The sequence below is a fragment of the Passer montanus genome, unplaced genomic scaffold, assembly GCF_014805655.1.
Source record: "Passer montanus isolate IOZ18808 unplaced genomic scaffold, ASM1480565v1 scaffold16, whole genome shotgun sequence".
Lineage (NCBI taxonomy): Eukaryota > Metazoa > Chordata > Aves > Passeriformes > Passeridae > Passer > Passer montanus.
Window position 1 is genome coordinate 7,748,557 of NW_024363160.1, and position 144,179 is coordinate 7,892,735.

Genomic DNA, 144,179 nt, shown 5'->3' on the forward strand with positions numbered 1-144,179 from the left:
GTTAGTCCCAGGTTTCCCCACAATATGTCTGATAGCACGTGGATGCTGCAAGAGGCAGTAGTAAAAGTCTCACAAAGGGAATTTCCTTCCTCTTTATACCTGCTGCTGTTCACCACCAACCCTGACCAGCTGAAAAGACATCATTTCATAGGAGATTTCCAGATTTTGCTGATTTTGCAGAAGCAAATTGCCTTATGTAATTTCAATATTTTCTCAAAGCTAAAAATACCAAAATAGGGAGTGGAAGGGAAGTGATGAGGTAATCATGTGGGGAACTTTAAATATATAGAATAGAACTAAGAGAGCAATACTTGTATTTAGTAGCTGGAAGAACCTTTCGGAGCATGAGAAAGAAAGAGACAAAGACTTAAATTCAATTCTTTTCTTTTCCTATTATGCAGGACTGCAGCATCAACAACCAGCAATTGAGAGAAGAGATACATCATTAAACTTATTTATAGCATTAACTACTTTGCATTCAGCCACACAAGTGAAACTGTAAAAAGAAGAAAAAATTATAAAGGCAGTGTGTGGTTCTTTCATTAGCTTGTCTGTAATGTTGGATTGGTCCATAAATTAATGTGTAAAAAAGGATGGGGAAAAAAAAGAATTCAAAGCTTTGCCATTGTAATTATAGCTCTTTAAATATCAAAAGACACAAAGAAAGATTCCTTTTGAAAAGAGTACCGATTCTCTTGGCAAGCCACTATTAAATACTTGCATAAATCTACGGTCTGTATCCTGCAAGTTGAGGTGACATTGCTATCATGGCTTACAGGTCTCTTCACATGACTATTGGTGCACTTCAGTATTATTTATATTTATATATATGTATGTTATCAGGACACTTTGATGAGATAAGATGCCTTCTTTCTGTCATGAGTGAAGGGCTAGTAAGTAGCAACTGAGAAATCTTGCGAGTAAAAGGGCCTTGAAGAAGGGTTACCTATTTGATTTGGGCTGTTCCAGATACAAACTCTGGAAGTCTCTTTGGAACAACTCAGACATTCAGGTGCAGTTTCATCATAGATTTATCTGTAGCTCCTCCATAGTGTGCATCACATGCAAATACCAGATCACAGCAGCAAGAAATCTGTCTGCATCCCTCTGTCTTCAAGTTCACACAATATTTGAGCCCAGAGAGCCACCAAAATTAACAAAATATAGTAGTAAACCATCTTTAATATGCAGAGCAGAGTGGGTTGTTGGGCACTGCAATTTCTAAATTAAATGCCACAAAGCTCAGTTCTCACCTACAATTTATTCACTCACAGACAACCCTTCCTTACAGTCTCACAGCAAGTCTTTTGAAGGGTGCCACAGAGAAAAGATCTCATTCTTGATACCTGCCAGGATAAATCAATGTCCTTTCGTCCTTTACAGATTGCAAGTTTCCTCAGGTCCAGTCCCATAACAGAGCAGTAGCTCCAGATATTTTTTAAAAGGGCCAAATCCCACACTGCATGGGGTCTAATAATGTACTGCTCCTGAAATAAATCAGAAGCAGGCTTTTGATGAAGTTGAACCACTGCTCCCACAAGGTTGAGATCAATACCTTTGTGAGCAGCTGCAGCCCCTGCGGGTTTTTCAGGGGGCTGGTTGTTTCCTCAGGCTGCCCAGAAGTTGCCCTGTTGATGCTCAGCAGTCATAGATAGAGCCCACGTGGAGTGCAGCATCGGTAAGCTTTGGTTATGGCACAGCCTCTCTTCTAAATTGACACTTTCAAACAAAATCCAAGACACAGCTCTTTAAATACACAAAGGAATGAGAGAGTTCTTTGGTGAAACACAGCAACTTTTCCCCAGATACTAGAAACATAAGCCAATGCCCAGAATGAGCACTTGCAGGACATTTTTTTATGAAGCTGGGGAACCTGGGTGCTCTTCTCTTCCTAGTCCTCAAGCACACAGTCAGAGGCACTATCCTTTCTCACTTACAGGTATTAACTTTGTTTTAAAGGACAATTCAGCTGAAAAGAAGCAGGGCAACTTTGTTGGTCCCCTAATAGGAATGAACTGGACTACAGGAGAGGAATATAGGAATGGACCATCTCAGATGTCACAGCTGGGACATGGCAGAAATGTAGAGCCAAGAGGAATGTGGGACACACCACAGAGCTTCTTCCCATAGCTCCTACTGAGAAATTGTGGATGAAACAGCTAATTTCTAAGTGTGATACATTTACAAAGCCAGCTACCTGGTTTGGGCAGTCTCTCTGCTGGTGGTTTCATATTTGAAGGAAACTGGATTTAAGATTCATCAGGAAGAAAAGCAGTTGCTATCACAGATGCCCTAACCATCCAAAATGCACAGTACTTTTTCCACAGACTTGCCTGATTGTGATGAGGAAGAAGTTCAAGAGCAGACCCTTGAGGTACAGTGTACTGCCTTCTAAGAGTGACTTGACATGATTTAGCACAACTTATACGCATTCTTCTTCATGAGCTAACAAGCCAATTAATTATGAAATGCAACAGGTTTTGGCCTAAAGCCAAATTACAGTGGTTCATTAGTCTTTGCTTTGTAGCAAAATCAAGAGTCCTGCCTGGATTACATTCTTTGAACTCTTCAGTTCAAGGATACTGTGCCATAGAACTCTAACTAGGTGCTCACGCTTACACACACATCATAATAATGGGCACTATAACAAACAGCAGTAATCATCCACTTTTGTAAAGGATTTTTCACTTTTAAATGTTCAGAATCCCTTAGTAAAACATGTGACTGCAAACAAACACCTTTCCTGTGCATCTACCCACCTGAAGATGAAGAAATACTACCTACTATTAATACATAAGTTTACCTGGAGGAGCTGATCCACCAGCAACATGCCTGTCCCATCCACAACTTGCCCCTGCTCTCAGTACTGCCCCTATTTCTGACTCCCTATACCTTGGATCTTTTGCAGATTATCCCTATAGATTGATTGCTCACAAATGTAATTTCAAGGAACAGTATTTCTACAAAACAGATGAAGGTTGTTTACCTGAAAAATATTTTGTTTCAATGAAGATATGTTAAATTAGAATAATACAAAAAAGAAAAACTGCTGGGTCTACAATATACATTTTAAAACTATAGATGCACAGGAAAAAAAAATCAATGAGCTCTGAAACAGAGACATAATTTCAAGAAATATGGTGATCCTCCAAAGATTTTCCCCAATTAGGCTGCACCTCTACCACAACATTTTAAGGTCTTCCTCCTGAGATATCTTCACTTTCCACCTCATTTCATCACCCAACACTGCTGTGCCACCCCTGGAGTTGCTCTCTGAATTGCTGAGCAGGCTGGAGAAGCTGCCATGAGCCTCCCAACCCATCAATGCAGCATGCATGGCTCAGTGATGCGAGTGAGAGAGCTGCAGCCAGCCAAGCAAACGCTCGCTTCAGAAATTGGGAAGGCTCGGGCTGAATCCCATTCAGCATTATTTATTATAAAGCATCATATTTAAGCTAGCAGGATCAATGGCTCATCTCATCAGATTTCTGTATAATGTGAAACAACGAGAATTCACCCTGTGACTTCTGTGGTGCTGTTGCTGCTTCTGATAAAATATTATACAAACACATTAAGGAAACCAATAGAAAACACCTGAGATATCTATCTACGTTAAAGTTTTATTACTTCTGGGATCTCAAAAGGCTTAGGAAACATCACTGAACATTGTTTCATACATACTCATGAAAGGGTAACGTAATAAAACCAGGTCAAACAACACTGAATATTAAATTTAATATGAAGTATGCAAAAGAATGAAATACAGGAGGTGTTGGAAGAATTATTAAAAAATAAGGAACTGTTCTTGCGATGGGGGGGGTGGGTTGGTGAGGATTTTCTGAGGTAGTTTGATGGGTTTTTAACTGGCACAAAAAATTATTGTACATCCATAGAAAGACGCAATTAATTTTTTACTTTTTTTTTTCCTAACTAAATTTGGAGCAGCTGAGAGGTTGGTTATTTCTATCTTTAAAAATGGACTTATAATGTTGCCATCTGTTGGCATATGACAGATATAGCATCCCACAATTCCAGACAGAGTCACAAAAATGCAGAAAATTAAAGGGACAGATGTGAGAAATACATGCTCTCATTTGGTTCCAGTGTTCACATCTGTTCTCCTCAAAGATTTTTCAATCATATAAATCTATCCACAGAAGCTAGTACCTTGAAATGTTATGACATTTCTGGTAATCATAAAAATCATATCCTAGTGGAGTTTACTGCATGCCAAAACATCACTGGATTCATAAAAATCTGGTTTCCATCAAGAGGACACAAAGTACATAGCAACATTACTTGTCTGCTTAAGTTTCCTCTCCTTCACAAACCATGAGCATATCTCACACAGCTGTAACGTCATGGCAAGAACACAATTCCAACAGGTGTCTTCAGGTACTTTGCACAACACCTAGAAAGGACAGCTCTTTCTGGTGGTGCCTGTACCTTGCCCTGTCCTTGTGGGATCCCAGAGAGCGTGACCCCTGTGCTGCTGATGTGAGGGCTCTTCTTGTCACTGAAATGGTTGCCTGCAATTGCAAGCACATCTGCCTTTATTTGCAATGTCACCCATTTCTTTTCACCATGCTTTTGACAGACTGCTTTCTAGTTCTTCCAACAATCAAGATTTTTCCCTCTGCCTGCTTCCCTGCCCCAGCTCCTCTAGCCACATAGCACCAGCCCCCTCTGGCTCCCTCGCTGATTTGGGTAGTGTAAGACCTCACTGCTCCTTACAGACAGAGATGAAATAACCCCTGAACCAGTCACACAGGTTATTACTCTTCCCTCTACTACCCCAGTTTTCTACACCTGTCAGCCATTTTCCTTTGGATTTGAACTTTGAGTATCATTTCCATCCAAGAAGACTGAAAAAGTACAATCCCTACACTCCCCCCCCAACCCCTACTCTCTTCATGGGAGTGGGGACTAAGCATGCTTGCATATTTGTGAGACATGCATATTCATGTAGGGGCAAGCTTGTACCTCCTTTTTTATTCATGGATAGGTTTTAATGGAGAACACAGAAATGATGCTCAGATTCTTATTTCATTTTTGGATACGGTGAGCCCATTTTCATCTTAAGTACAACACACCTCCTCTGTTAAACACTGCATAAATCCTTTCTCAAAATGGCAGCATCATCAAAAATTAAAAGGTATAGTACAAAGCAAACAATATTGGAACTACATAAGCATGTTGATTATTCACATGAACAGTTTTTGGTATTTACAGAGGGCATTGACTGATGCAGCTCACTGGCCCCATGAGCACTGTGTTAAATCATTAAAGTGCGAGCAGTCTTTATTTGTATTGCAGTAATATTCTGTATCCCCATTCCAGAACCCCAGAGTGCTCAGCGCTTACAAACAACCACCAAATCATGACTTGTATTTGAGAATTATTTTTTTTCCTTTAAGAACTAATTTAATGTTTGACAACTCCTCATTTTTCTACCTATTTTCAATTATTTTGAAGCACAAAATGACCTGCAGGCTACCAAGTAGAAGACAGAATTCCTACACATGCCTCCTAGATGAAACACCAAAATAAGTATAAAATCCTAATTATTGCATATTCCAGAAAGGTCAGTGACCTATATAAAATTCACAACACATAAGCAATTACCTACTTGGCTTTAGCTGAAAAGTGATAGTTGAAATAGACTTTCTGGTCCCTCTTGCTCCTCAGATAAATGAATAAGATTGCAATGAAAACATCTTTTCCTGAAAAAGATTCTGAATTTAAGACCAAAGCAATTTTGCATCAGCTGGTACTTAGTCTACCAAACTATGATAGAAGTTTAAAAATAACAAAAGCAACCATAGATTCTTAAATTTCAGATGCCATTAAGCAGTAGGACCAGTGATTCAATATCCCCTTTGTGGGTTGCCCTTTGCTTAGATCTTGTAGCCACATAGCAGGGCCATGATTCGTATTGCCATGAGAAGCAAACTCAGGGAATAAAGAAAACACAGCAAACTTAAATAAAATTAGGGCTGTCATTGCTAATATGGAGTCTCTCAGAAGCATTTTGTCTCATATTTAATTATACTAAAAAGCAAATTATATTTATATACTTACTACAATCCAGTCAGAAGACAGGTTCAGGCTAAGATTTCTTTACAGAAAAATGTGTGCTTGCAGTGTTGATCTACAGTTTCTCCTCTTTTTTCATGTTTTCCTCCAGACCAGAAATTCTGTGCAAGACATCCCACTTCATTCAATTACTTATACAACTGTTTGACCCTCAAATTCCTTCTTAAATTAGTTGGGGTTTTTTGTTGTTTGGGGTTTTTTGTTTGTTTTGGTTTGGGGGGGGTTTTTTGTTGTTGTTGGTGGTGGTCTTTTAAATTATTTTTCTAAATTCTAGAACTATGAGAAACAGCTACACAAATTAATTTTCTTCACCCAAAATCCTAGCTGTGGTAGAGATCTGTATCACCTAAATTTAGTCATCTAACCAAAAAGCCTACACCAAAAGTCTAGAGGCCAGTAGTTCTAAATTTCTTTACAAAACAAAACCGCAAGAGCCTCTGGAAGTTGTTTGGATGTTCTTATGACCCTGGTCATGACTGGAGAAACCCTACCTCTTTCCTCCATCCACTGGGAAGCCAGCTCCTGATCAGCTGTAGTGAAGCTGAGCTGCTGACTTCAGGAGCTGTTGAGAAATACTTGGTTCACTTATGAAATAAGATGTTACATAAAAGAGAGTCACCATGATATCAGACTCCAGCTCTTCAGTAAAAAGAAGAGCAGAAGCAGCAGCCAAATTTGTGAGGCACCCTATTCTGTCAGTCTTGCATCTCGCCCACTGTCAGGGACATAAGCAGAGAAACAGTCAATATTCTGCATCCTGAAAAGGCTCGAGCACAAAAAAAGGTAGTGGGATGCCTGGCACTTGCAAAATGAAAATCATGCTGGCCTTGCATTGAATGCATTTTAATCGTTTTTCATTAACATACAAAAATCAGTAAACTTGTAGAGTGCAGATTTAGAGAGCGGGGTGGGGTTCAGTGTGAGACCAAAACACACACTTACCTCTGCATCTGTGCACTGGAGGGCACGACTCACCAGCAGAGCACACTGTGCCAGCAGGCACCCTCCAGCCCCCACCTGAGCGGGAGGAGGCTCTGGAGTCAGGACTGCAGGTGGAAGCAAGACCCACATCCACTCTTGCAAACAAGGGGTTAACAGCTCTTATATCCCCCTCCAATAAAGTCACTGCTGATAAATGCAGAGCGATGCTTCCTTAGAAATTAAAAATTACCAAAACAAAAAATTACCAAACAAGTCGATTTCAAATCCTGCATTGTGATGCAAACAGAGTTTTATAAAGACAAACATACAAATCAGAAAATGTTCACCTGGCCAAGTATAAGAGGAAAAAATGCTTGAAGATGCCCAATGCTTCTGTGTCACTAGGGAAGGGCCATGTAAAAAGTGCTTCTGTTTATTTCATTAGCATCCATTTTCATCAATACCCAAGATGGTATCATTTCACACACTAGAAAGCAATTGCCAAAAGCACGCTTTCAAAAATGTATCAATTGATCAGAAAGTGCTGATGAGATGAATCAACTTATGCAGACCAAGGAGAAATATGCTCATAATCCCCTCGCAGCTGGAAGAGACTGAGTACACAGCAGCCTGGAAACAGCCGTAGCAAAGCCCTTGGGTTTTTTGCTGGTCATGCTGAACACTCCTACACCACTGCCACCTGCCGGCAAACAGCAAGGTACACATTTCATTCTGAAAAACATAAATAAAACATTAGCAGTACTTTTAACCATGAAGTGCTAAGGCTGGAAGCAAGGCGCTTGCAAGATCCAGAGCTGCAGCAAGGCACCTGTGTTCACCTGGAGACACCACGAGCTTGGAAAGCACATCACCTTCCACCAGCAGCATCAGCAGCACTGATGGATGTTACTGCTCCCTTTTAGGAAGGATTCGCCTTTCCACAAGAAAAAACAAGTCTTAAATGTTCCTTCATTAAAGACAATGAAAAAATTTCCATTGACTCTGGTGAGAATCTACAGGTGACATTTTAAAAACTTTTTTTTTTGGCAGTTTACCTATGCAATCAAAAGAAGAAACAAGAAGAAAAGTACAGTACAAAGTCAATACACCACAGCATTTTCTTCTTCTCAGTAGTCAGTTTAGGTTTTCCATGAAATCCAGAGGAGTCTTTGGTGACAGGCACAGCAATATGTGCACAGACCTCAATAAACCTTCCTTGCACCTCTTTGAGTGCCAAAGTTCTACGCTGTTTACACAAAAAAATTTACAGTGTGAGTGCTTTTTCATTTTCCCTGGCCAAAGGGTGTGTCAGCTGATTAATACAGATTGGAACACCAGCAGTGAATTTTCCAGTGCATTTATTTGGGATTAACTGATGAGAAGGAAAAACATTCAGTTCTGAAAACTCGGGCATCAGCCCCAAAAGCAGAGTGTCTTTCACGGGTCTAGAACTGGTTAAAATTTTTCAATTAAAAATTAAACTTTGTAGATGGAACAAAGTAATAAAATAGCAACAATAGCAAACAATTTACTGCCAATGCAGTGATATTCTTTTAGGAAAGAATGTAGATTTTGTGATTTAATGAGTTTTCAGAATTTTTCAATAGAACAAGATTGTGCCTTAGGAAACAAGCAAAAAACCAAATAAATCTTTGTTCTGTAATCATTAATCTGTAAACTATAACTCTGTAAACTTTAATCTATAAATTGACACATCAATATATTATTTATGCTATGACAAGATCTAAGTTGTGGAGTGGGCTCCTTTTAGGAGTATGACAATACAGGAACCCACAAAGTTTCCAAGATAACAGAAGAAGAAATCACAAATGGAGGATCTCATCCATCAGTTGGCCAGGGAATCATCCTGGCAGCAATAGCAAGAAGTTTCTCTGAGCTGCCTGTGTGATTCCCACCACAGAATGCAGCAAGTTGCCCTCATTCCTTGCCACGGGCAGCAGGCACTACTTACGGATGACTCCTTCAAAGCAGGCAGCAGTATCAGAGCCAGCTGAACCTCACCTTGTGATGTGGGTAGGACAGACTTGAGCTGCCTGCCTCTGGTCAGCATCAGCCTTTCTGGTCACATCACCTAACAATACTGTAAAAAGGCAGAGAGAAGATAAAGATTTTGAAGGAGGGTATAGAGATAAGATGGCACTATGAAAAGAGAGTGATGGTATTTTTAAGAAAATTAAATTAAGAAATAGAAAGAGATTGGCACCTTGGATTACTTCAGAGGAAGAAGTTGGTACAGTCACAGTGGAAGAAGTGGTGGGTAGGCTGGCAAGGAGCTGTGAAATGGAGTTTGTATGCAATGTGCTAAAGTGATAAAGCAATGGTCTGGGGGAAAAAAAAAATTTTGACAAAGTTGGAAACTGTCCTGCACATTCGAATACAGTAAAGCAGCAATTCCCATGCCAAAATAGATGTTATAATACACAAAAAAACAAATTAGAAAAAAGTTATCTGTGCAATTGGGTTAGAAATAAGAGAAAAAATAATAAACTGCAACATGCAGGAGAGGCAAAGACAATACCCAAAAATATAGTGCCCTTTATAGGACTGAAGGAGGTAAGAAAGCAGAGTTGCCTTGAAGATAAAAATGGGTTGTGGAACTGTGGATATATAACAGAAAGGATAATTCATCTTCTTTTAATATATTACTCATATCCTTTTATAGTTATGTGAATGAATAAAATATTTTTTTTATTTATAAAAATGCAAATATTAAAAATATAGACCACTTGGGGACTTCAATTAATGGTTGGCCGTTCTTAGTATCCTTTTATAGATATGTGAATGAATAAAATAATTTTTTTTATTTATAAAAATGCAAAGATTAAAAATATAGACCACTTGGGGACTTCAATTAATGGTTGGCCGTTCTTGAAGAGATATCACACAGGTGGGATGGGGTGACTGGGGAGGAGATAGTTTGACAACAGAGAGTAAGTTTACAAGTATAGAAATAACACCAGTCTCTGAAAAAATTAAAAAATATATATATAAAAGAAGGGACAGAGGAATAAAAGCTGAAACTAGTCTGGATTCCCAAAGGACATGTAGTCAAAGTCAGTATTATCACTGCTACGAACTAGAAAGAAATTATCAGGAGATCATGGGAGTTGCTTGCAGGGAGTACAAGGGAAAGAAGCAGGAAGTGGAAACTAGAACAGAACTAGAAAATAAAATGACAGCAGGTATGATTTCCAGTGATTTTAGAGAAGTTAAAGTGAAGAGGGAAGGAGAAAACCCAAGAGCTGAAATCAACACTGATAGATCTACAGTCAGAGAGTGAGCAAGGGAAACAGAGCATATAGCATCTAGTGTGGGTAGTTGATACCAAAATGAAATCTGAGGTATTAATTCACATTCAAGTCAGAGGAAAGCATGGCTTTCTTTTTTTTTGGCCTATGATCTAGGCAATCTCAAGAGATGAAGCCTTCTCTTTACCCAGGAGCCCAACTTCCATTATAAAATATTAAAGCATGTGTGTTATAGAACATAACTAGATAAATGAAACATCATAGAGAAGTAAACAAGCAATATGGCATTGAGCAGAGATCTTGCAAATGAGGGGAGAAAAAGATCAGCACTTTCTTTCAGTTTGGGTCTGGAATCTATCCTGAATTTGAATTAAGTATGAAGATCAAAAGTGAGTCTAGTTAATATTTAAAGATATGCTTTGGGGGAAAGCCTTGTTTTTCTGATTATTTGTGACTAACTTTTAATCTTTAATTTTTTTATTACACTTTCTGTTGAATAATATTTTAAGCAGTGTATCTTCTGAAGTTCCCCTGAGCTCCAATTTGAATGTGATAAATAACATGCCTTGGAACTTATAAATTATCTTCCATATTCAAAATATTATAAACTTGAAAATGTTACATTATATTTTCTTTCCTCCTATTTTGTGCATTTTCTTTTTCTTCTTATGACTTTGAGGGACTTTTTTGGATGTAATGGAGAGTACCTTCTTGCTGCCCACGCAGGCTCCTAAGCTCCACACCTAATAGAAAAACAAGACTCAAAAATGTAACATTAAAAAGTCTTATCTAGGTTAAGTATATTATTCTTTAAACCCTTTATCAGCATCAGAACAAGTGTGGATTATTGGTTGATTATTTATTTCTAACATCTTTCATTCAGAAGGATCAGCTTACTCCCCAAACTGTGAGGTGCTGCCATTCTCATTCAGAAAGGAGCTAATCTAAGGCCTAAAACAGTGAAGTAATAATGTAAAATCTAATGTAAAAACAGCATCTCATGACACTTCAACTCCTACTCTGTCCATTGGACCACATAACCTGATATCTAACGTGATACAATTTACTGGAGGAGATCTTGTATCCCACTTTTTGGAAAGTATTGTTTTACTATACTGGTAAAAGGTCCCTACATCAAGTGTTCAGGAAGCAGCCATCCTAATTGCATATTAACCATATCCTTTTTCAAGCAAATAATTGAGATATCTCTCACAACAAGTATAACAGCAGTAATTAATACGAAATGCATGATAAACCCCTCAGTAGTTACTACTTTAGATCTATTGTTTGTTGTTAATCAGAGAAAGAAAGCAGATCTCTGAAGGTAGATAGTATCATATTGTGCTTGGCCAACTGAAAGCCATTTAACTGAGAACTTCATTCCTACACTTTGTTTTATATCTATAAATGATCATAAAATTATCCAGTTGAAAAAAAAAATCATAATTTTTTGAATTAAAATTAATTTTAATGAATCAAATTAATACAAACTTGGTTACAAGCAAATATTTCTATAATGAACTAACAGCAGACTCTGGGACAGTGAACGGATCCAAACTTCATTCAACTGCCCCTGAAGTAACAATGAGCCTCTCTTAATAGCATTTAAGTTGTAGGATATAAAAAATTACATGGCCTGAGTAATAACCTCTGAGAAATGTAGTTGCAGGCATCAGCAACCTTTGATATCACTGCCACAGGGGAGCTCTCAGCCTTCCTGAGGAGCAACACAGGTCTCCAGTCACCAGAGGAACATTCTATTTCAGCCTTGAAGATCTATTTCAAACACCTAACAGCCAGCCACAGCGTGATATCCACAACAAGTGACCACTGTTCACACACCAGAGAGGGGTGTGCTTCCATGAGGGATCATACTGTGGAGTGGACTGGTACTTCTGCGCGTGACACCAAACCATATTATCCCAAACACAGCCACAAGCTGATCTGCTCAGTTGTTTGTTTGGTTTGTCATTTCTTTTTAAAGCTTTCCCAATAAGCAGTTAAGTTGTCAGAGTTCATAGAGTGACTTCAACCTGATGATCTCATGAGTATACATCTGCCCACAGGAAGAGAAGTGCCAACAAGATGAGTTGTTTCTCTCCGGTCCCCAGTGGCAGAGTACAGCTATGAAGGTCAGGTATTACATTTGCAAGAAGTGACAGAGTTTCTGCATCTACTTCATCATTTCAGCACGGGTAACTGAGAACTCTCCAGACATGTGCTTGGCAATCAGGAAGGACAAGTACATATGGGAAGCTGAAGGTTGCTATAGCATTTAATACCACATTGTCATGTATATTACTGCATGACAGCTGGAACTTCAGAAGGTCAACCCATCACTAAAACAAAAAAATATTAAGAAAGTAATTACAGTGGACACACATGCCAGGGTGCTTCTGCTTTCATTTGATGCTGTGTCTAGGAATTAAGAATGTCATTATTAGATCGCAGAAAAGAAAGAATGATAGAAACAAAACTGAAGTGAAAGAGAGGTTAATATACTGCATACTGGAAACATGTATATTAATCCAAAAGTTTTTAAAAACAGTAATACAAAGCCTTTGGCCTTCTTTTCTCCTCATTTCTAAATTTCTTTTTTAACTTACATGCTTGAATTAATTGTTCATAATATTATTAAAGTTCCTATTAGACCAGGCTAATAGAGATCTGCATTTTAAACTCAGGAGCTTTTTCAAATCAAAGGCAAGAATCCATAAACAAAGAATGATGGTCATAATTTTTCTTGGAAGACACTAACATGGCCCACCTTCCAGAAATAAATGGATAATTTGAATGAGTGAGTGGGAGCAAGAGTGAAACACTAGGATTGTATGAAGGTTGTTTTAGTTTAAAACACTTTCTCATGCCATAAACATACAATATAATATTAAAGGGAAAAAAAAGAGTTTTTTCTTTCCCAAACCTCATTTTATTAACATTAGAAAAATTTCAAAATTAAAACATTAAGGACATTAGGAATATCTACAATGATCCATAAAAGGTCTCAGTGACCTTCTGAAAAAATAAAATACACTAATAATACATCTAAAATAATACTTTAATTCAAACATTATGCATTTAAGTAAAACATTGATAATCTCAATTGAAGACTTAGCTGGTATAAGAGAATTTGAAATGCAATTACTATACCTAATGCAAATTTTAAATTTTGATTCAGTGTCTTAGAGTGCAGTTAAAAATATTATTTTTTAAACCTAAAATCTAATGTCCCCAGACTTTTGCAATCCTTTTGGAGGAACAACAGTAGAAAATTTGCTAAGGCAGATAAATTGTTACTATTAGATTTCAGAAGGATCAGTTTTTAAAAGGACAGGAGCTTACTCATCCTTTTGAAGGAACAACAGTAGAAAATCTGCTAAGGCAGATAAATTGTTGCTATTAGATTTCAGAAGGATCAGTTTTTAAAGGACAGGAGCTTACTGTTCCTTCTTTGCTGTCCAATGCAAAATCCTATCTAGTTACAGCTGTTGCAGTTATTAAATTTAAAAAATGAAGGGAATACTCCTTCTGCTTTATTCTAAATTTTGATAAGCCTAAATCACAAGCTATTGGTTATTAATTAATTTTTTTTAATCCAGAAGTAAGAATGAGTCTATGTTTTGATGTTTGAATTTCAGAGGAAATACCCAAATTCAGGTAAAATGTAAGACTGTGCTTTTATTTTTAAGTCAGTGCCATACTCACAGTAACCTACGATTCTATAAAATTCCAAGAATCTTGCTTTTAATTGTTTGTGTTTTCTTTACAGAGCTCTAACTATGTATAAGATTAGAGCATCATTTTGTTGTTTAGACCAAGGACTTATAGACCCATCAAAATAAGAAGAATTTCTATTATTTCTGTCTAAAGAAAGCAGTCATTTTTTGTGAGTACAGAAACATTGCCAGATCATACCAAACAGCACACATCTCGGGTGATTGAAATCCTGTTGGCAAATATGAATGTCTTCCCTTCGTGTGGATCTTTTAGCTCAATTAGCAGCTATCAAACCTCTTGTGGGAAGAGACAAGAGGTTGAATGCACCTCAGAAACTGGTATAAGCAGGACCCTGGCTGCCCAGATGCAGAAGCATCACATCACAGCAGCACAGAGGCACAGGTTGCTCTAAGAGCAACTGCCCAGGTGTAGGGACTCTCTAAGACCAGAGACCAGAAAGGAGAGAAAGATTAACACTCCAAAACTATCCTCTTTTCACACCACCTCTGTGCAGCAGCTCATACCTCATCTCATCTACTCCTCAAAGGTTTTCCACGGACCTGGAAGTTGCAAATAGCAGATGTGAACACACAATGCACTTCAAAGAGCTCACATTACGTATAAAACCTCTGCAAGCTTAGTTTACCATCTGATTTTCTATGTTTTGGGACTAGTGTCAGCACTGACATGCAGGGAGGTGGCCACTACACAGAAGTGATGGGGTTGGCACATCTGTCCCTGCTTAGTTTAGGTTTAGTTCTACAGGTGGTAGAGAAGAAGCAGAGCTAGCATGAAAAGGAGCAGTGCTAGCATGAAAATATAAAGCTGCCTGGCTGCAGTTAGGGCTTCTAGCATGCCCATGAACTCTCACTTCCATCTGTATTTAGTCTCTGGACTCTCATTTTCGTTTGTGTGTATAAGAGTCTAGGTTTGCTAAATTGAGAACACAGCCTTGCGTTCCAAGTGTGTCAGGACAGAAACATTGCCAGATCATACCAAACAGCACACATCTCGGGTGATTGAAATCCTGTTGGCAAATATGAATGTCTTCCCTTCGTGTGGATCTTTTAGCTCAATTAGCAGCTATCAAACAAGTTAACCTCTTATGGGAAGAGATAAGAGGTTGAATGCACCTCAGAAACTGGTATAAGCAGGACCCTGGCTGCCCAGATGCAGAAGCATCACATCACAGCACCACAGAGGCACAAGTTACTCTGAGAGCAACAGCCCAGGTGTAGGGACTCTCTAAGACCAGAGACCAGAAAGGAGAGAAAGATTAACACTCCAAAACTATCCTCTTTTCACACCACCTCTGTGCAGCAGCTCATACCTCATCTCATCTACTCCTCAAAGGTTTTCCACGGACCTGGAAGTTGCAAATAGCAGATGTGAACACACAATGCACTTCAAAGAGCTCACATTACGTATAAAACCTCTGCAAGCTTAGTTTACCATCTGATTTTCTATGTTTTGGGACTAGTGTCAGCACTGACATGCAGGGAGGTGGCCACTACACAGAAGTGATGGGGCTGGCACATCTGTCCCTGCTTAGTTTAGGTTTAGTTCTACAGGTGGTAGAGAAGAAGCAGAGCTAGCATGAAAAGGAGCAGTGCTAGCATGAAAATATAAAGCTGCCTGGCTGCAGTTAGGGCTTCTAGCATGCCCATGAACTCTCACTTCCATCTGTATTTAGTCTCTGGACTCTCATTTTCGTTTGTGTGCATAAGAGTCTAGGTTTGCTAAATTGAGAACACAGCCTTGCGTTCCAAGTGCATTTTTGTCTTCAGCTAAATCTCTTTCCACAGATGCCTAACAACCTCCAGTTAAATCTATTATTATTGAAGAAGTAAACTGCACTGAACTCTTACAGGTCTATGCAGAATTTTGTGCACCAAAAAAATGGCTATGAACCATCATTTAAAGGACATAGCAGTTTCCACTTTTCATATCCAAAACTGAAAACCTTCAACATCCTTTGATAAGAAGACAAATCTGTTTGCTCCCTGACCGCATAGGCAAATGGTAAAAAAAAAAAGTATGTTGAGGTCCAAGGTCCATTCCAATATCCGTGTTTGTCAGCAAGCACGCAGTGGCTTCAGAAGGTACACCAGAACAATTGTGAAGGTGAGGTACTAAGATAAGAATGAAATTAAAATCTCTCCTCAAGTACATGAGGATGGTTCAAACATTGAATCAGCATTGCATCTTAGATGTTTTCAAAAAAAAAAAAAAAAACAAAAAAAAAAAAAAAAAACCCAAAAACAACTACCAAAAAAAGCCAACAACAAACAAAAAAGACACTTAAGAAAACCCCAAAAGAAGCAAACAGAAACCTCCAAAACACAAAAACCCCATCACATCTGTGAACTGAAGAAGAATAGCTGTTTTTAAAGACTGATGTGCATTAAATACTTAACTATACGGGAATCATCATGAAAGGTAATGGAAACTCCTACTGCTGCTATTCAACATTAGGTAACGGGTATTGCATGACAGCAGAGTCCCGGTGCATATTAATGCAGCAGGCATGGCAAATACAGGTGCTAATGCAAGCATTATCACCCAGCTCTGGTTTAAAGCAGCTATGATGCCTGGAGTAAAACCTAAACTGGCATCAATCTGCTGTAGGCAGCTCACTTCATCTTCCTCCCTCCACTTTCTCCTCCCACACCACAGTTTGTGCTGCGCCCTTTGATTCAGGACCACGTGCTGCAGTGTTTGTGCAGACACCGTGTAGCTCTGTGAGCTATCATCTCTCTGGTGTGGTTTCCAGCAGGTAATAGGGAGAGTCAATAACAAGAATTTAAACTCATTTTTCTTCTTAGTCAATTGCCACAGCCCATCAGTTAACAAGATTTCTGAAAATACAGAAAAACATTTTGAGCACACATAGCTTGCTTTTGGGAGCTTCTGTTAACATTCTTGCAAAGCCCACACAGCTTCAGGCACTGCGCAAACATATGGGAGAATACAGACTGAAGTAAACACAAAACGGTAGAAAGAAATATCAGTAGATGTAAAAAATGAGGCCAGTAATACAGATTAAAAATAACACTGATTTATGGTAGAGATTTTAATAAATAACACTGCACATTCCAGTGGAGGCTTCATGTATTTGACACACTAATGTTATTGCTTGCTGCACAGTTGTGTTCCCGGAATTTCTTTAGGAAGGTGCCCAGAATGCTAATATAATCAAATATCTGGAAGCATCTCAATACCATAAGTGGCACTAGTGTAAAATGTATTGAACAAGCATGGATTTACACCCCCCCCGCCCCTCATCCCCATTCTAATTCAATTAAATGGGAAGAGGAATAATGTTCTATAACTTGAAGTCCCTTTTTTTCCCCTTTAAAACAGAACCAAATAAACCAAATCTCAATGGCTCCCTCTGCTGTCATGTCTTAGAAGTTTCATTATATTTGCAAATCTTTTTTAAAAACAGTTTTTTCCTTCCCCAGTCAGTGAATATCTGGTATTTTCACAACATCACACAGCGTGCCAGCTCTAAAGAGTCAAATAAACCTTTATCCAAAAGCAAATTTCTCAAAGTGCAATTCAATGCTTGGTTATCAAGGCTGGAATAAGTAGCATCCCTTCATGTTTGTATGGCAGCTACATGTAGTATCATAAAAAAATGTTAAAGATGGTTTATCATCTTTGTAATCAGCTTTGGGTTGATCTGGATTTAACTGCATAGGTGTGGATTTTGACTCTAACAAAGCTAGACCACTTTGCATGAAACAACTGTATCTATAACAAAACAACTGTAACAAGTATTTCAGAGCTATGGGAACAGTCCTAGAGAAAGAACATGTTTCTGATGAAACAAAAAGTACTCCACAACACATTAACCAAGCTGGAGAGCTGCACTGCTGCTGGCAAGCATTCTAGATTGCTCTTTGCCAGGCCCCAGGGACAGATAATGGTCATTACCTGGCACAGGTGAGCAGCAAAGCAGCAATATCAGGATGTCTTGTCACACAGCTGACAAAGATTTGTCTGCCTCTCAGCATCTCGGTAAGAAGTTTAGCAAGAAATACTCCATCAGGGACCTAACTTCAAGCCACAGAAGTCAACAAGTCAGTCAAAAGAAGCAAAAGCAGACCCCAGGATCTGCCCTCCCACACATAAAGAATAAAGAACTCTGGAGGACATTACTTATTCTCAGCAATGTACAAAAATGGAGGATAATAAAAATCTGCAGTGCTCAGTCAAAACAGAGGTGCAAACTTAAGAGAAAAGCAAAACACCTCAGTACTTCACTTTCCAGTCAGTGGAGGCACCTCCCAGGCACAGAGTGCGTAGGGGGAGGCAGCTGAGGAGGGACGTCCCCCCCAGCAGTGCTCCCCTCTCCGTGGCTTCCTGGCAGAAGCACACACTGCCAAGTGACAGTCCCTCAGTGTCCCCTGAAGGTAGATTTGATGCCTGCAGTTAATGGAATGACAGCAGAGAGTATTTCCATACTAGCCACAGAATTTGTCTCAATTGCCTCTGTCTTCTTTCCGCTCCGAACCCGATGCCTCTCAGACCGGGAGCTATATTTATCCCTTGCACACAGGGATGTTCTCATGGTTCTAAATTAAGCAGCTTCTGTCACGCCCAGGACCAGCCATAACCCTTCTCTATTGGTTCTCCACATCAGAGTTCTCGGTGCATCTGTGGAGCCCTGTCTAAACCAAGCGCAGATGTACACACCGAAATAGTCACCTCACTCATCTGGTGGTGAAATCTGAGATCACTGGATGCCCCCCACTGTACACATCTTTTCACACATTTAAACTGCTGAGAGACAACTTCTCCTTGAACTGCCAGGGCATCACTGACACCTACAGCCTAATTCTGCCTAAAGATTATACCCACTGCATCTACTTCGATCCTCTTGCCCCAGGTAACATGCAGAAACCCATCACATTTCTAGTCTTCCCATATTCTTGTCAGAGTAAAAACATTCTCTAGACTTCAACTGTTCTTTTCTTTTTCACTTTTTCCCAGCTCATTTTTACTGTGATGGTAGGCTAATTCACCTACAAGAGGGAAGTTTCATTTATTTTTTGTAAAGACATACAAACACTCTAATTTATTACTAACAACTTAGCTTGAAATGGCTTTGCTCTCATTTTGCTAAGCTAGGCTCACACCTTAAATTCCACCTATCCAAATACAGATAATACTTATAACATCCCAGATTTAACTTTAAGATATACCATCCTAATCTGACAAAAGAAAATATGAAAGAGTTTTTGAAATATTCCAAGTGAAATTTGCCCAAATAACATTAAGACAGCTCCACATTTCAAACCTCTCAAATGCCTTCAGCTTACAATGATGGTTCTTTGCTATAAAAGTCCATACCCATTGAATGTCAGGCTGGTCTTATTCATCTAGACTGCAAGTGTAAATTACTTAATCAGCTTCTTAGAGGCAGATACTGCATACCAGTATCAGGGAAAAAAAGCTTACCAGAATGTCCAAAAAACATTAAACTGACTCCTTGTATGGAGTATTGTGTTATCAAAGACATAGTTATGAGTGATCTATGTATTACATTCTCTCCAGATTAAATCTTTTTACTCTCATGTTTGCAAGAAGTTGGATCTTCCTTTCCTTGAGCTGGGCCCAGCTATTACAAGCTTTCTGGTTTACTAGCATTACTTGTAGTACTTGCCTGACTGCAGTCTTGGAAGGAGCAATTTTCATACAAGAATTGCTGATATTACAAAGCAAAAAAAAAACAAAAAAAAAAAAAACTCAACTATTTGGCACATTTAAACCTGTCACTTCAATGTATTTGATGCTGGAAAGCAAGAGGGTAGGAGACAAATACAATTAGTTAATGGGAGCAGTGATCAACCCTATTCTCAGTGCATTTTTAGACAGAGGAGAGAACACAGCCTCCCAAAGCTCCTCTTGCATTTATTCCAGACTCTGCCTACAGAGCTGGCATAATTATCCTGACTTGGGATCAACTAAGTGTCAGAAAGCCTGAAACAAAAGAAGCTTGTTAAACTTAACAGTATTTGCATGCTCCATTAATTTATTTCCTCACTCCAGATAAAGGAGAGTCCACATCACTGACATGAAACCATGGCATGAAGGTTAAAGGATGTTTTGTGTTGTACAGAAGGTCTGGGGCACCAAAATCCCTACCCCTCCTTTTCTGTAACACTGTTAATCCAGGAATTTAAGGCAAATCTTCACATTTCGACCCCATTGCAGACACTTTGACTATGTCAGAGGCATCTTTTTATTTGCTTACCCAGTGGATTTGAACTGATCCTACTTTGAACTTCCCAGATGTGACCCAGCTGTGAGTCAGAAACCTGCAGCAGTCCAGGGGTACTGCTGAGCTGGTTAAGTCTGGTTGAGAACAATTCTAGTAGCAAAGCTCTGGGCCAGAACTGTGCTGCAGAGGTCAGCACACAGGCAGCAGAGGTTCCTGACACAGCTGACAACTAAATGAGCACCTGCACAGGTAACAACCAATGACCACAATGTATAAAAATTACTTTTTCCTTCCTAGCTGTTACTCTTTCATGAATAATAAACTCTCTATAGTGGCAGTAAAATAATCTGAGCTCAGTGTAAATTACAATACACTTGAAACTCAATCTCTTACAAAAGGGCTCTACCCTGATCTGAAAAGAAAAAAGAAACATGAACACTCAGAGTAAAATCTGTAGAATATAAGAGGTAATACCCAGCAGCATCTCACCCCTGCTCTGGGAACAGAAGTTCCTGGCAGGAAAAGCTGGATTCATAAACCCTTTTATTTCAGAAAGTATTTTCTCAAGTAATTACTTGAGAAAGCAAAGGACCCAACTTCCACTTGGGAGTAGGTTTTCCTATGCCAATATGCCTAGGCCCCAGCCTGAGCACGATGTAAGGAATCCAAGGGAAGAAGAAACCCAAACCAGTAACTAACCTTACATCAAGTACATTTTGTCTTTGTACAGGGACAGAAGCACTTGATTCAGTGGGAGTGCAGCACCTGCCCCCGTCTAACTCCTATATTTAGTTCTCCTGTAGGTTGCTTTAGAATGCTTCTTCTGTAATACCAAATGCATATAAAGATGGAAACTTTGACCAAATGCTCCAAAGGTAACATTGCTGGGACTGTGAGGTATTTTTCCAAGGGAAAACAGAGTGTGAAAAGTCTGTGGATAGCCCTTATAGACACACCTAGTAACAAAAATTTTCCTACCACATTTCTAGCAAGTGCAGCCTAGATTTAATTTTGCAATGTAAATGCCATTTTGCCTGTAGAGTAACATGCCATTTATCGTCTTGATATTTTTTCATATTTGGTTAATGTTTCTCTTTAAGAGAAAAAAAAATGCTTAACTTTGTCCTTTTGAGAGTTCTCAGTGGAGTTTTTTGTTTTTGCCTCTCAAGTGAATCATATTGCTACTGCAGATGATGTAACAATTTTTTTTTAAATTACATTTTGCTACAGAATTTTTCTTCATTTAAAGGTTTTCTGAGTCTGTTCAAGTTGTGTTGAGCAACTATTTATGTAATTCACAAACCATAAAGAAACTGAAATAATCCAATGAACTAAAAATCCAGGAAGGATCTTGATTCAGAAAGTCTCAGCAAACACAAGCTGAGGTGAGCATGCTGGAGGCAGCTTCTTTCCTTCCTCTCACACTGCTCTCCTTGTTCTCATGATTGGTTGTTGTCAGAATATCAGATTAGCCAGATTTTTGGTCCAACTCTCATATCCATCCTTATTAATTGTAAAAAAACCTGCAAAAAGGGCTGAGTTAAAGTTTTTAAAATATTTTTGCAACAAACTGCTTGACTTCGTTAAAACTTAGGACTGAAGTGTCTTTTCATACCTTCTGGATCCCAGCTCAGGAAAACAAAAAACCCTCAAAAAAAAAAATCTGTTTTATTTACTTATTTCATGCATCTATTTTTATATCTTTTTTTGAGCACAAAGCTATGAACACTATATAACAAAAAATGTTGAAAGTAATTTGATTTAGAAAGAATCATGAAAAAAATTACACTGTGCAATTTAATAGATCATTTTTTCATCCAGTGTTTTGGTGCATTTCTTTAGCTACTGAAGTAAAAGACTCTGATACAGGCATGCTTTTTTTGTATTAACATTACAGGAAGATTTTAATTTGATCTGTATTGGATATTAGTCTTTGTGACACTACTGGCCAAGGATTTTGGGCTCATCACAAGTCTATGAAGTTTTGTGATTAAAAAGAACATGTCCTCAAAACTCTCTGCAATATCAGAGCATTCCATACAGATGGTAAAGAAACCTACAAAACTGGATCCAAATCAGCCAACAATGGGCCTTTTATTATTTGTGATGTGAGCTAGATGACAGGGGAAGACTAAAACTTAATCTTAAACCTCTCCTGAAAAATTTCATACTCAGAGGTTTAGTCTCCCTTAAGACTCAGCAGTTCTTCTCTTTGAAAAGCTGCATAGAGCTCATCCTTCTTTAAATTTTGCTAGCAGATTAGAGGGCAAATTGCTTACCAGCCTGGATGTTTCTCTCTTGACTTCCTTCCTCAGGCAGAAGTGATTCAAGGTCAAGCTCTTACCTTTGTGAGGAAAGTTGCAACCAGCAGAGAACTGCATCCGTCCTGGGAGCATGCTCTGGTATTTCCAACTCTTCCCTCCTACTAGTGTGATACACTTGTACTACAACTGCTTCTCCCAGACCAAACTCTAGACTGAAAAAATCCTTAATTATTATCAACTATTTTATTTTATTATCAACCTGTACCTCCTCATTAAACCCTTTTCCGTCCCTAGTACTCCTCTATCTTCATGGTCCCTTCCCTAGGATTTCCATGTATCCCACCACTACTGACTTCTATTTAACCCTTTTCCCACTACACACACAAAAAAATATTTGCTGTCAGCACATTCTTCTTTCAACTATGCTCATTTCCTCAGTCTTATTTACAAGTGTTTAAGTTCAGTGACATACATTTGTGAAATCTAAAGCGTCTCACCCTTTGCATGTCCTTCAACTCTCCTGTAGAAAATGTGATTTATTATAATGGGATTATTACATTATCAGTTAAATATAGATGAGTTTACGCCTGCTGGTGGTTGACTAAGTATAAATGTAAGAATTACTGTATTAGATTTGTGCATTCTAGTTGAGGATCTGTTTCTCAAAAAATACAAAGTGGAGAAATGTGTGCACACACAAAAAAAGATTTTAAATACCACATTCAAGATTATCTTTTGACTGCCAAGTGAATATAAAGTCCTCTTTCTCTAGCAGTATTTTGATGCCAGAATTTAAGAAAAATTAGCTCGCTTATTTAAATAAATTTTATCATACAGAACGACTTAAAGGAGCAGCACAGTACACAGCTATTCTGTTCTGGACACGCCATTACACCATTATCCCAGTGCTTCATTAAATCATTAATTGCCAGTCTGTAGTCAGAGGGTGGGGTTTTTTCTCCCATTCTCAGGGAAAGTAAATACTCTGCAGCAGGGATGGTCTCACTTGGGGTCTCCATGTCTGTGCCTCAGTGGTACCTTAATTTTGAGAAAAAAATTGTAAAATACAGCAAGTTATTTGACCAAAGCTCTGACATGGTCTTAACCTGTTTCAAGTCTTCTTTCACAGGCTTATCTTGCAGAGTGAGCTGTGGTATCTTCCAGGGTCATGGAGGCAGCAGCACCTCACTCTCGGCTTCTCTTTGCACATCCCTTTGTGGGCTGGGAGATTGCCCCTGAGCTCATGAACTCACAACTAATTGTTCACTTGTCTGCATTACACAAACTTTTTCCTGCACTGCTGGTAGGTCTCTCTGAGGGATTTGAAGATGGAGAGGTAGGGAACCCTCCAACTTCAAAAAAAACTCTCCAACTTTAAAAAAAGAACCAACAAAAATTAACTTCTCCCCAAAGAAAAAATTCACCCCAGATTTTTATACTTAGCAATCATTAGAACTTAGATTTAAGGTCAGAAACTCCTTCAATTATGAAAAGACCCCAATAAGCACCAAATATACCCAAAGCCCCTAAGAGAAACCTAACTCCATACTGAACCTTTACACAAATTTATAGCAAAACTACACATCTGGACAGCATTTCCTCCATTTCCTTTTACCTTAGGTTTTGTTGGTGTATTTGCTCCCTCTAGTTGAAAATACCACACAATTAATCTGTTTCCAATTTTTTTGAAAGATTTCCCATTATCTCTTGTTTAAACACACCAACAGCTCACTGTTCTTTTACGTAGCATAGTTATGATTATTTGAATTGCAAGAAATGAGAGAAAATTTACATCACAAGAAGGCAGAAAGTCATGGTGTCCTTCCATGTGTAATTTCTGTTGCAAAGCAGGCGGGTTCACTGAATGAGATTTAAGTTCCTCAGCTGCAACCTTACTCTCAGATATAAAGACAGACAGTAAGTGAGAAACTCTTTCATGGTGTAATGGTGCAGAAAAGCTGTGTTTAACAAACTTTCAGTCCACCTAAAAAATCTTGAACACCATTAAGACAGATTTGGCAAAGAGAAAACTAAACAGAAAGTTAAGCTGCAAGGTGTTCAAAACATAGTTTGTGTGGGAAAACGTCAGTATTTTCTTTAATGTAAAGCTCATATTTCATTGTCTTGTCATTTAATCAGTATGAGAATAAAAATGATGCAACTCATCCTATAGCCTCCTCCAACTATTATTCTCAGAAATAAACTAGTAACTGAGTAACTTCTTCAGACAACCAACATTAAGTAGGAATAGAGATGTCACTGACCATGGGATCAGCTGGCTAAGCCTAGTGCAGCAGCAATGACCTGGCACAGGGGAACAGCCAAGGCTCTGAACACAACTAACATTCCAATCCTTGCAAAATGCACTGCTTACTGAAAGAATGAAACAGAACTTTTTACTGGAAAGCAAGTTAAGACTGTAAACTGATGTAAGACAAAGAGCAAAATCACAATGTAAAGTAAAAAGCAGAAGAGAGGTGAGATTAATGGGGGAAAAAACAAACAACCTGCCACATGCAGACCAGTTTAGGAGTTCAACTGGACCATGTGAATATACTTAATTTTAATTCTTTGCTCAAAAGATTGTTCCAGCTACACTGAAAAGAGAATGGAGACCAACCTTCACAACACTCTCTTGGCTGTTTAGTATCCTTCATCTCATACAGCTGTGAGTTCTCTTCTGTATTCCAGCATTTCATCTACTTCCCAAGACATGCATTCCTGTATCCATCGTTGACTTTCAATTTTCAAAAAACCCATAAATACTCATTAGCAACCCACAGAGCAGATAATGATAGTTATTTATTCACATTTAAAATAAGCATAAATTTTAGTAACTTAAAAAATTCTCTGAATTGTTCTGCATGTGGTATTCTTGAAATTAAAGATCAATACAACTGAAAGACCAAGCATTACCATCAAATATGAAGTTGAATGGAATACAGATCAAGTTAATAGCAATTACATTACATTAACTTGAAGAAATTAAACACAGTTTTACACATTTTCTGATGAAGCACCACACTCACAAGACCCAGTGAAGCATCTTATGAGAACTGAGCTGCAAATCAGTTAAGCAGCTGAAAACAAACAGGTAGCCAATTTAATTAAAAATAAATTGAAGAATTTAGTAGCCATGTTTTCCAGATAACCATCAGAAGAGGGGTAGATTTAACATTCAGTGTATTCCAGTCACATGTCACAAACACCTGGATTTTAACCAATTTAACAATTCTTTATTTCTGGAAGAAGAGATCCCAGTCCTCTCACCACCTACTTCACAAAGCTGCTAATCCAAACTGATGAAAATCCCATTAGGATTCTTGGGTAACACTGAACAGCAGCTGCATCTATTAATGCTTGCAAAATAAAATTTCAGGTTTTTTTTTTTTAACAGTAGATATACAATTAGAGTAGGTAATGAATGATCCACTCCCTTTAATCTCATCCCTTTGCTGAAATGTAATAACTTAGCTCAAACTAAAGCTAAATCTCCATTTACTTTGTTCAAATGCTTCATTTGGAAATTTTTATTCCTGGACTAAGCATGAAGGGAGGATTTCTTTTGTTAACATCTGAGGTTCTATCAGATGTTTGCAGAACAGGAAAGAAAGGATGTGTAAATTCAGAGCTCAAGATGAAAGTGTAACGCTTCACATAAAAGCGCACAAATCAAGAGAGCTTGTGCATTTGGAAGTCCATAAGCTCAACTTAAATACAGTCATTGATCTAGAGTATCTTGTTTCATTTTACATGAACATCCACTTCATTGTCAAGATGAATGTAAACTTGTGCAGGCAGTCTATGGTATCCCAGAGTGGATGAAATTCAAAGTAACAACAAACAAAAATTAATTTTCTCAAGAGTTACAAACTAATTTTACAGGCAAAGGATGTTAATTAAGATGACAAGTGCAAATGCACACAGGATATGCAAACAGCTTATAAACTCTCACTGTTAACACTTCGGTTATCACCAGCACTAAAATTCAGAAGAACACTTAAAAGTGGATCCTTGTTTTAATTACTGTGTCCTTAAATCCCAATGAAATACTCTTTCTGTTTCCACCTTCTGAATGAAAAGGCTGCAGTTAACTTTAAAAGGTGGCATACACCACATAGAAGATTGAATGAATCCAGTTATCAAAGCAGTATTTCTCTATCTGCACTGGGGCAAACAAGGCAGACTGAGACAAGCTTAACTCAATCAGAAGACTTCCTCTCTCCAGAGAAAGAAATACGTGAAGTCAGGAATTTTATTGTAGATTGTGAAAACAGCATCCAAAGCCAGGCTGCCCTTATGGGCATCCAAAGGAAACAGCTGGCAGACATACCCAGTGGCGTTTTCACAGAAAGGGTAGGAAATTGGAAAGGAATGCTAGATGGGAACAAGAAATTCACTGTCTCTTGAGCACTGAACTAAGAACAGATTTCTGGAGGAAGATACGTGAAGATCCACCCATGTGCACTCTGCCTGCAGTGTGGCAGAACAAGTTTACTGTGAAATACATAGCTAAATTGATTGGAGAAGACATCCAACTGGTCATTGACTCGTGTTTGTTGCATTTTCACTTGCAGGAAGGACAAGGTCAGAAAAGAACAGATCACACAAACATTAGGCATCTCCTAATATTAAGCAGCAAATTTTATTATTAATATTTTGCTTAGAGAACCCTGGACATTGACAGTACCATTAGTAAGAATGCTTCATGATTATTATCAGAAGAGAAATACTGTTGAAAGCCTGGACTAGATACAAATTTAAATTTGTGAACTGAAAGGTTCATATTCATCATATTAAAATGCACTTTTTAAAAATATGTAAAGTAGAACAGACAGTATAGAGCAGATGCTTTGAGGAAAGCCTGCCAGCTGTACACCAGTATTTGTATATGAGGCCAAACTAATTTACTTAGAATTCCTATGACCCATAGAGAAATTCTTTCCTCTTCCATGCTGAACTACACTAAATGTGTCAGGTGGAAAATAGAGCAACAAAGGATATGAACAGGTTGCTCCTGAAGAAACTTTCAAACATATTTAATAAGATCCAATGGTCAAATCTCATGTTAAAGAACTCTCATCTATGTCACCACACTGTAATGGTACAAACAAAACAAAAAAAACCCACAAAATTGAAACCAAGTTTGCCACACCTAGATGGAAAAGAGCCACTTGCTTAATCTCTTCATTTATTAGTAAATTATATGGATCTTCACTCAACAAAAGGATAAACAAGACATTGAAAATCTTTATGCATTTCCTTAACTAAATGGAAGGAAAAATTAGTAGAAATGGCTTTGGAAAGCCACTCCTAGAGGGTGGTTTGCATTTGGATGCCTAGAATTATTCATTTAAAAAACAATGCTGGAGAAAGTTCAGACTGTCTCCACTGGATTTTCACTGCACTACAATCAGGTGAAGTATGTAAAAATCTTTCTGGTGAAAGTCACTGGTAATTTAGAAAAATTAAGGTAGGTAACTGTGACTTACAGAATTCAAAACATTGTTGCTTCAACTCAGGTTCAGCCAGGAAAAATGCACTGATTTCCTTAGGAATTTTCTAGAACGACCCTGCTTGCACAGGGAGGTTGGACCAGATGACCCCACTGTGGTCCCTTCCAACATGACCCATTCTGTAAATACATTTCAAGTGTGCAAATTCTCCTATGAAATAGAAAGCAACTTCAAAATAGAACTTGCACCAAACAATGAAAAATATTTAAGATGCTTCCTCCTAAATATTACATTATTTGCACTTGACCTCAACATTCTCTTTTGTTTGGTGCCATAGATTTGTCTGGAATAAGAATAATTTTGGCAAAGGGCTTTTGCATCTAAATTTTGCAGACAGTGAACGCTGAAACGGCCCGAGTAGCCAAAAAGAAAAAGAGAATGTAGAGAAGTAAGTACTTCATAAATTAAGCACAAAATGGCAAAACACCTGAAGAAATGAAATTCATTTAGTTGCGAATGTCGATTTTTTCCTCAATCCAAGTCCTTCAAAATAAAGTAGTGCTCAGGCTTTCATTAAGCCAGCAATGCACATGTTCAACTGACAGAATGATTCCTGTCAATTATCAAAAATACTATATGAAAGATGCTGATGTTACAAAGGCAAAGATGCTCAAAGGTGAGCAAAACTCTTACAATCTTGGTTTGTCCCACTTGTGTTGGTAGGACAAGCTTTTCCACAGCAACTTTCTATGACAACCCTTAGGCCTCCTCAAACTGGAAGAAGGAATCAAAATTGAGAATACTCAGCACTTCCTCCCTCCTCCTTGTATCACTAAATGTGTGACAACATCATATCTCACTTGTACACTCAGAATTGGTTTTGTTGGTTTACCTCTGGGGAGCCTTTGCCACTTGTAAATATTCTGCTGCATCTCTGGCTCAGCAACCCCAGGTGTGCAGCAGTAGTGCAGCTAAGCCTATTCATTCACAAGTGGGTACCTGCTTCTGAAAGAACAAATCTCTTGCTTACCCTCCCACCATCTCCCTTCTAAACATCTAGCATCACAGAGAACTGGCCAACTGTTAAAGCAGCAGAAAATAGCTTGAACTGGCTCAGTTTGGATCACAGGAAAACAAAGGCTGGCACAAAGGAGGAGGCATCAGGAACAGGAAAGGGGTTCCACTGATGCCTCCATTAGCAAGTTAGAAAGCAACCATTGTAACACCTTCACCATATTGAAAAATCAGACCAAAAAAAGGCATTTCTACATTTATTTGAGATAATAAGCACCATTCCTTTTCTTTCTGGAGGAAAAGAACTTGTGCATAAGGAAGCTGAAGATTAGAAGCTTCACATGTCCATTAACTAATACAGCACTCCACAGCTGATTTTACAATGTTATATACTATTTTTACAGTACTTTATATGCACATAAAATTCCTTTCAATTTCAGCTGCACATACTAAACTCTCAGCAGTCAGCAAATCGGTCACAACATGACTAACACCATCAGCAATCAAACTCTTCTATTTGTAGATTTGCTCACAATCCTGGAACAGTGTAAGAACTGTTTCAGCTCTCTAAACGTGATCACCTCCTTCTCTCACAATCCTGTCTCATCTTCCCAGCCTTCAAAGCCTGCAACAAAGTGATGAACCCACTTGATGCTGAACCTGATTCAATATAAGAGCAGTGCTCATGCTATTAGAACAAAAAAGGCATGGGGTAAGGCAGGAAATATTAACAAAGCCTGCAAAAATATGAACACTGCAGTGAAAGCAAACTGGGGTTGCACATGCAATCAGTTCCTGAACACTTGACTCCAACATTAGCTTTCTGGTAACTGGGAACTTCTGGGAATTTTCATAAGATACTTCTGTAACAAAGAAGCAGAAACATGTTGATACCTTGAGGGATCACAGACTAACTACATCCTTTGGACTCACTACATTGACCTTTACCACTTCAACTGATCAATGACAGCTGGAATAAATCAGCCCACAGAGGGAAACAAATAGCTATAAAACCTGTTAGCAAGGAACAGATACACATGGAAGCAGTAATTTTTGGGCTGAAGCCAAATTTCATAGGGATTTGCCTTGAAACCTTTGTCTCCTGGTCTCCTCTTACAATATGCACTTTGCTTATCCCTCTTATTCACTTGCTATTTATGACACATCTGTCATTTAAGTGACTTTTCTTCTTTACTCCAAAATACAGGAGTAGCCTCCCTTTCGAGCTTCCAGATAACTGGCAGCAAAAATTAAGATTAGTATCTACTAGCCGGCAGTCTCTAACAATATTTAAAATAATGAGCAAGAAGTGTGCACTGAACTTCTTGTGTTTGCATGATTGTATGAGTGCAAAGGGCTCAAGAAGAGAGAAAACAAAAGTCAGCAAAATCATCTGTATTAAAGACAAACCTTTGCTACTTAAGCTCCAGAAATCTGACTGCCAAAATCTGTAAATGAAGGACTGGAAACACAATATAAACATCTGTGTTGGACATGAAACATGTTTAAATAATATGTGCTACTGCTATTTTAAGCTATAAGATATCTGACTTCTACATCGCTGCTCTAAAAAGGGAAAGCTATCCCTGGAGTTTGGTACAGGTTGTTCAGTAATTTGTACAGTCAATACACCCTCTTAACAGTTTTTCAGTATTCTCTTCCAGCAGACAGAATGTGTTGCTATATTAATTGAAACAGAAGATATACTCTTTAGAGATTAAAAATTAGTACAGAATGGGCCCAATTAATATGTATTGTAAAACTCTTGTTGCATGTTTCTAACAAAAATCTTAACATGGTTATCAATATGTCAACTCCATGGACAAAGTATTCTTCTCAAAATATTTCCAAACAGGGTAAAACACCTCGATATGTTGGCACAATGAAACAAAAAAATTTGAGAAACAGTATATGCTTGCTAAACAAGAATTATGTTTATTTAGCTAGTGAATCACCTAGAGGAGTAAATTTTCACTTTCATGATAGCAATCTGTCAGGCTTGCAAACACCCAGAAATAGGAATTAAAGATTATTTTAAATGTAGTTATAAAGGTCATAAAAAGTCTGATTTAGACTGAGGTACATTTACTCAAAACTGAGATTCATTGAGTGGTAGCAAACAAACAGTTCCTCAGACAAATGCACTTTTTTCAGTATACATGTTACAGAAAAAAAAATAAAGAAATGTGCATTAACTGGTGGTGTCCACCAAGCTGCATATTAATATTCTCTTACACCAAACAGTTCGAAACAAGGGAAATGTCATTCTATTATAATTTCATGTTACAATTCATTTGGCTAAACTGCAGCTTAAAGTTGCTTTGCCATATTAAAAGATTACTACAATAATTTTCACATGAACATTTAGACTTGAGTTTTACTCCAGGACTAAATATGGCATGATTTGCTTTTAATCTGTTGAATAGCTAAAAACTGACAATTAAAAAAACTACAACAAAGAAAAAATTAAGTTGAAGCAATGTGAATCTCACATCATTGAACCACTTCTAATGGTTAAATGTTAGTATTTAACAAATTCAAAGAGTTAATGAATCCTTGCATTCGTTCGGTCTCCTGTGCCTTAGCTAGGATGCATAAATACAAAAGACAGCAGATACTGGTAAAAGCTTCAGGACAGAAAGTGCTTGACGAAGGTACAGTTCTCAAGTGTGTTTGGTGAGAGAGTATAAGGGCAGATGCACTGATGAGAACCATTACAAGAAGAGTCAATTTCGTGTTAAAGTGTTCAAAGATGTCACCTTAAGCAGAAAAAAGCTTTAATAACGTCTTCTTAGACATATTAGGCATTTCCAGAGTCTACATCATTAGTGTTGTATTCTAGCAGGACATCTCCATATAGTTATTGTTTGTTTCTATTTCTCTCCTGAAAAAAACAAAAACAAAAAGGACAATCATGTTAATACACACAGATCAACATTATCTGCTTTTTTTTCATTACAGCATTTTCATTGCTTGCAATTTAGCTAAATCAGGCAACACACTTTCAAGGAAAAAGCTTTAATTTTTTCCAGGAATATGAAATTATACAGTTTCAGTCAACTTCTTAAAGAGAAATACAGAAGTATAAGTGAAACCAAAAGGCAAACATGTTCCAAAATACTGCTATCAAAAAAAGGACTTATAACATCAGTTTTAATTTACTTACATTGAAATATATTGCACCAAGTGAACTGAGCAAGCAGACCAAGGGACCTACACACAAGGCAAGATGTACCCTAAATCTTCTGCTTAGCTTGTCAAAAAATGCTCTACCCTCTATCCATTATATCCCTGAAAAATATGGCATTCCCAGGTATCTCCATCAAAGTCTCATATAATAAAAAGTGCTTAAGATCAAAAGGTAAAGTAACTAGCTGGCCCAACACCTCATCCTTCATACAAATGCTCAAGTGGCAAGAAAAAAATATTTTTTTAAGAAGTCCATGCATACCTTTTTCAGAAATTACTTTCAATAGCAAAATGAAAATTCAGTGAAATAGGAACAAAGAATGTGTTCATCAATGTGAGTTTGAGCCCCAGCGAAGACCACATTAACCAGACAGCCCTCACAGCACTATGAGATGCAACATTTGTCATTTAGGGCTAAAATACTAATGGCACTGTAACTATCAGGGACTAACAAATCCATATTCTGCAGTACAGGTTTAACAGAATAACACTTTGAGTGCTTTATCATCATCCTCCATTTTCTCTACTTAGTTCAAGACAAACATACACTTCAGCATTATAACTAGCTCCAGAAAAAAACAAAAGCTGATCAACAAACTATATATCATTGCCTTCATAATACATCATTTAGCCTGCAAAAAAACACCAGTCAGTGCAAAAAACCAAGACCTTATCTTTCAATAGCATTTTCCATACCTTTCTTTATATGTACAACTGAGCACATTAAGGAAATATACAAATACCTGCACGGAAGAGAGGTAGGTTCCCATCCCCCATAAACGAGAATAGAAAGTATAAAATACCTCTCCATATTTTTATTATTATTGCACACTATAAATGGAACAATAACAGCAGGGGAAACAAAATAACCCAGGAGGCATCTGAACAGCTATTTCAAAACCACATTGAAACTTTATTATGCTAGAAACTATTTAAGAAAATTGCAAATGAGCCTATGACCCCACATAGATTCTTCCAAAAGGACTGTCTATTGAAAGAAGAAGGTATGTAACATTTATACTGGTTATTACTGGTCATCTAGTCCTTTCCAAGAAAGATCTCCCAAGCTGCTTCAAGATAAAAACCAAAACAATAAAGCCCAGTCTTTGTCACAATGAGCAGCTCATGGTCCCAGCAGCTGTGTGTCTAAGACTGGACATTAGCTAGAGCAGAATTTCTGCGTATTTAAAGTGAAAGCAATATGTGCACTATTCTGCTAGAAAATTATTTTTCCTAGTTCAAAAATACGTAACTAATATTTTCATAGTAAGATACTACTTTTTAAATTTGATAGTATCAGTCATTTATACAAGCTGATATCTTAACAATGCACTCCTGGCTGAAAACAGATGATGACTGGCCTCATGCCTCACTATGCATGTAAGGCATGCAAAAATAGCCTGCTCAGGCACATCTCAGATTATTCCTCTAATATTAGCAGACTTCAACTGCAGGAACTACACAAAGTGTTGAAAAACACTCCTGCAGTAGTAAGCAGGAGACTATGAAACTGCAGTGTTAAAATATATAACAATTTTAAATACAGCCTGTATACAACTAAAATCATCAGCTCCTGTTCATCTGCAAGTATTGCATACATAAGCACTGACTCAAGCTGTCTAGAAAGACTCTGCATTTCAAAGTACTGCACTATAAACTGACCAACACAATGCTTTGTGAAGCTCTCAACTCAAAACATATTTAAATTCATAAAAATTCAAAGTAGAAAAGGAATGATACCCTTGACTACCTTCTTCCACTTGACGAAATAATGAAGGTGTTGCAAATTTTAAATCCGCTTTGAATTCTACAGAGAAAAAAAGGCTTCAAAACATCACCACATCTTTCCTGCAGTCTCAAAATTATGTATTACTACATTTATATTTAATTACTTCAAGCAGACATACAAGCATGACATTTTTCAATGCAAGTGAACGGTACATTCTTCAAATACTGGTATCAGTGACATTTGGCACTCTGTACTGCAAAAGAGAAAGACAACCTGATTTACTCGAAACATAGGCAGTTCAATTCCACTCAAAACTAAAACCCTCCCCAACTCCAACAAATCACACTCCTGGACTAAACTCCAATACCTGTCTTTTCCTATCTCAAAAAAGTATTTTTCCTAGGGGTTTTGGGTGGCTTGGTTTCTGAGTTCGTTGTTTTTTCAGGATTTTTTGTGGCCATAGACAAACTAACAGAAGAATTTACCTCCAGAAGGTTTCCTGCATAACCACTTCTCTTTTACTCAATTATTTTCATTTCTTATATCCAGATAAGCAAAACTTTTGTCACATCTCTTGCAGTGCTCTTGGACAAAAACTTACTGCTGTGTATTTAAGTTCCCTGCCAAAGGTCAACTCACCATGGTCAGATTACCCAGCTGCAGGGGGAGTTTATGAACAGGACATGGAAATTAAGTACCATTCAAATCAGGATGATATGGGAATGAACATATTGGTTGGTTAAAGGTACTGTCAGCTGCAGACCATATGCCAAGCACATTTCACACATGTAAATAACTTTCTGCACAAACCAAGTGAAGGTGAATCTAAAAACTGCTTCAACCTTAGAAACGTGCATCAATCTAGTACAAATAAAACTATGAAATTAGCTTGGTCTGAACTGCAAAGCTGACTTACTTCCAAATTTTAGTTGTCTGAATTCAGCACATTAATTGAATGATCCCATGCTGAGAAGTAGCTGCAATGTAATTTATCCTCAGATATAATGAAATCTCTGTGCTAATAAAATTTCAAAATTCAAAGCAACAAAAACATTTCCTGATCTGATTTGAAAGAATCTATGAGACACACACAACCCAGCCTTTGCGATTTCTTTGCCACAAAGAAGGTAAATGAAAAAGCCTCATTTTAAGCAGTCTACGTGTAAATGCAAACGTAGCCTAACAAGAACAAGAAGCTACTACAGTCTTTGGCTGTATTTTTTTCCCAAGGTCCCACAAACTGAAGCTCAAGGTCAGGAAAGGCAGATCTGAAAGAATGACTTTGGCTGATTTTTACAGTAGTTGCAAGTGCAAGCATTTCAAGGTGTCCATTTGGAAGCTATCCAGGGTTGCAAACTTAACACAGGCCTTGCAGAGCTCCCACACACCCTCCATCACTATCAGCTATAATTGCAAAAAAAAACCAAAACAACAAACTAGCATATTGCCAAACCTCTGCCTCTTACTGCAATGTTTAAAGTGTTCATGCCTGAAGCTGTCTACTCTGCCCCTCTAGCAAGAGGGAGCATTCTAACAGCAGCTTCAGAAGCTGCTTTACTGCAAACTGTGATTTAATCTTCAACGTAGAAGCCCTGCTCATCTGCAATGTAAGCTAACATGTCAGACTGCATTCTGTGAAGTGAGGCACAGGAACTCATCTGCTCTGCCAACTGTGCTGCGTGGGCAGAAACACCTGGCAGAGGCAGAGCAGGCAGCTGTAGAGGTGGTGAAAAGAAGCCACAGCAAAGCTCATGAAATCTCATTTACTAATGGCATCAGCCATAATCTGCAATTTATTTCTCCCCAGTGTACCATTAAAGCTAGGACAGCATAAGCATTGACCTTAGAACTTGAGAACCGCAATGAAAAACAGATTACTAGAAAAGTGAAAAAATCCAGAAATTTTTACTCCGTTTATATCACCAGCTGCTAACAAACTAGATTACTCAAACTTTAAAGTTGTGTAAAATATTAGTCCTTTTTAACTTCTCACTCTCAAACTCCCAACTAAGAGGGCACATCTCCTCAACAGAGAAACAACCTCAGAAACAGGTAAATATATTTAAATACATTTCTCTGAGAAGCACTTCCAGGAAGAAGGGAGGGAAGGAATAGATGAGAAGGGTGTCTAGAAGTCATAAATGAACCTACAAATTTTTCCTGTGCAGATGCCATTCCCTCCCTAAATACTAATTTTCTTCTATTCCTTGACCCAACATGAAAACTGCAAGGCACAAATAAAAAATCAAAGTTAACATACAAAGTCAAATAAGGTTTTACAACTTCAGAGTAGCTTCTTCTCCCAGTATGCTCTGCAAATTAATACTCATGTGAGACCCTGTTGCTGCAGATCAGTTGAACTATAGATGGCATATAAAGGTTCTCAAGGACATAAATATTAACAAAATCTGCAAAAGCCAGAAGACCTAGACTTCAAACTTATTTATTCTGCCTATTAGTTTTGATGGCATTTACTTAGTCACTGAAACATAAATATATTCTCCTACAATAGGAAAAAATTACTGTAAAAAATTCTGCCTATTAGTTTTGATGGCATTTACTTAGTCACTGAAACATACTTGTAAATATATTCTCCTACTATAGGAAAAAATTACTGTAAAATGGTAAATAAATTTTAACAAATTCATGCACTGTTAGTAGAACATTAACAGACCATATTATTTTATTATGGTAATGATACAGGCAGTAAGAAGTTAATCCCCATCTGAAATTCCACACAGTACAACCATTCAAAAGGCAGAGGTGGAGAAAGAAACCCATCTACTTAACGACACTATATGATAACACACAACACTAAAGGCATTATATGAAAGGCTCTGCAGAAACCAAGCTTGAACTCCATAAGCCAGAAAAGCCCTTCCAGTCTTCATGAGCCAGAAAAGCCCTTCCAGTCTTGTCTTCCCAGGCAGATACTTTCAGTGATGGATCAGCCCATTCTAACTACAAGTAGCAAGTGCTTTGCTTCAGCGTTGTACATCATTATACACTGAAATATCAGACTTTAATTATCTACAAGACAGCCATTTCAGCAAGATAATTAAAAAAAAAGAACAAGCCTCCAGATCCTCACTATTATTTGTTAACAATGCTCAGACTATAATACTGGCTTTTGAAGACTGACAAGAGATAGCTTCTTATCAAATCTATAGAAATTGCATTTAGTGATGACCTCTGTCCCTGCAAAAGAAGCAGAAAGACGACTCTGACACCTGAGTTAGTTGTTTTCAGATGCCCATGGGCAACAAGAACACATTACTTAATTGCTCTGCTAAGGAATTTATGGTAGCCTTGGAAGGGAAACAACATTCACTGCAGGGCTTACAAAATACACTGAGGAAGAATTTCTCAGGCAGTTTTTCTTTAAGCCTCACCACTCATAATCTTTGAATAGGTGTAACTCAAACTCTAATCTACCATGAGGAAAAAAATGAACTTACTTTATCTTGGTTTCCTATTTATATGAAAAAGTAGTGAACAAGTTTACATTCACTTTTTACAGCCAACTATAACCTGTATGGTATGGAACACTACAGTAATTACTCATCAATATTAACTACACTACCAAACCTCTGAAAAATTCACAAAGAACCAGGCTTGAGAAACCTATCATATGTTAAGTTTTGTCATGTTTCATTTCAGCTAGATATGAAGTTTTAAGCAAATTGGTTCTGATATAAAACAAATAATCCTAGTTCAACCAAATCTACAGGAACAGCTCCAACAGACAAGCAAGATCTGTATGTTTTAAAGTCCCATTTTTTCCAGCACACCACTTCCAGGAGTCTCCACTGAGTTACTGCTAGCTAGCCCATCTGCAGAATGAATCAATGAAGCAAGGTTGTGGAGAGTCAGATGGGTTGGGACTTTCTTGCAACACGCAGGCATATTTCTTCCCTGCAAGCTGCAGGAAAAGCATCACTGTTCTAGACAATTTGCTGTTAATAGAGCACTGAAATCTGAGGAGATGCAGCAGGAAGCAGAAGGCTGCCTCATGAATTTTTACATTATCTGTATATACTTAAGGTTCTGCTTCTGCTCTGGAACAAGAGATTTAGAATTTCTCCTTTGCTTTAAAAATCACAACTTAAAAGAAAAAGCACGTAGAAAAGGTACAACTGTCACAGATCAAGCTCAATTCCAGTCTGAGATCTTGTCTTAGCTAGCTGCCATGATATTTAAGAACACAAAGTATTAGATTCCAAAAAGTGACTGGTCTCTTAGACTTTGAAGTAAACCATTTGGTTGATATTCCTAGCTTTTCCAATAGGGGTCCCTATTTTACAAGGGAAATTGGTCTTTCCATTCCCAGAGTAAGAGAAGTTGAATCCACTCTGTAAAAAGCACTTTGCAGGCTTGATTTTCAGGTAGGGATTTCAAACAAACACATTACAAGATCTGTACAAGTGTTGCTATGAACTAAGACTGCACCAGTGAGTTTAATTACCTCTTTCATTCACAAGTCTAATATTGCACTTTCCCTCTTGCATCATCACTAGAGAAACACAGCCAACATCACTGCTCAAACTCTTACATGGTCACTCTGTAAGAGACCACAATATAACTTCTATCCCCATACTCCAAAGAATTCCAAGTTATACCTTGGAACAGAAACAACTGACTCTACAAAATGCACAGAAAACAGGCACACTTGAAATCCCTGTCTGTAACATAAGAACATGAGGGTCATTTTTAAGTTTTTCTAAAAGACTAAAGATGCAACAGCAAATGAAGACACAGCAAATAAGCACACCATCGTGGAAAGGAAATTCTAGCGCAGTATGCTCAAAATAATTCTAGCTCCAAATAACCATCTCCCATGACCAGGGGTACATATTCATCTCACAACTATCAAGGGAGGGGAAAAAAAGTGTTTCCTGTTTCTACTTTCTCACTTCCAATTATGAAGATGACACTCTTGATAAATATGAAGTTCAAGGAAATTAATAATGTCTCTTGAAACTTCATCAAAAGCATACAGGAAATGAACATATTTCTCAGAAGATATTAATTACATAACCCTCTTTTAGACAGTTTCATGTTTATTACATAAACCTCTTCTAAATATAAATACACAAACTTTTAGAAGTTATTTAGTACAAATATAATTTAACTGCATTAAAAATTTTTGTCAATCACCTGTTTTCCTTAACTGAAAAATGTGTGAATGGATCTATATCTGTTCTTGACATTATAATGTAGTAATTGATGACTGGGGGTTAAGAGGAGGAAGAAGCAGGTACAGTTCACTCTTAATGGAAGATTTCTCCCTTCAAGATATTTTTAAGAAATATCAAATCAATCACAGTATCAGCAATGTCCTAGAAAGGAAAGGCATTACACTGCTTAACACTGCAGCCCGATAATGACCCAATTACCAGAGAAACAAAAGTTACATTGGTATCAGAGTGAAGGGGGGAAAAAAAAAAATCACTGCTTTTGAGAGTCAAGAAGTTCTAGCTATGTCATCATTCCTATTACAAGATAAGTAATACAACACAAGAAAGCTAAAATTTCAAATGCTTATTTATCTGCCATTTAAAGGCTTCCTGAAAAGTAAAAAAATTCCAAATGCAAATCAGATAAGCACAAATATATAACAAGTTCTTCTACCTTACCTCGTGAATAAAATATTTTTCTGGACTATCGCACTAAGAAAACCCTCTAAAGCACTCTACAATTACATGAAACCATGACCTTTTTTCCCCACTGTATGCTACAAAAGCAGAATTCTCCATCAAAAAGCAACAAAAGAAGTCCTAGGACAACACTTAATAAGGCATCATCTAATGGCAAGGAAGTTGTAATCTGTCAACAACTGCATTTTTAATCAGAGCCACATATTATTTTCACCCATATACTAACTGAAGATTAGATGCAAAGCTACTACTACAGATATTTTTCTTTATTTTCATTACCTCTTATTTTCTAAATTGTAATTGTTTCAGATTTTTGTTTCATTCATTTAGATACTACAGCTTTCTGTTGAAAGACAATCAAACATCTTTTTAAATAATATGCATACAACTTGCACATTTACACCACAAAGCAGCAGTTAACTAAAGACAAATGGAATTCCAGACCACTTCAATGTATGTCTGACAGAACTCATGGAAAAAAGCATCACTCATTTCTCTGATCCTTTGGTAAAAGATCACAGCACCTGTATGTTTAAAATAGGAGTCTGGAACCTGAGCTGTAGGAGAAAGGGAATGATTACTGCACAAGCCCTGCTGCAGATACCACACCCACAGCAGGGTTACATCAAGCAGTGCCAGACACTACAGTTCTAATATTTATGCTTGAAGAGACTATTTGTCATTTTCAATTTACCTTTATCAAACAGCAAAGTTACTAAAGTTTCATGTTTATCAGAGACTATTGCTTGTACTTCTAGGAGTATACTGCCATATTTTAATAAAACATACTGCTAGGCCATATTGGAAATGAATTCATGATCCCCCTGAGTTGTTAAGATTAAACTTTTACAACCAATTATTTTACGATAAATTAGCTGTAATGAGGAACAGTTATAAAATAAATTAAATCCCTAATTATTTGCTGTTTATATTTAGATTGCTGGTGACTGTAGGAAAGTTTGTAAACACCTATGCAATAACAAAATATTAGCTGAATTTCAAGGAACATGGAAGGGACTACTGCTGCCTGATGCACTTAATATTCTATTAACAGCTATGCTTATACTTTTCATTACCAAAACACTGGAAGCAAAGCGACTGCCAAAGCTGCCAAAGAAAATGAACAGGAACTTAATTTACACAGTTCTACAGGCAGTAGAAAGTGCACATATTTAAATAGAGCTTCATGAAAGCTTACCTGGCACTAGGTAATAAAGAGCTATTCAATTAACCATAATCCAGAGCTTACAATACTAATTGGTGCATTTACAGACTTGAATCATAAGTTAACAATTGCATGTTTACAATTTAAAGACAGATTACTTGTACACTGTGTGATAAAAGAAAAAACACAGATTTAAAATCAACATTCAATCACAAGAGAATGCTAAAGTCACAGTAGATGCCATTAGTTTAATTTGAACTTCCTATATTTTAAGTCTACATGAATTTGCTGAAGGCACACCTCAAATCCATCTACAAAGAGAAAAATCACATGACTAACCTACACAGTTATAAAGTAATTTTTGATAATTGGTTATAAAACAAATTTGTACAATGCTGTAAAAGAGCCAATGGCCACTATTGCAAGTATCTTGACAAGCATGTTTTCTCTCAAGTGTTGGGAAAGGTAACTATTTACAAAGAAACAAAGAGTCATACAGATACTGTATGTTTCTCTGAAGACACTATTCAAATAGTAGTGTTACTTTATTACTCAAATACCCATCATCACAGTTACCTAGCTCAAGACCAGCTGAATGCTGAACTCAGTACTTTGAATTTTAAGTTTAGCACACATAGAAACACTTCTACTAATCTACAGTTCTCCTCTTCATTACATTTTGTGGCTTTTACCTACTACTGAGGGAACAAAAACACAAATAAAACAATCTTCCTGAGTTGCTAGGGCATGTCTGAATTATCACTTGTTTGTGAAGTTTTTTTCAATAAAGGAGGTATTTTTGAAGCAAACCAGTTATTTGTGAAATATCCCAAAATTCTGAAAATTTAGAAAATACTGAAGCATGAAGGCTACAAAGGTACATTATACATTATAATCTCAGTCCTCCTGAAACATTACAAAATTACAACAAATCACAAAATCAGAACATCTGGAAAGAGCCATGAGATCACCAAAGTCCAATTCCTGGTTCTGTGTCCACGAGTTGCACTATCTACCTGAGAGTATTGACCAAACACCTGAACTCTGTCAGGCTTAGAGCTGTGACCACTTCCCTGGGGAGCCTGTTCCAGTGCCCAGCCACCTGCTTTTCTTCTATCTGATCTACATCTTCCCTAATACAGCTTCAGGCCATTCCCTAGGAACCTGTCACTGGTCACAGAAGTGAAGAAATCAGTGCCTGCCTCTCCACTTCCCCTCATGAGACCACAATAAGGTCCTGCCCTCAGTCTCCCCCAGGCTGAACAAACCTAGTGTCTACAGGTTCTTCCCACATAGCTTCCCCTCCAGACCCTTCACCATCTTAGTGGCACTTCTAGATGCTCTCTAATAGCTTTATGTCTTTCTTATATTGTGGCACTGAAAACTGCACACAGGACTCAAGGTGAAGATTCACTAACACGGGGTATAGTGGGACAATCACATCCCCTGCCTGGCTGGTGGTTCTGCACTTGATGAAGTCATACCAAAGCCAGAAAAAGTCAAAGTCATTCCCTTACATTGAATATTAGTTAAGAAAGCAATCCATCACCCCATCATCGAGATATCATGAAAGTAATGATACTCATCTAGGGCATAATCCATTTTCTTTTTAGGAAAAAAATCCAAATGACATCACATACCCAACTGGGATATTCATCTAGCCTACTAACAGAAAACTTTGAACGTAACAATTTATTGCAGAGTTGTGCAATGGAACTACAAAATTGGTGTGGGGTACGCCTGACACTGTTCTACAGGAGATGCAACACACACACTGAAGGATTAGGAACATACAACAGGGGTGAAACCACACCAGTACCAGAAACCTAAGAAGTAAACATTTCACCTGCTTCACAGCTTCTTTATGAACAGCTTCAAGTGAACGAATTCTCCACTTCACATGTCTCAAGGCCCCTAGCACAAACCCTAAACTTTTGGGGCTTTTTATTCAGTGAGTGGTGTGACATGATGAACAGAGATCATTAGCAACAAACCGTACTGATGGCAACTCCCATTTTTGAATACTTGCATATCATCTAACTGGTAAAAACAGCTCCTGAAATGTTTCTAACCATGAGACAAATTATACATTTACAGTTACTGGCAAGTCTGGAAAGCAAGTAAATACAGGAAAAGTAAATATTGTGGCCAATAGTGAGAACAAGTGTTATGATTAGAGAGGGTACACAAGACAAGTAGTACAAAATTACTTGAATGAAATGCTTTTCCCTTGTCTGATGAGCATTTCAGGAAATGCCCCCAAAACTGAAAGTTCCTATACAGAGTTATCACATTTACTCTTCCTTGCAGAAATGAGCATTTTTTTTAAGGAATGCACTATCAGAAAGGTCAAAAAAATATTTCAACACTATTCAAGTCATCACTGTATCACTTCTGTTTTTCACAGTTCCACAAAAGATAAATTGAATCAAGGGGAAAACCTGCTTTTCACACTAATCATGCTGTTAACATTTCATTAAAGCAGAATTTGAATTGAAATTTTATGTTAAATAAAGTGCGCTTCTTCTCTAATTCCTGGTCCTTTTTCTGACATCCACTAACTGTAAAAATCTAAGCAAGAAGACTTCAGTTATGGATAATGGACTCAATTCAATTTTCATTTGCATTGAAGACGTAGAATGTGTCAGATGTCTGCTTATTCAGGCCTACCTTCATATTGTGATTAAACAGATGACTGAACTAATAAACAAGTTACTTAAAAAAGGAACTTAATTTTTTTTTCATTAAGAGCCAGTTACATCAAGTAGATACTTTGAGTAAGAAGTACCACTTTCTGATTTAACACTTGCAGATAGAAATTCCAGATGCATGAAAAACAAGGTTTCTGAAAACAGAAAAGAAAGAGAGCTACTGTAATGACACTGATTTCTTACCCTACGCATGGCTTCCTCCTCCTCTTGACGCTTCTCATAATGTGCAAAGTCATCAAAGATTGAGGTGGTATGCTTGAAAGTAGCAATTATTTTAAGCACTTGCTTGGCTTTTTCTAGGGGTACCTCTTGAGTGTCCCTCGAATTGGTAACGGGTTTGTTGTCATTGTTTTCCAAGCGAATATGCCGCAGTTGGTTATTGGGAACGTCTTTGACAAAGATCCATTTGACATCAAACTTCCCCTTCCACTTATCCTGAGACCAGACACCAGCATATGCATTGTAGTCCACAACAGACTTCATCTCAGCCACTCCGCAAAAGTGTCCACTGCCATTCACGCTGAAGAGTAAATAGAGTGGGCCTTTTCCATTCAGGGACCGGTAAGCAGCATCCAAGCGCTTATTCCCATGCTCAGTACTACACCAGATAGAGTACTTAATGGAGCGGTGAATATCGTCCTCTGAATAACTTTTGATTATAAACACACGTCCATTCTTCAGATTCCAATCGAAGTCTTTGGGATTGTAGTTGTTTATGGCCTTTAGTTTCTCCAGCACTGGGTGCACTTCCACACCAGAAGGTGAGGAGCTGACGGATACAACACCTAAACCAAAGTTCTCACTACCAGCTCCATTGTTCTGGCTGAAGCCCACACCCCTATTACGAGGAGCTACCCAGCGGTTTTGCAGCTGTTGCTGCTGCAACTGGTGAGGCTGGGCCTGCTGCTGAGGTCCTTGTTGCTGTTGTGGTTGCTGTGGCTGAGGCTGCTGTTGAGGCAGTTGGCTTTGCACCAGTGGTGGTGGTTGAATTAATGGCTGAGGCTGCTGGATTATAGTCTGAGGAGGCAGTACTGGTTGAGCTGGGGGTGCTTTTACCACTGACCCTTTGTCATCCCAAGTTCCAATATTCATGTTGTGTTTTATAGGTGGCGGCGGTACAGCAGGGCCCCCAATGCCCACATTACCTTTAGGCTTGAGTTTCGGCTGAGGTTTAGCAGGTTTCCTTGCAATTGCAGCCCATGAGGTTGGTTTAGGTGCTGAACTGCTAACTGGGGGCACGCTGTTAGCTGCAATGCTTGTCATACCTGTACTGCTCAGAGCTGAACCTACAGTTTTTGTTACAGCAGCCGTCATATCTCCACCAATTTTCAGTCCAGTCATGCCTTGCTCAATGCTGCTAATCCCAGGCACCTTGCTCAGAGTATCACTGCCAAATCCAGCCTGTCCATCTGCTATGGCTCTCCCAAGAGAACTAGGTGGATAGCCATAGCTGCTGCTGTAAGCAGAGCTTTGCGTTGATTGTCCCTGAGATCCACTTGTCCCCCATGTAGAGAAGTCTGCATTCCCAGGAAAAAAATTAAATCCATGCTGCCCAAGAAATGGAGGGGTATTTCCTAATGCCCCAGGTTGACTAAACACACCATCAGGTATGTAATGGTGTTCGCCATTGCTCATCTGTCCATAAGTTGTCAAATATGGCATTGGAGGGTCACCTGCAGTTGACCATGCTGCTTCACCTAAAGAGTATGGAAATCCAATGGATGGAGCATAATAGCTAGGCATGTATGGGTCTGACATTGGTGGATAGCTGTTACTCTGCAAGAAAATAAAATTTTAAAAATCAGCAATATTGACAGTTATGCTCAGGGGAAAAAAACCTGTAATACAATCCAAAACATTTTTAAGGGTTATATGAATGTATTTGTAACTTCCACCATTCCTCACAAAATAAAAGATGAGTGAGGTATCTGTCAGATATGGCCATTTCTTCAAGAGACCTTCTCAAAGCATTAAAGGGCCCCCTTTTGCTCTGGAACATTATCCTCATTTTTAGCTACTAAGCTAGGTTTAAAATGCCTTCATGCCAACAGCACCAAGAAAATAACAAGCTACTCTAAAACAAGTCATAACTGTACCTTTGTAACTAAAGAAAAATAGCTGCAACTTTGATTTAAAGTTGTGGTATTCTTAGATTTTGTCATATTTCTCACTTCTAATTGCAGATTCCAACAGACTAGTACAGTGAAATGGATGCAGGATGACTGTTTGTTTCAGAAGCAGCAACAAAAAGAGGTAACATCCATGCTATGGAGAATGGGCATTAAATCAGTACTACTCCAGATAGACTCCTGGGAAACCACACAATTTATTTCTTGAGACATTTGAAGGACTACCCCCACATGATTTCTGCTGGTTTTTTGTAGAAAAAAATTGCACATATCATCTAGCTGATATGCTTCCTTAATGCTGTATTATAGGAAAAAAAAGTGAAGGCAAGTAAAAATTCTTACTCTTTTAATAACTTGTACTCTCTCACTCAAGATCACTCCAATTTACAAACTTAACATAGCTCATATTAACTTAAAACTACAGAGGCAATTCACAGCTCTAGAAGTCAAGCCATTAGCTTCCCGGCAGAAGAGCTGTACCAAGCTGTAGTGATACTAAGCCTCCATCTATTATGCCATCAGCTGTGAGCTACTTCTACCACTGTTAAAGGAAACCATGTCCAAGCAGTTAATACATCCTCAGAGCTAATAAAACTGTTGTTTTGGACTGCATCCAAAATTAACATTTTGTTTTAAATGTAAGGGTTTGGGGTTTGGTTTTTAGCTCAAGCTTCTTGTAATTGCATCTTTCTGAAGCTAGAGCAGAAGCATAAGAGCAAGGGACACGAAAGCATGCTTTTCAATGCAGAAGCTTTTCCAGAATTCTTAAGAACACTTCATCTGCTTAAGAAGAGACAAAGTATGACATATAATTATATTTCTATGTATATTCAGACAAGTCAGTAATGGTAAGAAATATCTAAAAATTAAGTCTGGAAGTCAACTGAATGTCAGAGTTAACTTCAAGGTACTAACCAATGTTCACTTACCTGATTTGTCTGACTACTTAGATATGGCTCAAAATCATCATCATTTACTGCATCCTTTTGATGAATCGAACCGTTTTGTACTGAAACTAAAAATAAATCTGTATTAGAATAGTCTCTGGAAAATCTATGCTGCACTTTTAATCTAAGTAACATTTCTTAATCACCTATACATTGAAATATATATTATTGTTAAGCACCATTTCAATTTAAACAAAATAGGTCATTCTACTGATCAGGAGGATCAGATCTCAGGAGAGGTCTGCAAAGACAGCGGCTAGAACAGTCTACTCCTCGCTATTCTTTCCTGGGATCCACAGACACGTGGATGAAGAACTGCAGGCACACCTTATTTGCACAGGCAGTAAATCCAGCATTTCCAGAAGTACCAGAGCAAGTGCAAATGTGCAGACCAACCTGATCTATAGACATATTCAATAGGTTCAGGGAAAGTTGCAACATGCAGCTTTCTCCTGCCAGGAGGAAAGGCAGTTACCCATCACAACAACCATGAAGGACACCACTATTCAGCTATTGAACCCTGTATTTCCTGCATAGCTGTACTGCACTAGTGACATCTCTGAAGCTCTGAGGTGACAAAGCAAGACAAAAATAAAAGCTTAAGTCCCAAATGGTTATTACAAGCCTTTCCCAACACATATGCCACTACATGCTGGAATCTCTTCCTACCTGCTCTTCTTGGTCTCCTATTACCTTTCATTTCATCTAAGGCATTACACCTACCTGGGATTCTCCAGCTGCCCAAATTACTTGAAGTGTCTCTCTACCATCCCCCAGGCTACTATTCAAACAAAGCCACACTGCACAAATTTCTGCTAAGTTTCATTGTTTCCCATGGTGCAAAGCAGAACAGGGACTTAAACCAGCACTTTCAATTATGCAACCTGAAGATGAAGATCTGTTCTCAAAAATAAATTTATTGGTTATGCAAATGCAACTTTTTTTTTTTGTCAAATATGTTCAGTGGGGGGAAAAAAGTCTCAGGACAATGAGTAAGGTGCACTGAAAAAACACGACTGGAGAAATTACAACAAAACAGCAGATACAGTTTTAAGTTCTGAAACTTAAAACTGCTTTAGGAGCCAATTTTATGGTTTCCCTCTTTTAGCAAAAGCTTCTGAAAAGCATATATAGCCATGTAATTAAATATTCAACTTTGTTGAAATTAGTGTTTAAGAGTCAGGGGTTTTTTTTTTTTTGCTTCACTGGAGGTAGGGGAGCTGCCACCCAAAATTCATATTGTAAGCCAAGCGGTGCTTGAATTTTTTTTCACATTGACTTCAACAACCCTAAAACAAAACTGCCTTCAGTGAATGAAACTAGCTGAAAGAAATGACAAAGTAATAGATATAATTACAGGGAATAATCAAAATCCTGGAAAATTTTATTAACTTCAGAGAGCAGTAAAAAAATTGTAAAATTGATAATTTAACACAAAGTTTTTTCAAAGCAATTATCTGGGAAGAAAGCAACCTGTGTCTTGAATATCTTCTTGAAGTTTTAAAAGAACACCAGACACTTCAGTTATTACAAACTGGCACACTGCTTTTCTATACTAGCACAGTCAAATATGACCAGCAATACTGAGCACAATGCAGTTTATAACTCGATAGAACAATATTCCTAAATAAACACCACATTTAAACTAAACATTAGGTGTTGGGGGTTCTTTTACCCCATAAATACAGTTTCAGTTCAGGTCACATATCATCCTGAATTTCCACACAATTGTAACATATTAATGAGCTCTTTATATTGGAATTCCTCTTTATATTTGGCCCAGTTACACACAGGATGAAGCCTCAAAGCATTTTGTCTATGTCATGTCCACTGCTTAGACTTAACCAAATGAAACAGACAGCACAACTCTCAAACACAATTCTATCATAATGAAAAACATGGGCAGCAGCATACAAGTTCCTTAAAAGCATGCAACCACAAGTAAAGGAAGAAACAGATGTATATCATGACTAGTATCCCACCAAAATTAATCTCCTCATACTGACAGCTAATCTTCCTAAAACGTGCATCTGCTGTATTTATTGTTCCACAGGTATCTAAAGGTCACTGAAGACAGAACTATTTTTGGTCTGACATTACAACTAACAAAATATTCTTGTCAATGTATTTTCTCTCATTCATTCTGTACTGAGATATTAAGTCAGTGACACAAAATATTTCTACAGAAATTCTTTTTCTGGTGAAATATATACATTTCCCAGTGAAATAGCATCATTGGGAGCATGTTTCTTTAGCTTTTCATTCTAACTTTACATAATGTGTTAATAGTGAACAATGGAGCCCACACAGACATTTAACGAGAGCAAATGAATGCCTCATTCCCAAAATCTCATGTTAAGTGTTCAAACTGAACAGGGCAGTGATGAAGAATACTAATTGAAACTAATCTACAGATACTAAAAATATCTGTATCAATATGATGCTAAAAATACTGTATGCTTCTGCAAACACTGTGAAAACATACAGTGTAATTAGATATTGGGAAGAAGCAAATCATCAAATAGAGAAATTTAAAGCTAATATTCTTTTAACTGCTACTATCCTTGGAATAATCACTCACAAAAAATGATACCCAAAGGAACAAGAATAACTTTTTCATTAGAAGTCATCACACCTTAATGTGAACAATAAACACTGAAAGAAACAAGAAATATTTCATTCTTGTTTTAAACCTAATAATTACATTTAAGCCTCCTACAAAACAAAAAACTTACACATACAAGTGTAAAAATAAGTCAGCACCTTCCTATGACAGATTTGATACACTGGCATAATAAACAAAAGGGGGGAAAAACAAAAAGGAGTTCCAGGAATGCCTTTTTTTCTTCACAGCCCTGTAAGTCATAACTTGATGGATGCCAGTTCTGATGTTTTATGTCAACTGTACAGTAACTGACAACTAGAATAAATGAAGTTTCATGACAGAATGATTTACTCATTCGAGCCTCTGAAATACCAACACAGGTATCTGACACAACAGATAGATAGTACTGCTCTACATACTAGAACTTTAGTCCCACAAATTGTGGTCGAAGGAAACAGCCCAGTACACCAGTTTATGGGCAATTAGAACAAAGCATCCAAGGCATTTCGCTAGACAATAAAAATCAGCTAGCTACCAATATAATTTGCAGCTCTAATATTTTTCATTTCAATATGAAATATGTATACACCCTTTTTACTGCTCTTTCATTCTCTCATATGCTCTACCAGACATGTGGACAGCTTCTGCCATCCTCCTTACCACTACTACTCTTATGCACAGAACCAGCTTCAGATTGGTCTGTTAACTCAGCATCACATCTTCCCTCAAAGCTCCTCTAAGCTGAAACCTGTCACGACAACTGAAACTGCTAACATGTGGTCAGTGAGGACTGCTGACACTGACTAAATTCAACCACTTGAAAAAGCCTCTAGCCCAAAGCCAACAATTTGTGCTACAGTGAAGATGTTAGCACAGTCTCCTAGACCTTTAATCTAATGCTATCAGAATTTAGTTTCACTAAGCAGACATAACACCAAATAATTTAACAGAACAGAGATTAATTGTTCTGTTTCACTATAGTTTTCACTTAGGTCATACTCTCACCAAGAGAATACATCATGAGTATTCGTTATTTAAAAGGATGCACTCCATAAAAAAAAAAATCCAAGGGAAATGCAAAAATCTCTTCCTTACATAGCAAGCAGAGATGTGTTTTGATTCAAACATTCCACAGCAGTGACAAATTATGGAACACAAAAATATGCTAACATAAATAAGCCAAAGTAAAGCTGACTAGTGCATTTTCACACACTGCAACATAGCACCCAAATAGAAATGCTTAATACTTCCAGTCCAACTCACATATATAGAGCACAGCTCAAAAACTACCTGTGTGAGTCTCTAACAGATGCATCTAATTAACCTCACTAAAACTGAGAAATGATAACTCAAAAATTATAAAGCCACAAACTACTTGCTACAACGAGTCTGACTTCTCATTTAAGGGCAACATGGAAGGTTATAACCACAAACTATTTCAAAAACATGAAGCAGTTAATAAGTGCACTTTGGGCAAAAAAAAAAAAGAGATAACAAATATTCAAGAATAACCAAACTAAGAATGTCTGAGGAGGTAAACACATTCATTTTTCTCTGAATGCAGAGAAATTAAAAAGAACAGGCCAAACTCAATGAGATCTGGGAACCACGTGCCACCTCACAAGCAATGCATGCAACAAGAAGCAGATAATCTGCACGTAGACAGAATAATAGAATAAGTATGCTGTGGATAACATTAAATGACAGCTCACAGAGACCAATTAAATTAGTTCAGATAATGAACTAAGAGGGGCAAAGAGTACCCAAGCTCAAAAAACAGTTTCTTAGCTGCATAAGTATAACAAGCATATTAACACACAGAGGTAGCTGTGTGCATGCTACTCTATAGCTCAGCTTGCTGAGCAGCTAAGAATAAAACAGGCACAAAGTGGACTGTTTAAGCGGAAATAAATTCCAAATAGAATATTAGTGAGAAAATGAATTCCAGACAAAATACAGCAAGATATAATCTGAAATGCTGTTTACAACTGACTTGCCAAGAATTTTAGAGAGAAGAATATTAAGTAGTTAGTAGTTTCTTCCTTCTGTGGGAAAGAAATTCCACTGAGTATGGTATTTAAAAACTAAGACCTTGACAGAAATATGAAAAAGCAGAAAAGCAGAAGGCCGACAAACACAGACAAAAAATCAGTTACTGGTGCTAAAATGAAGCAAGACTACAAAAATTCTGAGAATAAGGAAGGTGATGTTTTCTGCTCACAGATATGAGTAACTAGTCACATGGTTGCTGTCTAGCAAACTCAGGAAGCTGTTCAGAAGATTCTTCCTGATGATTCTACTTACTGCACAGAAAGGCCCAAGGTGTACTGTTAAGAAGAGATTATACAAGCATATCACAAAGGCAGCTATCAAGAAATAACTATTTAACTGTCTGACTTCTGACATTAATCTTTTGCAAAATAACACATTGTAAACTGATGTACTGCTGTGCCACAGTAAAAGTGCTGGGAAGTAACATTTTGGCACACAATTTACTGTCATCCTGCTCTGAAATAAAAGACATCCTATAGCTACAAACTCTTGCTATGACTGTCAGACATTATCCTCTATCAAACCAATATTACAGATTTATATAGAAATACAAGGTTAACTTACCTTTATTTCCCTGTCCTTTAGGTCTCTGTATATAGGAAAGTAGGGGGGAGGGGGGGGAAGCAAAACAAGTTCAGTTAGAATCCTCTAATATAAACTTCACTGTAATTCTATTTATTTTCCAATTTTGCCCTTTCCAACTTAAATATCACTGAAAATATTACTAAATCATGCTATTATAAAAATGTTGTGACATCATTTAAAATAACATTATAAAATACTACTAAAACCAAAACCTGATAGAATTTTACAAAAAATACTGAAATCATCTAGGATTTAACAGCATATGAAGATTAAATGGTGCTGAAAAGCTGAACAAATGAATTTTAATTGCCCCAGGGCCTGAAAAAACACTTGCAATAAACAAAAATAACACCGAGTTTAAAAAAAAAAAAAGGTTAGTACCTTAAGATTACTGCCAATACCCAAATTTCATTATGATATGTCATCTTTTAAATTGACTGACAGGTACTTATCAGAGAATAACATACAATGCCTCGCTTTTTAGATATACAAAGGAATATAGAGTTGTATCACCTGCTGAACTTCAAGTTGCACATTCCTCACCTAGGCAATTACACTGAGAAAATTATACAGTCTGTACAAAGCTTTCACACAAGGAAATAATTCCTTAAGGATTTTTTTTTTGGGATTAGTCATTACAAAACACTGTTAATCTGTCATGCACTAAGAATCAATGTAACATTACAAGTTACGGTATACTTAATTCCTCCTCAGCACCATAAACTAACTTGGAAAAACAAATGCTAGTCCATGAAAATCTAATTCACCTTCTCACATTACTTTCAACTAAGCAGGAGTGGGTCTCCAGGCTCCACCATTCTCTTAATTTTTAGTCCTGAAGAACTCAGTATTCAGAGGTCTGAAAGTTTAGGAGGCAACCACCTCCAAGTTACTTTCATGTGCCTTTGTCTCAGAGTTACCATAAAACTGTTCAACGCTGTTTCATCTAGAGGTGCACTGGTTAGACACTGTCCTCTCCCAAAACGGGAAAAATCTCTGTAACCTGAAAAACCCCAACCACCTCATCTTTTGGGATGAATCTAATCCAGACACAAAGGCATGCAAAGGCCCACAAGAGACAGAACTAGAAAAAGTTGGGAAGAAGCAGCCTTCATAAAAGACAGAACAATGAAAAGCTAAGAGATCACTGAGCTAGAAATAAATGCTTAAAGGAAACTGGAGAGCATGCACAGAGACAAAAGAAACAGAACATTAAAGGCACAGAGAGAAAATAAAAGAAGGCAAGGGACTGCAGAGCTAAAACTTTTGGGGAGTGGCAGAAACCCATGGACGAAGCAGAGATCAAGACAGAATAGCTTCCAGCCAGAAAGAAAGACCAGCACAGGCCTAGCAAAGGCAAAAAAACCCAAATTCTAAGCCCCGTGAAGGACCAAGTTTAAAAAAATGCTGCACATCGCAAAGATAAAAACTGAGAACTACGGGAAGAAGCGAAGGCCGAGGGAAAAGAAGAAGTCAGAGGCCCGAAGGCAGAAAGGTGGGCGAGGAGAGCGAAAGGCAGGAAGAGAAAGGATGCGGTAACGGGGAGCCTGGCGGAGTTTGGGCTGCGCAAGGAGAGGAGCGGGAGCTGGGCACGGCGGGGAGCCCCGCTGCATGGCGCTCCCGGAGCGAGGAGCCGGGAGCCCGGCCGGGAAGGGCCGGCTCCCGAGCAGGTCACACACAAAGGGGGCCGCGGGCGGGGGCCGGGCGGGCAGCGCTCGGGGCTGAGCGGCGGCGGGCGGGGAGGCGGAGCGGCCCCGGCGCGGCTCCGCGGTTATAAATAGGGGCGGCCGGGCCGCCAGAGAGGCCCGCCAGCCCGGCTGCGACGGACAGCCGCTCCCCATGGCGGCGGGCAGGGAAGGAGCGAGGCAAGGAAGGAGGGAGGAGGAGGCCGCGCACCGCGCCGCCCCGGCGGCGAGGGAAGGTGCAGGTGGCCGCCCTGCCGCCGCCCTCCCCCGCCGCGGGTAACGCCGGCGCCGGGAAGAGGAGAGAGCGGGCGGCCGCCCCCCCCGCCCCGCGGGCGGTACCTGGTCGACGCTGGTGGCTGACATTCTTCACGGGGAGCCGCGATCCCCTCGCTCCGCTCCGCCTGGGCCTCGAGTGATTCCGCACGCCGGGGCCGCTCGCTCGCCTCCGCCGCCTCCTCCCCGCCGCCGCCGCCGCCTGATTGTCGCCGCCGCCGCCTGGGCTCGCTGCTGCCGCCGCCGATCGGGTTCCCGCTGGAAGGAGCCGGCCGGCCGGACGCAGCGCCGCTTCCCCCCCCTTGCTCTGGGCTCCGCTTCCCCACAATGGCGGACGAGGCTCCGGCTCCCACTTCCGCTCCGCGCCGCCCTGACCTTCCGCTCCCCCCGCCGCCGCCGTCGCCGCTGACCTTTCCCTTCCCGTCCCCGCCTCCTCCATGTCACGTGGGGCTCCAAGCCGCGCCGCGCGCGCGCGCCCTCCCGCCGTCCAGTAGCGCGGGGGGGCGTGGCTTGCGGGGAGCCGCGAGTGCGCATGCGCGCGGCGGGCGGAAGGAGCCGGGGCCGTTCCCGCCCCCCCCGGCCGGGAGTGCGCGTGCGGCTCGGGAATGCCCGGGAAGGGGGCGGTGGAAAATGGAGAGGGTTTTCTGCGCTCCACCGCGGACCTGCTGGGGCAGGGCGGTCTGGCGAGGCCGGCGGGCATCCGGCTGCGGGGCCGTGAGGCGACCCAGCGTGGCTGCCCCGAGCGGCTGTTGCTGCCTGCGGAGGGCTCGGGCGGCCTTCCCGCGGCCGCTCCTGACAGCCGTCCTCTCCTGGGTCACAGAAACACTCAATGGGTCAGGTTGGAAGGGACCGCAGTGGGGTCCAACCTCCCTGCTCAAGCAGGGTCATCCCAGAGCACACGGCACAGGATTCTATCCAGACAGTTCTGGAATGTCTGTAGGTGGGGCAGCCTGTTCCAGGGCATGGTCACCCACACAATAAAGAAGTTCTTCCGCATATTCTTCCTCCTGTGTATCGGTTCCTGTCCGTTGCCTCTTGTCCTGTTGCTTGGCATCGCGGTGAAGAGCCTGGATCCATCTTGTTGACACTTTCCCTTGAGATACCTGCACACATAGATGCGCCCCCCTCAGTCATCAGAGCCGGCCCAGCCCCCTCAGCCTTTCCTCATGAAAGACAAGCTCCAGATCCTTCGAACCAGCTCTGTGGCTCTCCGCTGGGCCGGCTGCAGTGCTGCGTGTGGAGCCCAGACGTGGGCACAGCGCTCCCGGTGCCGCTGGCACCTCCTCAGCAGGGTCGAGGGCATTGCCGGGGTCAGAGCCTGCAGCTCAGAGCCCGGCCTGGCTGCACACCCCAGGCAGGCGAGCTCCCGGGACAATGCCTGCTCATAACCCTTTATCCTGCAAACTCACACCCCTCTGCTCTGCTCCGGCCCAGGCGCCTATGCTGTTGTACAGGTTTGGTGGGAGAACACACGATGCTTCATCAAATGCAGGGGTTTTTACCTATCTGCTTTCAACTCCATCATTAATGAATAACACTGTCATTAAGTGATAGGAGAACTTTAGCAATTGTGTAGGGGCTTCCTCCTGCAGCCATCAGTAAAATCCAAGACCACTTCAACAATGCTCCAGTGAGAATTAAGTATTTATAAACTTCGTTCAGAAAAGTCAGCATTGTAGTTCATATGCTGCTTAGAGTCTGAAGGCAAGAATGCCTTACATCCAATACAATTGTGTAAACATACCTGACAGAGCAATGGGAAGGTGCATCTCTCATGACCCTGTGTCCAAGTCCCATTTAAAATTTGGTTGCATGTGTTTTTTCCTTCTCAAATTAAAGTGTTCTTTCTCTGTTTTGTCTTTTTTTTTTAACAATTGCACAAAGTGATCTTGGGGAAATAACACTTTTGAATGAAGAGCCAGTTTATAGGGGCAAATAATTTCTTAAAATTGTCAAAAAGTGAACATTATACTGGAAGCTTCCCAGAGTTTGTGTATATAAGACTTGCAGAATGCTCATTCACTCTGTTGCAGTGGAGTCTGTAGTTTGCACCACTACCCGTGAAGGAACACCCTGCAGTACAGAGGGAAGCAACAAGGATGATGTAGGTCTGGATGTGGAAAATAGGTTCTAAAAGAAAAGATTAAAAGAAATGGCCTTGATTGGGTTAGAAGGCGAAGAATGAGGCAGGGATATCATAGGAAGAAAGCAATCAAATACTTTTATGCATTTCAAACATCAAGGACAAGGACAAAATGTCATTAATTTAAATTGGAGCTGACAAGATTAAAGTTGATCTTTTATGACACCTGGATGAACTAGTTGACCTTTAGCAGATCTGCACATTTAACTTTGGATAAGACCCTTAAAACACTCTTCACAAGTAAGACTGCACTCCTGCCTCTAGCACAATTGTTAAAAAGCAAGTGGAACCCTTAGATTCAGTCTTTCAAATCATATTTCTTTCTCTTTTTTACAGTTTTTCTAATCCATAGGCAGGTATGGCGTGAGGGGATTTTCACTTCTTAGTGAAGTGTTATAATGTACATACAAAAAGGTTGAATAGGCAGAAGAAAAGTAAACAGTGAGTTTACTGTGAGTCAAGTGAGTCAAACAGAGCACAGGCTCTGGGAGGAGTGCCCACATTAGACAGTCTTCTTACTGATAGACTAGGCATTCATTTCTGCCTCTGGTTTGTTGGGGCTTTTTGTTTTCCTGGCATCTTCTATCCTTATTTCATTTAATGAAATAACTTCAGTCTTGGAACTCATTTTGGTGTGGTGATGATAAATACTGCTGTGAGAAATGTGGCTTCTAAGCTCTTTCCAGTGATGAGAGAATTCAGATCTCAGCATTTCTTAGGTCTTGGGGACTACTGGCCATGGGTACATCCCATCAAGTTACATGGTGAATACGGCACTGAGAATTCCAGTTGCAATCTTAGAGACCTTAAATCTGACATCAGTAACACCCAAAAAGAATCAGCCACAGAAGTCCATTAGGGAATCTGGTCCAGTGTAACAACAGCCTTTGAACCATCTGGTTCATAGCAAATTGCCAGTTCTCAAGATTTTATCCTGTGATCCAGGAAATGTGGGTTAATCCTCTATTTTTGGAATCATAAAATGATATTAAAATGCCAGTGTTTTAAATGGTTTTGGCCCTCCTGATTATACAAAGAAGTCTGGAAAGAAAGCAGCCAAAAACTTAAAAAACGGGCATCAGGAAAGGAAAACTCAAATTTACTACTTAACATCTCATTGGTTTTGACCCAAGGCCATTTATTTTATGAGGCTGACAGTTGGTTTTGAATATTTGGAGTTTTAAATGGTGCTTCTTTTGTAGAAGTGCCTTTGAGATAGTGCTGGCCCCTGGTGACTTAATAACATCTATATTATTTAAATATGCAATGTAATAGGGAAATAAGTAAAAGCACTATGATTTTTTATTCACTTTATCATGGTTGCTGTGATTTGTATGACAAAATCCAATGTGCTGCAAATAGTTCCAGTTTTTGATTATGTTGGTGTCTGTGTTTGCAAGTGGTTCTACATTGTTCCTCCTTATCTATACCATTAGGAATGTGGTAGAGTGAAAATTATCCTTAAAGAAAGTGCAAGTTCAGCAGGATTCCAGTCTGCATTGCAAGCTTAGGCTCAAATGAACCTTTTTGATGGGGAATAATGCAAGCCCCTGAGGACTTACTGGAATGCTCTCTGGCAATTAGTTCTGTAATATTATAGTTCAAGTTCCGGCCTTATGTGGCTCTAGAGACTTTGGAAATATATATGGTTCATTTTTCAAAATGCTTTTAGGCCTCTTTTTGATCCCCTCTAATTTTCCATCGTTCAGTAGTTAGGTTCAGGAATATTGTTTGTGATCTGAGCTATGATGGTTTGATTCCACCACCCTTTGCCATCAGATTATCGTACTGAAGGTCTGCGTCATCTGTGTGCATGACTTGCAGAGTTGGTGCCAGTGGAGCCATTTCTAGGCCACTCTGCTGGCAGTTTTCTGAATTGACTTAATTGGGCAGGGAGTGCCAACCAACAGGAATATTTTCATCAGGACTCCCATTTCCTCGTGGCTCTTTGAAATGCATATCAGACAGACATGTGTTCATGACCCTGGAAAGGACTTGGGGCCCTTCTAGAAATGGAGCTCTAGACTGCAACAATGCTCAGGAGGAGGACAGTTTTAGTTTGTTTAACCTTGAAATCAGTAGGTTCTTATCAAAGTATTCCCTGTTACATTCAGCAAAACCTTTTAGATTTTCTCATTTTAGCATAGTTATCGTGCCAACCTAAAAGCAAACTTAAAGGATGACTGTATTTACCATTTTGAGATACCTTTTTCACTTTAGCTTCACTGGACAAAACCAGAAGAAGAGCATTCATATTTTTTTAAAAGTGAGGAAAACTTTATGGTAACGATTTCTTTGGGAATGATTGAGATTTAATACACAAGTTCTGAAGTGCTCAGAAAATGCAGAGAAGTTTCTCTTCTTAACCATTAAAATGTAAAAAAAAACCACCATGATTTTCTCCTACATCTCCAAGATTGCCACTGGACTGTAAAACGGGTGCTTTGTCAAGTCTTGGCTGCGCACAGAAAATGGCTCCAAGAATCCTAAAAACTAATACTAGGCAACAGACAAATTGTAAATAACCTGCTTCCTCTGTTTCTCAGTGTAGGTGAACTGTAGCTCAGAAGAATTATGAAAATATTTCTTAAATAAGTAGAAAATACTTGCTACTAGTAGTCTTCTGTTTCTCCTGTCTCAAATAACATAAAAAATACATCAGTGCATTATGATCTAGTCTTGGTGATCGACCATCTCCAAACAGCAAGCTGGACTATGTGGCCTTCAGATATCCCCACTAACCAATACTTTTATTATTTTCTGTGAGTGAGAAAATCTGTGAATGACTCATGAGACAAAGTCAAAGCTCAGGTGTTGGTGAGTGCTGATGAACATGCCTTCCAGAATGTCCGAGTTATTGGCACTCCTCCAGCTGCCCCTTGGCTTTAGCTGGGGTCAAGAGGTTGGGATGCCCAACTTCATCTGGCATAAAGTATCATTGCATTAATGAAAGTCCTCAAAACATGGGTTATAAAGGAGTGGCAAACAGAGCTCAGCTGCAGATAAATAATTTCCCTCTGTATGCATGAAACTTAATAGTTCTGAACTATTAAATATAGGACTAAATAAAGACTTTGTCATATATTATTTACTCATTAGTTATTCAATTAAATGTTCTGCCCCCTGTGAGAATTCATTTCTGTGTTGAAGTCCAGAGCAGATCTCAGCTTCCATCAAGCATTTTTTCACAATATTTGAACAGTTCTGAATGTATAGTAGCACCTACATGGCAGGGTATTTCAAAATATGCAACAGGCATTCTGGAAAATACACTGGTCATAAAAGTGATAAAGCTATACAGTATGTTAATGTTGTTGACACAGTTTTTGGGAATGAGGAAATACAAGTTTGCACTAAGGAAAGAATTTCAGCTAAAACATTGTATGAAAGTACTCCAAAATTATATGATAGACTGCAAATAACCATAGTATAAAATTACAATTGATGGACAATCAAATAGAATATAATAGCTCAAAGCTATCACTGTGACAAATTAAAGCAGCTAAATTAGTGTATACTCTCTTTAAAATAGAAATTGCTGCATTTAAGCAACAATGATTTCACCTCCTAGATACTTTGATTTTATTTCCTTTGTTATGCAGTGTGTTATTTTTAGTGGTCTCCATTATCTGGGAGCATGAGGCAAGACAGAAGCTTTTCACACTGGCGAGTTCTCCACAGAGATACTAATGTATACTAAAGTATTGGTATATTGGATACCAGTGTGTGCTAGATGTTTGGCTGAAGGGAACATGTAGCCATGTCACAGCAGGCTGTATCTACAACAATGATTAGTTACTGACAGATCTGCTCTTGTTAGTTCTTATGAAAGACAGTCTTAAAAATTAAATGTATATGCCTTATGTTACTTACATCCTCTCTGTGAAACCCTTCTGTCCATCAGTCTCTTTTTTAGTTTAAATACCACTCATATTTTGTGTGAAATGAATGTCTCTTACTGCCCTTGCTCCTAATCAAATAGAGCAATCTATCTTTTGATGTACAAATTGCTCATCCCTATTGCCTGCTTGAAGCTGGGCTCTGCCATCATCCTGACTACAGCCCGAGGGCTACAGAAGGTTACCAGTAGATGGAGTTTATATAGCTGGGTTACTTCTGCTCTGCTTCATAGCACTATTTGTATTTTCCCTAGTCCATTAGCAAACTGCCTGTTCCTACCTGTCTCAAGATATTCCATATGCCAGATCAGAAAAAGCGTAGAACTATTGTACAGACACTTCTAGATACCCCCCTTGGTGACCTCTAGTAAGAAAAGCTTCTCTAGTTCCATTTAGGCTGTTGCATTTTTACTCCAGCACAGCTGCTTACATGTTTCATCCATGTGTCAAGATTTGGTTTTGATGAGCTGTAGGTAAATATACACAAAGCTAGTCTTTTAGGAGCCTCACATGCTAGCCTGCTTGCCTGAGAATATGCACAGAATGCTATTCTCTAGTTTTAGTTTAACTTCATCATTTCCTTATGCTCAAGAAAATTTGTCAGGAACTATTCCATTATTATTTCAAAGACAATCTGTGATTTCCACCTCAGACATTAGATTCAAGAATAATCTTTGTTGTTAAAATAAAGTAAGACATGGTGTGGATTTGTCACCTGTTCCATAAATTTGCTTTGGTGCTTATTTTGGAAAAGAAGTATTAAATACACTATGGAAAGGGTGCACGATTTTACCACTTTATTTGTAATTTGTAATTTTTGTTTGCCATAGTGAAAAATAAACTTTCCTGAAGTCCTATTCTGCAAGTGACTGCATCATTTTGATGCCTGCAGTCCTGATTGTTTCATTAGATAAATGAAGTATTTTTTACTGCCTGGCTCTTCATGTCACAGCAGGGCCCTATTTATTTTTTCCCCCTAAAACTTTTTTTTTTTTTTTTCAGAAATGGCAGAAAGTTGGCTCTTTTTCACAGGATTCTCTGGTTTTCATTCTTGCTCAAGAAGTCCTGCAACTTTTGTCTTTGCTAAAATGAGTGGTTTGGCTCTGCTCCCAGCATCCATACCACATCCCATTCCACTAATCTGATTTCTAATCTTGGGAAATTTTCACCAATTTTAAAACCTTAAAGAACTTTCTAAAATCCTTCTCTCAGCAGTGCTTGCATTTTTTTTCCTAGATGCTTTTTGCTGTGAGGTTTGCATAGTGGTCAAATTTAAGAGTCATGCAGCACAGTGCTGTAGATGTTGGCTGCTAAGCAGAAGAAGAGGGACTGGAAGGTTATCTCCAGCACTAGCTCCAAGCTCACTTGCTCTGGAAGATCTGGAGAGAATTAAAGCAATCCCTCTCTCCAACCCCTGTGTCTAGAGCCTGCTGTCTATAAATGGATGTCTATGCAAGATGAGTTACCTATTAATGTTGTCAGAATGAGACCTATGAATCAAAACATTTGATATTCTGTGTTTGCACCACTCTAAAATAATACAAATCTGGGAATGGAAGAAGTTTTCTTTTCTCCAAAATATGTAGGACCTCCACCTACTTTGTCAGCACAGCCACTCAGCATCCCCAGGATTAAGGTATTTATAGCACATTATTTGGGCACAAAATAAATACGTTTTATTTATATTTAAATATCCAGATATTTACAAAGAAATACCATGAACAAATAGGCACCAAAGTGGAATTCCCCCATTAGTATATGTAGGAAGAGTGCAAGTTAAATTCTGTTTTAAAGGAGAGATATCTTTAATGTACCACATACAGACCAAACCAACTTAGATAATTCCAAAAGAAAGATAAAATTGTGTTGATTGGTAGATAATACATTCATCATATGCCTTCAGTCAACCATTAGTAACTACATTTCCTCATTAATTACAAATGTCTGTTCTTTATCTCTGCTTGTAGCTCTGTGTTACTTACAAGAAAGGATTTATTTCCTGTCATGCCTTCCTGTAAAATAGCAAGTTAAATCTAGACTCTGAGTTCAGTGTAAAATGCATAAAAATATTTTAAATATACAAAAGTTAGACCCTTTTTTCCCCAAATATAGATTAATTGAATGAATAAATATAAATACAGATGAAATAGCTAATTAGATTATGGAACCCATAAGCTATTGTCTATTGTGAACCATTTTCATTTTAACAGCCTCATCAAAGAGAGATATACAATCCTTGCTATATTTCATTCCAGACATAGAGGCTGTCCATATTTTGAAGCTTTTCATTAACTTATGTAACCAAACATCTGATCAGGTGCTGGATTAACACCATTAATTCTGGTCCATTCAAAAGTGTTTACACGGAAGAGAACTCAGGATTATTTTTTTTCTAAGTGGTTTTTGCTTTCAGTTACTTCACTGATTTCTGTTTTCGGCTGTTTTGATCTTTCAGATCAGTACCTGCATCTTATAAATGTTCATGATGATTCTGGCATGACAGGTTTTCTCTTACTGTGACACTTCACAGTACTCTTTCTATTTTAGTTGCCTAGTCATGGCCATTTCTATTATCTGATCTTACCTGCAAGGTCTGACATTAAGCCCCCTAATTAGACAAGGCACTCAAGGTTTGGTCCCAGTCCTGTGTCAAGGTAAACTTAGTTTACTTTAGACTAATCACCCATCACTTTAAAGATCACAGTATTTATTAATTTTAATCAAATCTCAGTTTCTTGCAACAATAATTCTGAGGTCTTGCCAAAAAATGCTTTTCATGGGTAATATGTAATGCATGAATTATATACATTAAGATGTGCTACTCAGATCAAATACAGAATTTTAAATAAGTAATAATCCCTCTATAATTAAATTAAATCGGCAAGAAGAATAAAAATTTTAACAGTGTATTGATTAATGTTATATTTGTTGTAGGTAATTGCTCAGATAGGACATCTATCAAGTGTCTCTAAGCTTAATATACTACATTTTAAAAATTATATGCTTATGTAATTATATGGCCACATTTGACTGCCTGGTGAACAAGATTAGAAATACTTTCTTTCTTTGGTTAGTTATTTTCCAGTGTTAAAATAATGACTACTCAGTCTTTTGAACTTGTTTCCATTTAGAGGAAGAAGAATTTTATTTTTCTTTACTCAGGAAATTCCGAAAATTAAAGGACATATCCATCTTAATGTCTTGGGTATAATGAATTGGGAAGGGAATGTCCTACACTGAGGCTCAGTAAGAGCCAAATTTTGTGCGTACTAAGCAGTACTTGTTCACCCTTATTAACTTAGTGTTTTTCAAAGCTGTTGTGACTTGCAAGCAATGAACAAGCAGTCAAATAGCAAGTTTTAAAGAGGGGAGGCTGACAGCTGCCATTCATACCTTAAAAAGAAAACATATTTTGCTCCTTGCTTTTGTTTTGGTAGCTTTTTAAATAGATCCACTAGGTGGTGCTTGAAATATAAGGGCAACTGGAAATCATTGTGACTAAGAAATATTATTATAATTCCTTAGTCAACACTCCAACAGGAATATTCTTGGCAACAGGAATAAGATTGCTATCCAAATGCTTGGGCTCCTCCTTTTCCAGAATTGAGTGTTCTGTTTCGGAAGTAAAACTAGATGTTCACCATAATGGAGATGTACTGCTCTCCGTAATAAATTTCAGTGGTTCTTCACCTTTGGTACCCTCAGAATAGATTGTTTTCCATTAGTGTTTTTGGCATTTGAATAAAAAGTTTATGTCCAGACTCAAAGTGATTTGGATAAGTAGTTCTTTAAATACATTAAATAAAGACAAATCTTGGCGTTGCCTGAATGCTTCATCACTCACAGGAGAAGTTTAACTTCCAGCAAGGAACACAGGAAGACTGTTGTGATATTACAGCACATGGCCAGGGGAAGGGGCAGGAAGGCCCCTATGGCCAGTTATGCAGGTATGAATTATGGACACTATTCCAATTTCCCTGTGGAGACCAAGGCTTGTTTTCTTAAGTTATTCTTTAACCATGTGCTGTGCAATCATTCATCCTAATATAAATCAGCTTTTTTGGAGCTGTAAAAAAAGGATAGTTGCCCCAGACTTCTTGGTTAGTTGTGCATCAGTCAGTTGCCCAATAATTCTCCTACTTTGCAATCTGACAATAAAAGCTTCTGACAAAATTATTTGTTCCTAACACTGCCTCCCTTTCCAGTGCCCCAGTGGGAACTTGAAGTCCCTGCAGCTTCCAGGAGAAGCTGTGACACCTGTAGCCTTCAGGCCACTCTAGTTTCCTCTGCTGCCGTGAAGGTGAAATTCTGGTGATGCAGGCCTACCTTGGCATGTGGTTTTGAGGGAAGTGCCTTTCAAAAGGCATTTCTCTGTTTCTTGCAGACTCCGGGACAACAAACTCCTTTAATTCCTATGGTAAGGGGACGGTAGATGGAGGAGAGGGAGGAAACACATTGAACTTGTGCCTGTCCTTTTTCCTTGCTTATGCACCTCAGGCAGGTGGCTGAGGACACTCACACCACCTGTTCAAATCTTGCCCAAGAACCAAGGTGGCAAAGGTGAGACCATGAGAGGGATCTGATTGATGAGGCAGGTCTAGGAGGGCTTCAGGTCTGGGGTGAGGGAACTGAAGAACTGAAGTGGGGGAGCCCAGTGGGAAACTCAGGGTGAGACTGAGGGTGGGGCAGGAATTGGAGGTTCTGCACTAGGAGTTATTGATGATTAGGAAAAGCAAACTAACCATAGCTGGAATAGTTTAAGAGACACAGAACAAATTTAGAGTTAGTCAAGCTTCTGTTATTCATAGAAAAATTGTTTAAAATTACTACATGAAGGAAAAGCATGTGTGAATTGCCAATTTGAAGAGATTCTAGAGAGCTTGTTACTAAGATCTCTAAAGGGTGCACACGTGAACCTGGAGAATTCAGACCTAATTACTGCTAAGTGCACTGCAGTGAGATTTCATCTGTCATTTAGGTGTAGCAGTCTGATTTGCTCATGGCCAAAGCGCAAAGGCCCTTTTAACTACAAGGGTGGGAAGCAGAGTAAGGTGTACAAACTAGGATGATGCACATGGGAAGCTAACTTTTCACCTTTACATGTCCACATCATGTCAAGTATTTTTCAAGTTTAAATTGTAGTCTATGAAGAAACAGCCTAAGGATATTGATCTTAAAGAAAATTAAGGCTTTGGGTCACTGGAAAGCTATAGAGAATAAACTTATCAGAAACTCAGCATTTTGTAGACCGATAATTTACAGGACATGAAAAAATAGGCCTAATTATCTGCATTGCATCTTGGAATAATGATGATATCCATAATCTGAAATATGTAAATTAGAAAATGTTAGTGCAGCTCTTAATTATATATGAAGTTGACTGTTGAAAAGCTTCCTCCTCATTTTCTTTGTTATTGTAGATCTGAAATGGATATACAAGTTTTATAAAGACACTATTTTCTTTCTTCATTTTGTTGTTGCTGCTAAAGTTTAACACCAAGTTTTAGTTTTGCACCTGAGTCCCTCTTTTTCTCATTCGCCAAACTGCCAAAAGTCAAAGTCTTTCTTTTAAACCAGAAGTCACATTTGGGTAGATAAGGTTGTAGATTTTATTCTTTATTTAGCTTATTTATTCACTAAGTTTGTGGTGAGTTTTAACAACTTAGTTCTTATTTTACCGCTTCTGTTTAATTTTCTTCTGAGGGGGCTGATAAAATATTTATTCATGGCAACGTGAGTCTGCTGCATAGTCAGGGCCAGAACAGTAGTTTGTCATCTCAGCAGAGAGCCAAGAAAGAAGCCCTTGGTTCTGTGAGTCCTCAAAGTAGGGAGGGAGCTACTCCCTGTGCCAGTCTCAGGATAGACCATCTTCAAATTAGGATGAAGAAGGAGCATACTCTGAGGATTTACCTTTTCGGTGTAAATCTACATAACTGAGTGGTGTCGGTGTTTTAGAAACATTTCTGGGGTGATCTGTAAGACAGAAAATGGTAAGTTTACAAAGAAGTCAGTCTGAAGACAGGACTGCAGAAATATGCCTTAATTGAAAGCCAGGCCACACATCCTTTGCAAAGGGGAGAAAATAAGTTTCTTAGCTTTTTAAAAGCTAGAGAAATAGTGGGTAAAGATGTCCTAAAAGCATAGTTTCTGTACTTTTTCACCAGGCTCTCTCACAGAATGAAGATGATTAAAGAGGATGAGTAATCAAGGTGTGTGTGATGAATTAAACATTGAATATGTAAGGAAAACAAACAAACAAGCAAACAAAAAGCTGGAATGAATCACTGTTTCTCCAGATAAAAGGAGGTTAGTAACAGACCATACTAGATATATGCATTAAGACCATATTACTTTTGTTTGGAAGCAAAACTTTTTACCCACTCAGTCTAAAAATAGTTTAATGAGATGGAAATAACTATTGGAAACCAAAGATGAGATACCTTACTTCTTTTCTACAGGACAGAGATGACTAATAACAGTTCTGAGATAGATTACACTATGTGATCTGTTTTGTGCTTGTATTTCCATCAGATATATATCAAATGCCATTTATTTCTCTGCAATTGGTCATGCATTTTAGGGTTATCACATCCACTTCTCACTTCCAAAACATTTATCTGGCAACTAACATGTTCGTATGGCTTCCAGGCTTCCTCTGATGGATGATTAGCCAACAGCCTCATCCTCACAGCATAATCCTTGCTGCTGTGCAGATGTCATTTTTCTGCCTGTCATTTTGGCTATACCTGAACATCAAGCTCTTCTGTGTCTTCATTGCTAGATCATACCTTTATTTTTTTTTAGTAATTTCACAGAATGAATTATTAAAAAAAAAAAAAAAAAGGATTGAATTCCCTTTGTCTACTCATAAATTGAATTTCTCATTTTCTCATTCACATTATGGTTGTCTCATTTATTGAGACCTTGTTCTGGTTTTGTCGGATTCAGTCTTGCCCTGCTCACACCCATCCACATGGCTGATACACTGTGCACATCTGAAAGTGTTAGCTCTCTGTGTCTTTCTGTATACTCCAATTTATCTGTGACATCAAACCTAAGATACTTATTCTCAAATCAAAACACTTTTTATTGTGGCCATTTAACCAATGCATCAGCTTTTCTTTAGCAGTGAGTTAGAATTTGGTGCAGGCCAGCTTCTGCCTCACCGTTGGGAAAAGCCTTTCAAAAGGAGTTTGCTGCTTTCAACCCCTCCTTGAAGCTCTCATCTAGGCCATTTCTAGGCTTCTCTAGAACTGGGCTGCAGGCATGCAATAATTTAGGCTTCTTATTTTGACCAGTATGGTTCCACTGTTTTCCTGTCTAATTCTGTCTTTGTGTGTCTTTCTTATATGCAGATATAGGCTGCCCAAGGCCAGAGACAAACACATCTGCACAGAACCTATGAAAATGAGAGCAACATCAACCGTAGTAGTAGTACCATCAATGCATATTATTCACCTTTTGGCATGGGTTTTTTTTTTTTTTTGGCATCACAGGTATCTTTTCAAGTTAGCCACATTATGGAACTACCTTTTAAGTCCTTCCATGCTCATGGCTTTTATTGAATTTCACTGCTACGGTACTGGACTCCTTTTCCTGGACAGCTGAAAGGACATCACAGGAAAGACTTGTTTCATTGCCTAGGAACAGGTCTGTCCTCTGGCTACCTTCATGCACTAAAAGAAAGGAGAACATTGACAGAAGATAGAAATGGCTCACATTGACAGAAGATAGAAATGGCTCATGCATGCTTCCTTCCAATGGTGCTGCATTGAGATTATGAATATGATTATTAGCAGCAATATAGAAAGTGTGGTTGTGTTTGAGGGTCCCAGGATGAGAGAAGGGATGAGATTGTTATGTTATGTTATGTTATGTTATGTTATGTTATGTTATGTTATGTTATGTTATGTTATGTTATGTTATGTTATGTCCAGACCACATTCCACAGCCATCAGATAGTTATTGTTTACATTTCTTTTCTGAGGCTTCTCAGCAGAAATAGGAGAAAAATCCTAGCAAAGGATTTTCATAAAATATCATGGTGACAAGAAAGCATTCTTTTCTATTTAAATTTACTGAAGAAAGTGAAGAAATTCAAGAATAAAAATGCCTAATTCATTTATTAACTCATCTGAGTCAGTTAATACCCAGTGATTGCCCATCTGGATTGAAGTTTATATCTCACTGAAGGACTCAAATATTGTTTTATTTGGCAGGCAGGGGTCTAAGTAAACAGGATTTCCCTGAAGTAGCAAGGAATTATGATGCAATGTGGTTATTTATTAGCTTTGGTTTTACTGTCAGGGAGATGGGCAAATAGTACCCTAATGCTTAGAACTTACATGGGTCAAACTATTTGCACTGCCTAGACTCTGCCCAACTTCTTTGTAAGTTCCTAGAGATAAGCTTCTCAATAGACATAATTTTGAGAAGCCCTATTATCCTCCTTTGATACTTTGTGCAAGTTTAAGCACGTTTGAAAATCAAGCCGTTCATCTGGATTTTGCAATAAAGCTCCTCAGAATAATTTCTTTGAAGGAGATATTCCTCGTTTAAACTCAAAGCTTTCACAGAGGTTAACCAGTCTGCATGTAGAGAGATCTGCCAGTTTGGTTTGATTTTCTGTCCTGAAATGTTCAATGTTGACGATCTAGTCAGTGTAAGTACAGTGTCTAAATATCCATCTGACATTTTAAATTCAAATACAAATGTTTTGATACAGAATGCTCTCATAGGTTTTGGGGTTTACAATACAAAATGAAAGCAAATTTTCTAATCTTGGAATGCAGTAAATGGATGGTTGTCCTCTGGACAGATTTATTTGCATTCATTATAAATAACTTGTTATTTGAAAAACATACAGAGAAGTTCTTGTTCACAGTTTAAAGAAATAGCATTTTAAAGCTAATTAGTCTTTCTCTTTAAAATCAACTTTCCTGTGGGGTAAAAAAAATGTGAGAGTGAAATATTGGTCCTACTGATGAAATCTGCTTTCTATTTGACTAGGAGAAATTAATTTTGATAGTGAGGCATACCAGTCTTAGTTTTACAATACCCAGCAGATGAAGGTATTACATCTCTACTTCTCGTCACTCTGCTTACTTTCATCTGCAATCCTTGCTGCAAATAGTTATCAGCCAGAATTTGCTCATGGGTCCTGACAGTGTCAGTGCACCTTATCTGCCACAACATATGGCTCTTTGCTGCACACCCTGCATGTAAAAGTAATGAAAACTAAATGAAGGCCTACTTTGATTGTGCCTTTGGAACATTTCTCTGGTACACTGTATGTTTTAACTGTCTATAGAAAATGAGGGATCTCTTATCCAATATTTATTTTATTTAATTTTATCGCTGCAAAAGCTTGTACCAACATTGCTTCATCATTACTGACTGTTTGTCAGCAATGTAAACCTTTGTTTCCCCAGTGACATTTTTTACCATGGTGTGAATTAGGACACCTAATGTTGTGATTGTACATTTTTCAAGGTTTTCAGGCATCATCATTGCTTTTACATAAGCTTTATAAAATGGTAGACTCTCAAAATCAGTGCCAAAATTCCTGTCGTCTACCATTTTAAATACAGCAGGTGGGGTTAAGGCTAATCAATTGATATAGCAAATCCTATTAGAGTCATTTAGGTTAGACTTTAACTATTACTTAGGTTCCTAATTCTCCTTTAATCTGAGTTAAGATGAGGTGCATAAATAAAGTTACCATGTTAGATCTAGGAGCTTTGGATAATCCCACCCTCCAACATACAACCTACAGTTTTGTGTATGATTTAATTTATTCTCAAGGAAATAAATGGGATCACATTGCCTGGCCTTCTCTCTGTCTGTCAGTCAGACTCTGTCCTGTCTCTCTCTCTGTTTCTCTCTCTCTCTCATAACTTTTGAACCCAAGAGCTAATGCTGACAACAAACAGAAAGGCGAGGGCACAAAGGTATTTAGTGCTTACAAAGTATAATGCTTGGAGCATTATCTGCAGCACGAATTCCACTGCCCTCACCTCTCTCCTGTCCACACAGGCTCACGGGTCAGCCCGTGTGTGGGTCACAGCCAGCACAGCACCACTGTCCCTGTCAGGCAGAGGATCCTACCTCAGCTCCAGGAACAGCCCACACAGAGAAGGCAGCAGGCCTCCACCATCTGCTGAGGATGCTGAAGGAACTTGAAACACTGGTCACCTGGAAACTAGGTCACATTGACTTCATCATCTAAAACCTGTCAGTTGCTAACTTGCAACAGCCAACAATGGACAGTCACTTCTCAACACAGATTCTGGAAAAAGACTCCTGAAAACCACACATTTCCTCTGAAATTATATCGACAGACTTTATGTAAAAGTAGCTGTTCTCTGGACCTCCACAACTTTGCTGTCTAGCAAAGGGAAAAAAATTTGGACATATCCCAGTGACAGCAGCCCTACTGAAGAGCTGACATTGGTGCCTACCATGCAGAAAGTTCTCCAGTCTAGACTGACTCTATGACATGCCACCAGATCCAGACACATTATAATCCAATTTCAGTTCACACTGGGTAGTATTTCTAACCCCTTAGGTTTATCTCATCATGATCCCCCGTGATCAGCAAAGAGGATGGGTACTATTTCAGGAAGAACAGAAATCTATCCACAGGCTAGGGTTCTAATGTGGCTTCTCACACTTGGGCTCTTTTGTAAATAAAATATCAATGCCCAAGCCTGTGAAGCTTTATGCCATCAAGGCAGTGGACAGTGATTTTGCCTGCTAATAAAAGTACATTAAGAAATTCAGTGGAGATGATTTGCCTTCAGGTGGAAACAGAGAAGCTGGTGTTAAATGGAATTAAGTTGTCAATGACTCATCTTAAAGTTTTCTGTGTGTTAACACAATACAAATTGCAGGCAGCATAGACCCATTTTTAATTCAGTATGTGAAAGGAAAATTATGATAGCAGAGTAGGAGGAAGAGATGAGAGTTAAGGAACCTACACAAGTCTTTTCTCCCCTTGTATATAGTGTGATGCATATTCTCACAGCCATGTGACAGGGCTGGGTCTACTGAGTCCTTACTGCTTTCAGAACATGCTCAGACTTCGAGAGCATGTCCACATACCTGGCAGTGAACAAGCATCACTTCTGCATGCAGTTTGATACAGATGATTCATACTCTTGCTACAGCAAGACAGCAGGATCAAAGACATCGTAGCTCAGTCAGTCCTTGAGTGACCCTGCCAGTTCCTGGCCTTCAATGTTTTTCATTATCTCATCACCCACTGAGGATTGCAGTGTCTTACAGAGCAAAGTAGGTTTAATTTAAGTAGAAGCTTGGGCTGTGCTTATATTACACATTTTTTTAAAATTATTTTTACACCAAGATGGTTTTGCAAATAGTCTGTTGTGGTGTAAAATAAAAGGCAGAGCAAAGTAGGTTTAATTTAAGTAGAAGCTTGGGCTGTGCTTATATTACACATTTTTTAAAAATTATTTGCATATAGTTTTGCATATAGTCTGTTGTGGTGTAAAATAAAAGACAAGTTCTTTGCCATGGACCTACCAGCTGGGACTGCTGAATTACACTACAGAGTAAGACTTTCAAAGGCTGTTACTAATTTGCTGAGTCACCAACCAACCTCACTACACAGTATGTTATAAGCTTTTAGTCCAGTACAATAGAAAAAGGTTTGAAATAGTTTCAAACAATGCCACCAGCACCAGGGAGTAGACAGACGACAGGAGGATGGGTCATGGAGAAATTCAGACAGAAAATCAGAAAGTATACACTGCAGCCAGACCTGCTACACTTCAGGGTTTCAGTGAAAGGCTTGTGTCTTCAGCACTACTAGGCTGAAGTATTCTTACAGAATGGATTCAGAAAAGGGTGACAATGATTTACACTCCTTTTTGCTGTACAAAATGGTCACCCTTCAGATACAGTAATGAGCTCCCAATTCAATTTTGCTTAGCTTGAAAGATTTCACAATAATATTCCAGTTCCAAAGTACTTAACATGAACAGATTCCTGTGACAAGCTTGAAGTGATGTGGCTGTCTGCTCTGGACTTCGCTGGAAATTTACATTTGTACAGGAGTTTGCCTGTACAGGACTATTGGTTTGGAGGGATTTTGGATTTTTTTACCTGTACATAATAAATACCAGAGTGATAGGCAATATTTTTTTCATGTGCATGGAATGTCATGTCTCTTTAGTTAATAAATGTAATTGTAATTCGTATTAAATGCCTGTTCACCCTGGAATATGTGATAATCTTGAAGAATTAATACTTGAATTCTATTGGGAGTGTAGGGTTACTTTGCTTTAGCTGGTGTGCACTTCTTTGACTAGATAAGCAAGAGGAAAGAGCAATCTGTTTGGAACCATAAATCAACTCTCCCAATATTTATCTTGATTTCCTGACTCACCAGTCTGCATTTATGTGTTTTAAATATGTGAATTCTTAGTAGAAAAATCAAAGACCTGAAAATTAAACATTCCATGATGTTCCATGTCCTCTGCACAAGTTTAAGCAAGTTAACTAGAACTTAATTTATAGAGATACTAACCTCCTGCAAACATCAGTGTCTGGAATTAAGTTCACCCTTTATGCAAGTTAAACTCTTAATCTTGATCCTAATGAAACTTGTATATTAATGTTAAGTGCATGTGCATGAAAGACAAGGTCTTTGTATTTATCCATATCGTTCACAAAAAAAACCACACAATAACTACTGTAGAGTTGAAACTCAAAAACATTTTAAAATTTTTATAGAATCTTGTAAAAAAAAGAAGCACAAGTGCATGTATATGTTACAGTCAATCTAAGATAGTTGCCTCCACACCTCTTGAACACTTGTCACAGACCTGTTAAAGTATTGTCTGGGTTTTACTCTTGCAGGACTGCAAATTCCAGCTATCCATTAAAAGTCTGTTTGTCACAGGAATATGCCAAAAGGAAACATCAAAGAGCTGCTGTCACATTTTCAGGTCTTTTTTATAAGAGTAATCATTGTGGTTCAAGGGCACAAACAAGGCAAAGTTTACCAACAGGCATAATTTATTTAGACAGAGCTTTCAGACACTTGAGATCTTTTTCACATGTAATTAAACAAAACAAAAACTTACAAGCTTCATCTTGCAACAGGTGTTAATTGCTCTGGTGAAGGGTCAAGTTTACAGCATGGCACCTCTGAAGCAAGCCTTGATGATATCACATCTTCATAGTCAGGGAGTTCTCATTAGTCTTACAAATATGGCCTCATTTGCAGAATTTGTAACAAAATTCTCAAATTTACAGATATTTTTGTAACTCAGTCCTGAGGGAAATCACTGAAACTGCTTGTATAACTAACTTTGTTCATCTGTGAAGCCTAAATCACAATATGAATTTTGTAGAAAAGAGTTAGAAGCTATGAGTTGCTCAGCTGATCCGTCTAATGAAAAGGATCTGTATTCTCTTGCCCTTTTTGTTTTCACAGATGAAGCATTGAGTTAAGAGAATTCTGAGATGGCAAAAGTAAGTGGCAAAAAAGAAAAAAAAGTAAGATGGCAAAAATTATGAAGTGGTGTTTAAAATCACTGTATGAACTTTCTGTGATTTAGCTTTGTTTTTCTCCTACCACCCATGGTTGGGTTACACATTTGCATGCAAATCTTTCCCATGGAAGCTCTGCCCAGAAACTAAAGGAGTGGTTTTTAAAAACCTGTTGTTAGTGTCTCCTCCATATTCTGTTCTCTCTGTTTCTTGCTGTATTTCCAGCTTGCTTTTTCTTCTTGTTCCAGGGTAAGCCCACACTTCCTCACACCTCTTTGTCCAGATATCCACATCTAAATACTCTTAAATACTCTTGACTGCACACCTGTTTCCCAGTTTTTATCCTTTCCTCCAATACTTTCTCCCTGCAAGCTTGTATTCCCTATTCATTCCCTTGAGTTTCTGCCTTTTTTTTCCTTTTTTTTTCTTTTGGAGGGGGTGGCAAAAAAACCCCCTCCTCCAACTGGAAAGCTGAGGGGGATACCTGTAGACATTTCAGTAATGTATAAGAGTCCAAGACATGGTCGGATATGGAAAAATGCTGATCAAAAAGTATTAACTGTAGAAAGTCAGAAAAGGGAAAAGTAATATAGACAAAGTTTTGTAAACCTTTTACTAGACCTAAGCATGCCTTAATAATTGTATATTAAATGAAATAAGGCTTTTAGCATAGGTAGGCCAGAGAGATTCCAAAGGAAACCTAATACAAGGAAAAGGTTATACTAAAAATGCAAAATAAAATAATAGCAATGAACTCTTTACTTTTCATAATCGAACTCACTGCTGTGCAGCAAAGTTGGACTGAGGTTGAATTCAGTTTCACCGCCCTTTCTCCTGGTAGAGTGAATATATTTTCATTACTGCATATGCACGTTAAGGATGAGGTGCTCCAAGGCCATTTTGCACCAGTAGGGACCCCACTTTGCGCTTCATTTCCCAGCTGCAATGAAGTTGCAGCATTTTGCGATTTAGTATCTAAAGATGGGTTATTTTAGCCAAAAGGGGAGGCCACGAGCCTTAGCGGGTCCCGGGGGCAGGGATGACCCTGCTGCGGTGCGCGCCGCGGGTACCAGCGGCGGGGGCCGCCCCTGCAGAGCGAGCAGGTACGGCTCACTTTTGGGGCTGGAAGAGATACACAGGAGATGGCCGTAAAGCGTAAAATTCTAAAAACCGGTCAAGCCCCTAAAAGTGGAGAAACCAAGCCCGGGAGAGGCAGGGCGGTGCCCACCTGCCCGCTCCCTCGCCTGGGGCCCGGGAGGGCGCTCAGGGGTTAATCCCGCGGGGGCGGGGGCAGCCGGGCCGGGCCGGGCTGGGCCGGGCCCCGCCGCCGCGGCTCCGCTCAATGGGACGGGGCCGGCGGCGGGGCTGAGCTCGGCTGTGCTGTGGGGATGTCGCAGGCTCCGCCGGGCGCGGGGCTCCTCAATGACCTGCCCGACCACTCTCCGCGGGTGCGCGGCGCCGTGTCCGAGCTGCGGCGGAGGGCGGAGGCAGAGCCCGGCCAGCGCTGGCCGCAGCCCCTCTCCGATGCCTTCCTGGTGCGGTTCCTGCGCGCCCGAGACTTCCACCTGGAGCTGGCCTGGAGGGTGAGGAGCGGCGGCGGCGGGTCCCGGCGCCCGGGCTTGGGGGGGGTCCGTGCCCTGCGCTGCCGGGCCGGGCGGGGCCGAGCGGGGTTCCCGGGTGTGAATGATGGCTTGTCACGCGTGTCCCCGGCGAGTCAGTGCTCGCTGTGGCGGCCGGCTCGGCGCGGGATCCATGTGGTAACACCAAGGCTGTGGTAGGCGCGGTACTCGCCCGTACAGTCAGTGCGGTAAGGTCACAGCTCCGATTAGGAAACAGTATCCTTCAAAGGACGCCCGTGTCATGATTGTCAGGCTCAGGTTACTAGCAGGCGTACTAGTTTCACTACAGACTTATAATTACTCCAAAACTATGAGTAAAAACTTTTTGCTTGGAGTTTAGTCTTTTACAGCACTCCTTGCAGGCTGTGGTACTTTCCCAGCTCTTTGCATGCCTTTTTGCCACAGAGCACACATATTTTCAATACCCAAAGGCACAGATTGTTATCAGTTTGTTATTTTTTTTAATGAAAGATTGACAGCCATTAAACCTTTGGAACAGAAAGTATTTCCAAATCCTCCCAGGGCAAAAGCGTTGATTCACATGTGCCAACTGAAAGCTGTGTTTCCATGGAATTTTGTGTTGTTTACACTGCATTGCCCAACAGACTTCACCTATTAGTTTCTTCACCTATTAGTTTCTGACTTCTCTGGACTATAGATTTTCCAAGTTTACTCGCCATAAGAGATCATTGTTTGCATAGATGTATTGCAGGATCAAGGTAGCTAAAAAAGGAAATTGAGAAATTGAATTAAGCCCTTAATCATAAGTAGCTTTAAAATTTCTGGTTTTGTTCTTTGCATTTGACTCATGACATTTGCATCATAGCTTTAAACCTTTCCTCCTTAACAAAGAACCAAGGAGTCAAGTCAGATTCCTTTGGATTTTATGTGTCTTACTTTTACTTGAAGTTCATGAGAGTGTTTATATCAAAGCTGTGCACTAACCATTGTAGGACCATGCCTTTTTTTTTTCTTTCCAAACAAAAGCCATTTTATTTTCCTGTGTTTCTTGGTCCCAAAATGCTTAAAGGGCTTAATGAGGACATAGGGATTCCTGAATATCCACTCCTAATTGCATTGTAGTTGGTTGTTACTGGTAATCCTGTAGACAGGATGATGGCACCTCTGAATTTGGCCTGTGTGTTTTTGCATTTTGATGGGATGTGAGTGTGTTAGGTAGGTAGGACTGATGTTTGGGAGTGTGGAATCTAGACTAGTTTTAGGGATTCCTGAATATCCACTCCTAATTGCATTGTAGTTGGTTGTTACTGGTAATCCTGTAGACAGGATGATGGCACCTCTGAATTTGGCCTGTGTGTTTTTGCACTTTGATGGGATGTGTGTTAGGTAGGTAGGACTAATCTTTGGGAGTGTGGAATCTAGACTAGGTTTAGAGATGGGAGTCTATGAAGTAGCAAATTTCCTATGCTTCTCTTGAGAGTCAGCCATCAACACTGGGGGCCTCCTTTGAAAAGTTGTCTTTTTAAAACCTCTTTAGATTTTCTGGGTCTCCTCAGGCTGCTAAGTTTCTGGATTTCAAACCTGCCTTTAAATTAAGAAATTCTGATGTTGAAAACCAACCTGTGTTTAATGTTTCTGTCTAGAATTTCAGTTCTCCAAGTGCTGTAGCCACTTGCACTTAATCTTCTACATACCAGCTGACACCATTTTCTAGAATACTTCTCTTACAGTAATGGAAGAATTACAGAAGCACTTCCCCCCTCACCACAAGAATGTGTTTATTGCAATTGGTATATCAAGGCCAAAGAGAATTATTGGGCAAAAATCTCTCATGGTCCTCAGTTGTACATTCATCTAACCCAAGTGTGACTTCATGCAGAAGTTATGTTAGTACTTCATCCTAGACAGAGCCCTCCTGCCATCCGTCCAGAGAGTGGCTCTTCCCTCTTGTCCTGATTTGATGTTGCCTCTCTTGAGTTCAGGCTCACTGGGCTTCCTTGTACTACTGCATAGTATTTGTAGAGCAGATAAGGGATAATCAAAGTTAATGGCCCTGTCAGTGCATATAAGCAAAGGTTGTCCAGCGTCTTAGTATGGGCTTATACTTAGCCTTAACTATGAATCAAGAGTCTGGCACCTGATCAGACCATTTTATTGATGCATTTCTGGTTAATAATTGACACACATTTATCTGTTGTCAGTTACCAACATTTGGAAATGCTTCAGAAAAGAATAATCAGGCAGATTGTGTCAAAACATTCAATTTCTATATCCTTTATGGTGACTCACAACATCAATTTTTTCCATTTTTCCAGTGGCAATTCCAGACTTGCTTTTAATGATATATTGATATCTCTCATGCTACAAGAAAATCCAGCACTCAAACAGGTATCTGGAATTGAAGGACTTGAAGAAGAGATAAAACTGCCTTAATTTCTTGAAGAGTGATCATTCAGTTAAGCTCAGTAACAGACTATTCTCACAGAATCACAGAATACATTGAGTTGGAAGGGACCCACAGGAATCATTCAAGTTCAGGTCCAGGCTCTGCACAGACACCCTGTCAGAGTCACACTGTGCCTGAGGGCATTGTCCAGATGCCCCTTGAACTCTGTCAGGCTTGGTGCTGTGACCGCTTCCCTGGGGAGCCTGTTCCAGTGCCCAACCACCCTCTGGGTGAAGAACCTTTTTCTAATACCCAACCTAAACTCCCCCTGACACAACTTCAGGCCATTCCCTCATGTTTTGTCACTGGTCACCACTGAGATCAGTGTCTGCCCCTTTTTGAATGTACCAGCTATGTGTGTATGTTTGAGTTCGCTGTTATCACTGAAAACACTGCCACTTGGATTCACTATTGGTATGTGAAATCTGGACAACTAGCATCTCCTTTTGGACATATATGTTTCTTCCTGTTTTATTATCCATTACATCCTATAACTCTTGTATAGGACTCACTCTCAGTGACTTTGGCATGCTGTCTTTTTGTACCTGAAGTAGATTATATTCTGGGGAACAGAGGGAAAATGTTTGGTGTTGAAGCTCTATGCAAAGGGTTTTCATAACATAAATGTATAAGCATCACTTTGTGGCACTGAAAACTCTCTAAATATCTAGGATCCTTTTAGGAGTTCTGGTTGATACCAAGGTAGAAAGCCAGAATTTTGTTTTTCATTCGACTTACGGAGGAATGAGGATTTCCTAGTGTGTTCTGCTGCAAGGAAGTCACTTAGGATGACTGTGCTATGCAAGCAGTGTTGTTTTCTGTAGTGTCAAACACTGCTGAGTCGTGGACATCATCTCTGAGGATCTTCACGTCATTCAAACATAAATGCTAAGTTGAAATCAGTCACTTGGCTGCTTTTCTTCCATCTATACTGAGGAATTCCTTGAAAAGGATGGAAGAGTCCTTATTATCTCTCTGAGCTGACTCTTGAGGAAACAAATCAGTCAGCCAGGCTTCTCTGTGCTAAGCCAGCACGTGCCAGTCTTTTTCCAGTGACAAGGAAGTAATGCATGAAGAATTAGGAAAGTTCTGTGTCTCTATAAAATATTTCAAATTCTTTGTCTGAGTAGTATAAATTTAAACATACAGTTGTATGTTTAAATTCTGGGTATATTTGTGCACACATATATTTAAAAAATGTATAAAATACATATGCACACAAAGGTTTATATTCTGAAATTTGAGCTGTGGTTTCTCCTGCAAAGAATGCCAGTAGAAAATATTTTTTCCCAAGCATTGTGTGCACTGATACAACTTCTGACACAACAGAGGCCTAATTCTGCCTATCATCCATGTTAATATAACTAAATAGTTGTTAATCAAGAAAAATGTAATTAATTTACTTTTACATATGCATTAGTTTCTCTAACAACCACAATGTTTTCTAGTTACTTGGCTTCTAAGTAAAGTACTAAGTTCACTTTGGTTTGTAGGACCTGAATCTTGGTTTAATTGGTAACTTTGTAATCTCTAATGTACAGAAATCTGGAACTGTCCCCAACAGACATCAGGGAAAAAACCCTCTTAATTAATGCTGAACTACAGACACTGGAGTTTTTCATCCAGCTCTCCCCCCCTTTATCGAGTTATCTTGCATCTATTTTCAGATGCTGAGCAGATGCTAAGTAGGTTATTCCATTTGTAAACACAGATAATTATACATTGAGATGTTTTTCTTGAGTCGTTAAATGTGTGAGCCATTTTTTATACTGGGTAATGAATGTGTCTGTTTTTCCTGACATTAGGTTGTTTCATCTATATCCAAACTGATTGTTATATGCAATATTTATGTTTTACCCTGCTGAAAAAGAATCTTACTTGAAAAAAATTTTACATTAATTTCTGTGCTTAAACAGTGTAAAACTAGAAAACCTCTAAACTACTGCTAGTGTTTGAATTTCTTTATATGTTTAAGGATTACTCTTTTAAGTGGCCATGTGAGGCTTGACTATGTCCAGCTGTAAGAAAGGGGTTGCTTACATAAATAAAAATTTACAGAATATCTGCCAAAAGTAGCTGTAGATTCTGTGGAAGATGCTGTAATGCTGACCCTTACTTCAGACCTAAATAATTTTAGGTAATTAGATTAGGTTTTCAAAATCTGAGAACTCTTCAGCACTTTGTGATTTTCTTGCCAAGGGAAGTATATTTTAGGCTCAGCCAAGTTACATGTCTGAAAGGTGCACCACTTACTTGTGGAAAGTGTCAGAAAGTATTCCAACCATATATTTACTACTTAATAGGTGTGCAAGTAGGTTAACTATGCCTTCTGTAAGGATCTTGAGTGCATCACAGGTTGAAAACACCACTCTTTCTTCCAAAGTCCAAGAACTTAAATCCTTTTTTTCCAACTTGGAAAATGCAAATATCATGAAAATGAGAAACTATCTGTATTGACTAGACAGGATTATTTAGGATATTGAATTAATGTGCCATTTTTGTTCTCATCCTAGTTTTGGCAGGGAGTTCTTCAAAGAGGTGTTTAAAATATATGTCTTCATGATGTTGTGGTACCACAGATTTTAGAAGAAAAGTGACAAATTACAAACCGACAGATGTTTGCATAGTTGTTTTCAGGGTGGTTTTGTATTTTGCTGCTTTTTCAGAGTCTGTTTTGGAAAGACCAAGGAAAAAACATGTTGACATTGCTGTCTGGCACAAAGCAGTTGGGATTGCTCAAACAGTGCCCTTTGTAGACAGTAAAGTACTGACAGAATGAGATAATCAGAGTACCTCAACAGGCCTATCTTTGCAATTGTAGTGAACTTCTGCTCCACAAATTAACTTACTTTTCCTACTTCCTCCCTTTTTCCTTCACCAGGTTTGTTTGTTAGTTTTAAAACTAACCTAGGCTAAATCTGATTGAATGCAGTCAATAGACTTCTAATAAAATTCTCCTAATGGTTAAATGTTTCCTTCTATGGTGATGGTTTAGGATGTGGCTTTTATCTGTTTTTTTTCCACTGCCAAATCAAGTGGGATAATAGCATGGTATATAATTAAAAAAAAAAAAATCTAAATATGTATTTATAGGCTCTATTTCCATAAAAAATAGCTAATTTCTAATCAGTGTGCCATGTATTTTAAAGCAAATTTTGTTGATAAACAATAATGTTTTATAGATAGTTTCCTCATGGCAATTCCTTTGAGAGACCTTCAAAATCATATAACCTTAATCTGAGCAGGAAAGCATTAAGCTGAAGAAAAGGTATGTTTTATGTAAAATGATACAAGAAGCTCAAAAAAAGAGGGAAGAATAGGAGATAAGACTAATTATCTGACATGAGCATGCTGTGAGCTACAGGATGCTGAATTCCAGGTCTCCCTCTAAGAGTGTGTAGGGATGAATTCAATTTTACTGAATTTCCTTTTGATCATTCTTCCAGTGAAAATACTGAAGAAAATAATACTTGCACAGATATGAGAAATTTAAATTTTTTTACAGTTATATTCTATTAGTTGGACCTGACAGCTCTTTTAACTTGAGTATTTCTGTTACAAAATATAGAGTAATTGATAAAGGAAAAAAAAATTCTGTTAATACAAATGAAATAAAAGACAAAGAATTTTCGTTGATGCTTTCAGTGCAATTAACACAATTTGTGAAACTGTGCAAAGGATCAGCTTGAGTTTTCCTGTTTGATGAAATATAGAAAAAAATTTTAAAAGCTAGGCAGGCTGTGCATGCCACCTTTAAGATTTAAAGCTATGTTTTGGTTTGCTGTGAAACAAGATACTGAAAAGCCTGGTTCTCTTAGCTACTTTGAAGGTCTTGGGTTAGACCTCTAAGTTATAGCCATTGAGGAAATTAAAACAAAATATTAATTACTTGTAATAGCTATCTCTCTACTTTCCAAACTTCGTGATAACCTTAGCAGAGGTGATACAGCAGAGGCAAATTTTAGTTGATGAGCAGAGAGGAAGCATTTTAGAAGACAGTCTTACCTAGCTTCCTACTTATGCACAATGTCTTAAATAAATTTTAATTGCAGGGCATAGTTCATTTTCCCCACAACCACTTTAATATTAAAGGAGACACAGTAATTAGACTTGGAAGTTAGAACTACTGCATCACCAACTTAACTTTTCACAATCCATCTCTAAGATGACCTTTCACAGTGCTGCCTGTAATTCCTCAACACAGATGTTACCTCACAAAGGAACACCTTTAATTGCCTCTTCCTCAGCATTAGTCCATGGCCTTTCAACACACAGCTCCTCCTGTGCCTTAGAAATTCCGGTTATGGTGCTGCCTCCCAGTCTTGGGGATCAGGCTGACCAAGTCCTGACAGCAGATGGGATCTCTGTTTTATTTACCCAGACAGGTTGTCATTATTTCCACTCTGTGGGAGGGAAATTGTCCAATGTGTAATAGACCCACTTCTGTGTTGTATTCTCTCATTTCAGAGGGGTAGAAGAAACCTCAAACATGTTTTTGGGTATGCTGATGACCATACCTGTTTCAAATAGTAAATTGAAATTATTGATGACTGTAAAAAATAGGGAGGAAGGGAGAGAGTGAGTGAGAGAAGGAGAATGTTCCTCCATAAAATTTTGCACTTCTAAATTAAAAAAAATCCTGAATGAGTCTGATGAAGTAGCAAAATGAACAATCCTAAAGGTAACCTGAGCAGAAAAAAATGGGATTTAGATGCATTTTACATAGAAATGACGGGCTTATTATATATTCAGTTTTCTTTCTGACACAAAATGATAACTGCGGTCCATTAATGATTTGACTGGGTTCTAAATTCATCATGACAATTTACTCACTTCATCCAGTATAGCAACCTTCTGTTTCTAGGAGTGATTTGATTAAAATATACAATTAAATTATAGCTAATTTAATGAATTAAACCTCACTGTGACCACATTTGGAAAACATATTTTTAACTGTGCTCTTCCTATAATAGCTGATGCTTACCTGACATCCAAATTATTTTCTTTTTCCAGTTATTGAAGAATTATCAGAAGTGGAGAATCGAATGCCCAGAAATAAGTGCAGATTTACAACCATCTTCTGTTCTTGGTCTTTTGCAAGCTGGCTATCACGGAGTCCTAAGATCAAGAGACCCACATGGAAGCAAAGTTCTAATATACAGAATTGGTGAGTGACAAAATTGCTTGGAATGGTTTTACACTTGATTCTGACACTGAAGTTTTTAGGGGTTTTTTTGTTTGCGTTGTTTTTTGCTTTTGTTTGTTTGCTTTGGTTTGGTTTTGTTTTTTATTGGGGTTTGTTTATTTTTTTAATTACCACCATTTCAGGTGCAAACCAAAAATATTTTATGGGTACAACTGCAGGAGTTGATAAAACTAGATCATATCAGAACATCTTAACTAGAAATTTAATATATTTATGTACCTTGCTAGAAATGCATTTACATTAATATAAAGATGAACTTAGTGAGCTATAACAGTTAAATAATTTTACTTATATATTGGTATAGCTAAAGCTGTACAATCCCTTAGGAAGAACCTAATTTTCTTTTTTAGTGAAATTCTTATTGCATCATAACAAATTGAAGGTTAAAACTTATAAGATTTTATTATTATGTAGGGTTTTTTTGGCTCTGAGTGTCCAAAAATCATTTGACTCTAAGTAAATTGCCAAAGTCGTGGGCTAAGACTGTGGTACTGATGCAGATGCAGCACAGAGTAGGGAGAACACAAACAATGGTGTACACCTTGTCATATATCAACATTCAGTTTAGGCTGGGATGAGCAGTTCACCAGGCTTTCATTGTTTACTTGTAGCCAGAGTCCTAGCAAACAACACTTAGAAAATGCTTGATGCATCTCCCAAAAATATTTTCAAAATGTACATAGTTAAATCTCATCATGCTTGTTTTCTGTCTTATCTCTATGCTTGTTTTGGACTGAAACTTTATTTTTGCCAACTTTCAAAGAACTGTATTATTATCATCTGTAGGTCTAGTAGGCGGTTGTGCCCTCTAAAGCTTTCATCTAGGGTTAAGGCTCATCCCATGCAATTTTTTTGCTCAGGCCTCAGAAAAAAAAAAAAAAAAGAAATGAGATTCACTGAGTTGTGCCAGAAAATTACGGTGCTGAAAAGCAATTATATTAATTGATTGTACTGATGATCTACAGCTTCTGCTAGCATGAGTGTTACTGAATTGTACCTTGTACTGGGTCTGTGGCCATAGGTAGAACATGCTACATTACATGGTACTATCTACTAAAAGAGCATCAAAGATGAATGAGAGAGCAGGCACACAAATTAACTTATGCACTGGCAAACCAGTTTATTTCAGGAACTTTGTTCTTGCCGATTAATTCTTGTTCCTGAGAAGCACATTAGAAGCCATGGGAATAAAAAGTGCAGGTGTATGGGGTTTTCTCATTGTAATGCAGGGTAATCTATCTTCTCTTCAGGACAGTGGGATCCCAGTTTATTTACAGCATATGATGTGTTCCGTGTAAGTCTCATTACATCTGAACTCATTGTAAAGGAGATTGAGACTCAGCGAAATGGAGTCAAGGCCATCTTTGACCTTCAAGGGTGGAGATTTGCTCATGCTTTTCAAATCAGTCCAGCAGTGGCCAAGAAAATTGCTGCTGTTCTCACAGTAAGTATGACATAATGCTTTATGCAGCTTCATTGCTATGACTTCAATTTTTTCATCCCTTCCAAGCTATAGTAAATTTTTCTTCTGTAGGCATTCTCAGACTATGCAACTTAGAAGAACAAAATCCTAAAACAATTACAAGTTGTGCTTGATTTTACCTAAATTTTATTCTTGTACACTAGTAAATGCCCTCTAGCTTCTGCTATTTTATAAGAACTCCACCAACCTGTTACAACACAAGAATTTCATAACTGGAGGAGCAGATGAAGCCCAGTTTTCGAAGGATCTCTGTTTGTTATCCTGTTTCATCTTTTCTCTTCCATTCTTTTGTGTATTATTACTGTGTATCAATATTTAAAGCATTTATTCCTGCCTCAGAGAATATTAAAAATAGCATGCACTGTAAGCAATTAAGAGAAAGACACTCCTAACTTGTTACCAGTATGGATGATGCTTATATGATCTTCCAGCTGCTAACAACAGAATGTATAACATTTATGTTCTGCTTGCTTTCTTCCCACAACATGAGCATTGTTTGGTGCAAATCACTGTTACTTCACCTTCTGTTTTTCATAAAATCTCAGGACTTTACTATCTTTAAGGCTTATTCATTTCTGCCAAATTCAGTTTAACTTTGCCACTGAATTTGAGAGAAAAAAAAATTAAAGAAAGAAGGGGACAGAGAATTGACAGGCAAGCTACAGTGTAGTCCTATAATCTTATTTTCCTTCAGAAGTTACGTTGAAAGTCAGTAATAATAAAACTGTTAGCCTGTGATGTGGAAATGAGCCAGGGAGATAATCTCTTGCTCTGATTTGGTAAGGTTCATATCTGAGATTCAATCAAAGCTTAGTCATTGAATTAATATCATCAGAACTTCAGATGTCCTTCCTTTCTGATACCTACTATAAAAATTTATTGAAACCATTAGGTATTCCCAACTTTGTACATCTAGAATAAGAACTCCTGGTGTTATGCAGTCTTGGGTCAGATCTCATGGAAACAGGACTAGTGATAGTGTTTCAGTTGATTTCTGAGGTAGTAAACATATTGCTGGTAATTTTTTTAACCTTGAAATAGAGCAGAAAGGAGGCAGAATAAGATTTGCAAGAACATCTAAAGGTTTCAATCCATTATCTCAAAGCAGGAAATTCTTTGACTTTGTTTCCATCTTGACCTATTTCTGATTTTTTTAAACTTCTAAATGCTTATTCTAGCTATGCAAAAGGAAAACTAAAAATTGTTTCCAGTATTCTTTTCTAAGAAGAAAAAGAATTTTATTTTTTTTTTGTCCCCTGATTCCTTTCCTCACTTTTAACTGGGTTTGTAAATTTTGTCCAAAGATTACATTAGTGTTGTTCAATATTATATAATCATAAAATATCTTAAGTTGGAAAGGACTCATCAGAATCATCAAGATCAACTCCTGGCCCTATGCAGGACACCCCAAGAGAAACACCATGTGGCTGAGAGCATTGTCCAAACACTTCTTGAACTCTTGTCAGGCTTGGAGCTGTGATCCCTTCCCTGGGGACCCTGTTCCAGTGCTCAACCACCCTCTGGGTTAAGAACTTTTTCCTCATATCCAATATAAGCCTTCTCTGACACAACCTCAAGCCATTCCCTTAGGTGCTGTCTCTGGTCAGGAGAGTGAAGAAATCTTCCCTTCCTCTTCCCCTCACAAGGAAATTGCAGACTGTGATGAGGTTTCTCCTCAGTCTCCTCTTCTCCAGGCTGAGCTGACCAAGTGGCCTCAGCCACTCCTCACACAACCTCCCCTCCAGGCTCTTCACCACCTCCTGACCCTCATTTGAATCTCTCTAGTAGCTTAATGTCTTTTTTATATTTTGGTGCCCAAAACTGCACACAGTATTCAAGGTGAGGCTGCCCCAGTGCAAAGGAGAGCAGGACAATGCCCTCCTTTGCCCAGCTGGAGATGCTGTGCCTGATACACCCCAGGACATGCTTAATGCACTCCAGAATATGCTTATAAGTAAAACCTTAGTTTTAACCTGTACTTTACTCAGGAAATGTGTCTTGCAAATTACTATCCTGTATCAAGAAACAGAAGTTAATAGAAAGGAAATATGTACTAAGGAATGGAAAGCATACTATGGATAATAACAGATTTTTCAAGATAATGTCACTTATCCCAGGCAGAAAATTGTTTTGTGAAAATGATAGTAGACTTTAAGTATATGATAACCCATAATAACATTAAGTGAACATACAAGCTGATAATTTTAAGGTCTTTATCATACATTAAAATCTAGGAGTGGCACTAAAGAAACGTTTTAGCCTTGGATTTTTTCTTCCTTAGAACTATTGAACTAGTGAGGAGATATGTTTGTGAGAAGTACCATTTTTATAAGCAGAAAACCTCTCAGAGGTAGTATCAAGTGGGATATGAAGGGAAGCTGTACTTTCCCCATTGCACAAAGCTTGTTTTGGGCACTGCCATATTTTCTTTTAAATTTGAAAGATCTGGAACTTTTAAATGAATGCAAGTAGAATCCAAGCTGTTTCATATTATAAAGGTTGTATAGCAGATATTTTAAAATTTTCATTAAAACAGTAATCTTGTTGTAAAGCTGAACTTCTGTCTTGGCCAAATTCCTAGTAATTTCAAGGCTTACCTCTAAATTATAAATAAAACTTACTTAACTTAAAGTTAGTATTTTCAATAGTTTATATATATTTATGGCTGTAAATTGCCAATAAAAGCACATATCTAGATAGCATTTTGTAAATTAATAGCAGAATCTTGTGAAAAATTGTACATTAGAAGAAAAGCTGAGCACAAAGTTTGTGTACAATTTTTATGTGCAATTTGGTGATAGTTTTCTTTTTTGTTTTTCTGTTTGTTTTTAATATTCAATCTCACCTCCTACTGAGGTGAAAGTATTTTGAGATCTTTTCCCTCTAATGAGAGGAACAAGATATGATTTTTCTAAATGTTGTTCTCAATTTAGACTGCTAGAAAGAATTGGCAAGGTCAGAAGAAATACTATAACCTATGGACTAGACAGTTTTTACAGGCCTGTGCTTAGTAATAGAGGTGTTTCAATAATGTTTTCTTTTTCTTATTCTGTTTTCCATGTATGCTGACAGGATTCCTTTCCACTGAAAGTTCGAGGTATCCACTTGATTAATGAGCCTTTATTCTTCCACCCAGTCTTCGCTCTAATTAAGCCTTTTCTCACTGAAAAAATAAAGCAACGGGTGAGTGCACACAAATATTTCTTTCTGCCACAAAATCCTTATATGAAAATCTGCAGCACTTTCCTTAGGCTCTGTTACTTCTAAGTACTGAAGAGCATAAATCATTTTTGTTGGCTAGTGCCATACAGACCTCCAGAATCTAACAGTAAAGCATTTGCAGTTATTATTAACATAAGAGTAGCAAGTGGTGCTGTTATCACTCCTCTAAAGAGAAAAAAAAGTGACACAAAGAGGTTAAATAATTTTCTTGAGGTCACATAACAATTCTTCTGCAGAACTAGAAATAGGTCCTGGATTTCCCAGTGCTCTGCCTATAAATGATTGATAGAGAAAAATGATCACTGAGCAGTGTTTTATGGTCCAAGCTGTGCAGCAATAGTAGAAGACAACTGTTTAGCTCTGACAGACCTCCAGAGGCATTTATGCATCAAAAATTGGTCAGACTTAATTTCTAAGTTTTTTTTCCAAATAGCTCCTTACTTGCTTTAAATAGTTTTGCAGTTAGAGATCTGCAAAAAGATTTGTATTTGGATGCAAAAGCATGCCAAGGACTATGGTTTGTTGCAGCACATGAAAAATACTGGAGTTTTCAGCTGGCACAAAAGTGAAGTGGTAACAGCAGGACTAAGGTACAAAATAAGCAGAATATTGTTATTTCAGTTCTGAAGCCTCCTTTTCTCAGCACATGGATCTTGGGCATTTGCAATAGCCACTGCATGCCAGGACAGTCAATCCTAGAAAAGTATCAGACTGGAAATAATGAACAAGGCTTCAAAATAGCTACAATAAAGCAAGAGGAGAAGAACCAAACATACAGTGTTGAAAGACTTAAAGTGGAGAAGTAGTCCAGAATCCAATTCCAGTTGGAACTGAAAGATAAGGACTGATGTATAGATTCTGTTGAGTATCTTCCTTGACACCTGTTTTAACCTACATACATACTACATAATCTTGTTTTTAAATACGTGTGGCAGGACCAGATAGTAATGGCCGTGAGCCAGACAGGGCTCTTTTCTTGGAAATGACTAAAGGGCAACGACAAGATATCATGACAAAACAAATCACCAGTATTCACACGGTTTAGTTAAGTTTAGCAGTTTGGATGTAGTGTGTACTCTCACCAACGTTGCTAAACCAGTCTGGAACAAGTGCATAGTTAGTTTTGGCTCCTGTGCTCACAGCTACACAAAATGCAGTTCTCAGGTTGTAGTCCATCCTTCATCAGCCTTCAGATTCAGAGGAGGACGAGTTTGAGTACCTAGGGGAAACTCACAAGGGTAGTTCCTCCATTTAAGGAATTAATTATGAACAAATACACTTATTTAGTTAAACCAAGCTGATAGGTTCAGCTCTTGCACTGAGATGCTTTGCTGCCTGTTCTCACTCAACAGTCTAGCATTCATACCCAAGTAAATGCTTTTAATATTTTGGTTTAGGTGTACATGCACGGAAATAACTACTTGCAGAGTCTGACCGAACACTTCCCTGTCAGCATGCTCCCACAGGAATATGGGGGGGAGGAAGTCTCCATTGAAGAGCTGGCCAAGGAATGGACTGACTTCATAATGGCATCTTCAGATTATCTTCAGAGCATTTCTCTGGCCTAGGAATAACCTTAATATACAGTATTTTATTAATTCTTGAACACTGGAATTGGAAATAAATTTAATATGAAAATTTCCATTGTGAATGAAACCAGTATGTCTTTGCAGGGCACTCATTGAATGTTATGTTGGCTGCACTTTTATACTAACTGGAGGCTATCAGTTTGTATGTCTGAAGAGATTAATGAATTTTACATGTTTGTCTCACTGTTTGTTATTGAGTAACTTGTATGCCAGAAAGCTGAAGAGTGCATTGGAAATCAGATTGATACTGCTGCTGTTCGGTCTTTGGAGACAACTCTTCTGTAATAATGTAGTCCAGAACCTTACACTTAGCTCTTGAATCTTGGCTTGTCAAGACAATACAAAACAAAGAATAGACTGTGAATAGGGTAGTTTGTTGCAGAAATAGGACTACAGAGCTGATTTACAAGGAGTGAAGAGGCTGCTTTTTGGATTGATTCTCAGGGAAAAAATGCTGTTTTGTTAGTTTGTATCAAATTGAAAATTAGTCAGCAATAGTGAGACATTTGTGTTACTCTTTGTGCTGCTTGTGCATCTTCCCTTTTTGTCCTAATTAACAGAATAATATTCAAGTTTTATAGAAAAACAGTACATACCTATTCTTCCAAGAACAGTGTGAATCAGGGGAGGAACTGGTAAAAGAGTCATAACAACCTTGAAAATTATTATTTTCTTTCTTAAAAGTGATACTGTCTTTGGACAACTATAAAAAACTCAGATTATTATCCTTTAATCTCTAGTATAGTGGACTACAGAGGTCAAAAGTTTTCAGCTGTTTGCATTATCTGTTTGTTTCAGAGGGTAAAGTAGGTTATCCTTTGCAGATCTGAACTTTAGAAATATCTGTTGTATTTTTAAGGGTGTTGTAAGGTCACTTTGGACCTCAGAATAGGAGATGCTTGGTATTGTAATTTTATTTTCAGTACAGTAACTGTTCTTAACTCTGTTTTGTTTTTGCATAAGCACTATATGTTTAAGCATTCCATATGAATTTTCCTATTAATAAATCCATAAAAAATGCTTTTATCTCAGGTAGCTAGAAATGATAACTTCTGTTATTTAGTACTCTTTAGGACATTGGAATGGTATCTAGACATAGGGAAGAGAAATGAAACTATCCTATTATATTAGAAATGCCTTACTTTAGATTATGATTAGTAAGGCGTTATTGCAAGAGTCATTGGAAACAATTCCTTATTAGCAAGAGGAATATCTATGAAAGACCCCTTGGAGTACTTGTTGATTGTATTTTCTTCTGCTGTGGTAAGATTAATGCCAGAACTTCTTTCAAAACTGACAACAACCTCTTCCAATTTCTGAATTTCCTGAAATGCCTTTTTAATTTTTCTCTTTCAAAATATTTTTGATATGAGGCCTAAATTTAAAGAAACCTTATTCAGATATATGATTATGTGAAGATGTATTTCATAAATATTTCTTTTTCTCAGATTTTGTGACACTATTTTGTGATACACTGTTTTGTGATACAAAAGATCCTTAAATAGACAAGTTCGATGAACTGCAAATTCTTCTTTATAAGAAAATAGACTAAGTAGTCAGGTATCTGGCAATTGTTCAAGTGTGTAACTCAAGTTCCAAGTAATTTACCAGCTGGAGACCTGAAGCTATTGTCTTAATGTTAAAGTCCTTCAGTTTTAATCTGTGAATGTAAACTGCACTAAGAAATGAACCATGTTTCAGTGAACAAGAAAATTTAAACTTTTCCTATGAAACCAATCTCTGATTGCTACTGGTTTATGTAGTAGAAACCTCATTTGATTGCACATGTATATACATATTTAGCTGTGGCATTTTAATCTTTATTTGGACTTCACCAGCTCTATGAATATAAAGTTATAAGTGGTTTAAAAAATACCCTGATCCTGTTATTAAGTGGTAGAGTGTTTGCATAACTCAGCAGTTAGAGCACTGAGCGCAGTTATTTTTTCCTGAACTGTTAATTATTTTTTAATGTTTACATATTATATAGGATGTGGGAACTGTTAATTGCCATGGCTGCTAATAATAAGGACACAATACAATTGGAACATTTACATAATGAATAGTGAAGATATTGGTATGATGTGCGGTGGTGTCGCAGCTTTGAGCAGCAGCCAACAAAACAAAAATCCCTCAGTGCATTATTCTTTATAAACATCGGGAGTGCCTCTAAAAAAAAAATAAAGTTCCTTTTAAACGGTACAAATATAATTTACTACTGACTGTAAGCACGATGTAATGCACAATTTTTAATTTTTTCCCCTCTTTTAAAATGTATTAGCATATATTTTAATTAATAAAGCCTTTCTGGTTGAACCAGTCTGTCACGGGTGCGCTTTCAGAGGAGGAGGCGCCGCGGGGCTGGGGGCAGCGGGCCGGGACTGCATTTGGCAGCGGGCCGGGACTGCATTTCCCAGCGAGCCGCGCTGAGGGCGGGCCGGCAGCTGCGTGCCGCAGGGCGGGCACCCAGCCCAGCCCAGCCCAGCCCGCCCGGCAGCCGTGCCCGGAGGGGAGCCGAGCCGTGCCGTGCCGTGCCGTCGTCGGTCGCTCCCGGCGGTGCCATGGGGCGCCTGGCCGGGCTCGGTGGCGTGGCGGCCGCCGCGCTGCTCCTGGCGCTGCTGCGCGGCGCCTCCGCCGCCGCCCTGGCGCGGCGCGACCGCCCGGCGGGGCGCAATGACAGACCCATCATCGGTAAGGGCCGAGCTCCGGCCGTGGCCGTAGGGAAAGCCGGGGTTTGGCTAGAGCCGGTGTGAGCAGCGTCACGCTGTACGGGCTTTCTCTGAAAGTCAGGCTTGCCCGAGAGGAGTTACAGTGCAGGGAAGCCGAGTCTTAGTCAGGTAATGTGTGTTTGTGTGGTACCTTGTGACCGGGCGCCGGAATTGATGCCCCGTTGTCTTGATGCCTGCAGTTCCTGTGGGCGGTAAATGTATCGCTGCTAGCTGGCATATAGGAGATGGAGCTTAATTAATAGGAGCAAATAGTTATTAATTAATTAATAGGGTCTTAGGAGGAGCGGCTGAGGAACCTGGGGAGGTTTGGGCAGAAGACAAGGCTCCGGTGTGACCTTATCGGTCTTTACCGTTGCCTCAGAGGAGGCTGGAGCCAGGTGGGGGTCGGGCTCTTCTCGGTAACTAGCAATAGGACAAGAGGACAGTGTTAAGCTACCTAGGCGAGGTTTAGGTTAGACATTAGGAAGAATTTCCTCGCAGAAGGGTGATTAGATACTGTAATGGAAGGACAAGAGGACAGTGTTAAGCTACCTAGGGGAGGTTTAGGTTAGACATTAGGAAGAATTTCCTCGCAGAAACGTGATTAGATACTGTTATGGACTGCCCTGGGCGGTGGTGGAGTCACCGTCCTTGGAGGCTTTTAATGAAAAACTGGACATGGCACTTGTTTCATGGTCTGGTTGACACGGCGGTGTTCATTTGTAGGCTGGATTTGATGATCTTAGAGGTCTTTTCCAAGCGGTTCAGTGATTTTGTGACTTTTCTTTCAGCATGTAGCATTTGCCGTTTATGTGGTGCTAATTTTCTTCCTTGGGGCCTTCAGGGATATTGTCACAGGAATGTCACTTTGATGAGTACCAGCGATTTGGAAGATCTTATATTGCGGCTTCATATGTGAAATTTGTGGAATCTGCCGGTGCTCGAGCTGTGCCTATAAGGTATGTTTTTTTTTAATCCTTAGGAGTGGATAATAATTGCATTATGTAAGGTATGTATGATACCTTTTTAGAGGCACAGAAGGTAGTTCTGCTGTTTTTCTGAGTGTTTATTGCTCCTCAAAGACAATTTGAAGATGCCACAATTCTCAGAGTTCCAGAAATTGAAATAAAAGAAGAATGGAATATACACTTTTTAATACTTATGTTGATAGTCTCTCTTTGAAAAATTCTAATTTTTTTTCTTTTACCAGTAAAATTGCCTTCTGTAGTTTGCATGCATGGTTTTTGAAGTTAGCTAGAAGATTCAGTGTACAGTGTAGTACACGACAAACACACATAAATACCTAGATATCTTTTTTTTTCCACATTTTTTAGCCCTGGAATTCAGGGAATCAAGGAGGGCTATCAGTACTCCTTTCAGAAAATAAATTCCAGTTCTGTTCAAACTATGGGTCACTATCTTCTTCTATTTTGGTTGTTTGGTGAAAAGTAGCAGGGTAAGTAACAGCTGACAGTACTTCATACCAACGCTGAGCTATCAAATATTAAATTTAAATAAAATATTAAATTTAATTACAATATTAAATGCACTGAAACCAGATGGTAAAATTATAAATTTCTGTACTTAAAAACAATACTAATACAGAAAAACAAAATAGCATGTATCTACACAGTCCAACAATAGCACCACTTAAGTGCTGAATTAGAAGCCAGCATTCCCCGTGTAGCTGCTGGAGCTTTCAGAATGTTTGCTGACCAGAAGCTTCACCGATGAAAGGATGCTTCTAATTCTGGCAAGTAAGTTACTTTCAGCAAAGCTGAACACTTTCACTTACACCCAGCTTATCACACCTCTGCAGAAGTGTGGCCATATGTGCTGGTTTTGGCTGGGGTAGAGTTAATTTTCTTCACAGTAGCTGGTGTGGGGGTGTGTTTTGGATTTGTGCTGAACACAGGGTTGATAATATAGAGGTGTTTTTGTTATCGCTGAGCAGGGCTTACAACAGAGCCAAAGCCTTTTCTGCTTTTCGTGCTGCCATGCTGGCAAGGAGGCTGGGGGTGCATGGGTGTGACCCACTGTTTGCAGCTCTGCCCTTCTTGGGAATCAGCTGGAAACCGGAGTGGCCGGTCTGCAGGAAATAATAACCATGCCATTCCTGTAAATAGTACATTTTTCAAGTGTCTTGCATAAGGGTCTCAAGAGTACCTCATCAGGAGCTCTACCTGACAGGGCCCTGTTTTCAGTCTTGTGGATTGAGCTGTTTCAAGTGAAATTTGATTTGTGTCCATTTTACTCTTCTGCATATTTTTTATGTCAGATATTTTGTTCAAAAGAGATTATATTTTCATGGTCAAATATATGTACATCATATATATGACATATTCTGTAATTATTTTTTGGTGTTTCAGATTAAATCTTACAGATGAAGAATACGATAAAATCTTCCACTCTATTAATGGGTAAGTCTTGAGCACTGGTTTTCTGTTGAAAGGTATGATGGTTCTGTTTTTGAGCTCTGCTGTGTTCTCAAGAACATTGTCTTGCTCTCTTGAGAGGTTGTGCTGGGCACTGCAGGCATGAAAATATATTCTAAGACACATTATTTCATCCAGTATTGGTGTGCTGCCTTTCCTTCCTTGAGGAACGCGTCAGATAATCTGCACCAGTGCCAAGGCTCAACTTGGCATTCCCTTGTGTTTGTCTGCAGGCAGGGAGAAGTGGCGTTATAGTTATGAGCAATTTTGCAAGTGATATACTCAACTTCCTCTTTGTTAATTTTTCTGTCTTCCTCATTTAACCTGTCACCTTCATTTTGATGTTTAATATTACTTGTTTAGTATTTCACCCCTGTTCCTACCCTTTCTTCCCTCTTTCAGTCCTTTTCATATAAAAGTTTCTGATTTCCAGTCTCTTCTACTCTTTTCTCCATGTGTGCTCTCTCTGTTGCTATCTGAATGGTCTGTCTTGCCTGTTGTGATCCTGTGTCTTAGGCCTTTGTTAGAAAAACTTCCTGGTTTTCAGAGCATCTGTGGAAATTTGCCACCCCTCTGTTCTTCCTTTTAAAAGGTAGGATAATGTGATCTTGCTGAACAGATTTTATTGTGGACTATACAAAGTCAAAACCTTTTATGTTTTTTTAGCCTTGTGCTGAAAGTGCACTTCAGAAGAGTGAAATCAGCTGATGCTACACTTCACAGCCGTGGCGGTGTGTGAGGCCAGAGCATGTGATTGCGCTACTTGTAGTCATGGGATGAGCATCTTAAACCATTAACACATTTGTTAAGCTTATGCATATAACTAGAATGTTAATCAGCATGCATAGACCTTGCAGATTTAGACCTTTGGCTCTCTGGGAAGTGCATTGTCCTCCTACATCAGCATGCCTTAGACACTAAGACTTGGGTCTTTGCAGTCTCATGTTAATCAGCATGCATAGACCTTGCAGATTTAGACCTTTGGCTGTCTGGGCATTGTCCTCCTACATCAATGTGCCCTGAACGCTAAGATTTGAGTCTTTGCAGTCTTGTGCTATAAGCGAGTGTAAGACAATGATGCTTTTCTATGCTGTGTTCTGTTGGGGAAAAAATGAATCATTTCCTCCCTTTCTCATGGCTACCCACTTCACTTTGGTTGCCAAAAGGGTTTTCCACCAATAGGGTCTCTCATTGTTTCTACCTCACCACCTATATCAATGCAGAAGGAAGTGTTTGGAAAGCAGATTCTCTTTCTTTATCTTTCTGTCCTTGCAGTCAGAAGCCAATTGAGTTTGTGTTATGTTCGTGAGTGAGGATGGTCTATATTTCCTTCTGTGGCCCTCCACTGTTACCTGTTGGCTTCCATGTTAAAACAGTGTGTAAATAACAAAAAAGAGTTCTGGAGGGAATTACTTATATTCTGTGGAAATTCAGAATAAGGAGGAGATACACTGATCTTTCACATTGTTCTTTGAAGTTGGAAATTATTTACTATTAAAATCTACCTTCTTAAAATAATGAAATTTACTATATTAAAGACATAATTTTATGAATGTACTCCTGAGGTAAGAATTGAAATGCCCAGTGGAAATCATCAGTTCTAACCAGGCAGTGATACTGGAATGCACATAGTTGCATTTCAATCTGCTTATGACAATGTCAAGCCATTATCATTGCTACTTAATGGGTTATTTCCTTTTTGCATTACCAAAAATGATGATCAGTTTTACTAATTAGTCTAGTCCAGGTTTTGGTTTGAACAGGTGGAGTGAATTTCCTACCACTTCTAGGTAAAGATCACCTTATTTGTCTAATTAGATCTCTGAAGAAATCTATAATCTGGCCTGTTTTGAAAATATCTTCAGTTGTATTAATTTTCAGTTAACACTGGGAAGTAAAGTTTTTTGTATTTTTGTGAATACTACTTTTCCACCAAATACTTGATGGCTTTACATGAACCTGTGCATGATTCACTTGAAAAAAACCCCATGGTCACAAGGGTTTAAATGCATATTTGCTCTGCAAATGCTTGGGATCATTTCAGAGCATGGATACATAGAGAAAATCCTACACCTGTTTCAGTAAAAAATCAACAATTCATGGATATGACTTGAGTAAATCCATTTGAGGTTCTGCAGCAGTGGATTAAGAAATGCTCACACATCCAGTTTTGTTGGTTCTGCAGGCACTGTTCCAGTTACAGCCAGGAGAGGCTTCCTTTATTTCATGCTACTGTTTCTGATGGTACTTGATTATTTTCCATGTCATCATGTATCTATGTGAATTCTCTGCTAGAGTGTGCTGAAAGCTTTTCTTCTCTGATGTTTTTTTGGGTTTTGGGGAGCCACACAGGGAATTGCCATTCCTGACTATATTTTGTGATGGAAAAAGCTTGTGCGCTTTTTTTTGTGAAATTGTCCCTGAAATTGTCTTCCTTAGCTCTGTGGGATCCCCTGTGACCAAAGGTTATGGTCAAATGTACTTTTCTTCCTTTTTGATGGGAACTTTTTGCTCTTTGTTGTCTCCGATAAAAAGGTCACTATGCCAGGGCCACAGCTCTATTTTTCTGAAACTGGAGAGAATTAATTGAGGTTTGGGCTGGAATTTTAAAGTGGTAGTGAGAGCCAGCTGGGAGTCAGGATAGGAAATAACAGTCATGGCTTGCAACCCTTTTGTATACCAGCTGAAATCTGTGTGTTTTATGTGTTTTCTGTTTACTTTCTTCTTCCATATGTTGCATTGATCTAAACTTTGTGATAGAGTAACCATTCTTCGGTGGGAGGACACTAAGAATGCTATGAATAAGTTAAAAACTAAAACACCTAAATTTAGCTGTCTGCCTGTGCACTAGCTGTCCAAACTCACATAATGAATGGAATGGTAGCCAGTGCAGCCTGTGAAGCTGACAGGGCTGTTCAACCTACCCACCACTCAGGTGTCTGCTCTGGAAAACCTATTTGAATCTCTAGTGACTCTCCTGACTAGATCCCTGCTGTCCATAATGGGAGCATAGATGCCTGTCTCTAGATTTCTGAAACCTAGACCTAAATAGTACCCTTAAAACTGTTATCAGACCTTTCTCTGTGTACATTGTCCAAGTTTTGGGTTGATCACTGTTGCTAATTATATTCTTGGATGTTGCCTTTCAGGGTACTTCTTCCAGGAGGTGGTGTGGATCTTAGGACTTCAGAGTATTCAAGGGTTGCTAAGATATTTTACCACAAGGCCTTGGAGGTAATTGTGAGGAACAGTTGGTTCTTGTTATTATCACTGTTCAGAGATCAAAATGACAGGTTCATATTTTCCATAGTTTTGCACTGTCATTCAGTGGTTTAACTGTAGGCCTGAAAATAGGTAGGTGGCTTATTTCTTACTTCTGCATAAAACTTCTGCATTAATAGCTTAAGAGTCAGACTTGTGACACCCACTCCTGTTTTATATTCTTTTATGGTCTTAAACTCTTTAAGTTCTTTGGGTGAGAATGGTATTGTTTGTTCATTGTACCTGAGGCTTTTCGGCTCTGTGTGAACTTGGCAGTGAGGAATTGCTCTTCCACCTTTGCTGCTCACTTTCCAGCAGCAGGCAAGGAAAGTGCAGGCAGTGGCATTCACAGGACCAGTCAGCTGCTGCAATTCTGTAATTGAGCTCCCTTTGCTCTTCAGCCCCTGTGGCACTAATGTTTTTATTCTTTTGTCCGTCTTTATTTGTGGTGAGTCTTGCAAAGACTGTCTCACTTTTCATTTGTCTTTCTGGAACTGCTCACTGTGTGAACTGCAGCCTGTGCCTTGGTGTACAGCACTGGGGCAAGGGTTTCTTGTGGTTTGTTGTACAATTATGAGATTTTGTTGACATTTCACAATGATGAACTGAATTCACTTTATGATCAGAGAGACGGGTTTATTAGCTGGTATGTGTACTACTAGTGACTGAAAGGCAGAAAATAATATTCAGTTCATCCTAGGTAACCCTTTATAACAAAGGATGGTTTTTCCTTGCTGTTTGTGATAATTTTATGTTTTGATATTCATCTTTCAAATCTTAATTACTGTAAAATATTTCTAGTTTTACTTATGTAAGGAAAGCTACAATAGTCAAGAGTATCTTTGCAAGTACAGGATGATTGAATTTTATCTTTTTCTAAAACATGAGGGGTTCTTTTCATTTGCAAATGTTCACAATGAGAAATTACTTTGATCTGGCTCTGCTTTAATATGAATAGAGGATGTGAAATGCTAATCCCCATTCAAGTCCGTAGAATTTTACTATTTAGACAAAAATTTAAATGAAATACTGTTTTTCAGCTCTTAAATTGGTTTTTAAAATGTGATGTCTTGAGTGTTGTTTAATACATGATTAGCCTCCAGACCCTAGTTTATTTTAACAAATAAATGTGGAGGGGAGGGGTACAAAATCTTTATGTTTCAGTTGTAATTGGTTTTAAACTGTAGTTTATTTTTTGCCTTCAGTAGTTTTAGTCCTCACTTGTGACTTCACTGTCTGTCTTTCCTGTAACTTCTGTGTCTCATTATACATTAAGGGTGGTCCTGAAGACTCTACAGCCCTATCAGCCTTCTTTCTGCACATATTCCTTGTTTTGCTGTGAGAAAAAGTAGCTCTGTGAGCTTTTATTACCATACTGTCAGTAATGCAGTAGGGGAGCATTATTATTCTGAGCCTGTCATTTTAGCTTTCTCAAAAATGGCTTTGAGCAGCAGCTCTACGGGGGTGGTGTGTGCATTGTGGTATGCATAACTTAAAAATGTTTAGAAACAAGTTAAGAACAACTAGTCAGATTTCACAAAAACAGGAGTTCTGAAACATCCCAGTCTCCAACATATGCTTACTATCAAGTGTAAACCATTTAAAAATGCAGATTTCCACTGCATGTATGCACCATGCTTCATTAGGTCACAAGAAAGTAGTTGCGTTCTTGGTTTGGTTTTTTTGCTATCTTTTTCTCATTTTTGCTTTTTTTTTTCCGTATTGTTTTCACACTGACCTGTCAATTTTTATGATTGCCACTTTTTAATATTGCTTAAGTGTACATTTTGTCTTTTTGGAACACAGGTCTAAACCTGCTAGCTAAATAATTCTATAGGTATGTAATGTAAGACGACAGCTATGCTAATAGTAGGATTCATGTTTTTTTAATACAGTTGGGTGGGCACAGACATTGCAAAGGTCCCTTGCTATGTGATCCCATGCTTTATAGAAAAGTTTGAATTGTAATGAGCACTCTTTCCCTCAAAATGGTGACAGACTCTTCTGTGTCTCTCCTAATGATTGCTTCTTTTAGAGAAATGTTGCCATTTTGTGGTTTCTGTTTAGGCTGCTCTCAAAATGACTTGTAGAACAGAACAGTCAAATCAGTATCCACATTAGGCTCAGTTTTCTGCTTCAAAACTCATATATATCCTTTAGCCTTCATATATTCTCACCTACACAAAAGCAAGTAAAAAGAGTAGGAAGTTCTTGTAGGTCTCTTTTCTGTAGATTTTCATTACTGTTTCCTTATGTCGTTGCTTTTATTTTGTAGGCTAACGATAATGGAGATTATTTCCCAATATGGGGAACATGTCTTGGACACGAAGAGCTTACATATCTCACCAGTGGTGAAATTTTACTTGTTCATACCAAGACAAATGGTTTTTCACTCCCTCTGAACTTCACCTCAGGTGAAAAATTCATTACTTCTCATGTGTGAGCTTTGGTAAGGGGTGTTGTGTTTTGTTCATGATAAATATTATGGGTGAATGTTTGTGACGTTCCTGCTGATTATCTTCTGTTAAATTCTTTGATATTAAGTTGCCTTGACTATTTTTGTGAAGTCAGTGCAGCTGGCACTTGTTAAACAGAGGCGTAAGCACAAGCCAATTGAAACCAGCAACAGTCAGCAAAAACCAAAGTTGTGGCTCTTTGAGTCATTTGAAAATTCAGACCTACAAAACAATGTCTGCTTTTTGTTACCAAGTTCACAAAATTCACAGGTTCAAAACCTATTAAGCTTGGAGAGCAGGTGATTTTAAATTTTTGAAAGCATGTCTTTCCTCTTCTATTCCATGATGAATAGAAGCATTACTGTCCCATTTGAACAGTATTGAAATCGCAGAGATCCCTTGAGATAGAGCTGTGGCACTTGGCAGCACTGGTAAAGTGTGGCCTCTGTTGATACTTTACCCTTTCTGAGTAACCAGAAAAAAAGTAGCATTCAAAAATTCTGTCGCTTGTGCTCATTGTGAGTGGAAAGGCCACTGAAATGACTGTCAAAGAATGATGCTTATTTTTTTCTCTCTCTTGGTGAGAACTTTGGATCCTCTCTGGGTCAAGACTGATAGTGGTAACAGCATATTGGAATCTGTTGTAGTTATTTCACTGATATTTCTTGCAGAATATTCTAAAATAATGAAGATTTACTGCTGAAAAAGTTTAATACAGCATTTTATTAATTGTCTTCTGTCAATATAAGTCCATCTGAGACCAGTTTCAGTAACGGAAAATACATTTTTTTCTTTGTAATAGCTGCAAAAGGCAGTAAAATGTTCAGGAATTTCCCTGATGATGTATTATATTCACTTGCTACTGAGCCATTGACATCAAACTTTCATGTATGGAGCCTCTCCATGGAGGTATTTGATCTTTTTATTTCCTGCATACAAACACTTTTTTGTTGTTGTTGTTAAAACTAGAAATAAATAGCAAATAACACCTTCTCCCCTTCTCCCTCTTCCCTCTCTCCCTATCACAGAATTTCACCAACAATGAAAAGCTTCGTAATTTCTATAAAGTTCTGACCACTAACGCTGATGATGAAGTGGAGTTTATATCTACCATGGAAGGTAAGGAAATTCATTTCCTTTGGAAACTGTGACTGTAACAACCTAGTTCTTTAGGGCTGTTGTGGCATGGATGTGAATTTGTACAGCAAGTTGTTCAAACAGCAGGGTGAGCATCAGCCCTGTCAGCACTCTGGCCATGAGGAGCATTTCTGTTTTCAGGGATATTTTGTCTTTTGGGTACTGTGAGCCTTATTACTCCTCCCACCCATGGTTCCCCTTCCAGATATGCTGTTACAGGTTAGCACTGGTGTATTTGAGCGCTGTGCTGTGAACTGCACAGCTCTTGTGCTGCGGTAGTTGAATCCCTGCACTGTGCCTCTGTCAGGCTGTGCTTGCCAGCTGCCTGCTTAGGCTGGCATTTCCCTGGTGCTCTCTGTTTGCTGTGTAGGAAAAGCACTCCAGGCTGCTGAGGGAGCAGCAATATCCCTCATTACCTTAGCAGCAATGCTGGTAATTGCCTCCTCCAAAAGCCTTTTGCATGACTTGTTTTGTCTGTTTTGCTCTGGGCTTGCTCAGCTCAGGAAACAAGTTAGCTCTTTGGGGAGTGTTTTATCTTCATGAGTGCATCACTAGCAGCTCTGCCTGGGGTCCAGCTGTCACCAATGGGATTCTTCTGTGTGGCATCCTGGCTGGCCTCCAAAAGAGAAGAATAGCTCTTTGATCAGCAAACCTGATTAGCCTAATGACAGGCATCAGCCTGTGATTGGTTTATCACAGAGCAGTCAGCAGCTGCTGTGCCGCTATTCCCTGGAAGAGAGCTGAGGACTGACTCCCCCAAAATGTATCAGGCCTGGCCACAGCAGATGGCAGCTGCCCTGGATTGACTGGGCCTTCAAGGACATACTAGGACTTGGATCTTTCCCATGGAACTGGCATCCACGGCTGTGAATGTTGTGTGATGCTGGCAAGAAGATGGAAAGCTTTGACACTGATATACTTCAAACATTATTTTTTAGTTGTATATACATTACTTCTGAAATGAATAATCTAAAAATTGTGTACAAATATTTTCTTGTGTGGAATGAGACCCTTCTTTTACAGTATATTTCTTTTCCTTCAGTTCTACTATGACTTTAACAGTGTTTCAACTTGCTGTTTAAGCTTTTGTGAAGCTGTTAATAAGTGAGGTATATTTGTAGCTTATCCTCTAAGTTTACTTTGCAGTAAGATTAATTACATGATTCTTAAGGCACACACCTTTACGTGCTCTGTGTTTTGGTGTAGCATACAAATATCCAATTTATGGCATGCAATGGCATCCAGAGAAAAACCCTTTTGAGTGGAAGGATTCTCCAGGCATTCCACATTCACCATCTGCTGTAAGAGCAGCGTATTATATGGCTGATTTCTTCGTTAATGAAGGTAAAAAGTTTATTATCTATAAACATTGGGGGTTTGAGTGAAGCATTACTGAAAAACTTTGAAGACGACGGACTTCTTTTTCAGCTGTCAAAGTTCAGTACCTCGTAGTGCTTTCTGAGAAGATTATTCTGCAAGCTTTATAGGCTTATAAAACACCAAAGGATACTAGAAATAGAATGGTTTAGTGAAAGTAACATCAAAAGGCCAAGCATTCCACAAACTCTTTTCACTAGGCTGGCTCTAAAACATTGTTCTATGACTTTCTACCATTTCAAAATATCCCTGTAACATTTTGGCCTCTCTTGCACAAAGACAATAAAACAAAAAAAGTACTCCATTCATAATTCCAGGGGCTTCTTCAGTTCCAAAGTGGCTTGCAGTCGTTCAATATGTTCTCAGTTTTGCTTGCAAAATGCATACACCAGGACTATAAATAGGGCTTGGGCAGTATGGATGTGTCAGAGGGGTGCAATATGTGCTCTACAGTTCTATACTATAGACAGCACAAGAGTTTTTGAATTTTACAGAGCTGCTAATTTTCTTTTTTATACTCTTAAGAATCTGGAAGTAACTAATGCATAACATTTTGATAGTTTATGACACTTCCCATCTGTTTGTTATAAATAAGCAGGATATAAATAGAGGTGTATTTGAAGGAATCAAACTTTATTCCTTAATTTATCCCTACTAAATCATTCTGCTGGACTATTTTATGAAATTGTCTTACCTCCTTGATGGGGACTGTGAAGAACATTATAATTAAGCTGGTTGTGTTTGGTCTCTAGACTTGGTCAAAAATCAAAAGAGTCAACTTAATGAAGAAACTAGATAGTGATTGTGGTGACTTGGTCAGTGAGAGTGTAGAAATAAAATTTGCATTTCATACAAATTCAAGGTGCTTTTTTGCATGAAGTAGTCCCATTCCTTTTTGTGAAAATGTAGCAAAAGCATTTTCATAGGGAACTTAGGGCCAGGCAGAACTGGGCCTCTGAGCAGCCTGGTCTAGTGGAATGTGTCCCTGCCCATGGCAGGGGGATTGGAACAAGAGGATCTTTAAGGTCCCTTCCAACTCAGACCATTTTATGGGATGGCAGACTATGATAAAAACAAGGGGGGGAAACAAGGGGGAGAACAGGAGAAAATACAGTATAAGTCCGTTTTAACTTTGCAGTCTAATACTAGAATGCAGTGTGTTCTCTGGCTTTGTTTGCTGCTTTTTGAAGTGTCTGTCTGCAGACTGTAGTCCCAATAGAAGTAAGCTTGCCCAGGCCATTATCCAAGTTAAGTGGGGCAAAACAAGTGCCAGCTCTGCTTGTAAATGCAGTTGAGGCACACTGCGTGTGAGTTCTGTTACACGTGTGCACAACCAAGGAGCTTGTGCACAGTGCCACACTGATGTGACACTAGCTTTTGGATCCTAAGATTCCAGTAAAGCAAACTTCCTTCAGCCAGATTTGACCACCCCCATCTCTTCCAGCAAATCCTAAATTACTCTTCATGGCCTCCCCAGTCTTTTGGGAGGTACTGAATCATTAGCTGCTCCTACTGAGTATTTCATATCATAACTTTGCAATGAGTAATTGACATTTTTAGCTAATGTATGGCAGAATATCTTCCCTAACTATGAAAATAAACCACAAGATGAAAAATGTAAACTGTTTTCAGCTGGTAAAAGTATACTCACGTGTGATCACTTAGGAACTAAACCATTCTACTGAAATACCATTTTTGTATCCATCCATCATTAATTTTAACATCTGTAGAGTTGCCAACTTGATAAACCAGTGAGAATTCGATTTCATTGTCCTCATCAGCACAGTCCACACAGCTTTCAGTAGGCTGATACTTTGATGCATTTCTTTTAAAGTTTTTTCTGGTAGATACTGTCAGTATCTCATGGATAACTATTTTTTACATCTTGGCTTTAAATCCTCCCTCTCCAGTTATAAAATATGCTGTAACCAGCTTTCTGAAGATGCATCTTCGCAGTTCTTCATGTACAAGCTGCTGTAATTCCATTTGTGGTTGTGCTGCACAAAATAACTTTACCAAGATAAATATTGTTTCGGAGGATAACATTAAAATGATCTGTACTTTCACAATGTTTTACAGCCAGGAAGAGCATGCACCATTTCTCCAGTGAAGAAGAGGAAACAAAAGAATTGATCTATAATTATAATCCAGTTTATACAGGAACATTTTCTGCATTTCAGCAAACCTATTTTTTTGATTGAGTATCTTGTCAAAGGTGCAGTGTTGTTATTTATAAATGGAATTATTTGCCAGCATTGTGTAATTAAGCTGGTAAAGTGACAGAAAGCTAGAACAGTTTTCCTTTACAATGATTTGTTCTGTGTATCTTCTGCACTATTGAAACATTAATATATAAATTTACATTCAATAACACAGTAGTCATCTTGGCAAGCTACAGAAAAATGTATTTTTCTTCCAGGAAAGAGTACTTGACTGTGCTTATAAACTTTGAAGTAATCACCTTTAGAACAAGGAAAAGCTTTTTTATATTTTAAAATATGAGACCTTTGTAAAATGTTGTGGACTATGATAGCCCTAGACTCTTAGATACATTGTGTAGTAAAATCCTGTCCTTTTCAAATGATTTAGCAAAAGAGACTCTTGGATTTGTCCTGGATATGTGTATGCAGCCAAGTTCTTGACAGGGACTCCTTTGTCATTTCAAAAACTGACCAAAATAGTAAGGCATGATAGCAAACAGGTTTTTTTGCCTGAGAAGCGCATTATGTCCCATTTTTGAAACTGTTTCTCTTGTACATTGAGCATTATTTGGAGTCTTTATACCTTGTGTGCCCTTTGTATCACAAATACCACATAAAATAAGTAAGTTTGGAGGGCTTAGTTCAGTGCTGATTCCACTTTCAATTCTTTTCAATTCAGTTTTATATATCCTCCAAGAATTTGTCTTGGAGTAACTGCAGTCAGCTGCCAGATATGAGATGCAGACACTCATTCCTTTGTATTTAAAAGAATGTAAGCTTAATTTTTTCTCTAAAGTGTCTGACTTTTCCCATAGCTGGGCAGAATTTTCACTTGAAGTCAAGAGGTAGTTTGCCACTGTATTAATAAACAAGGTAGTTTCTTTCTGTCTTGTTCTGTGCAGCTAGAATTTAAACAGCAGATGAATGTATATGAGAAACCTGTTAAAAGGTGGCACAGTGTGATAATAGCAGTTGCATGCAATACACTGGCACTGTTTTCTCTCTGCTTTGCTTCAGACCCCATGAAAGGCTTGTTCAGTGGTTTTATGTGTTTTCCAAAAAGGAACTAAGATTAGACAATCAAATGTAATCTCCTCTCCAGCATAGCTTCCAAACTCTTGTTAGCATTAACAAGGATTTGGAGTTTATGAAGAATTCAGGTTTATAAACTTCAGCTCTGTTTTGTAGAACTTCATACTCTCAGGTACCATATCTGAATAAGTCTGGTAAGTTTCTCAGGTTTTTCAAGTAAAACTCTCTCTAACTTATTTTTTATCATGAAACAACTGCATAACGGAATGTGAAATGCATCAGTTAAAAAAACAAACAAGCAAACTATGAGGATACATTAACTGTGACTAGCAGAAAAACACTTCTAGGTAATTACAAGCTTAAATATGAGATATTTTTACATTTGTCATATCAGCCAACTTAGTAAATAGTTACCTTTTCTTACAAGGGAAATGTCTGCAATGATAGTAATTAGTTCCTAAATGTGTAACTATAAAAAGTATTATGTGTAATATGATGAGAGAAGTTTATATATTATGAATTTGTATGTGTCTTTCCTTTATACCCTTTCTCTTGTAAAGCCTTATTTGATGATATGCATGATTTGTCCATGATACATGGAATAAACTTCCTTTCAAGCAGACTTGTATTTCTGTCATCTTTTAGATACCACTCATGAAGCACTGACCACAGTCTTTGTTTTCTTGTTTCCGTCTGTGGTAGTCATGAATCAGGAGGTACAACCTGTACCTACTTTCTGTGGTCATGCCAGCAGGTCAGGGTCAGGATGAGTGAGATGCATGGCTTGGCACAGCCATGCCCAGAGTGCAGGTTCCCTTGACCAGGGCTTGAGCTTGAAAATGTACTTTAATGTGGCTGCTGAGACAGGGGCAGGAGCTTTCAAGAAGGCTGGAGCCTTTCTCACAGAGCAGGCTCACCCCAGGGGCATGTTAGACCTTGCTCAACACAGGCAGCCAACAAGTGGGAAAGGGCTGCTGCACTCTCAGGGCTCTGAAAGCTGTAAGCAAAGAAATTTCTGTCTATTCCCTATAATACCCAATATCTTCCATCACTTTCTCCAGCCAGAATCAAACTGCAGAAACCCAGAATTGCCTAGCAGTCACCTAACAGCAAGTTAAAACTTGGTTTTAAGGAAGCCCTCCCCTCTGCTCTGTGTTGTACTCTATGGTTTTTCATTGTACAGACAGAACTCCTAACGCAGTTTTTAGAAATGCTAGGGAGAGAAGAGCCTGTGACCATCCTCACAGCTTATTGAGCTGGTGTATGAGCCTAAACAGCTTGCTTGTTGCTGTGTGGGAACATCCACTGATCAGCAAGGTAACCCTAATGTGTGTCTTGCAGACCATATTAAATCATCTCTAAGAAAGAGAAGTTTGAAATAGTTTCCTCCTTGGAGTATTCTGCTCTTCCCACTAGATGGCCTCCAAGAACCAGTATTTTCTGCTATTTTGTAATTGGGTGTGGTTGTGTGTCTCTAAAGTTGAGTAAGATATTTACTGTACTGTGGTATGTAGTGGGGTGTTTGGGATGTGGGGGAAGAAGAAGGGAGGAGACAGTAGGACTGGAATCTTACTATCAGAACTGGGCATATTGGCAGGATTCCATGAGAGAGTCTGAGAGCGTTCAATTAATTCAGCTGGGATTAAATCTTATTTCCAGTGAATATTTAAAGCATTCAGGCATTAGCTGGAGGTGGCTGGAATTACATCTGTCTTTTCAGGTGGTTGTTCCCCGCTTTAGCTATAGAATCTGTCTTGGTTCCATTTTCTATAAATGTGAAACTAGCTCATGCAGAACAGGACAGAAAGCTTATATGGGAAGAAATGGTTCTCAGAAAACCTTTGCCTGGGAGGCAGGAAAAACCAGTTTGAATTCCTTCGGGTAAGGAAGACATTAAATGGAAGAAACATCCTGAGTAAGTACTGTAAGTATGGAGTTAAAGAGTAAGAGGAGGAGCTTGACTCACAAGCTTCATTGTGGGGAAAAACAAATCAGTAAACGCTCGCCAAAACCCCCACCAATTTTGGGCTGACAAGCTATGCAAAATTTCCTAGCAAGAGAGTGAATCCAAAGCAGAGATTGCTTCCAAGCACTTCTATGTTGAATACCATAGTTTTAGGTTAACTTTTAACCTTTTCCCCTTCAATATCAGTGCCACCATATTCACTGCTGTGGATGCTGCTCAGCAAAACAGTTTTGAAAGCTGGACTGTACTGGGGAGATATCTATAGAAATTAATGGCCTCTTAGGAGCATGATGGTTCTTTCCTTGGAACAGTGAGGAAAGTATGGGGACAGCTTGAACAATGAGGAAAAACAGTAAGGAATAATTTCCCATTTATGTGTTAATCCTGCATTTCCCTTATGAGCAAGGAGCCCTGAAAGAGGAATAGCTGTGTGTGTAATCAGGTGGCTGAAGTCTGCATGCCAGGGCTCAACCAAGAATGTTTGGCTTTGAGGTGTGAAGATGTACACAAGGTTTCAGTCACTTTTATTGCAGTAAATAATATTTTATCTGGGGTTGTGTGGGTTCTTTCGTCGTCGTTTTTTTTTTTTTTTTCTACTGTGGAATTTCCATTCATGTATCTGGTGATGGTGTTACCAGAAAAGCTATGGGAATTGGCTAGGGTCCAAGTCCACTAAGGTTTCTAAGTGCCTTTTCAAATTATTATGGTTTGAGTACTTATGTGGAAGACAGATTGACAGATACTGTGAAGTGATTGATTACCTTTCCTTGTTAGCCTTGTGTCTTTCCCCAGGGCAGGCCTCTTCTCTAATCCACTGCTTATTTATAGGGCAAATAGTGAGGTTTATCCTGCCCCGAGCCACCTGTTGATAAGGATACTGTTCCAGCTTTCATCACTTCCTCATTATGTTTATATCTGTTTTCTAAAGTAGGCAGTATGCTTTAAGAGCCAGGTTCCTCTTCCAGTTCTTTTATAACCAAAAAATTTCCAAGACAATTTTATCCAAAAAAAAGCCTAGACCATTTAAAAATAGCTGTCACTATTTGGAGGAGCATTTGAACAAAGCATTCACTCCAGACTTAAGCAAAAACCTTGCCATTGTCTGATTTTCAGAGATGTACTGAACAAACATCCCTTGCAACTAAGCTTTCTGTAAATGAAAAGCGGAAAAGCAGAAAACCCAAAAGGTTAAAAGGGGTAAATTGTAGCAGTTGCTGCTTCTGAGCATTAAAATAACTGGGCTGAATACTGTGGGCTACTTTTTGATGTAGAGTTAATTCTCTTCACATAGTTTGGATGGGACCTTGTTTTGGATTTGTGCTGAACACAGGGTTGATAATTCAGGGATGCTTTACTGTCTTTATCTCAACCTATGAATTTTCTCAGTTTTACTCCTCTGATTCTCCCCCCCACCCCTTTGTGGGAGGATTGAGTGGCTGTGTGGGGCTTTGGGGTTAAATCACAGCAGCTTGTGACTGTGTAGCTCTCAAGCTGCCTTTGAGAGCTCTCTTTCACTGTGTGTATGCAGGTTTAAGAGCTGATGTTATATGTGTGTAGTTTCTTGCAATTTTTCTGAAGAATAGATCAGCAAGATCAGAAAGACTAAAACAGCTATTTTCTAACCAGAAACACGTTACAAAATTAGTTTCTCTGTGTGACTTCTTGAGGCACCAATATAAACTGGTTATAATGACCTTAATTCAACTGCAGAAGGGGAAGTTTGAAATTCATATCACTGTACCTGACCAGGATTTACTCAGCAGGTCTTGTACTAATAACGCTTAAGGACCTCCTTTTTCAAAAGACAATGGAATATACTGGTCTGATTAATGACTCCATTATTATTGTATTAGTTACCAATTTTTAATATAGTATTAGATTTAATTAATAATAATGTTGGTAGCATTAGAGACGCAAAGTGAAGAGGCTACAGACAATTTCTGAGATTTTTCCAAAGGAGCCATGTCAGAATGGAAGTACTCCAAAGCTTTTGGCCAAACCCATTCTCACCCTGGATGAACTTAATTATCTCCATTTTTGTAGATTTCTAAATTCATTGCTGGCATTTAAACTGTTGTACCACTGATGGAGGACATTTGCAGGATTTAATAGCAGATCTAAACATATCTTGGGCTTCCTGAGTAAAAGAGAGAAACCAGAGGGACCTATTATCTGCTTTGTTTTAATTTGAGGTATTTGTACTGATTGTTCCTCATTAATATTTGCAACGAGCATCTCAGTCTACCACTTCAAGAAAAAGTACCAATAATTCTTTTGTTTCTGGACTTAAAACCAAAACAGTTTTCTATGTTCTTTATGCCACTAAGCTGAACACAACAAAATTTTCCTATTTCTAGAAACAGAAGCTAGTTCACTCTTCATCCCTAGGCTCTAAAACTTTACTTGGGTTTCTCATCAAACTCAGGATGAGTTTGTTCCCATCCCTGTAGTTTTCCCACTTAGGTTCTTGCAGACTGTGCTACCTTGTGGCTCCTTAGGGAGTTTAATTACTGTACCAGAATGTTGAGGCAGCAGTTACTACTTCTTCCAGCAGCAGCTACCATAGTCTTCCGAAATTACTGGCTATTCTGCTTCAGATGCCTGCAAATGAGGGAACTGGCTCCAACCACACACTAGATCTCTGAGCAAACCCAGTAGCTCCCTGGCCAATTTGTGTCAGCTGAAGCTGAAGCTCAAGCCATCACAGCCCAAGATAATGCTTCAACATAAATGTCTTTAATTTCCTTTTATTCTTAACTGTCAACACCCTTGCCTTCCCTTAGTTGTGTTTGCAAGGTTTCCCTAAGAAATCTGTTCAGAATCTGTCAGCTGTTTTCTCTTTGTTTTCCACACCCAGGAAGTCAGGCACATGAAATGAATTCCTCTGGATTAATCTCTACATCTTTTAACAAACAGTGAAACTTCAGATGACAATATACTGTAGCTTTTAAGTTGTGCTTAAAAGTGAGTGGGGAAAAGTTATGATAGAGATGAAGCATGTATCTTTATGCATTATTTAAGAGAAGCTGAATTACATAGCATCAGGATGGGGAATACCAGTCCAGACAATTAACATCTGTTTGAACAGCAGGGCTTGCTGGGCATCTTTTGTTTTCCCAACTTTCTCACGTGCACATTTTGACTGCAGGGTCCAGGGTACTGTATAATATACTATCCTTTTGGCAGCCATTCCTGCAAATACTCAGCATGGATAGTGATGGTCACTCTTGGCCTTTGGTGCTGAACTCAGTCTCCCGCTGAGGCTTGGCTGTCTGTGGCAGTCAGGCCACAGAACTGCATGGGACAGGAATACAAGTCACATGCCAGGTGGGGTTTGACAAGTCAGGGTTTCACAAAACACAACATTTCTGTCATGTCTCACTCATGTTTAGACAAATTAGGAGAGTTTCGATTTCCCAAGAGCAGAGCAAGCCTGGGGCTCATATCCTGCACTGCCACAACAGTGAGTGCAGACGTGTGCACAAACTATGTCATGTACCTTTGCTGTTCAAAAGGACTTAAAGTGACATTCAGAAAGGTTATTAGGTGTCAAATAATGCTCTTTTTCAATTCATTCTCCATAAGAGAAAATTAATATCTATGTAACACAATGAAATTACTTCTATGTAGAAATTGTATCGAAGGAGGATGGTGGTGACCATGATAAACCTCCTGGGCACTGTCTGAAACTGAATGCTCATCCATGCAGTGTCATTGATAACAAAGCCTGTGTATATTTTGAATTCCCAACCTATTTGGTTTCTGGATGACATGAAGCAGATGTCTGCTGGGATCAGTTGTCCCCAGGTTGGGGAGTGGGAGCATGTTTATACAGTGCCATTAGGGCGAGGGTTTACTGTGGGAAGAAAAAAAATCCTGTTAAAAAACAAAACAAAACAAAACAAACAAAACCAAACCAAAACAAAACTGTGTTCAGAGCAGAGCTTGATTGTCCTGCTCAGTTTTCAGTTACAAGACAGGTTGACCCCATATGGTAAATCAAAGTCTAGACTGACGCTTTTCTTATGAACTTTGCTGAAGCCCCTAAATCACTACCACACATCATTTTTTATTTCTTTGGCACAGCCTATCTCCTGCTAAGCTTGCCATGACTTCAGTGAATTTTTTTTTTAACTCACGGCCATAATATTGAAGAATATAATGCAGACAGATGGATGATTAATTGTATGAGAAGTAATTAAAATGAAACATGATCTCATACTTTCATGTGTAGCAGAATTTTTGGTATTTATCTTGTTCTCTGTGTCCTGCAGAACTTCCTGATAAATTATCATCTAGATACTAAAACTTCAAACCAGACAAGAAAAATTAAAGAGCTTCATTTGTGCAATTTGAAATTAGACCATGGCTCTAAAAAATAAAGGCAATTAAAAATTGGGATGTCTCAGCTGCTTGATTAAACATCTAACAAGATGCATGACTGACACTCCTCTCCAATCTTTATTTATTTGTTTATTATTAAAAAGCTCCTCAGATGTGTATAAGCCATCTGCTGTTCTCAGATTTTCTGAGCCTTGGTATATTATGCATCTGCAAAGCATTTTCATTTAATGCCATTAACTACAGAAATTTGAGAATGAAAATTTCCGGTAGAAAAAGCTGATGCTTTCTAGACATTTCTGATTATGGCCCTATCTTTCCTCTTTTGTCCCCAACAGCTTTATTCTGATCATTACAGCTAAGCTGCAGGCTGCTTTGGTGTGATGAATGACACTGGCCAAGCGACAGCAGCCAGGCTGGGTCATTCCAACATCTCTGGGCTACTTATCCTGGTTATTTCCTCAGCTCAGTGTGGAATCTTCCACCTGGAGATGGGGCCCTGGCTCAGCCACAGGACTGCAGAGCAGCCTGGGACCTGGATCATGGTGTGTTCAACATCATGGTCTAACAGTGCCAGGATGGGCAGGACAGCATGACAGCCTGTGAGGAGCTTCAGATGAAGGAGGATGCTCTGTCTGCTGGTGTTGGTGTCTGACAACAGCCCAAGGAGGGGTCACTCAGGTGAGCATCCCAGCTGACTCCCAGCTACACACCTCCTATCACAACTACAGTAAACTGAACTGAACCATGCCTTAGCCCTGCCCCTTCCCCTCTTGCAAGGGCAAGGAAAGCCCACAACCCTTCCCTGGGCACAAGCATCCTTGCAGACAGGAATGTGAGGAAGCCCAGCCTGGGTCAGCTTCATCCAGACCTGCCATGCAGCTGGCAGTCAGCTGCCACCCTCCCCTGACTGCGTTTGCCTTCTGCCTGCTGAAAGCTGCTGTACTTTTCTACAATCATGAGCACGCTGAGCTTTGCTGGGACAGCTGCTGTAATACAGCAGACACATGGAAATGAGAAGGAATACATCAGCACCATGAAAGAAACTGGCCCTTAGCTCCTGGATGGAAGCTGAAGCAAGACATGGCAGCTGCAGCTGGTGAACTGTGTGTTACTTCAGGCACTGGACTTTCCAGCTGACCCTTGTTGTTGATTTGGACATGTACCTGTGGCTTTCAGTCATCTGCCTGCCTGTCAGTGTCTGAAAGATGGAAATCCCAGCCTTGTGGATGAGGAGGAGGATGAAATAGTTATTCATCATTTGACCTTCAGTGTTAGGAATCTCCTTCCACCAGTAAAATTCCAGGAGAATTCCTTAACTCTGCAGCAGTGAGCCTGCTGTGTAGCAGCAATGCTGTAGGGCTCTTCAAGCCCCCATGAGGGAAAAGTGGTGGTGAGGAGGCACCACTCTGATGAGTAATTCCACCATACCAGGCCCCATCACATCACAGAAATGTCTTTCTCTGAGGCATTGGCCCTCTACCTGTGCATTGCTCAGCTTCCCCCCTCCATCAGTCAACCCCCTCAGCCCATGGAGGGGAAGTCATTGGTGCCACACAGCAAAGATGTTATTTCACTAAAGAAAAAGGTGAGACTGGAGCATGTAACTTCTCATTTGTGAAGTATGAAATCAATTTTCACATCAAACCCTGTATGACTTGGGCTTGTCTTTACCTACAGCTACACCAGGGCTTCCCACTCACCTTGCAGGAGTAGCCAGGACCTGATGCAGATGTGTGGGGCAGAGTGAGCTAGACTCATCTGAAGAGGCAGATGAGAGTTACAGAAGCTGACAGGTGTAAAGCTGTGGAGATTATCCAAATGTCTTGATGGGTCCAGGTCTTGATTTTTATTACTATTAGGGCTGGTTTCAAAGACAATTTCCTATAGCTGACCAGGGTTGCCCAAATAAGCACATGCATTAATCATGCTGTGTTCAAGGTACAGGTGCATTGTAGCACCAGACTTAATTTTACTGTACCAATAGTCTGTATATTCATACTGGAAAAATCAAGGGTTTTTTTTGCAGCTGGATCAAAGCTAATACTCTAATATTAATAATGAAACCAAGTGGTGCAATTTCTGGGCAGGGGTAAATGACCATGAAGTAACCCTACACAAAGGATCCCCATAATTTAAATTCAGTTTCGCTATATTATACTCTTTACAACACCTTTTATTTGCAGTGTGGTTTTTGCCAAAGTCTTTTTTTCTGCTTCATAAAAACATTTAATAAATTCTTCTGGGTTTTGTTTGATGTTGGAAAAATAACAGCAAACCTACATAGCACAGAGTTTTGGGGAGGGCAATAGGAGGTCATGAGGTGTAACTGCAGCAGGCACACGGAGTACTGGTGGTCACTTTTTGACTAAGCACTGAAGTGAATGCAAAGCTGGGGAGCCTGAGGACTGTGTCAGATTTCCTTATAGTGTTTTCAATCTTCTTTAAGGGTTTGAAAGCACTCTAAACTACAATGAAGACTAGTTTCTACTTGAATCTTTTAACCTATTCCATGGGTGGTTTTGTGGCTTATAGTGGTTTTTGTATGTTTGTTTGTTTGTTTTGGTGGGTTTTATTTTCTTTTTGTTTGGATTTTTTAAACATCTTTTACTTTTCCCCTGAGGGAAAAAGAGACATAGGTAAAACCCAGTCCTATAAATGACAAGTTATTTTTTGTTCCTGAACTCTTCTCTGCTTAATTAGTTTATGCAGCTGAAAATGAAAAAGAAAACTCCATGCCCTACAGCTATATGTGCTCATGTATAGCACCTAATATCTTAAATCCCTTCATGTGTCTCTAAAGGATACCTATTAGAGTTGTGTGTGGAAAAAACAGCACAATCTGCTGCATATAATTCTCACACTTTAAAAAATATTTTTTATATAAGTGGGCAGCTTTACTGTCAGCCTGCACTGGCATATTTTTTCTCAATTGCCTCTTCCCTCTTAATATAGAGTGCCTTTCTTATGCCTTCTTGTCTGATATGTTTTTCAAAATTCTTGTCCCTGGCCTGTGCCAGCCTTGCCAGGACTCAGAGCCAGCCTGACTGAAAACCATTCTGAGGTTTTGTGGCAATGCCACAGCCATGGTGGGTGAGGGCTCGTGCCTGAAGCCCCGTCCTCATTGCTGCTCTGGGTGATGCACAGCCTGAACAGCTGCTGTGCCCTCATCTTTGCCAAGCACAGCTGTGGGCAGACGATGGCCCCCCTCTCCAGACTAGACTTTGGGGAAAAGGCGAAAAATGAAGGAATTTGATGACAGCACAAATTTGCACTTGGATTGAGATACAGCCTTGGTCCTTTGTCTTTGCAGCAACATGAGCATCTGGAGTCAATGGAAATTGAATCCAGAAGGTGGTTGGGAACTACTACTATGGCTTCCATGCTTGGTAGTCAGCAGCACTGCTAAATGCAATAAGCCAAACATTCAGTTTCTGTGAGCAAGTGCAACATAGCTATTATTGTTCTCTTTCCACAATGTGTGATACCAAGAGATTAAATATGACAGTGCAAGTCCCACAGCATCACAGGCACAATACCATGAGGGCCATGAGGCTGAGGTCTCAGCAGCAGCGGCGCTGTTTCAGAGAAGTCCAAGTGTCTGTGTTCCCTTAAAGTGTTTGTGGCAAATCTAGGCTAGCAGAACACCTTGCATTCTCCTAGCATAAAGAGAAAAGTCCTGCATTTTCTTCTTTTCCAGTTAGGCTTGCACTAACTGGTAACACAGAGTAATATCTGTGTTCAAATAAACAGCCACCTCTACAGAGGAAGTTGAATCTTCATTCTTCTCCAGAAGGACAAAGACAGAAGTACATACCATTAATTACTGGTGCAATGGCCCAAGCAAGTTTTCATAATTTGTTTTAAATGTCATTATAGGGGATGTGAGTGCTTTCAGAAGATCGCTTTTGGAGTGTGTGTTCCAGTCATCTCCAGGATGTCATCTGTATGTAATTTGGAAGCAAAAATTGTATTTATTAAGGACTCCCCACTTCCAATATGCTGCCTAATGTTATGCAAAATTATATGTCACTCAGAGCAGATTGAGAGTTGTAATAGCTACACTGGATGAACAGAACAGATCTCAAAAGGTAGGAAGCCAATCCTACAATACATTATTCATGGCTGGCCAAATCAGCTCCAGAAGCTGCAAGTAAGGGAAGAAGGGATTTTTAGCTTTTTTTTTTTTTGCTTATACTATATATATAATATTTATAGCTTTCTTTTTATTTATTTATCTATTTATTTATTATAACTTTTAAAATTTATATTATATATATTATATTTATAGCATTCTTTACTCTCTAAAAATTCTGACTCCAGTGTTGCATTTGCTTCATGCATAATCTCCTTGCTTATTTTTTTTTTTTTGCTTATACTATATATATAATATTTATAGCTTTCTTTTTATTTATTTATTTATTATAGCTTTTAAAATTTATATTATATATATTATATTTATAGCATTCTTTACTCTCTAAAAATTCTGACTCCAGTGTTGCATTTGCTTCATGCATAATCTCCTTGCTTAAGCAACCTCTGGAAAGAAGTTTCAGGGTGATTAGATACTTCTGAATTGTGAGTTTAAAAGCTTACAACATTTTTGAATAAAAACATTTCTATTACTACAAAAACTTTATTAAATGAAAGTATTTTGTTTTGCTGTAGCTATCAATTGCTTGTGAGCAGAAAAAAAAATAGTATTTTTTCTGATGAGGCTGGCATTTTAATTTATTTGCACAGTAAGTCATCCTTTAAGAATACAGACTTTCTGACAAGACAGAGTAATGAGGACAATCCCAAAATGTATCAGTAATTTTGTGCTGCAGAATACTGCTCCAAGAAGTATTCTTGTATCTATCCCTGGACAAGAGGGATAGAATCCATCCATAGTCTTTCTAGACATATAAATCAAAAGTATTTTATTATCTCTGGGTGTGCATCAAAAAACAGGGCACAGTTACACTAATAAGAGAATCTGAATATTACAAATGCAAACAGTGCTAGACTTTCACATTAACTTTTACAAAAAAGTTATCCTATAAATCTCTTGCTGACAGATAATCCAGGTAAGGTTTCTCTATCACCTGTCACGGTGAAAGACTGTGGTTCTCTCTTGAAGAGGAGTTTTAAGCTATGCAGTCATTTCTCATGGGTCCTGGATAGGTCATCTTGTTTGTGAGTTAACCAAGTCATAGAAAAAACTCTGAAGACCTAACCTTTTCATGCCTCATTTCCACTTCTCATAATGCCATGTGTATGTGCCTAATCAATATTTTTTTTAAATATGTTTTTACTTTATCTCCATTTCCTCAGATGCTCAGAAGATGACCATGCTCTGAATTTTCTGCAGCCAAGTATGCTTTATTGAAAGATCAGGGAAGTAAAATCAGAGTATTGGGAAGTACATTTGTTCCTCATTCCTCTGACTTTGGGGTGGACTGAGATGCCCAAATTAACAGCTTGATTATCACAAACCTCATACAAAAGCAAGAGAGACACAGCTCCTTTCCTCCTGCTCCTTTGCTAATGTTAGGCCTCTGGACTGCTAAACTTCAATATTTTGTATAAAGAAATGCCCAAGCTTATTTCTGTTCATGCACGAGCTATCTGAGTCTAACCCATTCATTTTAACAAACATTTTCTCCAAAGTAACTTTAGTGTAGCTAAGAGTCTGGCCATCACCTAGCTGACTGTGCACTCCAGGTCACATCAATTCAGCTTCCCCTTCTACTTTGTATAATTTATTCTAATGGAAAAATGTAACCTGGTCTTTGTATGTGAACTCTTGACTCAAATGAAAATCATATTCTACTGAGGTTCTGGGTGTTTTTTATCTTCTCACTTTAAGGTCATGGTAAAATCCAAATTCAGTAATTAAATGTATGCTATATACATCCAAGACTGTAATTTCATGTTAGTTATCCAGTTGTAACTAAACATTATGTCTTCTTGTTAAAGAGGCAAAGAGATACTTCCTGGAGGGGATAACAGCATGTTCTTCCAGATAATGGCAACCTTCTGAAACAAGCTAAACACAGAAACTCCACAGGAGGTGGCATTTATGGGCTAGTACCAGGTCAATATTGAATTATATGTTATGTTAGCAATATATTTGCAGTAAAGGTGCAAATTCAACTGTTAAAAGGAGATGTGTTTTACAGCACTTTGTCTTTATATATAATTCAAAGATTGATTTGCCACTCTGCAATGATTGATCCCAGTGGGAATTCTGACATTTCAGCAATGTATACCAATAACTCAGATGTGCTACTTTTTTCCTCTGCTGTATTTCTGACACAGCACTGAGTGTGGTGGTGTTTCCGTCAGTAACCATGAGGTGGCACAACGTGCTCAGCAGAACAGCAGCCAAAACTTCCTTTTAGTATTCCTTTGTACATCATATTTCTTGGCATATTAGGTTTTAATGGGGAAAGGCAGGCTGTAAAATTAGTTGAGCTTTCATAAACCATACTCTATTAGAAAAGCAATGACAGAGATATGTATTTGTGTGCTTGTATTTTGTGATGCTTTTCATTCTAATAAATAATAATTTTGAACATTCTGCTACAGGGTGATGTTAAAAATAAAGATCACTGTTCTTTTCCCTTTTTGGTTATTTTTGTTTTGTTTTGTTTGCTTTCAACTACAGAATTCTGTTTTTAGTGTGCTGTCTTTTCTGTTTTCTTTCTTTTCCCAAATCTCTTTTTCAGTGCTTGCCTGTCCAGGCTTGATTTTTGATGTGAAATAGGTTTGATGAGATTAAACTACTCAGTGCTTGCCTGTCCAGGCTTGATTTTTCTTTTAAGATTATTGTGATGTGAAATAGGTTTGATGAGATTCAACTAGCCACTAGACTAATTTCTTACTAGCTAGGCAGATTAATAGAAGTGCCTTTTGAATCAGACACACATTATACATCTGTTAGATATATACCTGAGTTTAGTGTTTCCCCAAGCACACAGATTACCTTAAATGAAGTCCTAATTTAGATAAAAGATCTTTATCAGAGTGCATGAATTTAATGTTTCATCATCAAAAGCACATCGGGACTCATTTCTTGAGATTAGCTTTTTGTATTTTGCTGGGGTCAGTGGGGACGCTGGCCAGGCACAGACACAACCACAGCACAGCATCGGTGAGCACCACAGCCCAGGACCAAGGCTTAAAGGCAGGTAAATGCAGCCCCACAGCACAGCAGGAGAAGTGTCCCATGAGGTTTCCCAGGGCTATTTCTCAGGAGGCTGCTGCAGAGTGTAGAGACCTGCTGTGACAGTCACAGCTTGGGTGTCCTCCAGAGATGCCAGCCAGTGGCACCAGGATTGGTCCTGGGGGTGCTTCCATGGGTGGGCAATGATCTCCACTGGTGTTATTCTCCAAACCTCCAGATGCTTGGAGGAAAACTTCCTGCAGCAGCCCAGACATATCCTTCTCTAAACTTCAGGAAAAAAAGATTTATTGGAATCATAAAGTCTTTAGAAACCAAACCATGACTATTAAAATGTGTGTGTGTGTGTGTGTGTGTGTGTGTGTGTGTGTGTGTGTGTGTATAAGAGTGGCATAGAAGGTTACTCATGATCACACACCTCAAGGTCTGGCTACAGTTTACAAGCCAGGCAGCTTTACTTGCCAAGAGAAAACCAAGAAATTGCAGTGTGGATTATAAATATGAGAAGAAGGTTGTTTAAACAGGCTGTTGGCTTGCATTTGCCCCAGCACTTGGGACTCAGCCTGCTTGTCACCCTGGTTCTGGCTATGCAGATAAAGCAGTATAAGAACATACCAGTGACATTTTATGAATAGCATGGGCCAACACTGGAAGCTGATTTCTTTGCTCATGTGTAGCACAGTTCTCATTCCAAACACATCACGTGCTAGGAGATGCCGTAACCCCTCCTTGTGTATGATGCTCTACTAATTGGGCAGGTACGCAATGTTGTGGAAAATGAGAAATTAGATTACTCATGACTCACAGGCAGCCAACTTAAAATTCAAGCTTCAGCAAGTCTGCCTGGCACTGACTTACAGCAGTGTTTTGAAAACATGGTTGAATTTGGGTGGTGTGAAATAAATAGGAAACTGGGACAGAAAGCTTGAAGAAGTGATATTGGGTCCTAGGGGAACAAGCAAAACAAGGAGAATGTTCCTTGCATTCCTGGGATTATTTATGCATGGCTGCTGCTTAGTGAGACTATCTTCAGAGTCTGTTGCTGGTTCTGAGAGGCAACGGACCATGCAAGGGCAGCTATTCCACAAAGCTGTCACATCCAGGACTGTGCTGTGTGATGGATGAGCAGGTACTCATGTGGAAGCAGGAATTAAATCCAGATGTTTAATTTGTTTAAAATCAAAGAGAATCATTCAAACTGTGACTTCGGTGAAGGAAGTGGAAATTATGTCAAGAAACCATCATTTATCAGCAGATAAATAAAGATGTTTGCCAGCCTAGGGAAAACGGCACAACTTATATGTAGCTGTCAAACAGCAAGCAGTACAGGCTAGATCTGTGTCCTTAGCTGCTAAATAATTATTTAGGGTCCTGAACTGCCTTGTGTCCCCTTACAGTGAAGCAGAGTGCTGCTGGTAATGCTGGGTGATCTGAGCTGACATGCTGGGAGCACACTGCCAGCATGCAATGCAGACATAGCTCTAAGGGGCAAACACTGCAGCAGCAGTCTTGATATAAAATATCTTCTTTATAGGAAAATTTTCACAGACCTGAATTCTCCATTATCTATAACACATGTATTAGTTTGCTCAAGAAACCTCTGCAAACTAACAAACCTTTCAGGCTGATCCCCAGTTACGGTTGCAGGGATAGTCAGCTCCCAGGGCAGAGTTAGGAGAGAGACCACTTCTTTAGGGTTGCATTGATGAGGGCACCCTCCACCTTAGGCAACTGTAACCCATCTGACATGACCTCAGGATGCAACCTGGCCACTCTGCTGCAAAAGTGCTATTGTGGCATATCCCCATCACTGTGCTGGGTACTAAGAAGGTTTCCGTCAAAACGCCCAGAATAGCAGGCAGGAGATGAACTGATTTGTGAAAAACCTCCTGCTGATGTTGAAGCTTTAACATGGAAGGAACATTTTCCCAACCTGAAATTTTTTGTTTAAAAGCTGCCAGGTTGTAATTAGTTATAATTAAACCAGATGAGGCTGATACTGGAAGGAAGCAAGGCAATTAGTTTGGGACGTCAATTTTTGTTTTCCACTGTCAAAGTTTGTTAAAGGACCTTGATAGATTGTTGAGTTGGCCTTTTCAACCTGCTACTCCCCACATGAAAGACAGGCAGGCAGCTGGGTGCAGAGAAGCACGTTGCAGTCAGTGTTGAGAAAAAGGTTGCATCTGCCAACATGGTGCTTGGAGGTGACAATGGTGTTGCAATGCCTGAGCTGTGGGCAACTGGGGGAAGAGGTGAAACTCAGGATCCAAACATGGGGAAGAGTCCTGCATGGCAGCTGTGCATGAAGAACTCTGCACTTGAAGTTTGGGCTAAAATCTGCCATTTTTTGGTGCAGAACTGCAGGCTTTTTAGTGACCCAGCTATGTGTTCTCATAAAATAAGAAAAGTTAGCATTGTCTCGTGCTAACCAGCAACCAGATACCCCAGCTTCAAATTCCAATTAATAATATACAGTAAACAACATTGTCTTAATCACAGAATGACAGAATATGTTGGAACAGACCTCTGAGATCATTAGGTCCAACCTGTGATCAAACACCACCACGTGAACTAGAGCAGGGCGTTGACTGCCACATTCAGCCCTTCCCCAAACACTTCCAGGAATGGTGATCCCACAACCTCCCTGGGCAGCCCATTCCAATGTCTTATCCCCCTTTCTGTAAAGAAATTTTTCCTAATGTCCAGCCTAAACCTCCCCTGGTGCAGTTCAAGACTATATCCTCTCATGCTATCACTAGCTGCCTGGAAGAAGAGGCTGAACCCCATTTGGCTACAGCCTCCTTTCAGGGAGTTGTAGAGAGTCATAAGAGCACCCCTGAGATTCCTTTTCTTCAGCCTAAACAACCCCAACTCCCTCAGATGCTCCTCAAAGAATTGTGCTCCAGACCCTTCACTAACTTTGTTGCTCTTCTCTGGACAATGTCACGTGCACTACTGAAAGCCGTTATTGGATAAAACCAGGTATCAGTTCCCATGGGTTTAATTGAGAGAGCTCTATTGAAAATTACTATAATTGTTAGTATCATATCTTATCATAATATAAATATTCTATAACATCATACCTTACCACTAAAAACACCCTTCAGGCAGCCCAAGCAGTAAAGTCTTTCATTTTAGAGAGTTTCTTCAGATCAAAATTGAATTTCAAAAAACTTCAAATTTTATGTAAAAAATCTCTACGGATATGAGAGAGTCCAAACAAGAATTCCACAATTTGTAATATATAATCATGATATGTCTGTCACTGCACCAGGCAAAAGTCTGTTAATTTCTTGCTACAGTTTTTGTTTTCAGATCCTCAAGACATCAGCCACTCTTTTAAGAAACTGGTTCAGTTTCCTGGCTCAGTCCTTAGTGAACATGTAGTGCCATATTTCTACAGTCTCATACCCACTTTTACTGTCAGCTAAAGTACTGTGGCAAATCTGTTTCTCTAAAAAACTGGAATTAAACAGAAACTTGGGAAAAGAAAAAAAGTCTAAAAGTTTGAAGGACAGATCTTCAGCTGTCCTAAAGTGTAACAGTATGACTTATTAATGCCACCAGAACAGTTTGTAGCAACAGATAATCTCCGAGGTTTTAAGACTGTCAGCAAATTCTGTTTTGCAGTACAAACCTAGTCATTTCCTGAAATTGCATGGTTCAGTTAAGCTTAAGAAAACTATCCAAGTTTATTTAGAGAGTCAACATTTATTTCCTACATAGGTGGCTGATCTGGCACTCACCTAACACCTTACTGAAAGTATGTTTTACAAAAATAAAGGAACTACTCAAGGCTTCCTACAAAAATGTTTACCAGTATGTCCTGCTATATTACAGGACGCAGCAATTAACAGTCAAATGCATTTATTATTCTCGATATCTTTTTACCCCAACATGTACAGGTTGATCAATACTATTTTGGATGTCTCAGTTTAGAAAAGAATGACAGTTTCCTTTGGCATTACAGTCTGCATTTTGGCTGGTCCTAATGAAGACAAATTCTTCTCAAACAGAATTGTTCTGTTTGTTAAGTAAGACAGATGGCACACTCACTGTATTGGTAATGATTCTGAGATTTTAAGTGTATTTGGGATATACTGGCTTGTGTTCCCTGGCTAAAACATGATAGATATTGCAAATGGAAGAGAACTCAGGTCCTGTCTTCGCAGAAATTTTGTGGCATGTACACAGTTCTGAAGGACCTACAGAAAGACAGGTTTTAGACACATTCAGACAAATCTGTAAAACATGGTCCAGCAGACATGCCTTGGCAGAAAATCAAACACACACTTCCAAATCCCTGCCAGAACTGTGTGTTGAGCCTGTGCCATCAATAGCGGTGTAGCACTCATTCCTGTTCTTCCCACCTGGTTCTGAGGGCAGCACTGGGTTCAGCTGAGGGCTTTCATTTGAGGTATATCCAGCCCCAGAAACACTAAAGAAGGGGTTTTCTCCAGTTGCCATTTCTTGTTGACTTTGTCTTAACACTTAGATCATACTCAGTTTCAGGGAAGGTTAACCAAAGTTTAGGGTGTGTTTTCTCCAAAGTCAGTGAGGTCTTTAAATTAACCAGCTGGAAAGCAGGTGGATGTACCAGAAGACCCTTGTCACCTGAAAATATTAGACTACTTTCACTGTATTTATTAGCATCCCCAATATGTTCATATTGGTAAGCTACACAGATTTTAGGAGGGAAAGAATCAAGACAAGATCTCTTCTAGCTCTCACCTGCTCAGACTTGAAAATACATGATAGAAGAGAAGACTGAAAATTCAGGACCTGAATGTTGTTTAGATCAGTTGAAGATTTCTTAGGGTACCTGTGGAGGAACTTTGTGGGCATCTGTTCAGCCTCTGGTGCAGAGGTAGAGAAATACAGGTCAGAAGGAACAGCCTTCCTGGCTGTCCCACCAATTAAATGTTTAAGTGAGGAAAGTGCAAAACCACAAACAGACTCAAAACCCTCATGATGTTTCTGCTCAATGTTGAGGCACATAGGCTCTGTAGAGAGATGAGTCTCTCTGGGGCATACAAATCTACACAGCACTTTAACTGTAATTAAGATGAAAGAAACAAAGTGTTCTGTTAAAAAGACTGCCAGCTCTCCAGAGAATATAGCTTTGTGTATCACTTTATGCTAGTGGTGACAGAATAGAAAACAAAATACCACAGTTACATACATGTTCTTTGTCTAGAAGTATTTACAAATAACTTTACAAATTTTTACACACATTTTTTTCAGTTTTGCTTGTTTACTTTTAAATTAAGAGAAAAATTAGTCCCCAGAGGCTTCTAAGGCTTCAGTTGGTGCCTTGTACTGTACATTCATGCTTGGCTTGTTCCTGGGAGAAGGGAGGAAAGGAGTTTAAAAATGTGCAAATCACAGACATCTAAACAGCCCTGGGTGTAAGGGTTCCTAGAGTTGGACATCCATTGAGCAGTCATCCTACTTCTCTTCAAATCAGAGACAGCTACTTGAGATGGACTTGGAGCAAAAGAGATTAGGAAAGGAGAAGTCATATATGAATTGCAATAATCAGGTGAGTACATTAGTGCTTGAACATCTGGGTAAGAAGAGTCATACATCAATCCCTACTGCATTCAGCAGTTCAAACAATGCAAGGAGTAGACATTGTGAATTCTAAAGACAGCATCGAAATGATCTCTTGATCACTGTTGGGGTTTGACTCTTGCTGTGTATTCTAGAGTCAAAATTACTGTTTACTGACACAGTCTTGACCAGGCACAGTATGATCCTCTCAGTCAAAAAATACTGAACTTTTGAGAAAGACGCGCACCCTCCTCCTAGTTTTTACAGGTTGTTTTGTTTTCATGCCTCAACACTAAACATTGTAAAAATACTGAAATTAAAAAAGAAAAAAATTTACAATTTACAAGTGTCCATATAAGTAAATTATTTAAAAATTCAAGATCATCTACAAGGATCTACGAAATAACAACGTTGATAATGACACTGAGCCTGTGGGAAGAACAATCCACATGCCGTGAGGAACAGATGTGGTGCGTTTCTTCCGGAACGATGATTCACAAGGTTGGTCTTTTTTTTTCTAAAATCTGTTTCTTCAGCTACAGCAGCAGAAGTCTTGAGTCCATGTTCATTACTTACTTCGACCTAAAAAGCAAGATATAAGAATTACTCACAAATGAAAATTATTTTATTTATCTTCTAATTTATAAGCTGTAAATTCATAGAAGTTGAGAGGTTAGCAACTAGTGAACAAGTGGATAAATCTCACATGGTCAATAATTTCATCAGCTGCGAGACTCAACTATATGGTCAAGAATGAAAGGCTGGGTACAAAGCAGTAGCTTTGTGCTATGCATGCCACAAAAGCAATAAACATTTGGGATAAGTCCCATAGCTGGTAAAGCATATCTGAGGCTCATACAATAGATGATATTATATTGATATCTATTATATATGATATATATTATATATATAATATGATACTATATATATACACTTGTTCGTTTTAGCATAATATATTTCAATATCCTGAGACATATTTGCACCCAGTTATAAAATTCTGATGTGACCTGATCACAAACATGAGCATTTGAACTGGACTTAACACTATTTATAGTCCTCATCACAGTGACACATCTGTTGAATCTGTGTATTCTCACATCACTCCCTGTAACCATTTTCACTTGTGTAATCTTGGAAAATCTATGTTGGTCTTTTGGAGCAATTTGAAGATGGGTAAAGTCTCAGGAGAAGATACAAACAGGACAGGATCACACAGATGTGTCATGGAGTGGTGACCTCTCCACTGGCACCGTTTCTCATACAGTGGACCAATTTCACAAGCACAAATTAGTATAGTTTTAAAAAGGCTAGGGACATCCCTAACTGGAATTAGGGATTCTGTGTCTGTCCAGATAGAGTTGCTGAAAGATGTAGTAGTTTTATTTTATTTTATTATTATTACTACTATTACAATTATAATTAAAATTTTCATTATTATATTAGTACATTGTTCTTATTATAGCATGATTATGATATAATTATTAACCTCTATTATAATATAATTATTATTAATAATAATAATCTCTAATGCAAGCCAAAATGTAGCTTCTTATTTTTTCCTGCTAGCCACCATGCTCCTCTCTTTTCCACATATCAGTGCATTAAGCATTTCTAAATATTACTGAACGACCTGGCTGTTGATACTGTGATTCAAACAGGCACAGCAGTTTTCTTTACAGTCCATATGCTTAGTCCCAAATGACACAACACCATGATATTTTTTCTACTTCCCCTGTTGTCTTCTGCCTCAACACATCTTAATTGAAACTCCATGGCTGAGGGCAAAGATCCTGCTTCTCCTTGCCCCAGAGCCTAATGGAGTTACAGGCAGAACAAAGAGCAAACGGGCAAGCCATGATCATTCGTATTTGGATTAAAAATTGTTCCCCATGAGAACAAGTTCAAATTTAACTTCTCTTCAGAGGTGAGAAGGATAACTAATCTTAGTCTTGCTAATCATTAATAATTACGGTAGCACTAAGCAGACATTATACTGAATGTGAGCACTTGATAAAAGCAGACTGTCTTCTGCATAGCATGGATGGGACCACAGAGCCTTGTACTTTCAATGGGCTGTGTTTAGTTAATTTTTGAATGAAATAAGAAAAATAAAAGGGATGATAAAAAGTGAAACACAGCCAAGCTTTCATCTATAAAGTCACATTTGTAAAGGCTTTTTGTGTATTTTTACAAGCATTATTCATGTTCACTTCTAAGAGAATTCTAACTCTCAGAAATGGAGTTTTGCACAGCCTAGACACCAGAAGTCACTTTTTAGAGATAGAAAGAATTTTCAGACTGTATATAATTGATACATATAGCAATTAACTTATCAAAAGAAGTCAAGAAGGCTAATGTGCTGTAGGGAGAAAAGCATCTGCAAAGTTCTGGCACAATCCACTGACCACATTATTTCCAGCAATTTGGTTTTTAACTCAGACTTTGATCACTGACATAATTTCCCTCCCAGCTTAGATAAAGGTCCTCTATGTCTTTCAGTACATACAAGAAAAACATCAATTAGAAAGGAAACCCAATATAATTTCTGTCCCAGTTTTATACTCCTTGAAGCAATAAAGAGGCCAGAGAGGCCTTCCCAGCAGTACAAGGATATGCATTCATAGGAAATGGAAAGATTACTCTTATTCTCCAGTATTGTAAGATCACCAACAACCTCCAAATCCCTTGAGCTATTTATTGAAAATCTTCTATCAAGAAGAAATTATCAGATGCTGTGACCCTTCTACTGCAAAACAAATGCATATATTTTGCAGGAATGTATTTGTAAATATTTAATGGATATTTATTTTATGCTCTTCTTTAATTATAGTAGGTTTGCTAAGAAAGTACTAAACCTTTACGCACTAGATGCTTAAAGCTAGTCTGAATGCAGGTTTAGAGATTAAAATCTTTTATGGAGAGGTGTAAATGTTGCAGATGTGGCCTTCTTGCTCCTAAATATCAATTTAACTTCTTAGTCTAGCAGCTTATTCAGAAGGTTCAAATCCTCATTTTGCAGTCATCTTTCTCACAGAAAATGCAGCAAAATAGACATTTAAAGAAATATTACTAAAGAAATGTAGAATTCAATGTAGAGCATGTACTTAGTCAAAAGTTAGAAGGTTCATAACTTCATCTAGTTGTCTTAATGTGTTATTTACTCCTGTTCTAGTGTACACCATAATTTTGGGCCTTCATATTCTATATTATTTAGATAAATTTTTAGTAAAATTTTGCCTCTGTTTAATTCTACAAATTAAAAGCTGCATAATGAATAAAATATATTATAAAAACCTGCAAAAATTAATAAAGTCATAAAGTTCAGGTGTCAAGTTCTAACCCCCAAAAATTTTTAGCAATTGTCCATTTTAAATTAAAAGTCCTAGCACGTGCCACATGCATACACCAGGAAAAACCTTCAACCCATTCTAATTCTATTAACTGATAAGTAAAATAGAGTCATTAAATCAGTTTCAGTCAATTAGCTCTGTGTGTGTTTCATGCTGCATTTAAGAGGCATGAAAGGCCCAAAGGTAAATTTAAAGACAGAGAGCAACATCACAACAAGTTCCAGTCATAAAGAATTTCCAAATTACAAATTCTGGTTTACCAAAAATACTTTTAAACACCATCTACTTGAGGTTATATAAGCTTCTGCCAAAATACATATACTAGTAATGTTACCCCATATCCTAATTTTTTCCAGATAAAAAGAATAGATATGCATTCAACCTTATTCATAAGGTAGCAAAGCAGGAAGAGTCTATGAAAATGATTTTTATTGTTCAAGCAAATAAGTGATGACAAAGAGATAATTAATTTCGAGTGAAATTCTACAGATAGATTTTAAGTGGTTTTTCAGCAAAACTTTAAGTAGGTGGACAAATGTAAAAACTACTGCTTTTCTATAAATGGGTTAATCTCATTAAGGTTTCTGCAGCCACAGAATCTCTACACCAGCTCTTTTCTTGCTAAAAATTCAGCAAGGAATCAATTCCATCCTTCAGTGAGAGCCTCTCCTTGCGTTAAGATGAGGCACGACGTGGCAGACGTGGTGATATCTCCTAATCCTCGCTTTAGCAGATATGCCATCAATGACAAAGTGCCCTTACTCGAATGTGTTATGTGGATTAATTTTTAATTAAGATCTAATTAAAATATAATTAAATTATCAGTAATCTGATGCCCAAATTATTTTAGGAGAAGGTTAGCTTTCAGTTCAGTTCAGTTAGAAGGATTAATGTGGTCCGTGGGACCAGAACCTTACCTACAGGCTTTACAGGCCTTAACTCAACATGTTCCTGGGGGGGCTGTCGGTAGGAGTATGTGTCAAGTCCACCTATGAAATCAACTGAAAATACAACAGTTCCAGAAATGAACAAATGGAAATGAAAATATGTCAACTGAAAAAGAAATGTGGACAAATTATGTTAAAAAAACCCAAAAAAATGTTCATGCACAAGTTTGCATACAAGAAATAAACCAAGTAGATAAAGATGCTGTGGAAACTGCTTACAGAAGATTCCATGCTCTGTCTTCCTTGGGGTCTGTTTAGCCCCATGCCTGGAAAGACAGGCAGCAGTTGGATGAGCAGACATACACACTCCTGCCAGTGTGTGTGCAAAAGGAAATTTCATGGATGTGCAGAGCACGTAAAGAGAAACCACTATGGGGTAAAATAGCAGATTCTCTTTAGGGAAATATCAGCGTGTATATGTACATATATATATATATATATATATATGTACATATATATATATTTAAAATTTAATAATTCACTTAAAACTCCATGTTTAGAAATTTAGGCAATGGAAACAATTTAGCTTGTGAACCTAATTTCACCTAAACTCTTCAGGCTCAATGGACTTGTAGAAAAGCACAAATAAAAACCAAAGGCATGAGAGTTGAGTTAAGAATAAACAAGTGATCACTAAATATGAAAATGTAGCAGCATCTTCTCTGGATGAACTTGTGGGGTCAGGACACCTTTTCAGAATCCTTCCACTTTCTATGTCAGAAATAATGTGCTTTTGAGAGGTTTTTAGTTCCTTCTATGGTGGTAGTGATTTTTTGAAAAGGACATTTTACTCTGAGTCTTGTATTTTGTTATTTTGGTAAGATTTTAAGCAGCTCCAAGAGGCCACAATTTCATGCTATCTTAGAAATCTTAAAAGCAGGTTTGTGGAAAAGACTATTTGATTGATTTCAAAGGGCCTTTTGCAGACATGTCCAGAGCTGACAAATGCACAGTACAGGAGGATTCTTTAGTCGCATGGAAAGCAACCTCCTTCACTTGTTATATAAGTGTTTACCCAGAGTGAGGCGATGGGAAAATGAAGCTTAGAGATTGACAGACTAATGAAATTCCCACTGAAATCTGTGGAAATGCTCCTGTTGATTTCAGTTTGCTTCTCCTCCTGAGTCCAGAAATGGCTGAAAACTGAACTTGATGATACTGAACTGAACTTCAATCATAGAGCATCATTGCTTCACCAAGACTGTTCTCTTAAAACTGCCTGAGCAGGACATAATGTTCTGAAGAGCTTGCCCAGCCTGAGTGCCTGCCCCAGCCTATCTGCACCTCCTCTTTCCATTGTATTTCTTTCATATGCTGCACCTCTTCTTCCGAATGTTGTCACTAAACGCCGTCACATGCATCAAAATTTACTTCAGCACTAGCGGGATCAAATCCTGACAAATAGCTGCAGATGAACTGTTGTAAAAGATGATTTTTAAACCATGGAATCACAGAATGGTTTGGGTTGGAAAAGACCTTAAAGATCATCTAGTTCCAACCCCTCTGCCACAGACAGGAATACCTTTTACTAGAGCAGGCTACTTATCCAACCTGGCCTTGAACACTTCCAGGGTTGGGGCATCCAACTTCTCTGGGCAATCTGCTTCTGTGCTGTGTCAGTTTCACAATAAAGAATTTCTTCCTAAAATCTAATCTAAACCTACTCTCTTACAGTTTGAAGCCATTCCTCATCATCCAGTCACTACATGCTCTTATAAAAAGTCCCTCTCCATCTTTCTTTTAGGCTCCCTTCAGGTACTGGAAGGCCACAATTAGGTCACTCTGAAGCCTTCTCCAGGCTGAACAATTCCAATTCTCTCAGGCTTTCCTTATAGGAGAGGTGATCCATCCTTCTAATCTACTTGGTGTCCCTCTGGATGTACTTTAACAGATCCATCTCCTTCATTTAGTGGGAACTTCAGAGGTAAATGTTAGACGTCTAATACAATACATATTTACTGAATAATTTTTTAGAATAAATCACGTCCACACTGATTTTCATTTATTTGGTTGGGGTTTTTTTAGGTTTTTTTTGATTATGCACTTTAGTATTCCCCAATTTCCAGTGATCTGGAGGTTGTTTGGGTTTTTGTTTGTTTGGTTTTTTTTGTTTTGGTTTTTTTTTTTTTTTTTGGTTTTTGGGGTTTTTTTTTGTTTTTTTTTTTTTTTTATATTGAGCAGATGTTAAGACAAGGAGCTAAAAGAATGTTTTTGAGGCAATTCACCACTTCAGAACCACACATCATTCCTCTCAGCAATCACAAGCGGTTTTTTTTTTTTTTGTTTTTTTTTTTTTTTTTTTTTTTTTTTTTTTTTTTTTTTTTTTAATTGAGCACATGTTAAAACAAGGAGCTAAAAGAATGTTTTTGAGGCAATTCACCACTTCAGAACCACACATCATTCCTCTCAGCAATCACAAGCATTATATGCAATTGTAAGCAGGGAGAGAATTTAAAGTAACTAGCCTTTCTACCAACAAATCTTTTTGAGCAAGAAATGAAGTTGAGATGTATTAATGATTGACAACATAGACGTGTCTTTGCTCTGACAAAGAAAATATATTTAATAGCACCATCCAGCAATTGTTGAGATGAGCTGCTCAAACCTGTTTAGCTGAGGCTTTCTCTTTTGCAATTGAAGACACCTTATGCAGTATTAAAGCTGAAGTTCACCTTAAAATTTATGTGAAGCTCATTCACAAGGCAAGAAGCTGTTCCAATGGAAAGTGCCATTTTTCATCATGCCCTCTATTTTATGGCTTATACCTCTTTAATATGAAGATTTGTCATCAATTATTTGAATTATAAGTTACTTCTAATTTTAAAAATTAATTTTGATTTTACCTGGTATTTTCATCTCTTATAATTAGCAGTCTTCCAGGACAAAGACCACAAGTGGCCATTAAACATAGAAAACTGAATTTTTATTTTCATCGGAGGCAAAGACATTATGATGTACATTTCAGTGTAAGCAGGGATCAAATATCTTAAAACTTTATCTTGAATGAACTTTTGGATGCATACATATCTTTGGATGCATACATGCATAATTGGCCAACAGTAAATAACAGCAAATTTATGTAGATTTTTCAAGAGGAAAATATTGGTTTAGGGATGATATAAAATAATTAGGTTTTTTTATTTCTGCCTGATTAATGGATTATGGATAATTTCTGCCATGGATTTACAGGGCTACATTAAATAGCTTCAGAAAGTTGCATAAGCCTGGGAGAAAGTTCAATTAAAAAAACATGTTCTATACAGTTCTATAGTACTATGCTTTAAATTTAAAAAAAAACCCCAAACCAAAGCAACAACCACAACTTGTCAGCAGTAGGGACATTCAGTCACTAAATAACAAACACCCCATGTAGTGCAGTCATAAACTACAGTCATACAGAGGGAAACTTAAAGTCCTAGGGAGAGGATTTTTTAGCATCCCAGAGATAATAGCAGGTTACAGCAGAAGCTGGTTATTTTATCTGCACCTGGCTGCAAAACATGATCCCTATTCCCAGGGAATTGCTCTCTCCTTGTGTCACCTCAGTTTTGTGGTCATGCTGGATGCTTAATGACCAGTGTGAAATGTTCCTTTAGAGTTCACTACCTGCTGTGCTTGGAAGTGCAAATCTGTGCTGGCTGCCCACGGCAGGCAGTCCATTAAAGTGATGTTCATTCATTCACGGGCCGTATCAGAGCAACGCTTGTCATAATCTGCCTGAGTGAGAAAAGTGCAGTATGCTGCTGGCTGAAGAAAGTGCATCCGCTGTCATCAGTAATTTTGAGGGTTATTCTTTTCTAGACAGATGACATTTTGGGTTGCCTTACTACTATTTATCCAGTGCATTCACCCATATGCAAGTTTAAATTTGCTTTCCTTTGAAGTTAGCGTAAAAGAATCAGAGCTCAGAAAAAAACAATCCTTTCTCCTTTTCCATCCTCTCATCTGGAATTCAGCTTCTCTGGCAATATCTCATTGACCTGCTGGCAGGCCCTGTGCACACAGCTGCCAGAGCTTGTCAGCTCATTGGTATATTACTAATTTCTTATTTCAAAGTTGGAAAATTCTTAGCATGTCTGGAGGTGGAGGGTATGAACCGAGTAACAATATGGCAACAGGACAACTCTTAGGAGCTCCTGCACTCTCTCAGCCTGGAATATCTTATATTCTATTCATGTTTGCCTCCCCATTTTATAAATGGGAGTAAGCCCCAAAGCTGATGGCTCAAATAGTTGGCATCTCCAGCTGTCCCCTTTCCAAGAGAGAGGCAGACTACCAGGTGTTCAAACTTGTGTTTTCATGGACAGAAGATTTTCTTAACCTCTGGGGTTCCAAATACTATTATTTTGCACTGAAGTATTTTCCTTGTACTGAGATTTTTTATTAAATGGCAATATAACAATGCAATTATTAAGAAAAGCCACGCAACTGAGGAGCGTGTAACCAGCAGAAAAGAACAAAAATCAATTAGGAACAGGAAGCAAAACTGGGGGATTGATGATAAGTCAGTGCTACATGCATGAAGTCCAAAGTTCAGACTTTCCAATGTTTGTGCTTGTAGTTACATAAACTTTCCAGATAAGTATGTTTTTTTTTCCTGAAAAAACTGCTTTTTCAGTTGCCTTCCCTCCTCAAGAGATCCACTGTCCTTATACCCTTCACTGCACAAGCCAGACTGACCCAGCCATCTGTCTGGAGCCAGATTTTCCCCATTTTCCCCATTTCCCCATTTTCCCCTCTTCATACTAAACCTAAGTCTCAAGCCATGTTCCATTGCAGGATCACAGGAATGGCTTCTCACTTATGTAGAGGATTAAAGGAGGGAAAATGTGTGCAGGACGATTAAGAAAGTGAGAAGAAGAGACATCAGTAATCATTTGTGGCACTCTGATTGCTGCTCTGTCTTTATAAAGTACTGGCAGATGGTAATCAGCTTAAAACAGGATAAAGTGGTAGAAAATTACTAAGAGACACCCTTTTACTTAAGCTTTTATTACTGGAAGCTAGAAGGGGAATATTTCAATGTTCCACAGTAATTATTATGATATTTGCACCAGATTTTCTTCTTAGTCTCCACCAGTGGGCTAGATCATAATTTTAAAAACTTCTCTACCTTGTAACATGTAAGCACCACAGTTCTCTACAGGGCTGCACTGAAGGAAGGATCTTCTCAGAAGCTGCCTTAGAAAGAGCACTGGCATGGAAATTTTGTCTATGCTTTTCACTACTGAGCTCTCTCCTCATTTTACTAGTGATGTGACATCCAAGATAGCGTTTACTCTCCAAGGAGGAAGCATGAAGAAGATCCACGATGTTTGGAAGTGAAAATTGCTCAAACCCTCTTAACCTAGACCTCCCCATTCATTCCAAATCTGAAAGTATCTTCCAAAAATCTCTGTGCCATGATTTTGAAAGATATTTACAGCCACACCATCCCATTACTGACACTAAGTGGAAGGCTGCCTGATTATGGTGTTTTGCTGGTTTTTTCCCCCGTAAAAGTGAGTATTTTTCAGTCACTTCCACGTCATTAAGGACTCCTGCCCACTACTTGGTAAAAGCCCCTAGAAAAGTATTGTTATCACACATAAGGCATGTAGGAAAATATTTACTATCAAGTAATATTCACTACAAGTTTATTATCACTAATTCAGTATCCTATATATATATATATATACATATTTACATATACTTTACACTGCAGGTATGTATAAATTGTTTCCTTTAGGCTTTAGAAAACATTATTTTTTCCTGACAGGGTGCTATGTGCCAACCCACGTTCAAAGTTTAACTTGATGAGGGGTAGTTTTCCATTCTGTTTTAAAATGTTATACTGTACTCTCTCTAAATACTTATCAGCTTGGGCATCAACCATCCCGTACATCTCAGCATAGATGATTTACGCTATTTTTCAGCAATGCAATTCTAACTAAGTATGCCTGATTATATATTTTTTTCCTTTATAGGTCTCTATATTTTTCTGTTTCTCATTTTAATGAAAATGCTAACATCCTAGTGAGAATAGTAATACATGGAAGTTGTACTTGAAAACATTTCAAACAGATAAAGCTGTTTTGTTTTGTTTTGTTTTGTTTTTCTGAGGCTTGTATTTAAAGGTGCTATTGCTAGTTCTAGTCTGAGATTTCAAATAGAGTGAAGGGTAGCTTTCTTTCTGCATATGACCAAAGTAAATTGTAAACAGTTCTAATTAAATTCTAGGTAATTTTTAATACAGTGAGAAAATTAGAGATGTAAAATTGGTAAAAATTAGTCTTCACTAATTAATTATTTTCCCCTTTCTGGTACCCTTTTTGATCTATTCCCTTTTGGTGCAGAATGTTCTCTGATTCTTCTTTAAGTTACTATACTGTCTATGTATAAATTAAGCCTGCAAAGGAAAAATAAACCATGCATAAAAAATATTAAATGCCCAGAAACTACATCTATCAATTACATTCACACAATATTGGGAGAGAAACAAGCCATTGAGTTCTATCCACTCTATCCACTAAAAGGGCAACTGAAATAGTGCCAAGACTATTGTACAGAAGGCTGTTACAGCTTCAGTCACACCTCCAGGCACGTGATCTTCACAATAAATGTGTCCAAGTTGACTTCAAAAGAGACACAACTCTGAATCTGTTTTTTGAAGTTATGCTTTGATCTTTTTTTGGTATTTCAATTCAGGATTCTACGCTATGTATTAGTGTGCCTTTATATTACTGCTGAGTTTGAAGCCATAAATGACAGCGTTCTTTCAAACATGTTCAGTGCAGATCTCAGACCAATTGGAATTGATCTATTCCACTCACAGTTCATTGCTAGGTTGCAGGTTAGTTGTTTTGTTCTTTCAAGTTGTTAGTTTTTTTTGGTTTTTTTCCTATCAGTTGAATCCCACAGGGCACTGTTCCTGGCCTGACTTTATTTGTATCCATAGAATTTCTTTTAGGTTCAGTTATTTGTCAGTATGATCCAATTATTTATTTTTGAGTCAACACTGAAATATTTATACCTGCTTCATTATAATACACCCAAGAATACCACAGCTGCTTTTTCTAAACTTAACTACAAGCCACTGATATTTTAGTGTGAGAAATGAATGTTCCCTATTTTTAAAATTAATGCTGAACCTGTTCAACCCTAATGAATAATTAAAGACAAAATTCCTAGAGAAAAGTATTTGCAAGATCAAATACATGACATTTTTGAACATGTGACATTTGGAGGAAAGGATTTCTATGTATTGAAGAAAGTTCACATCATCCATTCACAACAGAACATTAATTTTATTTTTAAAAAGTAGGTTGCAGGACTGGAGGGATTTTCTTATCACTGAGTGATTCTGGATTTTCCCAGCTTCCAAGGGATGAAATACTTTCCTAGGGATGAAATACTGCTTCTGAAACTTGCTACTATCATCCTCTATGACATGACATTTACTTCATGTGTTTGTATCTTTTCTCATGAAAAAGTGAAGTGAACCAGGGGCCTTCAGGAGAGTGCCTGTGTTCATGGCACAGCACAGGGTGCAAGCCAGAGAAGGAAGGAGCTGCCAACCTGCTCCTCAAGCAGAGACTGCAGTGGGAGCAGCAAACCAGGCAGGCCTTAAGAGAAGATGGAAAGAACTTGGCAAGCCAAGCAGAACACCTGCAAATCAAGAAGCCAGAGACTTGGCTGAGACTCAAATGGTCCTCCAACTACATAGACATAGAAAACAATGAAGGAAATGCTATATGCCTTTCATTTCTGTTCTGTAAGATGCAGTAACTTGGAGTATTTCCATTTTAAAAGCATGCTAGTTTATAATGCAATTAATTCTGCCTTTTATGAGTTTTGTGTTGCAGTATTTTGCGAAGTTTTCTATAAAGGCAATCATGCACATCCACTTCAAGGGTCTGGCTGACTAAAGCTCTGTTATATTCAGCCCATGTTGCAGTTTTTCTTTGCTTTATAACTCTTTTATTCACTTTAAAATCTGCTTAACATGCCTGCCAGTTAATGTCTTTTGCTGCCATCAGGGAAGTCTCCTTCTTCCCTGGCCCTTCATTTATGAGTAGCTGACTTTTCTGGGATCCAGGTACAGAACTACCATCTTTACCTCAATAGATTTGATATCTTGAACTTGCTACAGATGCTAAAACTTGTACTTCCAGAGAGGTCAGCCTGAGAGGCCAGTTGTCAGCTTTTTCAAAAGAGTACTGATCTGATGCTATTTTCCACTTTATCACATCAAACCCATTAACACTATTTAACATTTTTTCCATTTCAGATGAGGCCGCTTCCATTTCCTCATCCTCCTTTTCATTTATCATCCTGCCTTTGCCCTGATGACTACTGTTGTAATAAAAAAGCCATGACTCCATTTTCTTCATGCAGGAAAAGCCCCATCTTTGTTGTATAGGTCATGTTTTATAGAATTATCAGAAGACATTGTGTCAGATCTTATTGATCTTATTGGTTAACATACATTCACACTTAGTTCATAGGTCAGTACATGGTATTTTGCATATCTATCAAAATTCTGTGTTTTTAGTTAGTTTAGATATTTTCTCTACTGATTCTCATGAGACATTTTTTTTTACAGGTGCACTTATTTTTCACCCTAGGAATAGATTGTTGAGTGAACAAACTCTTATTGCCAAGATTGTTTTCACAGGGAAACTTGCAAACTACTTAGCTGCACTTAGAAGTGACAGGCCAGCTATTAATTTAGTAGAGCAAGGCCTTATTTTATGAGGCCTTTCTTTTATAATTTATCTTCCTGTCTGTGACAGACTGTGAGTGACATTCTGAGTAGAAATCCTGCTTCAGCACATGACATTTGCTCCTCAGTGTGGGGTATTGCATACATTCCCCACCCTGTATCCACACTGCACTCACAGCTGCACTTCCCTTAGGGGTGGTCTGCTTCAATCCTTGAGGTGGCAGACCCCAAAGTTTTCTACCACAAACCTCCCAGGGTTTTAGTGTCTTTAGATCCAAACTACCTTTTTTCCTCTGCTAAGCAGGCAATATTTCCTCTAACATTGATGGAGCCCTCCTCTCATCCCAGCAGAAGCCTGTGATCCTACTGTGCATTCTCTGAATCAAAGTCTACAGATAGCAAATGGAAGTGGATAAATCCCTTCAGCGATCTCCAGAGCCTCAATATCTTCCTTTTAGGTTTTTATCTCTGTGAATGAGTATAAATCAACAAGCTCTAATCTTCTGTTCCTTCTTGCCTTTAGTTTTTCAAGATGAGGAAACCAGCAAAATAATCTTTTGTTTATCCAGTATCATGTGAGTCTTTTCCAGTCCCAGTAAATGCACTATCAAGTTCTTCTATGGTTCCCTCATTGCACCCCAGAATGTATGGCCATCAAGCATTTTAGAGCCATTGTGGCTATATCTGCTGAGTTTACTACCTAATCACATCCAAGTGCATCCATGAGTACCCATTTGCCTCTGTGAGTGTTTCTCTGCAAATGAGGAAATCTACTGCTCCTCATATTTTTATTGCTTTTTTTCCTGCTCTATCTCCACATTCAAGTCAACTTTCTCATCTCTTAACATTGCTTTTTGTATCATCATCTCTGTTACCAACTCAGATTAGCTCCTTAACACCCCAAAACATAAAATTACTACTTTTTATGCTTTAAAAATAGAGCTGAGAAGGTCAAGTATTATAAAGTGGGAGCTTACAATAACCAGTGGTCTTCTCATATATAATGGAGTGAAAAAAGAAATATCACATGTGTAAGCAAATATGATGGCTAGGAAAATGGTTTTCTCATTGTTAGAAAGTGGCATCATTTCATATTAGGAGAAAGATAAATGTCTGGAATAGAGTCTGTAACAGGATTAACACTCACTTTGAAGCCACCACTGAATCAATCTACTAATGAAAAAGAATGATAATGCAATACTGCCCTCAATCATTAAAAAAAAACCTCTCCCTGAAGAAAGATGAAGTAAAAATACACTTTTCAGAAAACCTTATAACTCTAAAATTTCAGTCCTCCAAAAAACACATTTTCATTGTTAAGGAGGAAAAGACAATGAGTAGAAATCAACGCCAAGGCATAAGAGCCATCACATAAATGGTGAGAGTCACACAGTATCGTTTAATTTTGCTGTGTCTAGTCTGTGATATTGAGAAAAACAGAGATGAGACTGAGATTAAATTTCTGCTAGCAAAACCAACTGTGTATTTACTGATTCAAGGCAAAAGAATGTCAAATGAAGTTTGAAGTGAGTCCAGCTATGACCCAAATCACAGAGCACTGGTAAGGGAAACACTTGTTATGATACATAGTTAATAAAGCACATCAGCAGTACTGACTAAATGCAATAAATATAATGTAGCATTTTTGAAAAACAGCTTTCTAGGAGCAGGCAATATATTTATTTGACCAACTGGACCAGCTGGAAAACCATAACAGCTATATCTCTTGATTTATTAAGACAGCACCTCTTGCTATAAATCTTGCTTATCTTATATACTGAAACCATTAAGGCTGTTGAAATAACACAACTAGAAAATCTAAAAAGCACAACATATAGACACCAAGTCAAAGTTTAAAACAGGAGGAATTTAAAAAGGTTACTTTATGAAAGGTTGAAGTTGTGATGACATCAGAAACACAGTAAGGAGAGCTAAAGAAGAGGTAAGAATTTTGCAGGATAAAAAAAAGTGTTTACCAACCATTACCTAAATTATTTTCAGTATTTTAACCACAGATCATACTGAGTTGGAAGGCACCCACAAGAATCATTGGGTTCAGCTCTTAAGTGAATGGCCCACACAGGGATCAAACATACAACCTTGGTGTTAATCAGCTCCATGCTCTGACTAACTGACCCAATAATTTCTCCTTTCTCTTGTTCTGTGACTGTGGTCTAAGAAATTATTGTGATACTTTATTGGCAAGGGTCTTCTCTTGCTTTGATCTTATCAATAATCATTGTTTATCCCTATCTCTTCTAAACAAAACTGACAATTTTTCTTGGTGGATCATGCTGCTTGCCTTTAGATTTATGAGATTCGGACCTGAGATTTTCAAAGATGTGTAAAGTGGTGGATTGTTAAATCTTATTCAATTGTTTTCATTTTTGCCACATTTTAAGAAAGTATCCATTACCAAATAAAATTATCTTCAAAATTTACCTCACTATGACCTGAAATTCATGGCTTCGTTCAATGTACTTCACTGACTTCACTGACTGCTGGTTAGCCATCTCTTTTTTAATTTATAGTACCCACTTTTCTAGGTAGTTTGAATATCCTATAAGGCTATAATGCATGATTACATATATTGGAAGCCATTAGATAAAAAGGGACCCATATTGTATGATTTTTGTCATGGATACTCAAAACAAGGAACGAGCTGCTTTGGCTTTTCTACTGCTGTATTTCAAAGCTTAACACAACTAGAATCGTGAATAAATCTTATCTTCAGGAAAAATCACTGGCAGTCTCTCAACTCAGGTGGCCTGCATGGATCTGTTTTACTTTTGAGGCTATTATCTGTTAAGAAGAAGGGAGGACTTTTCTTTCTTCTGAGAAGAAGCCTCACCATCTCTCCTGCAGGCCAGGCATGGGCATAAAGGAAAAGGCACTGAGAACTCTGACCACCAAAATGCTAATTCATCTGCAAGTCTGTTGGGTCCGTCAAACAGGTGGAGTTACAAATCATATCACGAAAGTCCTGGGTACAGTTGTCTCAGTGTACAGCTGTCTTAACTCTTAATTGCTCACTGAATTCCCAGATTCCTTTTCAGCATAAAATGAAGACAGTTTACAGCCCAGTGTAGAGCCTGACTAATCCTGTGCCCCCCTTGGCTCAGCACTCCCTTCATTACAGGGGCACATCATTCACTCCAGGCTGATGCTTCCCACGCCAACAGCAGCAGTTATTCCCAGACAGAGCTCTTAGACACAATTTGCTGACTGGGAAATTACCACTCAGGCAGCAGCAACAAGGAAATGGATGTTAGTTAAGCTGAGATCCAAAAATTTGGATAACCTATCTGCACGACAGTTAAGATTTGGGAGAGATGGTGTTTACGCAGAAGAGTGAGAGTCTGAAAAGTTTCTTTTTAAACTCTACAAACTAAAACAGACACAAGGCTTCTGCCATTCGGAAATGAAGAAGTAAGAGGATTGCTACTGGAAGTGGAAAATGGATTTGTAAAGAGGTTTCATTTTAATGGAGCAGCTGGATGAAAGGTACAGACAGGAATGGGCACCACTTAGGCCTGTATGTGATGCTGAGTGGAAAGCTCAAGAGAGCAACGCTGGATGCTGGAGTAAGATTGATTTAACAATAGATGCAATTTAAGTGAAAAGGCTAAGGTGCTGGCAGCTGGGGGTTGGGATAGCATCCATTTAAAGACAGATTTAATTTCAACAGAAAGGCCAAGGAGGTGGAAGGTGGAGACTGAAACAAAATCAATATTAAGTTAGGTTAATAGAAACTAGAATCAAATGAGCCAGTTAAAAAAAAGGGCATACTGGGTGTTTGGGAGTAAGAAAGCAATGCATGGATCTAAGAACTATTGAGGAACCCTCATTAAATGATATAATCCCTAAAATCAGAATTATTATTCCATTTTAATAAGAATATTATTAATTAGAGTAGTAAATAAAAAATCTTAAAGGAATGTATTATCTCCAGTTTAAAGAAAACTGAATGGTTATAAGTATATTCCTACTTAAAGATAATTCTCTTCTATCACAAAAGCACAGACTTCTTAGGGTTGGAAGTGACCTCTGAAGATTGTGAAGTCTAAACTCCCTGCTAAAGCAGGATCACATACAGCAGGTAAGTATTGATGAATAATTACAGAAAGAGACTACACAGCCTCTCTGGGCAGCCTGTTCCAGTGCCCTGCCTCCGACAAAGTAAAGACTTTTTTTTCTTCATATGCAGGTGGAGCTGCCGTGTTTGAGTTTGTACCCACTACCCCATGTCCTGTCACTGGGGACCACCGAGAAGAGTCTGGCCCCATCCTCTTGACACCCACTCTTGAGATATCTCTATGCACTGATAAGTTCTCCTTTCATTCATCTCTTCTCCAGACTGAAAAGGCCTGACCACTTCCCTCAGCCTGCTGGCAATGTCCTTCCTAATGCAGCCCAGGACACAGCTTTGGCCTCTTGGACACCACGCCACTGCTGGCTCATGGACAGATGTTGTCCACCAGCAGCCCCAGGTCCTTCTCTGCAGAGCAGCTTTCCAGCAGGTCAGCCCTCAGACTGTGCTGGTGCAGGGGGTTTCTATTTCCCAGGTGCAGGCCCCTGAATTTGCCTTTGTTAAATTTGTACACAGTTGCGCAAATGTGTGAATGTGTATGTGTATACATATATATATTTTTTTATATGTGATATGGCATATAATATTCATAGAATCACTGAATCATAGCATAATTTGGTTTAGAAGAAATCTTTAAAGGCCATCTAGTCCAATCCTCCTGCACTGAGCAGGAACATCTTCATCTAGATCAGACTGCTGGCCTTCAGTTTTGTTTCTAGTGATGAGGCACCTGGAAATTCTCTGCACAACCTTTTCCAGTGTTTCACCACCCTCATTGTAAAAAATTCTATCATATATCTAGTCTGAATGTTCTGAATCAATGGTGGAAATGCTTAACATTAATTGTATTTGAAACACAGAAATTGATCAGTTAGTAGTAAACTACTCTTTACCTATCTAGTCTGGAAATTCAAAGTTAAGGAGAGTCTGTACATCCCTCTGATTGAACCAAAATATGTATCTATTCAACTACATACCCATGCATATGGATATACATACCCACCTACACACATATACACATATATATAGATGTACGTATCAAAACAGGTAAAATTGTCTCATGATGACATAATACCATTGTGACACATATCTCTGTTCAGAAAACTGTGTTAGTACTTTCTGAAAGTAGTACATAAAATTTATTTTGCTTTCATTACAGATATTTCTAAATACTTTACCTGTGCTCCTGAAATCTCGTTGAAATGACTGCATATAATATATGTGCATATTTCTACAGTCAGAATCCAAAACTGTGGATGGAAGTTAGTGATTGCAGCTCTGCACCTTTTGGTAGCTGAATGCTCACACAATTCATTGCTAAAACAGATTTTTAAAAAATATTAAATTTTACTCTCCTGAACTCTTCCTCAACTTTTTACCAAAAAAAAAAAAAGTTATTGGAGAACTTAATCTTGATCAAAATTACCAAGTGTCATTTCAATGTGTGAAGCAGCCAAGTTGGGATTTCCTCACTCACAAAAAGAACATTTCAAAATTGTACTGTGACTTAATCATGACTGCTGTGACCTACTAATATTCTGGAGAATATCCAATAATATTATGTTTGCTAAAGTGATTGAGGAGATTTTTTTCTGCTGAATTTCAGGAAGAAATTTCTGACTTGTGCTTAAGGGAGGAATTGTGGGAATGCACTGGAGGTACTCTTACTATTTGAGTGATTTACCCCCTTCCTTAATGGAAAATCAATGAGCTGCTGGTTTGCATGCAGGTGTATTGACTATTATTTCCACACCTATTCAAGCAACCCAACATTAAGAAATTAATTCTTTACCACTTTTGTGGTTTAGAAACTCAAGGGGGATTTCCTCAAGTTATTTGAGTCACACCTTAGAATATAGTATATTCAACCAATGAAAAATTGGAATTAGCTTACACCTCATTTAGATGATGCCATTTCCTCACGCTTTGTCTGCACCCTTGCTGGACAACGTTACATGTGGGATCACACATGAAACATGGTACTTTCAAGCAGGTAACTGCTGCTGCTGCTAGACATACTCCACAGTTAAGACTCTCCTTTCAGTACACTTTGCACCATCTATTATTTAAAGACAATCTCTTAGAACAGTGTTCTGCAACAGTCAATGGAGAATACAACTGGAAATGAAGACCATTTTTTACATTTTGCTAGGGCAATGTAAAAGCATGAGCATTTTTTTTTAGATTTTGCTTTCCTGTGAGAGATTACTCACCTGTGGTTTTTAAGCAGAAAAAATAAAGGGGAATCATGTCTTTGCTGCAATTTTTTTGTCAATAGCCTATCTAGAATCAAGATTTTTTTCCCTAGTATTTGGATTTATATTGTTTAATTGCTTTTATTTTCCACCACCTCAGAGATTTTACTCTTGGTTTTGTGCATTATACCTATGCACATGTTTCCATAGGAACTAGAATAAATTCTTAGACAATGTATGATAACTGAAGGTAAAAAAAAAATAAATTGAAATAGCATGTAGAGTTTATTTAAATGTGTAAATCCCTGCAGTATTTCTTGCTTTATTAAATACTTCAGAATTCATTGTGTTAGTTTAGTGTAGGAATGAGCATGCATTTTCAGGTAATTCACGCACTAGGGCTAGTGATAAATAGAGGGGACATCAATAGGACTGTAGGACCATACAATGTTGTTAAACCATAAAGTCTTGTTAGAACA

The 144,179-nt window shown here is 38.6% G+C and overlaps 4 protein-coding genes and 1 long non-coding RNA gene across 9 annotated transcripts in view; 3 read left to right on the forward strand and 2 right to left on the reverse strand.

Moving 5' to 3' along the window:
* Window positions 1-25,876: 25,876 nt before the first annotated feature.
* YTHDF3 (YTH N6-methyladenosine RNA binding protein 3) lies at window positions 25,877-54,143 on the reverse strand. Of its 2 annotated transcripts, XM_039702759.1 has the most exons (6): window positions 53,760-53,892; window positions 52,503-52,594; window positions 51,715-51,739; window positions 46,476-46,561; window positions 43,601-45,193; window positions 25,877-31,850 (listed from the first exon to the last, which is right to left on the reverse strand). In XM_039702759.1, exons 5-6 carry the CDS (start codon window positions 45,173-45,175, stop codon window positions 31,827-31,829), a joined length of 1,599 nt encoding a protein of 532 aa, XP_039558693.1. In that variant the 5' UTR covers window positions 45,176-45,193; window positions 46,476-46,561; window positions 51,715-51,739; window positions 52,503-52,594; window positions 53,760-53,892; the 3' UTR covers window positions 25,877-31,826. The 2 variants fall into 2 exon arrangements, with proteins under 2 accessions (XP_039558693.1, XP_039558692.1); XM_039702758.1 differs by lacking the exon at window positions 52,503-52,594 and having other exon boundaries at window positions 53,760-54,143.
* An 18,708-nt stretch (window positions 54,144-72,851) lies between these two features.
* On the forward strand, window positions 72,852-91,095 carry TTPA (alpha tocopherol transfer protein). Its single transcript, XM_039702780.1, has 5 exons — window positions 72,852-74,836; window positions 82,293-82,446; window positions 83,736-83,929; window positions 87,041-87,151; window positions 88,588-91,095. Exons 1-5 carry the CDS (start codon window positions 74,642-74,644, stop codon window positions 88,756-88,758), a joined length of 825 nt encoding a protein of 274 aa, XP_039558714.1. The 5' UTR covers window positions 72,852-74,641; the 3' UTR covers window positions 88,759-91,095.
* A 125-nt stretch (window positions 91,096-91,220) lies between these two features.
* Window positions 91,221-106,008, forward strand: GGH (gamma-glutamyl hydrolase). The gene is made up of 9 exons (XM_039702779.1): window positions 91,221-91,470; window positions 92,332-92,446; window positions 93,857-93,907; window positions 97,072-97,156; window positions 99,459-99,597; window positions 100,442-100,548; window positions 100,668-100,758; window positions 101,983-102,120; window positions 104,233-106,008. The coding sequence occupies exons 1-9, from the start codon at window positions 91,341-91,343 to the stop codon at window positions 104,352-104,354; spliced, it is 978 nt and encodes a 325-aa protein (XP_039558713.1). The 5' UTR covers window positions 91,221-91,340; the 3' UTR covers window positions 104,355-106,008.
* Window positions 106,009-111,776: 5,768 nt separating this feature from the next.
* LOC120499352 lies at window positions 111,777-118,301 on the forward strand. 2 transcript variants are annotated; one of them, XR_005626857.1, is made up of 3 exons: window positions 111,779-113,281; window positions 115,573-115,784; window positions 117,010-118,301. It is a non-coding gene; the product is annotated as an uncharacterized LOC120499352 (long non-coding RNA). The 2 variants fall into 2 exon arrangements; XR_005626856.1 differs by having other exon boundaries at window positions 111,777-115,784.
* A 5,679-nt stretch (window positions 118,302-123,980) lies between these two features.
* Window positions 123,981-144,179, reverse strand: part of NKAIN3 (sodium/potassium transporting ATPase interacting 3) — a 337,666-nt gene continuing 317,467 nt past the window's right edge. For 2 of the 3 annotated variants that reach the window (XM_039702919.1, XM_039702920.1), the window contains exon 6: window positions 123,981-124,996. In XM_039702919.1, the coding sequence (XP_039558853.1) occupies window positions 124,983-124,996 (14 nt within the window). In that variant the 3' untranslated portion in view covers window positions 123,981-124,982. Of the gene's footprint in view, window positions 124,997-128,681; window positions 128,766-144,179 lie in introns of all 3 variants that reach the window. The other variant, XM_039702918.1, reaches the window with a different exon arrangement.

Bases quoted from the DNA above. Each gene is read 5' to 3' on its own strand.
- YTHDF3 (XM_039702758.1), bottom strand. From the start codon at position 53,783: ATGTCAGCCACCAGCGTCGACCAG. The intron at 51,740-53,759 runs GTACCGCCCGCG...TCCTATATACAG, and splicing joins CAGCCACCAGCGTCGACCAG to AGACCTAAAGGACAGGGAAA. The intron at 31,851-43,600 runs GTAAGAAATCAG...TGTTTTTTTCAG, and splicing joins AGGAGGAAGCCATGCGTAGG to GAGAGAAATAGAAACAAACA.
- TTPA (XM_039702780.1), top strand. From the start codon at position 74,642: ATGTCGCAGGCTCCGCCGGGCGCGGGGCTCCTCAATGACCTGCCCGAC. The intron at 74,837-82,292 runs GTGAGGAGCGGC...TTCTTTTTCCAG, and splicing joins ACCTGGAGCTGGCCTGGAGG to TTATTGAAGAATTATCAGAA. The intron at 82,447-83,735 runs GTGAGTGACAAA...TCTTCTCTTCAG, and splicing joins AGTTCTAATATACAGAATTG to GACAGTGGGATCCCAGTTTA.
- GGH (XM_039702779.1), top strand. From the start codon at position 91,341: ATGGGGCGCCTGGCCGGGCTCGGTGGCGTGGCGGCCGCCGCGCTGCTC. The intron at 99,598-100,441 runs GTGAAAAATTCA...TCTTTGTAATAG, and splicing joins CCCTCTGAACTTCACCTCAG to CTGCAAAAGGCAGTAAAATG. The intron at 102,121-104,232 runs GTAAAAAGTTTA...AATGTTTTACAG, and splicing joins TGATTTCTTCGTTAATGAAG to CCAGGAAGAGCATGCACCAT.